The sequence below is a fragment of the Phragmites australis genome, chromosome 2, assembly GCF_958298935.1.
Source record: "Phragmites australis chromosome 2, lpPhrAust1.1, whole genome shotgun sequence".
Classification (NCBI taxonomy): domain Eukaryota; kingdom Viridiplantae; phylum Streptophyta; class Magnoliopsida; order Poales; family Poaceae; genus Phragmites; species Phragmites australis.
In genome coordinates this window covers 38,915,103-39,030,394 of record NC_084922.1, presented here as the reverse complement: position 1 = coordinate 39,030,394, position 115,292 = coordinate 38,915,103, and the positions used below count along the sequence as shown (strand labels likewise).

The window sequence follows — 115,292 nt, the reverse complement described above, 5'->3', positions numbered from 1 at the left end:
GCGCTGCACCTTGCGTCGATGGACTACGGGGCCTATCTCATCATTGGATGCCTCCATTTTTACTTTACCTTGTTAGCCCTGCTTGTCCCCTCGTCGTGAACCGCAAGCTTATCTGCCAAGTTGTTTCATCTCAGCCTTCCGTGAGCCCACCTACGAACTCATCAACTTGCCTAGTTGTTCTGCAGACCCTGTCCCATCTGTCGCACGGGGCCAAGTCGGTCCGCAAAATTCCACTCTGTAGCATTTAATGCTATGGGATGGGGTACTATCTATCTATACCGGCCACAACTTTGTTCGCTGAAGGAGGTGTCTCGGAAAAAAAACACTTGAGTAGAAATCAATAAATGTGATTATACAAGTTAGGTATGGACGTCCCGCGACCAGAAAGGGCTGGTCACAGGATCACAATATATCGCAAGAAGGCTGGTCACGCAAGCCTTGCGCTGGTCGAGTGAGCCTTGACTTGGTCGCGCAATGGGCCAGGGTTCAGAAAATATCCCCCACCGGTCGTCATATCCCTCATGGGGCGTGTTAGTCACGACGCCCCCTTACTCAATACTCTGACAATAACCCCCAAGCTTCCCTGTAGCCATGGTTAGGTCTGGTCGCACCACTTGGACCCCGTGAGAACATAGTCCACCCAGAGAGTGGCCGTTGACGCTGTTAGCTTTCAAAGTTTGATTCTGAACTTCACGTCATGAGGGGAGGTTAAGCGTTATGAGAAAAAGAGAGACAGAAACATTGATTACCGCCGGGCCCGAGGGACTTTCAGATCCCCATGTGCACCCTCTTGGATTTCGAGCGGTTTGGACGCTGTACCGGTTGATGTTCCTTGATACTCCCGAGAGTGAGGTGTCATGACAAGATGTGTATAAAAAATGAAGGTGTTGGTGCCCAAACACCGCCATGCAAGCACGAGTTTGATCGGGGTGTGGCTATGCGCCCCTACGTAGTAAATGATAGGATCACGAGGATATTTCCTGCAGTGGTTCCGCCTTCCACCCTTGGTGTGGACTAATGGTTGACTGGGCTATAAAAGCAGGAGTATACCTAGCCGGCCACCTATCAATGTTTTTTTTCAAGGCAAGAAGGCAACTCTTCTTGTGGATCATGGCGCCCTCCTCCCATTCTTCATTGGAAAGGTCGATGATTTTGGAAGGATGTGGCAAGGGCCGAGTCACCTTTGACACCGGCTTCGCTTGCTGTGGTGCCCTCGGGGGGCAGATAATCTCAAGGACCTGCTCGCAGTGTTAGAGTCGGCCGTCATCGTGCTTCCCTCGCCATAGAGAGGGTATCCCCCTACCGCTCCCGCTTGATCTCCAGCCCGAGCGGTTGCCATAATCGAGGTTATCTACTTCTTTGATGAGGAGGAGGTCGACTGGGACCTTCTAGAGAAGGAGATCGAACAAAAAGGAGAAGATGGAGGAGGAGCACGAGGAGGGTCAGCTGGGTTTGTTGGTGCTGGTCAACGACTCCAACAGGGTCTTCACGCTGACCACCCTCCCTAGCCCATACGTAGGCCATCATTCGATTCCCGAGGTGACCAACTGCCGCCCTAAGGAAGAGTATAAGAGGTTCCTTGACTCGTTCAAGGGCAAGTAGGGGTCTACATATTTTTGAATTCTTAGAGCTGGTGAATCTTTATGACTTGCAAGAGTTAAGCGGAAACTATCAGCCAACTTTGCGCCAGCCACACGAGTTAAGAGGGAAAGAAAAAGCATGTAATATGACAGTTAGTCCAATCAAATATAATCGTGTTGCCTATAACATATTTTTTTCTATGAATGAAAATGTTCTGACCCTTTCTGATGGCCTCGCCGATGGCCAGAAGATCATACATGAGCCTTGCAGTTTTTGGACCATCCGGTCTGAACCACTGTTCAGAGTGTTCAGAGAGTTTTCTCTGTGTTGTCACGGCGAGTAGGCTTTGATTGTTCCGCCATGCTCATTAGTTAGGCTTTCGAAGCGCCGGATAACCCTTAGCATGATAAGTCCCTTGGCGGCGACCAGCGCTCGACCCAAAGGGAGACTTGTGACCTTATGGTCATTATCTCGAGCCGTTCGTACCTTTGCCGTTACGCGAGCAGTGATCCCACACTATTCCAGAGCTCTTGGCTATCTGGTCGTTTTAATTTCTTTGTCACTAGGTCTCGTAGTAGCCGTCAAGCGTTGTCACATGCTGTGTTCGGAAAGCCAATTTGACGAGGGTCCGTTGTTGGTCATGAAATCCTGCAAATCAGAAAGTTTGGTCTTCTGAATTTTTAAAAACTTACAAGTCATATTCTATGCTTGCCCGGAAGGTTCTGCAAAATAGAGAAACATGCATGTCTCCAAGCAACCCTACACATAGAACTTGCGTAACAAGGCAATGTTCCATGAGTTATGTAATTCATGACCGTCCTCCATGGCTAGCTTGACCGCACCATGTCGAGTGACATCGATCACTTTGTAGGGTAGAGTTTATTCTGACTGGCCTTATTCTGAATTTGACTAAGGACGAGGTTGTCTACGACCAGTCTCCGCTCCCACACCTTACGACTATGATAGCGTCTGAGGCTTTGCTGATATCGAGCGGCTCAAATTAGAGCATGCTCGTGGAACCCTTCGATCTGGTTTACATCATACTCTCATCATGTCACCTGGTCGTCGTCCGAGTAGTTAGCCACTCGAGACGATTGAAAGACGATCTCGGAGGGAAGCATTGAATCTGTGCCAAAAATAAGGAAGAAAGGGGTTTCGGCCGTAGCCCTACTGGGAGTCGTTCGTAGCGACCAAAGTACTATAGGTAGTTTGTCCATCTAGCGTCTTGTATAGCTTTTAAGCTGATAAAAAATGCGGGTTTTGATCCATTGCAGTATCAGACCATTTGCCCTTTCGGCCTATCCGTTGTTCTGCGGATGTGCCATCGACGTATAACAAACTTTTGTCCTGATCTCTTCGCAGTAGTCCTAAAAATCACTACTAACGAACTGAGTCTTGTTGTCCGTAATTATGCAATTTGGATTGCCAAACCGCACTACCATCCCCCGTATGAACTTAATCGATGCTGCGACGGTGATCTTCCTGATGGGCTCAACCTCTAACTATTTGGTGAATTTGTCGACTACCATGAACAGAAATTCAAAACCGCCTGGAGCTTTAGGGAACAGTCTCATGATATCAAGCCCTTAGATAGCGAAAAGCCAAGAGAGTGGTATAGTTTGCAGTGCTTGGGTTGGTAGGTCGGTTTGTCGGCCATGATATTAACATGACCCACACCGTTTCACCAGCTCGCAAGCATCTTGGAGGGCAGTGGGCCAATAAACATTTATCTAACCTAAGTGCAGTACGAAGCATGGCTACCACATATATCTCTGTGGATATCAGATAGCATTGTGCTCCCCTCTTCCTAAGTGATGTATTTCGGTAAAAGGCTGTTGCTCCCCTGGCGGTGAAGACGTCTCTCTACCATAGAGTATCTGCAGGCTTCCCGTGAGACCTTTTCTACTGACGCATCATCGTTAGGGATTGCTCAATTCTGAACGTAGTTCAAGATTTGATCCATCCAGTTCGTACCCGAATCAAGCAGGACAACAACATGATGGCCACCCAAGGTCGACGACACTGAATGAGAAATGTGTTGACTCTGGTGCTCCGTTTCCAAGCGGAGCATCCCCTTTACCTTAGCTCGAGACTATGATGGATGGTCGTGTGAGTCTTTCTTTAAAGATTCTGACCGAGATAGGTTCGCGATAAAAAGCTAGGCGGGCCAGCTCATCGGCTAGGAAGTTATCCTTGCGAGAGATATGCTTGACTTCAAAATTGAAAAAACATCGATCCAGACTCCAGTCTTGTCAATTCGGTGAGATATGCCACCATTATTGGATTAGAGCACTGAAACTCCTTATTCACTTAGTTAACAACCAATAGCGAGTCCCCTATCGCTAACACACGTTTAATCCTAAGTGTGGAGGCTGCTCGCATTCGAGACAAGAGGCTCTCGTATTTTGCAATATTGTTAGTGGCTGGAAAATATAATTGAACTACGTACCTAAAGATGTCGCTGGTTGGTGAGGTCAAGACCACTCCAGCCCCCTCTCCCTTCAGCACGAACGATCCATCAAAGTGCATGTTCTAGCTCGTCTGCCTCTGGTCGTTGTACCTGCTCGTGCTCAAAGGACGACCACTCGGCCATAAAATCAATCAGTGCTTGGGACTTGATAGCCATTCAAAGAATGAACTGAAGATCAAACTCCCCGAGCTCTACTGCCCACTTTACTATTTTTCCTACCGCATCCCTATTGTGAAGAATTTCTCTAATCGGGAGTGAGGAGATTACCTTAAATTTATTGATTTAGAAGTAGTGTCTGAATTTACGAGAAACCATTAGAATGATGTATAGCAGCTTCTGAGTAAGGGCTAGTCGTGAGATCCCAATATATCACAAGAAGATTGGTCGTGCAAGTCTCGCGCTGGTCGAGTGAGCCTTAACCTAGTTATGTGATGGATCACGATTCAGAAATATTCCCACCAATCACCATATCCCTCGTGAAATTTATTAACTAGAACATTCTCTTACTCAATAATCTGACAACATAGATGAAATGGGCTTTTGTCCAATTCAAAGATCTATGGGTTAATTAGATTGGTTCCATTATAATTTTCATGGTTTAGAAATATGCCATCAAACTTCACTAAATCGGCATGATGCCATTATTGTTTTGCATACATCCGTATCTTGCCATTTTGTACGCCTCCGGGCTCCTTGGGCCCACCTGCAGGCGGGCGTACTTTGGTATGTCCCAAAATGCCCTTCCGCCGGGCCTGGTCCACTCGAGCTGCTCCCGCACCACTCCCTCACTCATCGTCACCAGCGACGACGGCGACCAACACGGCGACGACGGAGGCGACTGGGAAAGGCAACATTGTCACCAGCGATGGGGGCGGAGCTTGGTTGAGGACGACTGCGCCCACACCTAGGATGGACGACACACTTCCCACTGCGCCCGGATCGCAAAAATCGTGAGTAACCCTAGACTTCCCAGATCCCCCTAATTCCTGCACAATGCATCGGTTCTCGGTACGAAATAGCTCGGGTTCGTGTTTTAATTCAGTTCTCAGGAGGAAATAGCCCACGATTTGATTAGGTTTCCTCTCTTTTCTCGCTAGGATTTGGTACACAATAGAGGTTAAGGTTGAAGGTTTTGTCACGGTTGACTCAAATGGTAGGAAATCGTATACAAAAGGTTTAACTCGGGATTGGGTAGTGGATTCAGACAGCTTTTCATTGGATTTCCTTATGAGAAGCTTAAGTGTCGAGGTCAAATGGGGCACGAACCAAAAGCCAGTGGTGTGGGTCTTTGACAAGAGGATGAGTGAGGATATTCAATTAGTTGATGAGAGTCAAATATTAGACGTGCTTGATATGTACAAACCAGAGAAACACTTAAAACTCCTGGTAGCAGTGTTTGACAAAGACACATGTGATCAGTACGATGCTTTAGTCCTAGAACCTTTGTATGTTGTGCCACCAGAAACAAGTACCATTCCCAGTGAATGTTTCCCACCTCCTGCTCAAGAAGGCCAGATAGCATTTGAATCTAAAGTAGTAGGTTGTGAAGAACCTGCTGGTGAAGAAGCGGATGAAGCTGAGCCTGACGTCTTTGACAGTGGTGAGGAGTATGTTGGTGTAGATGATGAAGGTATGTATGGTCATCCATCAGCACCTGCTGCTGGTGCTGACACTGCACAACCAAGGCAGCCTGATCTACCTGCTGCTGGTGCTGACACTGCACAACCAGGGCAGCCTGATCTACCTGCTGCTGGTGCTGACACTGCACAACAAGAGCCTCCTAAGGTAGAAATAAATGATGCTGACCCTCAGGAACTCCATGTGCTGCATGATCTTGACAACCCAATTATTAGATTGCATGTATTGTTTCCTGACATCATTACCTTCAGAAAAGCAATTAGGCATTATGCTATTAAGAGAGGTTTTGAGTTTAGTGGTTTGAAGACAGATAAAACTAGGTTTATTGCCAGTTGTTCACATAAGGGCTGCCCTTGGCGTATACATGCTTCAAGGCTGCAAGATAACACAACAATACAGGTGAGTCAATGTTCATTTACATGTTAGTATTCATTTTCATGTCAATGTTTATCTATAAATGTGTTTGTCGCATCTATTGTTTCCAATGGCAGATAAAGGTTCTTCCATTTGAGCACAATTGTCCCACAACTTAGCTGAAGGAAGGGAGGATGGCTACTCAAGGGTGGGTTGTAGATAGGCTGGGGGATTGGTTAAAGAAGAACCCACAGAAGAGTGCAAAGGATGCAAAAGAGAAGCTTGAAGAACAATATGAGATCAAGTTGAAGTATTCAAAAGTTTGGGCTGGAATGAAGCTGGCACTTGAAAAGATTCATGGTACTTATGAGGAGAGCTTCCAATTATTATTTAACTGGGCAGCAGAGATGGAGAGGGTCTCCCCAGGTTCTCTTATTGAAATTGAAGTGCAGAAAGTAAGTAAAAAAATGTGCTTCAAGAGAATTTTTGTTGCTTTGCAACCCTGTGTTCATGGATTTTTAGAAGGGTGTAGACCTTACATAGGAGTAGATTCAACTATGCTCACTGGTAATACACTGGACAATTGGCCTCTGCCACCTCTGTAGATGGTCACAACTGGTTATTCTATGTAGCTTTTTGCTATATTTGATTCTGAAATAGAAGACAACTGGACTTGGTTCATGCAACTATTGCATAGAGCTATAGGCAATCGTCCAGGTTTAGTCATTTCAACTGATGCTTGTAAAGGATTGGAAAGTGTTGTTGGTGCTGCCTTCCCTGAAGCTGAGCATAGAGAGTGCATGAGGCACCTCTATGGCAATTTCATGAAGAAATATCGAGGACCTATTTTTACTCAACACTTATATCCAGCTGCAAGGTCTTACACTGAAGATGGATTCAGGTGGCACATGCAGCAAATAGTTGAGACAAGCCCAGATGCTATAGGCTGGCTTGAGAAACATCTTGGAAGAATATGGTACAGATATGGGTTCTCAGAAGAAAGCAAATGTGACTACCTGGCAAACAATGTTTCTAAGAGTTTCAATAAGCAGATCAAGCCAATGAAGGCTCTGCTTCTTCATGAGCTAGTAGATGGACTGAGGGAGTTGATAATGGAAAAGATGGCCCTCAGGAGGAATATAGGAAGACTGATGGAGGATGGGATCTTGCCAAATGTGATCAAGGACTTGAATAAAGAAAGCAATAGCCTAAGAGTTATCAAAATTGCTAGAGGTGATGATGACTTTGCAGAAGTCACACTTGTTCATGCTGACAATATCACCAGGAGGCATACAGTGGGCCTGCAAAACCACAGATGCTCATGCAGGCAATGGCAAATCACAGTCAAACCTTGCAACCATGCCTTGGCTTGGATCTGTGCCAATAGAGGTAAAATAGAAGATTATGTTCATGATTACTACTCTGTGCAGAGGTTCAAGGCAACATATGCTGCCATGATACCCCCAATGACAGATAGGTCCCAGTAGCCTATTGTGGACCTTGGTTACAAAGTGTTTCCACCAAAGCAGAAGAGAGGTGCAGGGAGGCCTAGAGTTCAGAGAATAAGAGGTGTTCTTGAACTAGGAAGAAGAACTGTTAAGTGTAGGAGATGTGGAGACTTTGGACACTTTGAGAAGACATGCAAGCTAGCTGAGGCATCTGGTGTGGAGAGCAATGAGGAGCATGTAGGCCCAAGTCAATCAACACCAAGGAAGAGGTAACCCCAAACTGTACTGTTTTTATTTTTTATTTCATATTTGTGAAGTATGCCTGACAAAGTGATTCTGTAAGCAGGAAAAAAAAAGGCTTCCACTGGGGAGGGTGAGAACCAGACGCCCAAGAAGCAGAAGAGGACACTCAAGAAGAAGAGGACACCCAAGAAGAGGAAAACACCAAAAAAGAAGAAGACTAAACCAAGTGCACCAACTGCTAGTGTTGTCAAAAAGCTCTCGGAGTGGTTGAAGACCTGATGCATGTAGTTCTGGACATGTAATATCTAGTTGCTAGTTTTGGACATGAGGTGTTAAGCTAGTTTTGTACATGATGTGTTAAGCTAGTTCTGGACATGATGCATGTAATATGTAGTTGTTGTTATGCTAGTTCTGGACATGACATGCTTGTGTTCAGCACATTCTGGACCTGATGCTTATGTTAAGCTTGTTATGGACCTGATACTGTGCTGTTGTGACTAGCAATTTAGTGCCCTGGACATGATGTGTTAAGCTTGTTCTGTTCTCTCCCATTTCATACAGAATGATGTGTTAGATTATACTTAACCCAATGTAGCAATATTGTACTTAGAGCAATCATAATGCCTAGCAAACAACATTTCATTCACTTAACAAAGTAATTACACAGTCCTTCACTACTTGCACACATTCAAGCTTCTAAATACTTGCACAGAACTGCAACCACAATACCTAGCAAACAACCAACTAAAGCAACACACACACTGTCAACTACAACTCCTTTCTTCCCTATGCACAACATTGTCCTCAATGACACAATTTGCTGCTTCAACTCCCTGATTTCATTTGTCAGATGGGCAATCTCATGCTTCAATTCCAAAATTTGTTGCTTCACTTCTCCATTGCGACCACTGTGGAACTTGTCGTCAGAAGAGCAGGGCACGGCAACATCTTCCAGCAAACGTTTACGCTGCAGCCACGACATGTACTCGTTCTCCCATTTGTAGAATCCACAAGTCAATGGATCATCCTACCAATGTCAACGAAATCAACAAAATCAAACAAAGCCGTGGCCAAGAACACCGAAAACCTAACATCGATTTGATCCAGCTCACCTTCACATTCTCCTCACACTTGTAGAAAACTCTGCTATATGTCGCCGCTTGCTTGCTTCGTAGCTTAATCACATGTTTCCCACAATCTGGACAATCAACAAGGGGGAGCTCCTCCACATTGCTGCCGGTTACGCTTGACCCCGACGCTGCCTTCATCGGGCTACTCCAAACCTTGCTTGGGGCTGTCCCAATCAGGGGGATCTGGGAAGTCTAGGGTTACTCACGGTTGGTCGCTGTCGCCGTGTTGGTTGCCGTCGTCGCTGGTGACGATGAGTGAGTGAGGGAGTGGTGCGGGAGTAGCTCGAGTGGACCAGGCGGTCATTTTAGAGACCAGCGGAGGGGTATTTTGGGACATACCGAAGAACGCCCGCCTACAGGTGGGCCCAAGGAACACGGAGGCGTACAAAATGGCAAGATGCAGATGTATGCAAAACAATAATAGCATCAGGCTGATTTAGTGAAGTTTGATGATATATTTCTAAATCATAAAAATTATAATGGCACCGATCTAATTAACCAAGATCAATTGATGCACATCTTGTTAGCAATGTGCAGCGTACAAACCTAAAACCGTGCAGAAGTATGAATAGTTGATCATGTACGTTGTGCTGGTTCACTGATACGTGAAAATCACACCTCTACAGGGACGTTTTTACAATTTTCCCAAAATAAAGCCGGAAATTGTACTGTAGAGAGTGTCAAAGATAAACTTTAGGCTCCTGGAAAAAAAGTGGAAAAGATTTTGAGGGGAAGCTTGCCTGCGTGGCTGCGCCGACAAATTCCCGGCGATGACGGCGGCGCCCGCTGCTGAAGCCTGGCTGCGGCCATCTGCAAACATACGGGCGGCCTCGTTCACCGACACCACCAGCTCCGCTCCTACGCGGCTCTGCATCGGACAACGCAGCGCGGAGAGATCCTTGTGAGCCCCCTTATCTTGCCTAAAATCTTCGATTTCTTGATCCAATTGCTCGAGCTCACGCATGAATTGACCGGTGGTGACTACAACAGTTGGTCCATGTGGTTGTGTTTTTACCCCGCTCTCGCGTGCCCCTTCCAAGTTTGGATCTTAGGGTCAAAGTTTCAGATGATCTTCTGTAGGATTACCTCAACAATATGAAAACCTAGGCATGTTAGTTTGATGAATGTGAGCCCTCTAGGCAGTAACGAAGTGAAATTTGTTGATTGAAGTATCAATTTCTGATCCATATTTCAGTTAGTCCAATTCCAAATGTCCGAACTCCACCTTGTGAACCTAGAGTTTGCCAATGGTTTGCTTATGCTAGTATCCCTAATTCCCCATATACCCCGCATATGTGTCATTTAGGACGAAGTATTTTGCTGAACTTCGAATCTAGCAGAAAAGTTCTTGACTAGTTGTTGCATGAACGCCACCGCATAATGCTTTCCACTAGAACTGCATAACCATACGCTATTCTCAGAATACCTAATATGCAATCTTCAGTGCAGGGATTCAAATTGCACCGTCCTGTTTGAGCAGATGCAAAATAACCCATGTTAAAAACGGGGAGGCTGATGGATATCCAAAAACTGAGGATATGTTGGTTGATGAAGAAACTCTTCAGTCTAATTTGGACAGAGCCATCAAGGAAGAAGATTATGCACGTGCTGCAAAGATCCGGGATGATCTGCTTGTCCTCCATGAGGATACCAAAGCTTCGCTCCTTGCAGCAAATGCGCGGTTCTATAATGCCTTCAAGAATGGAGATATCGCTGCGATGTACTCTATCTGGGCTAATGGCGACCATGTATATGTTGTGCACCCTGCTGCAGGTCGGATATCCGGTTATGATGTGGTCATGCAAAGCTGGGAGATGGTTTGCAATGCGGATTATGAGTTCCCTCTAAATATTGATCTCAAGAACATAGAGGTTCATGTCCATGGCAACGTCGGTTATGTCACATGCTTGGAGGTCGTGAAGACGAAAGGAAGAACTTGGGGAAAGCAAATCGCCACCAACATCTTTGAGAAGGTCGATGGCACATGGCTGATATGTGTTCACCATGCTTCCCACATTGAAGAATGAAATGCACGCACTTGGTCGACCTGGCATGGAAATTTTGTCACAGAGAGACAACCATATTCAAATTTGAGATTTTTTAGGAGCTCCTATGTACTTCATGTGTTTGTTATTTATACTACATTATACTTTCTTAGGATTCTTTGGGTTTGATGCTTAAGTTTTCACAATGAATTTTACTGTCAATATTTTACATGCATAGTTGGCATATTATTTCACATGGGGACTGTTTTACAATTTTTCTGACGGTCATTGGCCATGGTCTCATTGACCTGCAAGAAATGTCATTTTTTGGTGGAAGGGTATTCCGAGTAGTGCGTACCTCGTAGGACCTTGACAAGTCCTATTCCACATTCAAGCTAGTTCAATATAACCAATTTGTCATGCTTCTTGTTAATTGTGGAGTCCAAATTTTGATGATAAGAACTGTGGAGTCGAAAGGCTTGATGATGAACTTTTCTGACAAAAGTTTTTCTGCCAGATTCAGGGTACTAGAATATACTGGTAACTTATCAATCCTTTTTGGCAGTTAACTTGTTTTCGTTAATGATAGTTGGTGCTATCTTGCTCGCTATTACCTTGAGAAATTTTCACAGTGAGGTAAGTTTCAAATTGGACTACAGTTCTGTTGTTGCCTGGCAAAAAAACAAAAGAAAAGAAAAAAAGTCATGTATGTTGAAACAAAGACTACCAAAATATGTAAACTAGGAGCAGCAATTGAGGGAAAGGCAAAATACACGTAGACCCTATATCGAGAACCCTGTTTCGTGCACTACCGTGCGCGCTCAATCTCGTTTAGCTGTCGGGACGGGGGCGCTCGTTCGCTTGCTCATGTGCCGGCGCGAATTAGAATCGTCCACCCAATATCCTCACCGTTAATTCTGCATGAAGGTGTGTGCTACATTGTTAAATTTTGAATTGGCGATGACTTGGAACTTTTTTGGCGCGGAGATTAGTTCATCAAGAGGCAGAAAAGGATAAAAAGAAATAAAGGGGCCAAAGCAATCAACTTGGCAAATAAGCATGAAACCGAGAGGCGTCAACTCCCACTCTTTCTGCGCCCTTTCCCTCCTCTCCTTCCTCTCCAAGAAAAAGGAAACGCGGCGAGCAATAACCACCGCCGCCGCGCACCTACACCCCACGCCCCCATATGAGTGAAGAACCCCGCGCCTTCCTCTCGGCGAGTACGGTAGGAGACTAGAGGAGCAGCAACGACGTGAAGGAAGGCTATGGTGCTGCCGCTGGTGAAGCTCGGCTCGCTCGCGTTCCGGACGCTGAGCAAGCCCATCGCGGCCCGCCTCAAGCACAGCGCCGGCATCCACCCCAAGTTCCGCGGGCTCATCATCGGCATCGCGCAGGTGATCGACGCTCCATCCCAGTCTTCCTCTGCTTCGTCTTTGACCTTTTCCATACTGCAATCTGCACGTTGATGCTTGGATTAGTTTCCGTTTGCCGTGGAGAAATTCGGTTTTGCGGCCCTTGTTTCTGTATGTGGAATCTTGCAAGTTGGGGCTGCTTGATCTTCTTTCGATACGGTTCGGGTGATGCAGTGGGCGTTCCGAGATTCTTGGTCTTCTTTAGCGTGCCATATTGTTTTTGGAGTGATTTGGGTTGTTAGTGTGTTTAATCTGATGAGGGATACCTGCGGAACGGAGTTCTACAGCGTACGTGCAATGCTGTCAGGGATTCAGGAATTTGATTTCCATTTGAAGGATGTACTGCATTGATCCAAATCACTATTATATAGTAAATTATAAAAACTAATAGTTACTATGAGTCTATGATCTTATCCGACGCCAAGAGTTTGGTGTGGACGAATTTCTGAAGTCCACGCTGCTTTATCTGAATGTTCATACCAAGAGAAATATCCGAGTGGTGATAATATTTCAGAATGATGCCTTAGGGATCAATTTAGACTTTAATCCACGTTCAATGCTATGCCAGTATTGCCTATCAGGTAATGACAGGCCTGAGTTATTCTGCCATACTGTGTCAGCAATAGAATTGATATGATCCTCACCAAAACACAATAAAATTTGCCAGAATAGTTTATGAATCTGCCCTTGGAAAAGACTTCTGCGGATGCTGATGATGCGCGTGTATCGTCTTCCAAAGGAAATAGTAGTTTAGTTAGGTATCGAAATGTTGCCCAGTGCTTTCAAGGAAAAATTTCTTTTGAATTCGGTTTTCAAGGGAAATTTTCACGATTAGGTTTGCATTGTACAACAACTGAAAAAGTTGCAAGTTAATAGCATTGTTCTGTCACTGTATTGCTTCCATGGCTATTTTCTTCACATCTTGTTGCCTTGCTCTCTAACTGTAAATTGGATAGATTCTTGTTTTGTTATAGCAAACATGGAATCACAGTACTCAGCACTTATAGATTGTGACTGCTGTAACTGACAAGTGGTATACATTATGTTCAGGCAAACCATCGTTTCACAACAAATATGCAGAGGCGACTATATGGACGTGCGACTGACATTCACATTCGGCCCCTGAATGAGGAGAAAGCTATTCAAGCTGCTGCAGATCTTCTTGGCGAACTATTTGTTTTCTCGGCAAGTATTCTTGACTTGCATTTGTTCTGGCGAACTATTTGTTTTCTCGGCAAGTATTCTTGACTTGAATTTGTTCTGAATAGATAATGATTTTCTTTTAGGTAATGTGAATGGAAAATGGTTAACACTTTTTCTCTCATGTATGGTGGAAAACTCAAAATCTGATCATTCCAGAATATGTTTTCTTACTTTTGTCATTACTTCTCAGACCCTAGAAATGTTTATTATGTCAATGGACTAGAACTGACGTCAACTCTCACATATTTCCTCAGGTCGCTGGTGCTGCAATTATCTATGAGGTGCAAAGAAGTGCTAGGTCAGAAGCCAGAAAAGAGGAGACCCGAAAGCAGGAAATCGAGGTAAGATGACTGCTTCTAACTATTCTCTTGGGGACATGAGTGCATTTTTAAAATGGAAAACATGATATTGCCAGGATATCTTTTGGGCATAAGTTCAGGACAGAATTCAAATTTGATCTTTTGTAGTTCATTTATGCTTAACCTACATGATGAGTACTGAAAAGGTGCAAGTTTAACTGTATATTGTACAGTTCATGCATCCCCAAGAGAAAAAAGGGAAACGAAACTTAGATGACAATTGAGATTATGTGCTCAAGCATTATCCATGATAATTAACTGTCCATGTCTAAATGACAGGCGATCAAGAAAAGGGAGGAGGAACTAGCCATCGAAGTGCAGCTCATGAAACAGAGGATCAGCGAGATGGAGCGGCAGTACGTGAAATGGAGTCTCCCAGGCTTTCGCGGCTTCAGCACTGCCCATGCAGCAACAGCAGCAAAGCCTGGTGCTCAGCAGCCAACGGCTGGGTAGCCGCTCTACTACTGCTTCAAACTGTTCCATACATAGCTCGCTGTCCTGCATTCTGAACGGCCAACCGCAGATTGCCTCTGTTTCCTTGCATTACTCAATGGACTGCGCTAATTTCTGAGCGTGCATGCTTCATGTAACATGTACACCTTTATTTGTAGGAAAAAGTTATCTGGTCGGTTTTCTACTTTTTCATTTCTAATTATTGGGTATGCATGACGGTTTTCTAATTTTCATTTCTAGTTATTGGGCATGCGTTGGGTCATAGGAAGGTCCTTCAGCGAGGCGCGCCAGCGAACTGAAGGCCATTTGTTCTTCCCCTGATTGATATGCCCAAGAAAAGTCTTGGAGCTGAGGTGATGTACTAGTGTACCCGCATCTCGTGATATTTCTGCTTTACAGTGGCTTCTTGTTCAGATCTGATCGGCAGATGCTTTGCTTTATTGCTTTTTATTTTGTAAAAAAAATGCAACTAAAAATGTCTCTGCAAATGTGACTATAAAATGCATCAAGAAGCATCATCATCATGACGCTTCGGTATTCGCAGAACAGCAGGGGCATAGGAAAAATGCATCATGAAGCATCAATCTTGATGCAAGTATACATGCACCGTGGCAGAACAGATGCATCTGCAATGTCTTTTTCGTATCTGATATGATTATTTACTGCGTTCCTACTCAAACGGAACGATAAACTCTATCAGAAGAACAAATTCCAAGTTCTTATGATTTACAAACGCAGAGCTTCTCTTACTTGGCTTCAGTGCCTGACGGACAAAATCTAACTAACATTTGTCGAATTCTAGAACCACCTTGCCAGGCACCAACTTTCTCTCCTTGGCCTTATGAGCTTCTCTTACTTGGCTGATGGGAAAAGTCTTCTCCACGGGTATCTGTAATTTCCCAGCTCCAGATAGCCTTTGGATCTCATGAAGCCCTTCAGGATCAGCTCTCATGTATGTCCACCAATACTCTGAAATTAAATTAGAGACATCAGAAATCTTACAATGATGGTATATGTAGCCAACATTACTAAATTAGCTTCTGTAAAGTATTGCATTCATAATGAAGAACATAGTGAATCTTGATGAGGGAGCTAAACTTTGTGCCACCTATAGAGCAATGCATGAGCACAGCTCTATATGACACACATAAAATATATACAAATATATACCACAATAGACATGCAAATCCTGGCTTTTTTTTTTGTAACTCAACCATATACGGCATTTTGTATTTATTTTTTTCTAACTGAAACCAGGCAGAGTGAATCAATTCCTGATACCTAGATCCAAACAATTCCGAAGCAGCAATTACACATTATCCATGTCCAAATACTGTGCCAAATGCTATTAACTTGTATAGCTGGTTATGGCTACAAGATAAGTTAGATCTTTGTGTAGGTACAAGCAAATTCAGCCCGTTATCCAGTCAAGAATTTGATGCACTGCTAAATTTAAATAGATTTGCTATTGAAGGTTGCTTTCAATGCCTACTAGTCATTGTTTTCTGCACCTTTGGGGAACTGTTTAGTAGTATTTATGAAAGAACTCTGCAAAATTTTGGATAGATTTACTTATGATACACCAAACAATTCGGGAGATCTGACAGTATTCTTGTAAGCTTCTGGCTGGAAACAGCTTGTCCCTTGGCTAGTTGCCTAGTTGGTGACTAAGAGCAATCTGCCATTCATTTGAATTGTGATCCTATACAGTCTAGTTCCACGATCCCAGAATTTATGCACACAAAACAAACAAAATGCATGTATCCAACAATAAATGGGAATAAAGCTCTTTACCTATTCCATGGGAATAACGATACTGCATCTGTCTCTTTAGTAAAGTAGCAGTAGCAACCGGAAGCCCTACAGCCAATCCATATACATCTGCTAGTGCGGCAGCTTCTCCCTGTCACATTACAGGTCACGACGATAAGGAAAGTTAGGACAAAGACAAATGCGAGGAAAAACCCGAAATGTAGATTGATCACCTGAAGAGTCATATAATGTCCACCTCTCCTCAGAACATTGATGCCAATTCTTTCAGTCTCAGGTACTCCTATAGTGTCTAAAACAGCATCAAACTTTCCTTTAACCGCCGATTCAGTATCCTGTAAGACAAGCCATAAAAGAGAAGAAGATGGTACTCAAGACAAGGTTCTCATATGCTTTCTCAATCAAGCAGAATAACTATAGATTTTAGTGTCTTCTCTCACAACTTTATATATTAGAGTCCACACAACTGTGCAACAACTCAAGCCAGCACACAATACTACTGGACACCAGGAGCATTCCCCTACAAGTCTATATTCATTGGATTGCATCGCAATACTGGAGAAAACCGAAGGGATTGAAACTTGACTTGGTTTTGAACCCAATGTGGATTGGGTGGTTGGAGAGAAACTAACCCAAACCACATGTGTATTAGATTTCACGTTGGTAGTTTTTTCCTCCATGCCAAACAAGCCCTAAGTTAGTCTTGCTCTGCGCTAACGATTTCCTTGTATATCTGTTTGCGCACCTCCAGCGATATTTGTTTGCGCACCTCTACCGATCGGAGTCTGGCATGTGGGGTGATGTGATCCCAACAATAGTGGCGACCCATGATATCACCTTTGCTTGGGGGTATCTAGTTTGGAATGCACTTTGCTGGTGGCTTTCGCAGGGCAACATCCTGGAGATAGAGTAAAGTGGCGAACGAATATTTGGCCAAAATATGCTTTTGCATTATGTATACATGAAGCTGCTATGATCAGGGTTCACGTTTTCGGAGAAATTCGGCTGAAACCGGCGATTTTCCGGTTTACCGGACCCCCCCCCCCCGGTATCAGCATGTACCGGCCGAAATATTTCGTTTTTTATTTTAAAGGTAACGTACAATTATCTCATCAATTTCTTCACGAAACAACAGATGTCGAAGTGGTAGCGCAGAAACATTGCTTATCGGAGGTCCCAGGTTCGATTCTCTAACTTGTTTCCTTTTTTCATCAAAATCCTGTGGCTGACAAGTGGACTCCACACTTCCAATTGAAAAATAAAACAATGTGTACTCGACAGAAATCGAACCAACGACCTCGTGTCTGCGGGGTAGGCACCTCCCGCCAGGCTACTACTCATCATATGCCCAGTAGGGGATCTGTTCTCTATTTATTCCGCTTCTAAAGTTTGAATTCGAATTTCATTTAATTGATTTTTGGACTGAAATTTCCCCAAAATCGGACATCTCGGATATTTCCCGGGGGGGGGGGGGGGGTCCGATATATTTTTAAATCGGTAAGCTAAACCCTGGTTATGGTTATGATAATAGAACTACAGTGATACAAGAAGGCCATGAATGTTGCATGCAGTGTATTGAGTGCCATACTATCATTACATAATCACTCCTATAAAATACAACATTATCTATCCTGCTAAGACAAAGAATGATGCTCACATGTGCAGCAAGATTTCACAAGATACCAATTAAGGGCATATTAGATGACTTTTGTATGTTGTTGTATCAAGAACTCGAGATAATGGAAGGGCAAGAGAATTAACAACATTACTACTTTAAAGATTATAAGGGCAAAAGTAACGGAGGCTTTTTACCTCAGTGGTGTAATCAATAGCTTGTTCAGCACCAGCTCCCATAACTCGCTCAACACTTTGGGCTCCACAGGTAGCAGAAACACCACACCCAGCAGCTACTGCAAGCTGAACGGCAGCTAGCCCAACCGCTCCTCCTCCACCAATCACAAGTACTCTTTGTCTAAAATAGCAATAGGTTGCATCAAATTCAAACAAATAAACAAAAATAACTTCAATAGGCTTCCAATCAATCAGGCATGAATTGACATTTTGCTGATAATGACAAACAAGCATGCATGTATGCGTGCGCGGTTGGCCTAACTGATAGAATGGCTTTCAGATTGACCACAGGGACAGCTGAGCATACAGTAGAAGACAAAGCAAGGGAAGAGCGGTGCAGAATACCATAAGAATTTAACATTATTACTAAGAACTTCTACAAAAGATAAATTTATAATTCTCTAAATTTACGTAGGAGCCAAACTAACTTTTGCCAGTACTATGTTTCATATCTGTCTGCTGCACAAGCACACTGTGCGGAACACTCTTATCACATCAGTAAAAAAAATGAAAAGAACGTGAGTTTAACTGCTACAGACCATGTTAACAACATTAGCAGATTCGCTACGTTAACAACACATAAGTGAATCAAAGAATTAAACTATATCAACGATCAACAAAAGCAGCAAACGCAATTGGCTGTCCGCCTATCAAATGGTGTATAGCCAGGCATACCCTTCAGAAATTCGAGCCGTACCATGTAAAGCACGCCATGCAGTCAATGCAGCGAATGGGATTGCACTAGCCTCCTGTGACATAACAAAACTTCAGTTCATCTTTAGCAAATTGTAGTAAGGTCCTATTCACATGCAATGATGCAAGTAAGACTAGAAAGAACCAGGTCTTCAGTCATTACGAAACATATATGCTTCTTTCCACTAATAAACACTAAATACGTATAACTTTTTGGAACATCCGTTAGTCAGGTCAATAAGGCATTGTATCACCATTAACATTATGGGCCTTCTTCGGTCACAAAATATGAAGGTGTCATGAAATTGGTCAATATATATTGCATAGGAGAGAAAACAGTCTGCCAAGTTCAGTTTAGGTAAGAAAATCGCACAAGGACTATAGAATCATCTAAGATAATAAACGGGAAATAAATCTAACATTGCATTTCTTACAAGATTAGTAGCATGGAGAAGGGGAAATTATTTAACAACACGGTGATACCTACCACATGACTGAGCGTAGATGGTTTGAGAGTAAGCTCATCCAATGGAAGAATTGCATAATCAGCATATGTCCCTCTGAGAGCTGTTGGATGCAACGCACCGAACACTTCCTGCCCAATGGAAAATGACGACGCAGAAGTCCCTGTGGCTGCAACTTCACCACTGATGTCCCGACCCAGGATCAGAGGTAGGTGTGGCTTGAATATAGAACGCCCATAACCAGATCGCATCTAAAGACAAACAATTTTTTTTTCTGATGTAAATCACAATAAATAACAGACTAACATAATCTTAAAGAGGCTTCATAATTTCAGTAACAGAAGAATACAACTTCAATTCTTTATACCTAAAATATAATTAATCATCAATCTACATTTTTTCCCTGTGTGTGCCCACTTGACACAGTCTATCAGATTGTTTAAAGTCATCTGCATTTTATTAGTTCCAAGTTTATAACGTGGTATATTTTCCAATAGGCAGAGCACGCCACATTACTCAGTTGGGCATCATAAATTATGAAATACAGCCCTTTATTATATACTCCTGTTCCTTCACAGGAGTATTTGTAACATTCTAAAGAGTCAAATAGCAGTAATAAGAAACAACTGCGTTATTGCGATAGAAGAAATTAATCAATGACCACTAAATTGATGCAATGCAATTCACACGGCGCCTAAACCAATCCAAGTCTCAACAGGTGACAAATTTTATCACGGAAACAAATCATATGGGAGGGGCGAGGGTTCAAAATGAGGAGCTCACTCGCAAATCCAGGGGATTGATAGAGACGGCGCGCGCGCGCACGAGCACCTCCCTTGGCTTCAGATCGGGCACGGCCACGCCCTGCCTGACCTCCAGCACCTCCGGCCCACCGAAACGCGGCACCACCACCGCGCGGCAGGTCTTCTCTGCCGCCGCCGCCGCCGTGGTCGCCGGCCGCGCACCGGCGACACGCCGGCGGGCCCTCACAGCCCTCCACCACATCGCGCTGCCGCCTCGCCCCTCTGAACCCTAGCGGCTGCGCTTGCGACTCGCGAATGGGGAGGCGGCAATGGCTGCTTTGGCGACGCGACGCCCGGAGGAGGAGGCGAGGGAGAGTGAGGGAAGGGGTTAAGTATATCGTTTTTAGTGCGAATGACATGTGGGGACAGGGCCTGTGGGGTTCAACGTGTCATCGCGCGAGTAGACGTGGCTTGAGGAGGGTGCGAGGCTTGCTGCGCCGCCGAGGTGGGGACGATGTGTCCGGCTCCCAGCCAGGAGGACAGGGGCGGAGCTATGTGAGGACTAAGAGCGGCCATGTCACTTCTCAAAATTGCAAATTTTTAAAGAAACTATTGAGTATCTGACTTAATTAGCTAGTTAAATATAAAAACGATTATTTCTTTCTAATGCAATTCATCCTCTTTTAAGTGCTAGCTCCTTCTTAATCTGTAGTCAAGCTCCGCCACTCCAGGAGGATGCGGTGGCAGGGAAGGAAAGATAAGATCTGGCGAAGCAAGTTTCCGATAAGACTCCGGCGGATCCGTTGATCGCTTGAGACCCTGGATTAGGCGTTGCAATATTACACTTAGCAAAACTAAGAAGACGCTTAAGCTACTCCCAATGCAAAATATCCTAGTGTTATATCAAGACTGTCATGCCACTGGGAGAGCGTTAAATCGATGTGTTGAAAAGAACCTCTCAAACATAGTACATATTATCATATTGTTGTTCCTAGGAGCTCCCAATTGCATGCATTTTGTCTATGAACCCAAAACATAAACCGAAGAAATAGATACACCTCAATACGGTATCGTACAATCTCTAAAACGTTGAATTTCGTGCAGAGTTGTATCTTATACGTATAAGACTACTATCGGTGCTAGCCCCATACACATTAAATAGATTGTCATGTAGGATTTTTAACTGACATGACATTGCATTAAAGATTAGAGAGAGCAAATCAGTATCCTCACGAGATACAGCTCGCTCTGGTCCAGTATCCAAGACACCGATTTCCCCCAGCTGCGGATCATCTGCGTCCGTCCTGATCCCGGACCCGGTTACTCTCGCAAAGTAAGCGATAAACAGTGTTTTGTGAGAGGGGAAATAATATTTATGGCGTTAAATACTGTAACAGTGGTACTATAGTAATAGAACTGTAGTAAAACCGTTATAGTAGTAATGTACCACTAAATTTGATCTATTCGTCTTAAATCAACGATTTACGATAAAATCATTCGACTTCACCGAAGATGAAGTCGGATGATCCCATTCCCCTGATCCCATGACCCGAAACACAAAAATCAACCTCGCTACATGTTCCGTCCCGCTCCTGCGCTCGCTCGCAAGATCCAGCGGTATCCCAGGCATGAAGTTATCAATTAATCGTAGCTAATTGTAGCACTTGGAAGCACAGGCAGGCCCAAACAGCACGCACATGAAGCTATATCAGAGCTAACGCCACACATGGCCGGCACCTTGCAATCATGGTTTATTAAAGCAGCTCCAACGTATGGTGCATCCAATGCATTTTCTTAATTGGCTGTATGGTTTGAGGCATGTGTAGCTCTAAACTTAACTCACTTGTTTGGTTTGAGAACTAAAATAAGTTGATTTATCATCATCTTGTCGGAAGGTAAACTTCACAAGTGGGTTCCGGAAAGACCCCTTTGAGATTCGGTCGGGATGATTCTGAGTCCGTCTCGTACGTAAAATAAATAGGAGTAAATGAGATACAGGTGGAATGGATGATCAGGTGCAGAAGGAAATAAATGCTCAGGGGATTTTAGACAGGTTCGGGCCGCACGGAGCGTAATACCATACTCCTGTGTGTATGCTATAAATGCTTCTGAGAATGTCTCTATAAGGATCTGCTGTGTTACAAGGATGTTTGTCTAAGTCTAGAGCTTCGTGCTCCTTGTTCTTCGTTAACTTGTCTTCTGAGCTCGTTCAGAGTCCGTTGAGCTCGTGTGTTTTTTGTCTTCGGTCTTCTTCGCTATCTTCTTTGGGGAGCTCGCCCCTCTTTTATACCCGTCGGGGCGGGTGGCGTGCCCAGAAAGGATGGCGCAAGTTCTAAGACGCCATAAATGAAAAACAACCATCATGGGCTGCAGCTTGAGGTGACGGGGAGAGTTGAAAACGCGCCCCCGTCCGGTCTTTGTCGTCATCATTCCGCTTTTCAGCGGGCGCAGCAGGGAGGGCCCGTCGGGCAGCCACTGAGCAGCCCCACATACCCGCTCGGTCAGATCGAGCCTGACACAGCAGGGCGGCAGACGTTGCGCCTCGAGCCCTGCGACGTTATCCCGAGGCGCGCCGGATGACGCGCGATGGGATCCGCGCATTAAATGTCCCCACGCCTCTCTGCCAGACCGTGGCAGGGACTGATAGCAGGCGTGGGGGGAGTGGTTGGAAGTGACAGGCCACGCGCCCTCTTAAATGCAGCATCGGGTCTCTCACCTGTTGACACCTCACCGCTGAGCCCCTGTGGAGACCACCGGCGAAGGACTTCTTGGGCCTTCGGGGAACTATGAGTGCTCGGGGACTACTGCTCACAGCCCCGAGCACTCTCTCTCCCGGATATGCCCTTTCTTGGTCCTCGGGGAACTCGGGTGCTCGAGGACCACTGTTCGTGGCCCCGAGCACCCTCTCCCGGAACTTGACTGCTCGGGTCCTCGGGGAACTTGGGTGCTCGGGGACCACTGTATCCCCGACCACCCTCTCCCGGAACTGACTTCTCTGGTCATCGGAGAACTCGGGTGCTCAGGAACCACTATTCATAGCCCCGAGCACCCTCTCCCAGAACTTGGCCTCCTCGGGTCATCGAGGAACTCAGGTACTCAGGATCACTGTTCATGGCCCCGAGCACCCTCTCCCGAAACTTGATCTTCTCGGACCTCGGGGAGATAATCCCCGAGAGAGGGCGCCACGTGGCACTCTACTGTCCTAGCCTCGGGACTCAGGGACCCCTAGTTCCCATATCACCGACAACCTCGTATCTTACAAATAGTTAATTAGTGTAAGTATAAGGGATAATATCATCCCACCAAAATACATAGGATGAACCCATGATGGAGTATCCTACCTAGGATTGATTGATCATCAAATCAAACACCATATAAACCTATGTAAAGCACAATGACAGGAGCTTCAGACCCTTGCACAATGACAGTACCACACATGCCATCACGTCCAGCCACCTCTTGTGCTGTATGTAAGCATCTAGCCCCTTAATTCAAGTTTTAATGATTAATTGTAGCATGATCATTATGACTAACGTGGGTTTTGTAAGAACTATTGAAAGTTAGATTATAATGACAATTCTTGGATATTGCCAACCCCTATTAGTTTTTATATTGATAGTTCAAAGGATATGCACAAAGGTGAATGACTACCTAGTTCTAAGTGTTGTTTAGAATTGAGAAACACTTAGAGTAGTATATATTGTTACTGTTCCTTTAGTCATATTATTAAGGAGTTAAGGATAGTAGCTTAATATAGTTGAAGCTACACAGTTAGTTGTGGTGCATATTAGTAAAGTCTAGCACTAGGTAGCTCAGAGAAAGACAGTAAAAAAAAAGGATTGAAGACGAACCAAAACTTGGAGTGAAATGGAGAGGTGTAGTTTTATGTGAACAACAAATGATCTGATGGTAACACCAGAATATGAATAGTGGAGCACCTGAAGGTTTATATAGAGAGCAATTTTTTAGTGAAAAATTGAAGTATGTTCATCGGACGATCAACACCGGGAGATGAGCATGATGTCACCAGAGGATATTTGCAGAGAAGGATTTTTATAAGAAATAGTGAAGTTATATACATCAGGAATTCCGATGTATACACACCGTCCGTTTCCACACACACCGGAGAGGAGAGACCTACCATGTTGTTGTTTTGACATCGGTTGCAAAGTAGAAGAAATAGGTACAACAACAATAAGAGCCTTTGTTCCAAGCAAGTTGAGATATGCTAGAGATGAAACACACAAGATCCAACTAAAAAGATGGTGGAAAAATAATAATGATAATAAAGATACAAGTAATAGTAAAAAAAATAAAATAATAACGGTACAAGTAGAAGAAATAAATAAGTGAAGGAAATTTATTCTTAGATCCCACCAACGTACAATGCATTGTATCAAATAATGTGGCGTGTATCAAATGATGTGGCGTGTGCATGATATAGCTAGTTAGTAGTATCATCACTGGGAGTGGTCTAATATGTTAGTGCTAATACGGGTCTCAACTCATATGATCATTAGCCCTAACATCAGATACATCTAATTGTGGAAGTGTGAGGACATACCGTTGTTCGGTAACGCCATCAGATGAGGTTGAAGAATGTGATCACGTCGGTGTAGGCGTACATAGTGATGTAGATGGTCATCGACTTGACGGTGATGTAGCTCGGTGAAGGCGCGGACGACGTGAGGAAGCAGCTAATCGAAGTGGTCGCCGTAGGTGCTGCAGGGGTGGTGGTCTTCGCTCCACTCCAGTGCCCAGATGTGATCGGTCATAGGGTTTAGGTATGTCGGGTGTGCGTTAGCTGCGTGAGATGGATCATCCACGAGCCCCAGCATTCCCCTTTATATTGTGGCGCTGTGTGGAACGGGACCGCAACCAACGAGTCGGTTGCACCCCCGATCAGGGCGTGCTCATGAAAACGGGCTCCCCCTCATCTCTCGGCGTCAGTTGGGACACATTAGGGAGAGAGGGGGTCTAAGATCAATTTCAACATTCTCCCCCTTGATCATAACGTTAAAATCATAAGCTCACTCTCAATGAAATAGTATACCAAGGCAAAGTGTTACAGTGGCTAATAAAATAACACTGAAACTCAAATACCTATAGTGTATCACTCCATCTTGAAATGGAAATTCGTTATTCCTAATGGGAGTTGGTTTACATTATTGTCCTCTTATCTATAATCATAGGCTTTCTAGTAACCCAATGTCAGTAACATGATCACGAAAAATATAGGGTGGTAAGCCTTTAGTGAGTGGATCCGTAAGCATTGATTTACTACTTATATGCTTGATACTTATTGTTTGATCTTGAATTCTATCTTTTACAATATGATACTTAATATCGATGTGTTTAGCAGCACCACTCGACTTGTTGTTACTTGTATAGAAAACTGCGTGTTGATTATCGCAGTATAATGTCAGCGGATTTGAAATACTGTCGACCACTCTTAATCCAGGGATAAAATTCTATAGCCATACAGTCTGCCCGGTAGCCTCGTAACATGCTACAAACTCAGCTTGCATCATTGACGATGACGTAAGTGTCTGTTTAGAGCTTTTTCACGAGATAGCTCCTCCAGCGAGAGTAAATGGATTATCCACACACCCCGTAAAGTCTGCATCTGAATAACCATCAACTTCGAGGTTATCAAATTTTCTAAATATGAGCGTGTAGTTCTTAGTGCCTTGCAAATAGCGAAGGACTTTCTTAACGGCTTTTTAGTGATTCAGTCCTGGATTTGACTGATATCTGCCAAGCATATTGGTCACAAAAGCTAAGTCAGGGCGTGTACATAGAGCATACATAATGCTTCCGACAGCTGAAGCATAAGGAACCGACTGCATCTGATCAGCTTCATATTGGTTCCTCGAACATTGAAACGTCCCAAACTTATCGCCCTTAACAATATGAGCAAGCGTGGTAGAGCACTTATGCATATTATATTTCTTCAGTACTCTATCAATGTATGTCTTTTGAGACAAACCTAATACTCTTTTGGATCGATCTCGGTGAATCTCAATGCCAAGAACGTGAGTAGCTTCACCGAGATCCTTCATATCAAAATTAGATGATAGAAATTCCTTGGTCTAAAATAGCATATCCTTATCACTGCTAGCCAATAAGATATCATCCACATAAAGAACTAAGATGCTGAATTTTTTCCTATAAACATTCCGGTTGAGCCATATAAACATTTTCTTCCAAGTCACCATTAAGGAATATCGTCTTTATGTCTATTTGTTGCAGCTCTAAATCATAATACGCTACAAGCATCATAACTATTTTGAAGGAATCTTTACTTGAGATAGGAGAGAAAGTTTCATTATAGTCAATCTATTCCTTTTGCGAGAAGCCTTTAGCTATGATTTGCAGCTTACTGTTTTGGCTCCGTCAGGGATTTCTACTAGGTCTCATACATCATTATCGCTCATAGACTTTAATTCGTCATTCATGAGATTAAGCCACTTAGGCGAATGTTCACTCATCATGGCCTCTTTATATGAGTTAAGATCTTCTGTCTTCTCTATGTCATTAACATCCTCATTCATGTAGACAACGTAATCGTTCGAGATGGCAAGTCTCTTGTCGCGTTGTGATCTTCTGATCGGTTCGTTAGGTACTGCAGGACCAGGACTAGGTATCGTAGGGGACCGCTAAGGCTCATCGTTAGGTGCAACGTTAGAAATTTTAGAGGCCTCGATAGGGGGTACACTGACGTTAGTTTATATTGAAGGTGAAACCACCTGGGGCATAGGGATGTAGGGCTCTTGGATCAATGGTGTAGGAACATAAACCCATTTTATCTCGAGATCAACTTCCCTGGGCTCTAGATCCCGGTTCTCAAGAAATATAGCGTGTCTTATTTCAACAAACTTAGTGATCCTATTTGGATAGTAAAAATGATACCCCTTGGATCTCTCGGGATACCCGATAAAGTGACAACTAACTGTCTTAGAATCTAATTTGTCAATATATGGATTAAAAACTTTAGCTTCAGCTGCACAACCCCACACACGTAAATACTGCAAAGAGGGCTTTCTCCCATTCCATAATTCATAAGATGGTTTTGGAACTGATTTACTGGGAATCCAATTAAGGATGTGTGCGGTTGTCTTAAGTGCCTCCATCCACAGTCCAACTAGTAAACTAGAATAGCTGAGCATACTTCGCACCATGTACATAAGCATGCGGTTGCGTCTCTCAGCTACCTTGTTTTGCTGAGGTTCACCAGGTATAGAATATTATGCTACTATACCATTTTCCCGAAGAAATCTGGCTAAGGGATCAGGGATTTGCCCATATGGGGCATGTCTCTGAAAGTGCATCTATTTTTTATGTGTGGTTTTGGTAATTAATGATAATACCTATAGACTAACTATATTGTTGAGAATTGTTAGTAGGATGTTCCACTGGTGATTCATGGAGGAGAGATATGCATCAAGATCAACGAGCTCTAGGTGATGCTCGGATAAGTGATGATAATACCTATAGACTAACAATTATGTTACGAATTATTATTAAGTTACTCCATAGGAGATGCATAAGAAATAAAGTATGGATTCGTTGAAAAATGCCATGAGTTCAAAAGATTGCATCAAAGTCATTGGGATCTTGGTAATGCTCATAAGAAGAAGAAGAAACTTTAAGATTGATAATAAATATGAAGGCTAAGTCACTTGTGAAGACTAAGTGACTTAAGGTATAAAGTTGTCAATTAAGTTTTATACACTAACTCCTGTGCTTTTTGTTTGAGAGTGAGTTGGGGTTATGATCTATAAGAAGACATAAGTTGAATTGAAATCATATATACCAATAGTGAAGAACAAAGAATGAACTCCATACATGATAAAGCGAATTTATTGAAGATGTCTGTCGGAGGGTTGAACTCCTCAAGCAGGGATCCGGAGGGACCCCCTTTGAGATTCGGCCGGGGGGGCTAATTCTGAATCTGTTTTGCGGGTGAAATAAATGGGCGTAAATGCGATGCAGGTGGATGGAATGATCGGATGCAGAAAGTAGTAAATGCTCGAGGGATTTTTAGACAGGTTCGGGCCGCACTAAGCGTCACGTCCTACTCCTGTGTGTATGCTATAAATGCCCTGAGAATGTCTCTCAGAGATGTTGCTAGTTACAAGAATATTTGTCTAGCCTAGAGCCTCGGACTCCTTGTTCTTCAGTGATATGAACTTCTGTGCTTGAACTCGTCCTGGCAGGTGCTCTGTGTCAACCAAGTCCTCGAAAAATCCTTCCTCCTCCGGGGACCCCGCCCCACCTTAAATACCTGCCGGGGCGATAGCGTGCCCAGAAAGGGATGGCGCGAGTTCCAAGGTGCCATAAATGGAAAACAACCATCATGGGCTGCTGCGCAAAGTGACGGGGAGGGTTGAAAACGCGCCCCCGTCCGGTCTTGTTCGTCATCATGCCGTTTTTCAATGGGCGCCGCAGAGAGGGCCCACCGGGCAGCCACTGAATAGTCCGACGTGCCTGCTCGGTCTTGTATTCCTGACATAGCAGGGCGGCAGGCGGGGCGCCTTGGGCTTCGCGATGCTATCCTGAGGCGCGCCGGATGTCCCGCGATGGAACCCGCGCATTAAATGTTCCCACGCCCCCCTGCCAGAATGCGGCTGTCGGAGGGTGAACTCCTGTCGCAGGGATCCTTGGGGGCCCCTTTTTAGAGATTCGGGCGGGGGGATGATCCTGAATATGTTCGTGTCGGAGGGTGAACTCCTGTCGCAGGGATCCCGAGAGACCCCTTTTTAGAGATTCGGCCGGGGGGATGATCCTGGAAAAGCTTGTTTGGGAAATAAGCGGGAACGGAAACAAATGCGATGGCTGGCGGGAGATGATTGCCCTAATGCGAGGAAAAGATGGGTGCACCGGGGTTTAGACAGGTTCGGGCCGCACGGAGGCGTAACACCCTACTCCTGTGTGAGCGCTATATTTATCCTTGAAGGGAATTCTTCAAGGATGTATCTGGTTCCAAGGGGAGAGCCGTTTACAAAGAGCTTGAGGCTCTCGTGTTCTAGCTTGGCTTGAGCTGGTTCGAGCGTCTGTGTCCTCTTCTTCACACACTTTCGGTCCCCTTTTACGTGTTCTCCATCCTTTGACTGGAAGACATCCTATTAAATGCGGTATTGGGCCTTTGACTGGATGACACCCTGACGACGGGACCCTTCGGGTCATCGAATGATCTTGCGCGAACCTTCAGGGAACCGAGTCCTCGGGGGCTGCCACGTGCAGCCCCGAGCACTCTCCCCCGAGCACTTGAGTGAGACCTTCGGGGAACCGAGTCCTCGGGGGCTGCCACGTGCAGCCCCGAGCACTCTCTCCTGAGCACTTCGGTGGGACCTTCGGGGCACCGAGTCCTCGGGGGCTGCCACGTGCAGCCCCGAGCACTCTCTCCCGAGCACTTCGGTGGGACCTTCGGGGCACCGAGTCCTCGGGGGCTGCCACGTGCAGCCCCGAGCACTCTCTCCCGAGCACTCTCTCCCGAGCACTTCGGTGGGACCTTCGGGGCACCGAGTCCTCGGGGGCTGCCACGTGCAGCCCCGAGTACTCTCTCCCGAGCACTTCCTTCTTGGTATTTGGGCTCTGTGGATCATCGGGGAACTAGGGTGCTTGGGAACCAGAGGCGGCGGCCCCGAGCACCTTCTCCCGGGACTTAGCTTCTTCTTACCTTGCAGGGTGGTGACATGTGGTGGATGGCCGGCCTGGTCTCGGGACTTAGGGACCCCTGGTTCTGAATACACCGACAGTAGCCCCCGGGCCCGTTGGTAGCCGACGGGACTGAGACTGCGAATGGGCCCTTCGTCACGACCGAGGCCAAGGCTGGCGCGGACGCCATGTGGCAAGCTTTCGAGAGGTGGCCCTTGCGGACCTAGACCTCAAGTACGTTCCAACGGGAAAATGAGTGGACGCGTGTCCACACAACTTCCGAAGGGTATGATAACCATACAGGCGGCACGCGCGGTCGCCGCGCAGATCGAGGAAAATACGCCTGGCAACCGCTGACATCGCGCGATCAGCGGGAGATTCGCCAGGCAGTTTGCGCCGATCGAGGCGACGCTTCGCCGAGCGAACCGTTCGGGCGGCAGTTTTCGAATTTTGAGATATAAAAGGGGGAACGGATCGGTCCGTTCCCCTTTTTACGCTCTCTTGCACTTGTGCTCTTGCCTTCTTCGTGCTCCGAAGCCTTTAGGGGATTCTCAGGCAACCGGAGCATTCTTCCTTCCCTCTTCCTTCACCACCAAAAAAACACCTTCCATCCTGTCGAGATGACGAGGGTTGGAGGAGGTCGCCGGGACAAGACTTCGGACAGCATTTTGCCGGAGTCTCGTCTGAGGAACGAGGAGGCGGCGGACAAGATTAGGAAGCTGCTGGTGCCGGAGGGTCAGGAGGGTGCTGTGGCGGTGAGGCCGGCGACTCTGACACCGGCGACGACCGTCCCTGGGCGGACCGTCCTCTTCACCTCCTTCGTGGCAGCGGGGCTAGTGCCGCCGTTCTCCGCCTTCTTTCTGCAAGTGCTGGAGACGTACGACATTCAAATGGTGCACTTAAGCCCCAATTCCGTCGTGGCGTTGGCGGTCTTCGCGCATCTCTGCGAAATGTTCGTGGGGGTGATGCCGTCGGCGACGCTGCTTCGCCACTTCTTCGTCCTTCGGTCGGTGGGGAAGAAGAGGGGGCACTCCACGGCGGACGTCGCAGGGTGCTGCAACCTTCGGCTCCGGGAAGGCCTGGGGGACCATTACATTCCCCAGGTGATGCGCAGCAAGTGGGAGGAATGGCGACGGGACTGGTTCTTCGTCGACATCGACCCCCACGAGCGCCTCGAATTGCCAGAGAAGGCGGTGGAACCTCGGCGATCAACGTGGGAGGCGCCGCCACCAGAAGATGCGAGACTGAAGCCGGTGCTGGAGCGCATTCTGGAACTGCGCGAGGGCGGGCTGACCTCAGTCATGGTGGTTGTGGACTTTCTGCGCCCTTGCGAGAGCGGGCCCGGCCAAGCTGGTTCTACACCGGGCCGGAGGACATCACCAGGACCCAGATTGGTGCGAGCTGGGATCTGGGGCAGGCGGAGCTGCGGGGGATGACCCGAGGGATCACCGGAACGGAGGACATGAGCCGGACGGAGCTCCCGTGGCCGAAGATGGCGCTCTGCGCCAACCCCAGCCGGGTGGCCATTATGGCGGGGCTGCCGGAGTTCGATGCCCAGGGGCCCGTGGACCGGCCAAGAAGCCGGAGTCCTGAGGCCTCCGAACTCCCCGGGCTGGAGGAACTACTTGGCGATGAGGTTGCTGGTAGTTCGGCGCAGGCTGGCGAAGGGGTCGCCGCAGGCGGCAGCCGCCGTGCCAGAGAGGAGGCGCCACTGAAGTTGTTGAGGGGTTGGCGCCGGGAGATCGGGGAAAGCATCCCCGGGCCTTGATCCTAGTGCCGGATTCTCCGCCGTCGCCGACGGCAGCGGCGGCATTTCCGGTGCTGGAGCCGCGCGTGGTGCGGATGGGGCCTGCATCGGCGCCCGCGACCTGCACGACGGAGACCGAGACCCGTGCGGCGGCACCCGAGGCCCGCACGACGGCGCCCGTGGCCCGCGTAGTGGCTCAGCCGAGCCCCCAGCGGAAGAGGCGGCGGGAGGAGTCCGGACCGACGGCGCCGGACCCGGACATCAGGCTCCCAGCGGCCAAATGGCGGTATCGGTGAGTCTTCTTTCTTGCTTTTCCATGGGCATTTTCGGCCCGAACTAAGTTTTGACAATTTTCACTTGTCTCCCGTAGGCCGGCCGCAGGCGCTGCTGCGACGGAGAGAGAACAGGCGCCGGGGCCAGAGCCGAGCCCGCCCACTGCGCCGACGGAGGCCGGCATAGGAACGGCGGAGGCGCCAATTGACGTGGCGGCCCCTGGAAGAGAGGCGGAGGCGGCGGCCAAGAGAAGGGCGCCGGCGGAACCTACCCCGGGCGCGGAGAGCCCGGGGCGGATAACGGTGGAGGTGGATGTTCTGCCGGGGCCGGTGGACAGGGCGGCCGATGCGGGAATGCGGCCGCCGTCCGAGACCTTGGCTCCGGCGGAGCCTACCCCGGGCAGGCAGAGCCCGGGGCGGATGGCGGTGCAAGGCCCTGCGGAGAGCTCGGCCCCCCTGGAGGCACTCTGCGGAGAAGCCTGGGCCCCACCGGTGCCCGGTCAGCCCGCCGATCCTTTCCTGGCCGCCATTGAAGGTGTCCAAGTAGCGGTTGGGCGGCTGGGCGCAGTGGTGAACGCCAAGGAGGGGGAGCTCGAGGCCGAGCGCGCCCGCCTGGCACTGGAGAAGGCGCCCAGGAGGAGGCCCGTGCGGCAGCCACGCGGGAGCAGAAGCTCCTAGAAGACATCCGCGCGGAAGCCGCGCGGGAACGAGAAACTCTGAAGACCGCGCGGGCAGAGGCCGCGCGGGAACGAGAAGACGCCGCCCGCTTGGCCGAGGCGTCGAGGCAGCAAGCTGCCGAGGCCCTTGCCAGGATGGGGCAGGCGCAGGAGAGGGAGGTGGCAGTCGTAGCCCGGGAGCAGGCTGCGAAGGAGCGGCAAGCCGAGCTGGCCCGCCGGGAGGGCGCGGCCGAGAAGACGCGCGCCGACCTCCAGCGCTGGGAAGACGATCTCCGGAAGATCAGAGAAGAATTCAAGCGCTGGGAGGAGGACGTCTCCATCCGGGAAGTGGACAATGAGCTATCGGCGTCGGATCTCGGTGCCCGGGAGGATTCGGTGGCCCAGCAGGAGGATGTGTTGGCCCGGCGGGAGAATAAGCTGAGTCGCCGAGAAGGCGAACTGAGTCGCCGAGAGGGCGAAGCTGCTGCTGCGTCGGCCGCCGCGGCTACCAGGGCGGAGGAGAATGCGAAGCACGAGGCGGAACTGGCCGAGCGCGAACGCGCCTTGTCCGAGATGGTGGCCAAGACGAAGCAGGCTGCCGCCCCCACCGCGGCTGGCGGTTCTTCCGGTCCGGCCGGCGACCAGGGACTCGAGGCACAGCTGCGGGCCGCCAAGGAGAAGCTCGAGACCTCTTTTGTCTCGCGGGTCAACCTCGAGCATATGCTGGAGGACATACTCCGGCGGATGCGACGGGCCGTGGAGAAGGGTTGTCTTGGACGGCTTGTCGATGACACGAAGGGCGACGGCCCCGCACGACAAGTGTTAGGGCTGCAGCAGGTCTGCGAGCGCCTCGAGGCCCTGCCTTGGGCGGTCCAGGAACTCGCCGCCCGGGAGGGACGTGGCTTGGCGCATGCAGTGGCCGAGCACGTCCTGGCCTGCTACCAAAGCAGGGACCCGAACTTCCCACTGGAGCCGGCGCGGGAGGGAGTGGTCGAGGCTGAGGGGGAGGCTGCCCGGGCAGCAGTCCGGAGTACCGCCGCTGAGGTGGCGGCCGGCTTCAGGCGAGAGGTGCCGCCGCCGCCAGTCCCCGGGGATGACTCAGAGGATTCAGCCGACGCCTCTGCCGCCGACTAGATCTTTTGTAGCCTCTTTTCTTTTGTTGTAGATGTAGGAGTGAACCCTTAGAAAATGCCTTGGAAATATCCTGTGAATATTAAATGGCTGTTTTTCCCTGGGCTCGCAACTCCAGTTTCTCTGTGTGTTCGATGCTTCTTCCGATGTTTTACTTCGAAGTCCCGGGGAGTACTCAGTCGGGCCGTTCCCGACCTTCCCGTCCCCGAGGATGAAGTTGTCTTGATCGCTGTTGCTGGCACAGTCGGCCTTCAAGCTCTCACGAATCCGCATCACCTAAGTTAAGAACAAAGACACAGACTTCCTTGCCCGGGAGATGGATCGATCCCGCTCGCAACACGCCGTGCTTGATGAACACTTTTTCACTTTGCGACCACTCAGTTAGTAGAAGGGAGACGCGTGCGGGCGAGAATGTGACCAAGAGTCCTCGCGGTCCGGTGGTGCCCGGGCTTTAAACGGGCCAGGCCGAGCACTGACAGCCCGCCCCCGAGACCTGAGATCCGGACTACCCGAGTAGCTCGAGCGATAGGATTACCCAGGGCACCCGAGGACTCGGTAGTGCTCGGGGTCCTTAAAAGCGGACCGAACACCACGACCACCACGAAGGGCTTCGGTCAGACGTTATCGCAAGCACGCTACTCTTTTCTGCAGACCGTTCTGTCGTTCTGGGAAAAAGTAGTCACGCGGCAGGGTTTTGCGTGCGAGGAGGCCACCTCGCCGAACAGATTAAACCGCGGGAGCCCCCGAGAGTGACTCGAGGACATAAATTTACTTAAAGCAGACTTGTCTGAATATAACCACTCACCGGACAGCTGTCGGCCTTCCGGCTCATCGATCCAGGAGGGATGTGCTTCCGAGCTCGGGTGCCCGGGGACTCGATTCTTTTAACGGAGCGCCCGAGTGCCTAGAGGCATACGAGGCTCCTAGGGTCGGGTGATCTCGACCACCCATGCCTAAGTGGTAGGACCGCCCGAGGACCCTGGAGCCGACCAGAGACCGGGGCATTGAAGCCCTCGCGGCCGAGCTGCTCGTGATCGCCAGCCTGTGACTTAAGGGAAAAAATAGGATTTCTTTGTCTGGTGCGCTCTGTCAGTGCGGTACTTGCTATAGACTGCTCTCATTTTCGACCCGAGACCTCTCGAATACCCAAACCGGCGGACAAGAGCGGTCAGAGGCATAACCCAGAGGTCCTATGGTTTGGTGGCGCCCGGGTATGACAGACCAGACCGAGCACCGACAGCCCGCTCCGGGGGCCCGAGCTCCGGACTACTCGAGCAGCTTGAGCGATGGGATTACCCGGAGCACCCCGAAACTCGGTAGTGCCCGGGAGCCTGTCACGACACCGAACACCACAGCCTACCATGGCGGACGTAAGTCAGCGGCGACTGCTCGCATGCATACCGATCGGGATTCTTTTGTCAGCGGGGAAAGAGAGAGAGCGAACTTTTTCTCGCACAACCGAGCTCCTCACCAGACAGATTAAACATACGGAATCCAAAAAAAGTATTTTGACATAGCGATTGCTTATTGAAATACTTAATGTGCAATATTTACAAGGTTGGGCGACAACGACTTACCCCACGGGGCGAAGCCTTCAGACTGCTCGGGCGGGGAGAAACCCCCGGCCTTGCTGACCTGAGCCGCGAGCACGACCATCTACGGGTAGAAGCGTCGGAGATGCTCGATGTTCCACGGATTCGGGAGTGGCTGTCCTTCCTCCGTCGCCAACCTGAAAAAACCTGCCCGAGGGACCGCGATCACGGTGAAGGGACCTTCCCACACAGGGGACAACTTATTCATTCCTTCGCGCGACTGGATGCGTCGGAGAACTAGGTCCCCCATCTCGAGAGACCGGGCCCGGACATGGCGTAGATGATAACGCCGCAGACTCTGCTGGTATCGAGCCGCCCGGACAGCAGCACGCCGCCGGCGCTCTTCCAGGTAGTCCACGTCGTCGCGCCTTTGATGTTCCTGCTCACCCTCGGAGCATGCATGCACTCGAGGGGAGCCCAGAGTGAGCTCAGAGGGGAGGACTGCTTCGGCGCCATAGACGAGGAAGAACGGAGTCTCCCCGGTGGCGCGGCTTGGCGTAGTCCGATTGGCCCACAGCACGGCTGGCAGCTCGTCTACCCATCCCTTCCCGTGCTTAGCGAGCACGTTATAGGTCCGGGTTTTGAGGCCCTTCAGTATCTCCGCATTGGCGCGCTCGACCTGCCCGTTACTCCGAGGATGAGCGACGGAAGCGAAGCAAAGCTTGATGCCGAGATCTTCGCAATAGTCCCCGGACAAGGCACTGGTGAACTGGGTGCCGTTGTCGGTGATGATTCGATTGGGGACACCGAAGCGGCTGGTGATGCCGCGGATAAACTGGAGCGCCGTGTTTTTGGTCACCTTGACGACTGGGACCGCCTCCGGCCACTTGGTGAATTTGTCGATAGCGACATATAGGTATGCATAGCCCCCGACTGCTCGGGGGAATGGACCCAGAATGTCCAAACCCCAGACCGTGAAAGGCCATGACAGGGGAATGGTATGGAGAGCCTGAGCTGGCTGGTGAATCTGCTTTGCATGGAACTGGCACGCCCTGCAGCGCCGAACCAGCTCGGAAGCATCCTGGAGGGCTGTAGGCCAGTAGAAACCTTGCCGGAAGGCTTTCCCGACCAGCGTGCGGAACGATGAATGGCCACCGCACTCGCCCTCGTGGACCTCAGCGAGAAGATCGCCGCCTTCTGCCCGAGAGATGCATTTCAGGAGGACACCTCCTGCGCTACGTCGGTAGAGATCCCCATCTACCATGGCATAGCGTTTGGACTGCCGAGCAACCCTTTCGGCAGACGCCTCATCCTCGGGTAGGAACTTTTCTTTCAAGTACCCTCGGATGTCAGACATCCACGAGGCATCTTGAGAACATTCGGCGAGCACAGCGCACTCGCCGGACGGCGGCGCCCTGACGGGGCTTCCCACTGAGGGCACCGCCGGGGTCCCCTGAATTGAGTTCGAGGTTTCCCCTTCATCCTGTTCGGCAGGCAGGACGGAAGGCCGTGCGAGTCTTTCTTCAAAGACTCCGGCAGGGACGCGCGCACGTGAGGAGGCCAGGCGAGAGAGCTCGTCGGCCGGAGCATTGTCGCGGCGAGGGATATACCGCAATTCGAGGCCGTCAAAGCGTCTCTCGAGCTTCCTGACTGCAGCTACGTACGCCGCCATTTGAGGATCCGTGCACTGGTACTCCTTGGATACCTGGTTGACGACCAGTTGGGAGTCCCCTTTGACCAGGAGGCGACGAATCCCGAGCCCCACCGCAGCCCGGAGGCCGGCGATGAGACCTTCATACTCCGCCATGTTGTTGGATGCGCGGAACTGCAACTGTACGACGTACCGGAGCTCTTCACCCGTTGGGGAGGTGAGAACCACTCCGGCCCCTGCGCCTTTCAGCGAGAGGGTGCCATCGAAGTGCATAACCCAGTACCCGGGCGCGTCGCGCCCGGGATAGGTAGAGATCTCTTCTGGGACGACGCAGGGGACGTGCGTCCATTCTGCCAAGAAGTCGGAGAGTGCCTGGCTTTTGATTGCCTGGCGACAGACGAAGTGTAAGTCGAACTCCGCCAGCTCGACCGCCCATTTGACAACGCGCCCGGTGCCCTCCCGGTTCCGGAGAATGGGTCCCAGTGGATAAGTGGTAACCACCGAAATCTTGTGCGCCTGGAAGTAGTGGCGCAGCTTCCGGGAGGCGACGAGCACGGCATAGAGTAGCTTCTGCGCCTGGGGATACCTTGTCTTGGCCTCCCGGAGGACCTCGCTGACGAAGTACACCGGTCGATGTACCCGGCGGGCCCGGATGGTGGCCCCACCCGGGGGGCTGCCACAGCCCCCAGGGTCGGCGGTATGGTCGGGGCTGGCCGGGCATTCGGGCTCGATTCCTTGGCTGGGAAGAGCAGTATGCTCGGGTTCGACCCCTTGCCCAGGGGGAGCCACGAGGACAAGTGAGTGGTCGGGGGCCTCTGGGAGCTGGGACCCAGCACCCGGCCCCGAACACTCGTCGCGCTCCACCACCAGTACTACGCTCACAACCTGAGGAGTGGCCGAAACGTAGAGCAGCAGGGGCTCACCTTGAGAGGGAGCCACCAACACGGGTGGCGAAGTGAGGTACTTCTTTAAATCACGGAAGGCCTGCTCGGCCTCCGGCGTCCAGTCAAAATGACCGGATTTCTTCAGAAGCTTGAAGAGGGGGAGCCCTCGCTCCCCGAGCTTGGAGATGAAGCGCCCGAGAGCTGCCATGCAGCCGGCGAGGCGCTGGACTTCCTTGAGTCGAACCGGGGGTCGCATCTGCTCGATGGCCCGGATCTTCTCTGGATTGACCTCGATCCCTCGGTCAGAGACCAAGAAACCAAGGAGCTTGCCCGCCGGCACCCCGAAGACACATTTCTCCGGGTTGAGCTTGAGGCGGGTAGAGCGGAGACTGTTGAAAGTCTCGGCAAGGTCCTCGAGCAGGGTGGCGCGGTCTCGGGTTTTGACCACGAGATCGTCGATGTAAGCCTCGACGTTGCGGCCAACCTGCGAGTTAAGAGTGATACGAATAGCGCGCTGGAAAGAGGATCCAGCGTTGCGCAGGCCGAAAGGCATTGACATGTAGCAATAAGTGCCCACCGGGGTAGTAAAAGCAGTTTTTTCCTCGTCCCCCACGGCCATGCGAATCTGGTGATACCCAGAGTTTGCATCTAGGAAGCATAAAAGATCACATCCCGCAGTTGAATCTATAATTTGATCAATGCGAGGTAAGGGGAAAGGATCTTTAGGACAAGCCTTGTTAAGGTCGGTGTAGTCCACACACATGCGAAGCTTGCCGTTGGCCTTCGGGACGATGACTGGGTTTGCTAGCCAGTCGGGGTGGAGGACTTCTCGGATGAATCCGGCGTCGAGGAGCTTGCGGACCTGCTCGCGGATAAACTCCTGGCGCTCTGGCGCCTGCCGCCGGACCTTCTGCTTCACTGGGCGGGCGTCCGGACGCACGGCCAAATGATGCTCGATCACCTCCCTAGGGATCCCGGGCATGTCGGACGGTTGCCAGGCAAACACGTCTACGTTAGCCCGGAGGAAGGCGACGAGCGCGCTTTCCTATTTGCTGCCCAGGTCGCTGCCGATACGGACAACCTGGGTAGCGTCTTCGCCCACCTCGACCTCCTTCGTTGGAACAGAGGTGTCGGCGGCGAGTCGGGGTCTGGATGAAGAGGGTCCCGGGCCCCCTGTAGAGCCATCAACCTCGGCCTGCGCTGAGACCAGAGCCATGTATGATTGTTCAGCGCAGGAGACGGCGCCGCCGGAGTCGGCGATCACGGAGATAGAGCCTGCGGGGCCGGGCATCTTAACCGTAAGGTATGCATAATGCACGGCCATCATAAACTTGGCAAGCGCCGGACGCCCGAGGATGGCGTTGTAGGGGAGAGGGAGCTCCGCAACATCGAAGAGGACGCACTCCGTGCGGAAGTTGTCCCGGCTCCCGAACGTGACAGGCAACTCAACCTGCCCGAGGGGCAGGGAGTGCCCGGGGGTTACTCCACAGAAGGGGAGCGACGGCTTTAGGCGTCGGGAAGATACTTGCAGCTTCTCAAAAGCCTCTTTGGAAAGGAGGTTGAGGCCGGCACCACCGTCGATCAGCACTCTGCCGACCTTAACATTGCAGATAGTGGGAGACACTACCAGAGGTAGCCGTCCCACAGCTGCAGTACTTACGGGGTGATCAGCCATGCTGAACGTGATCGGAGCATCCGACCACCTCAGGGGTCTTGTGGCCTCCTCGCTCGGGGTTGCCGAGCACACTTCGCGCCGCATGACCTTGATTCCACGGCGCGAGCAGGGTGTGTAAGCGCCCCCGTCGATGAAGGTGACCGCATGCTCGGGCTCCTGGAAGCCGAGCTCGGCGTTGTTGGGGACGACCTCGGTATCGCCTCCTCCGCGGGACTCGTCGCGCTCCCTCTGGCGCTGCTCCATGAGTCCTTTGACCGTACGACACTCCGTGAGGTCGTGCCATCTGGTCAGGTGTATGGGACACCATTTTCCTGGCTCGGGCCCTGCGGGAGCGGGGGCCCTTGCTGGAACAGGAGCTCGGCCAGGGGCCGGGGCTCTTGCTGGAGCTGGCGCCCTAGCCGGTGCCGGGGCCCTCGCGGGCACAGAGGCCCGAGGAGGAGCCCGAGCAGGGGCCCTGACGGGGCGCCGATCGACACCCGGTCGACGCTCTTGCCGGTGATCGGGCTCTTGCGGCACCCTGTGAGCGGGGACTTGGGCTGGCTCGACGGGAGCGGCCTCGCGCTTCCTTCTCTTTTTCTTTTCCCGCTTATCAGAGCAGGAAGAACTTGGCTGGTCGGGAGCGGGGCGAGGAGCATGCCACGCCCTGGCCTCCGCAGCCTTGGCGCACTTATCGGCCAGTGCGAAGAGTTCCGCAGTGGTCTCGATCTCGTGCGTACCTAGCTTCTCGAGCATCCGCTCATCACGGACGCCCTGCCGGAAAGCAACAATAACAGCATGGGGGGCCACTCGCGGAATAGTATTGCGAACCTGGCTGAAACGCTGTATAAATCGCCGTAGCGTCTCCCCTTCCTGCTGCTGGACGGCGTGGAGGTCGCACTCCAAACCGGGACGCGTAAACGTGCCCTGAAAGTTGGCCACGAACTGGTGGCACAGGTCATCCCAGGAGCCGATAGACCCTGGGGGTAAGTTCATAAGCCAAGAGCGGGCGGAACCCCTCAAGGCAACATGAAAATAGTTTACCATCACCTTTTCGCTGCCTCCGGCCGCTTGGACGGCCGTCGTGTAGATCTGGAGGAACTCGACGGGGTCGATGGATCCATCGTACTTCTCCGGCAGCTCGGGGCGGAACTTGGAAGGCCACCTAACCCGGCGGAGCTCGGTGGTGAAGGCACGGCAACCGGTGCCGTACCCCGCAGCGCGAGCGGGGGTCCTCGGTGGCGAGAAGCGGCGAGCCGGGGATCCCCGGTGGCCGCGGGCCGGGAGAGAGGAAGCCTGGTCCTCTGCCCCAACCCCCTGCCGGGTCTCCCGCTGACGTTCGAGAGTAACTCGGGCATCCTCGTGGCCCCTCCGCTCATCAAGATGTAAACGAAGTTCCCGGGCTTCAGACACGGCCAGGGGGACGGCGCTCCGCCTGGAGACCCCTCGGCCCGTGCGGGTGTTGCCCGTTGAGGAGCCGGCTCTGGCGGCACCATGCTGAGAAGTGGCGCGAGGACTCCCGGCCTGCACCTGGCGACGAGCAGTGCCGACCAAAGCGACGACATCTTGTATCCACCGGCCTTCCGGAGTGTTTGGCGTGGCCTGAACGGGCGGGTGCCTGAGGAGAGCATGTGCTGCAAGCAGCGCGCTCCCTAGGCTGACCTCGCTGAAAGCGAGCCTGCGCTGAGGCGGCACCCGACGTGGTCCAGAGGCGGACCTAGCGGCCGGGGATCCGACCACCTGCTGGGGGTCGGAAAGTACGTCGGCAGCGGCGGCGGCGGCCCTGCTGGGCCCAGCGCCTTGATCCCCTTGCGCGGGAAAAACCGCGCACGTGGATGGCGGCTGCCGCTGGTATGCAGCAGCGACGGGGCTCTCTCGGTCGTCGGGCAACGCTCCGTCACTGGAAGTGGAGCCGGAACGCTGGAGACGGTGCCCGCCGACCATCTTTTCCTGGGAAAAAAAAAGTGAAACAAACAATCCAGGGATACTCCCCCCTACCTGGCGCGCCAGCTGTCGGAGGGTGAACTCCTGTCGCAGGGATCCCGAGAGACCCCTTTTTAGAGATTCGGCCGGGGGGATGATCCTGGAAAAGCTTGTTTGGGAAATAAGCGGGAACGGAAACAAATGCGATGGCTGGCGGGAGATGATTGCCCTAATGCGAGGAAAAGATGGGTGCACCGGGGTTTAGACAGGTTCGGGCCGCACGGAGGCGTAACACCCTACTCCTGTGTGAGCGCTATATTTATCCTTGAAGGGAATTCTTCAAGGATGTATCTGGTTCTAAGGGGAGAGCCGTTTACAAAGAGCTTGAGGCTCTCGTGTTCTAGCTTGGCTTGAGCTGGTTCGAGTGTCTGCGTCCTCTTCTTCACACACTTTCGGTTCCTTCGGTCTTGTTCGTCGGGGGGTCCTCCCTTTTTTAGTGTTCTCCATCCTTTCCTTTTATAGGCGTGCCGACCTCAACATATCCTGAATGGGAAAGAGGGGATGCGAATGTCAAGGTGCCACGGAGAAAGGCGTAATCATTTCATCTCGACGAAGTGACAGGGGCGGTGGAGAAATGCGGCGCGCATCCGACCACCCGCCACTGTGGAAGCCCTCGGGTGCCATAAAGGGGGCTCATCGGGCAGCCTCAGATGTGTCCGGGGCGCCCACCCTGTCTTGTTCTTCCGCCATGGCAGGGTGGCAGACGGAGCACTTCGATCTTGGCAACGTTATCCCGAGGCACCCGGATGAAACGGGACGGGACCCGTGCATTTAATGGACCCACGCCCCCCCTCCTGCCAGTGCATGGTAGGATCTGACACTGGGGCGTGGGCAGCTGAGAATGTCAGGATGTCAGGATGTCAGGCCGCGCGTGCCTATTAAATGCGGCATTGGGCCTTTGACTGGATGACACCCTGACGACGGGACCCTTCGGGTCGTCGAATGATCTTGCGCGAACCTTCGGGGAACCGAGTCCTCGGGGGCTGCCACGTGCAGCCCCGAGCACTCTCCCCCGAGCACTTGAGTGAGACCTTCGGGGAACCGAGTCCTCGGGGGCTGCCACGTGCAGCCCCGAGCACTCTCTCCCGAGCACTTCGGTGGGACCTTCGGGGCACCGAGTCCTCGGGGGCTGCCACGTGCAGCCCCGAGCACTCTCTCCCGAGCACTTCGGTGGGACCTTCGGGGCACCGAGTCCTCGGGGGCTGCCACGTGCAGCCCCGAGCACTCTCTCCCGAGCACTTCGGTGGGACCTTCGGGGCACCGAGTCCTCGGGGGCTGCCACGTGCAGCCCCGAGCACTCTCTCCCGAGCACTTCGATGGGACCTTCGGGGCACCGAGTCCTCGGGGGCTGCCACGTGCAGCCCCGAGCACTCTCTCCTGAGCACTCTCTCCCGAGCACTTCGGTGGGACCTTCGGGGCACCGAGTCCTCGGGGGCTGCCACGTGCAGCCCCGAGTACTCTCTCCCGAGCACTTCCTTCTTGGTATTTGGGCTCTGCGGATCATCGGGGAACTAGGGTGCTTGGGAACCAGAGGCGGCGGCCCCGAGCACCTTCTCCCGGGACTTAGCTTCTTCTTACCTTGCAGGGTGGTGACATGTGGTGGATGGCCGGCCTGGTCTCGGGACTTAGGGACCCCTGGTTCTGAATACACCGACAGTTCGCCTGAGTTTAGACAGGTTCGGGCCGCACGGGGGCGTAACACCCTACTCCTGTATGGATACTATAAATGCCCTGAGGAAGTCCCTCAAAGATGTTGCTGGTTACAAGAATGTTGGTCTATCTCAGAGCCTGGGGCTCCTTGTTCTTCGGTCTGTCTCGTGTTGCTCATTTCTCAGCCGTTGTTTCTTTGGTGATGTGTTCTCTTGCGCTACTGAGCCGTTCTCACCTCTTTTTGGCCCTTACCTTTCCTTCTGTGCCGCTGGCTGCTTTAAATACCCGCCGGCAGCAGCGTGCCCCGAACGGGAGGGGGAGCACGAGTTCTGAGACACCGTAAATGGAAAGGGCGTCATCATTTCCTCTGGGCGAAGTGATCGAGGGTGGAAAATGCATCGCACGCCTGGTCATCCGTCACCATAAATACACTGGCGACGGGCGCCGTGGTGAGGGCCCACCGGGCAGCCACAGAGCGGCCCGGAGTGCCCGCCCTGTCTTGTTCCCCTGCCACAGCAGCGTGACAGACAGAATGCCTCGGCCCTTATGACGTTATCCCGAGACGGGCCGGATGGCACGGAATGGGACCCGTGCAATTAATACCCCCACGCCCCTCTGCCAGAACGTGGCAGGAGCTGACGCTGAGCGCGGCGGGAGCAGTTGGAGGTGACAGGCCACGCACGCTCTTTAAATGCGGCCTTGGGCCTTTGACTGGTTGACACCTCATCGGTGGGCCCCTCAGGGGCCACTGCCAGGGGGCTTTCTGGGACATCGGGGAACCGAATGCTCGGGGGTCACTGTTCACCTCCCCGAGCACTCTCTCTCGAGAATGCCCTTTCTTGTCCTCGGGGAACCGAGTGCTCGGGGGTACTGTTCACCTCCCCGAGCACTCTCTCCCGGGCACACTTGTACGGATTCTCAGGGAACCGGGTGCTCGGGGGCTGCTGCACGCGGCCCCGAGCACTCTCTCCCGGAACTTCTTTCGGTGGGTCCTTGGGATACTTGGGTGCCCAGGGTCCACCGCTAGCGGCCCTAGGCACGTTTCTCCCGGTACTTAGCTCTCCTAGTCGTCGGGGGACTAGGGTGCTCGGAAGTCACCGTACACCTTCCTGAGCACTTTCTTCCCGGTACTTAGATTTCGTGGATCATCGGGGAACTGGGGTACTCGAGGGCCACCGACTGTGGCCTCGAGCGCCCCCTCCCGGGACTCGATCTTTTTCACCTTCCGGGAGAGACTCCGCGGAATGGCGCCATGTGGCGGATTGCTGGCCTGGCCTCGGGATTCGGGGACCCCCGGTTCCTGATACACCGACAGCGGCAGGGACTGTCAGGAAGCGTGGGGGGAGCAGTTGGAGGCGACAGGCCACACGCCCTCTTAAATGCGGCATCGGGCCCTTCACTGATTGAGACTTCACCGCTGGACCTCTGTGGGGGCCATCGGCAAGGGACTTCTCAGGTCCTCGGGGAACCGAGTGCTCGGGGGCCACTGTTCACAGCCCCGAACACTCTCTCCTGGATATGCCCTCTCTTGGTCCTCGAGGAACCGAGTGCTCTGGGGCCACTGCTCGCGACCCCGAGCACTCTCTCTCGGAACTGACTTCCTTTAGGTCTTCGGGGTACTCGGGTGTTGGGGGGCCACTGTTCGCAGCCCCGAGCACCCCCCCCCCTTCCCGATACGCGGCTTTTCTGGTCATCGGGGGACTTGAGTGCTCGGGGGCCACTGTTGGCAGCCCCGAGCACTCTCTTCCCTGCATTTGGACTCTTCGGGTCATCGGGGAACTCGGGTACTCGGGGACCACTGTTCATGGCCCCGAGCAGCCTTTCCCGGGACTTAGTCTTCTCGCACTTCGGGGAGATAATCCCCGCGGGAGGGCGCCACGTGGCAACTTGCCGATCTGGCCTCGGGACTCAGGGACCCCTGGTTCCTGTGTCACCAACAATGTCAGATACAAAATGGTTTTCTATGACAAGATGGTGAAGGGCAAGTAAGACTCAGTTGCGATAGACCATCCGTGTTGAAGGGCAAACAAATAGCTTGGCGCCGAAGGACCAAGGCGGTGGTAAAGAGCGAGTGAAGGCTTTGCGTCAATGGACCGTGTGAGGCCATAGGAAGCTATGAATGATTCGCATCAATCATATGAAGAATCAAGAAGATATGGAGTGAAAATTATATGGAAGTTGGCAACGCTCAAAGTTTGAAAGAAAGAGGTGGTACTCGAAGGTATTCGAAAGCTCAAATGTGATTCAAACGAGTTTTATCTTTGAATTTGAGTATATGTATGCCAAACGATTAAGAGGGATGTAACATATAGCTAATTGTCGTGTCTCAGTGCTCAAGAGTTTCTAACCAAAACCAAAGTGAGAGTTCGCTTTAGGAGCCCGATGCCGAAAGTGTAGAAGTATCCGAATTGGGTTTCGGAGAGTTCCTAGTTTGATCCTATGGGTTTAGTATCATTAATTCAGTTGGGATGTGTAGTATTTTGAATAAGCTTTCCATAGAGTCCAAAATCGTCGAAATCGGACTTCGGGATCAAAAATTATCGTCGTTTTTCAGAATGTGAGCTATGCTATTTTGTTAACTACGCAGACTCCACACATTTCTGCAGAGACTCCGCATATTTTTGCGGATACTCCACATTTTTGCGGACACTCCACATTTTTGCGGAGGGTTTGAAAATTCTAGGTCCAACAGCTAGTTTTGGGGTTAACTAGGAACTACGGAGTGCCCGCACCTTTTTGCGAAGAGTCTGCATTTTTGCGGAGTGTTCGCATTTCTCAAGTGTAATGGATAGTTTGGGGGGGGGGGGGGGGGGTTGGATATTTATACCCTCTCACCCCTCCTTTGAGGGTTGCTGGTGCCTCCACAAAGATACACAAAGCCAAAGCCAAATAGAGCTCTTCCCACTCCATTTTAGTGTGAGATTTGAAAATAAAAGTGAGTTGGTTGAGAGATTGAAAGATTGAGTGCTAGTGAGCTAAACTCCATTCTTGAGCACTCTAGTTCATCGGCAAGAAGTTCACGAAGCGTTTTTTTTTACTCTTGGGGATTCAATCCCCTTGGCTACTAGGCATCGCCGGCGAGCATCTAAGGTTATGGTGTGCCGTGAAAAGTTTGTGAAGGCTTCAATTTCACCTCCGCAAGGGAAGAAATCAAAAGTGGAAGGCAAGCTCAAGTGTGACCGAGCTTGAAGAGAAAAAGGATTGAGAGAGACCCGGCTCAAGTATGATCAAGCCCCTCAACGGAGACGTAGGAACCTCTTTAGGAGGTGTCCGAACTTCGAGAAACAAATCATGTGTCTCCTATTTTATTTCTTTTTTTTTTGAGTTATTGCTCAATATTTTGTGCATATTGCTTGATCTACTTTCTTGTCAACTTTGAGCTGTAGGTGCTTGGTGAAATAGGTTGGAATACATCCACTGATGCTAGGTAATTCGTAGATTTGATTCACGTTGTATTGCATAGTCATCTCTTGAGTTTTTCCTGAAATCTCCGGAGTATCCGCAAATTTCTGTGGATTGTCCGCACTTTTGCTGAGTGTCTCCTATAATACTCTCCCTCACGATCCAATCTTACTACTTTAATCTTTAGTTTGTGCTAATTTTGTACCTCAGTCTTAAATATTTTGAATTTATCGAGAGACTCAGATCGATTTTTAATGGGGTAGATATAGCCGTAACAGGAGAAATCATCAGTGAAGGTAATGAGTGAATCAAAACCATCCACCGATGTCACAGGAAAAGGACCGCATATATCCGTGTGAATTAATTCTAAAAATCATGTGCTCCGAGTAGCCCATTCTTTATTCACTTAACGTATTTTCTTTTAATGCAATCTATGCAGTGGTCAGAGTTAGAGAAGTCAAAGAATTGGAGAATCTCTTCCTTAATGAGACGCTCCATTCTCCCATTCGAAATGTGGCATAAACGATAATGCCGCAGTTTCGAAGAAATCTCATTAATTATACTTCTCTTTCTCTTATACCTTACATCATAAACATTAATAGACACGGACGATTCATTAGGAGGAAGCATATAAAATTTATCTTGTCAGATGGCAAGACCAATAACATCTGAATTAAACTTAAGAATACACATATTGTCTCCAAAATTACAATGAAAACCATCATCATGTAACATAGAAATTGAAATGAGATTCCTCCTCATGGTAGGAACATAAACTTCATTATTAAGTCTAAGGGTGAAGCCACTATCAAGGACTAAGAGAAGTGATCCAACAACCTCGACTTCAGCTTCCTTCCTGTTTTCCAATCTAAGACTTCGCTCCACCTTTTCTAACGTTCTCGCGGTAAGGAATCCCTATAAGGAGTTGGTAACGTGCACATTGACACCTGAGTCAATCCACTAGGAATTAAAGGAGAAAACATCATAAAGAGATTCATCAATAAATGTTATTAAATCATTACTTTTCAGCTCCAACTGCTAGCTTGATTAACAAAATCTTTCTTTTCAGCTCTCAGCCTCTCTTCCTCTTGAACACACATCGCGATCAAGTCGCTCATGATCCATTTCTCCTTCTGAGTATTGTAGTTAATATTAAAGGGAGAAAAATCAAGAAGGATATATGTCATAATGAAATGGACAAGGAAACCATCAGAGATTTTCATTTTCATGCTCTTAAGTTTGGCAGCAATGTATGTCATCATCATGATGTGTTATCTTATGCCGCCAGACCCATAATTGTACTTAGCGTTGAGGAGCTTCTGAATCAATGTACTAGCATAAACCTTGGAGGTGCCTTTAAATTACTCCCCCATGGATGACAAGTACAGCTTAGCTTTTTCTGAGGTTGAGATTGCTCCCCTTATAGCTTCTGAGATAGATTTCCTCATAATCATTAGTGACATGCGGTTGAACCGCTCCCACTTCTCACGAAGTGCATCATATGTTTTCTTTAGTTCATCATAATTCTCCACGCCAATGATGGGAGCAGTTAGAGTGTCAACCCTGAGTGCATAGTCAAGATCTAAAACTCCAAAGACAACAGTCACCTTAGCTTTCGAAGCGGGAAAGATATTCCCTGTAAGTTGCTATATTCATCAATTGCGGTGGCAACAGAGGAAGCGTTAAGAGCTGGAGAAGAAAAAATAGCTCAGATTAGAAATTTATCATGAATAAGTAATTGGCATGAAATTAACCCTACGTTGGTCTGATTAAAATCATACAGAAAATTAAAACTCTAATATGCATCACCGTTAGGAAGAAAACAGAAAAGAATTTGAATTAACACATAAAATGGCACATAATTACACCTAACTTTGGTCAAAAAGTAATTATGAACCTACATAAATTGATCGTAAATTTCTCCAAAAAAATCTTCTCGTTGGTTCCAATTCATCTAGATAATTAATCATATTTTTGTGCATTAATCATCATTAATTCTAGGCCATAATCTGGTGCATAAATAGTTAAACATTAAAATTCACTAGATAAAACATTAGAAAAAGTAAAAGCCCAAAACTTAAAGAAAATGGCCAAATAGATCTGCTCGGCCTAGCTGATCCCAGAGCTTTGTGCGCGTGAGCGATCTCAGCCGTCCAACTTCATCCGACGGATGCCCGCGTGTTTCGCCCGATCAAAACCATCGTGCCAACTCCCGGTTGCCCTAACCCTAGCCATTCCTCCCCTTCCTCTCTGTTTTCTCCGCACGACCCGAGGGAGAGCGACAGCCCGTAAGAAACTCCGGTGACGACAAGTGTCGGTGACACAGGAACCGGGGGTCCCCGAGTCCCGAGGTCAGAATAGCAGAGTGCCACGTGGCGCCCTCCCTCGGGGGGTATCTCCCCGAGGTACGAGAAGACCAAGTTTCGGGAGAGGGTGCTCGGGGCCACAAACAGTGGTCCCCGATGACCCGAGAAGACCAAATACCGGGAAGAGAGTGCTCGGGGGCTGCGAACAGTGGCCCCTGAGCACCCAAGTTCCCCGATGATAAAGAAAAGCCAAGTTCCGGGAGAGAGTGCTCAGGGCCGTCGAACAGTGGCCCCCGAGCACTCGGTTCCTCGAGGACCCTAACAGTTAGATCCGGTAGAAAGTGCTCGGGGCTATGAACAGTGACCCCCGAGCACTCGGTTCCTCGAGAACCCAAAAAGGCAAGTTTTGGGAGAGAGTGCTCAGGGCCTTGAACAGTAGCCCCCGAGCACTCGGTTCCTCGAGGATCAAGAGAGGGCATATCCGGGAAAGAGCGCTCGAGGCTGCGAACAGTAGCCCCCGAGCAATCACAGTTCCCCGAGGGCCCGAGAAATCCTTTGCCGGTGGTCCCCGCAAGGGCCTAGCGGTGAGGTGTCAGCTGGTGAGAGGCACGATGCTGCATTTAAGAGGGCGCGTGGCCTGTCACTTCCAACTGCTCCCCCCACACTTGCTGTCAGCCCCTGCCACGGCCTGGCAGGGAGGCGTGTGGACATTTAATGCACGGGTCCCATCACGCGTCATCTGGCGCGCCTCGGGATAACGTCGCAGAGCCCGAGGCGCCCCGCCTGCAGCCCTACTGTGTCAGGCTTGCTCTGATCGGGCGGGCACGCCGGGCTTCTCGGTGGCTGCCCGGTGGGCCCTCCCTGCGGCGCCCGTCGAAAAACGGCATGATGACGAACAAGACCGGATGGGGGCACGTTTTCAACCCTTCTTGTCACCTCGCGCAGCAGCCCATGATGGTTGCTTTCCATTTATAGCGCCTTGGAACTCACGCTATCCTTTTTGGGCACGCTCCCGCCCTGGGTATATAAGCGAGGCGGGCTGCCCGGAGAAAGACAGTTGAGTGAATGGGGGTTCAGAGTTCAGTTCGACCAGCTCAAATCGAGACGTCCGAAATCAAGACGACCGAAGCACAGAAGACAGTTCAACCGAAGAACAAGGAGCACGAAGCTCTATACTTAGACAAATATTCTTGTAACCCAGCAGATCCTCAGAGAGACATTCTCAGAGCATTTGTAGCATACACACAGGAGTAGGGTGTTACGCTCAGTGCGGCCCGAACCTGTCTAAAAATCCCCGGAGCATTTACTACTTCCTGCATCCAATCATTCCACCTCCACCTGCATCTCATTTACTCCTGTTTATTTCACCTACGAAGCGGATTCAGAATCATCCCCCCGGCTGAATCTCAAAGGGGTCCCTCCGGATCCTCGCTTGAGGAGTTCACCCTCCGACAACAAGCCGCCGGCCAAAAGAAAACAAAGAGTGTGAGGGGAGCTGAGCGAGAAAAGAAGAAGATAGAGACGCGATGGTGTTGCCTTTGGTTGGCTCGTCGGTGCACACGCTTGCGGGAGTGCGCACGTGGCTTCGTCGAGCTAACTTGAGGTGGCACCCACGAGGAGGAGACAATGCTCGCAGCTAAGGAGCGGCGACTATCTACGTGCGAGCAGCGATAGAGGCACCCAACTGAGGAGATCCGCACGTGCGTTCGAGATGCCGAGGAGCAAGAAAACTCACCAGAGAAGAAGGGCAAGAGTACTCTGGTTGGCTCCACGGCTACCACGTCAGCGTAATCAAGGTACATAAACATCAAGCTGCATCTAAATTTGGTTGGATATGCGGGTTAGAGTTCTCGATTTGGGGGGGGGGGGGGAGATCTCGGATTGGGTATTTGGGGAATTTTCTTAGGGTTTTTCATTCGAATTCTTCCGGATCCCCAAAATCCCCTCCTTTTAGGTGCTACCCGAGGTTAAATTCGGCACTAAACATGTTGATTTGCCCCATTCCGACCCCAAAACTGAGTCAAAACCAGCATGAGCATACACATATCCGACTTAAAACCATCAAAACCGAGTCCAAATCAGTATGAACACATGAACATGAACATGAACATGAAATTGATTAAACCGAAACTAATTGACCATTAATTAGCGTCATCTGAACATAATTAAACCTAATTAGGTCTAAGTTGGTGCTAATAAGGCTCTGGTACCATTGTTAGTGCTAATACGCATCTCAACTCATATGATCATTAGCCCTAACATCAGACACACCTAATTGCGGAAGCGTGAGGACATACTGTTGTTCAGTGACGCCATCAGATGAGGTTGAAGAACGTGATCATATCGGTGTAGGTGTACACGGTGATGTAGAGGGTCGCCGGCTTGATGGTGATGTAGCTCGGTGAAGGTGTGGACGACGTGAGGAAGCAACCAATCGACGTGGTCGTCGTAGGTGTTGCAGGGGCGGCGGTCTTCGCTCCACTCCAGTGCCCAGGCGTGATCGGTCGTAGGGTTTAGGTATGTCGGGTGTGCGTTAGCTGCGTGAGATAGATCACCCATGAGCCCTGACGTTCCCCTTTCTATTGTGGTGCTGTGTGAACGGGATCACAACTAAGGAGTCGGTTGCACCCCCGATCAAGGCATGTTCGTGAAAACGGGCTCCCCTCATCTCTCGGTCGTCGTCAGTTGGGACACGTTAGGGAGAGAGGGGGCCCGAGATCAATTACAACATAATATACAACTTACTTCTTAGTCCAATTTAATTATCTGTCAACTTAGCTAAACAAATTCACGTGGCACACCGTAAATATGCATGATATTACCCATAGGGACTAACCTTGCCTATGCGGAAGCTGCCCGTGGCCTCTTTGGCTAGGAAAATGGTTGCACCTAGGTTACCAGAGTACCGAGTCCCAGTCTAGCATACACATGCACGCATGTTCAAGGAAAAAGCGTGTGATCGCACTGTGCAGTATTAGGCGCCTCTGATGAATTCAAGCATGTATATGGAATGCACAAGCATGTGTGCGTGGGTAGGGACGTGTTTTGGTGCGTTAAGTATATGCGTCTACCATATGCTCTTACACACTTCAAAACTACGGAAAAAGTTCCCTCTTACCACTCCTTCCTTGCAGTCGAAACTTACCAATATCGCAAACACATCTCTTGGCTCGTGTCGAGGTCCCGCATGATCACCAAATGCTTGCAGACATGTCTTCCACTTCCACACCGTGGCGAAAACCTACGGTCAAAGCCACTTGCAATTCACTCAGGGCCGGCCCTAGGGGGGTGAGCGGGGCGGCCGTCCCGGGCCCTCAAAACCCAGAGACCCTATATGTATATGTATACTGTGTATATCAGTCCAAAAGCAAACTGAAAAAATTAGATCTGGACGATTTATATTTAATAATAGGGCCTTATTTTTAATCTCGTCCTGGGTCACCGAAATCTCAGAGCCGACCCTGAATTCACTACTGTACTTTAGAGTTAAAACGAGTGGTCAAGAACTACTGCGTTCGCCCTCTCAGCATGGTGATGTACGAATTCAGAAAGTGGCAATCACGGTTGCCTGGGCAAATGGCTTAGAGCATCTTCAACCATGTTTAGCTAAAAGTTTAAAAATAATTATTCTAGCCAAATTGTCATTTGGCTAGCATCCCTATAGACACGTCATCTCGCCTCGCTCCATCAGCAAAAATAGCTCGCCTTCTCGGCACACGATCCCAACCACACAACCACCTCACCCCGTTCCCACGTCTCGACGGGTTCTGCATCCGTTTGTGGCCTCATCGAGCTCATCACAAGTGCGTCCCTATTGCAGACCTGATGCATGACCACTGCTCTAGCTCCTCCTCAACGCGTTGCTGCCGCTCCAGCAAAGGAGGGAGGAGCTTCCCGGTGTGCTTCTGCTGGATCCAAGTAGCAGGGCAAGGAGGGTGAGGGGGAGGAGCTCAAAGCTCGGTAATGGCCGTTGGCCGGGTGGAGAGCTCTGCTTCAGCAAAGCACAGGAGAGGGAAGAGGCAGATGAAGATGATAATATATGGGTCCAAAAGGAATAGTGTGAGGAATACAAAAGGCTAGATATGTGTGTACGTGTGTTTATTTTTTCTATTTTATTTTCCAATTCTGTTTCATGAACTTCTAGAGCTCTTCAAATCATATTGTTTTTTTTATAGAATAAATAATAAAGAACCTATTTTAACTAGTTCCAACTAAAAATCTTTTACAAATTTTAAATGAAATTCCTCAAATGTGACCTTTTTTACTTTTCTTGATTTTTTAGGGTATAAATTTAATCCCAAAAATCAGAATTTTTTTTTATCAATATTCATCTAAACTAATGTACTAATTTATAAAATTATTGATAACCCTAAGTTACATGAGGAATTTTAGTGTTTAGTGTGTGCTCCTACCGCTCGCACTTTACTCGTTTGATGAAATGCCAATTAGGGTTGAAATTTTAACCGTTGAAATTATAGCTGTTGCAAAGAAAAAAATAGCAGTTTGAAAAAACTAGCTGTTGCAGATGGAATATAGGTAATTAGGATATAAAGAGTGGGATTTAGTTAGTCTACTGTACTGTACAGAAATATAGAGAGGAATCGTTTGTAGTGGATAGCCAAATGAAGATATAAAGGGTGAGATTTGGCTAGTCTGCTGGAGATGCTCTTAGACGACTAGACGTGCAACATGTCTTGAAAACTGGATATGTGTGTCACGCTACGGCTCACTTGCTTCGACTGGGGAGAGTAGTGACTCACTCTCGATGTAAAAAAAAAACATATTAGCGATGGTAGCAATCCAGAGCTAGCCAAATGGGCCGCGGTATGACCTAATTAGGCTCGTTAGCCAAATGAGTCGTGCATGTCAGTTTGTGTGCTAGAGCTCCAGCCCAAACGCAACCTACTTAAGATCGGGCTGTGTCGTGCCGTATAGTAGGTCTAACAGTGTTTTTTGGCCTGTTAACTCGTTAACATATAGGAACCTGGAAAAACATAAGAAAAAACTAGCAGCTGTGACAATCCAACATGCCATCAGCTACTTGAGAAACAAACACAATTATGCTACATATCTCTATATATATTAGATGTAAATAAATTATATAAAAATTTATAAAATTAAAAAACTTAAACGACGACGTGGCGCGCCTCCGGCTAAAGTACGGCCTAGGGTATCATGTCGACTCAACCCATTAGCCATCGTGACATGTCGTGCCTAAAGCGGATCAAAATAATGGTGCCTCGTGCCAGCCTATTTAGCTCGTTCCAGTTAGACAACTTTAGTACTACCTTCGTTCTAGATATCGTTTTAGCCTTCGATAGAAAATGGTTGCCATAAATATTTTCATACATGACATGTTTACCCCTCTCGATTTCTCCAACATTCAATCAATAACACATAAGTCATCAATCTACCACATTCGTTGAATTGAAACTTCACTTTTCAATAGACTTTAATATGATTACTCTAGTAAAATATTACTTAAAAATATAAAATGATATCTATTTAAGAATAAAATTAAATTTTAAAATAACATCTATTTGAGAATAAAGACAGTAGTAACATTGTCTATGAGAAAAACCTTCTCTTTGATAAAGGCGGCCACGTGCATGTCTCTAACTGACATGCCAGGAAACAGTTGTCAACTAGGATGACACATGGCGTCCAACTAGTCAAAAAAAACACCCTAGTGTTGAATGATTCAGTATGTTTAGGTTAAAATCGAACTTTCTTCTTAGAAAATTAAGGCAGAAAGAACTACTCGTATTATTTCCTTCCTATAAAATCCGATCCATCTTTTTTTTTTCAGAAATGACAGAAGAAAACAATGAGGATCTTTGTCTACCGGAGACACTGTGTATACACGACATTTACTAGATGATGGGTAGCTCAAGAAGACGGTAGTCGCCCACTGTTATTGCATGACGCTTTCGGCTTTGACGAGTCGATACCCCTAATAATCCGCAGCTGGCCCTAGCGTTGCTCGGAACCATTTCCTCTAACGTAACATCACTACGTATGAGGCCACGCCGACATCAAAGGATCTCAATCCGCGTTGCTCCTTCCTTTTGCCGCGCCGACGCTTTTCCTAAGGCCGCCCGACTCCAACCCACTAAGGTGCGGGATCCTCTTTCGTTCTTCCCGGCCGCTGACATGCGGGGCCAAAACCGTATGGAACAGGCGTGTCAGATTTTATAGATCTGATTTTATAAAAGATTCTCATATTTTTATTTTTTAATTTAATCACTAAACCATAAAATAAATAATAGAATATAATTTAAATCACCAAAGTGGCAGCCAGAAAACTCGTCCGAGCATCTCGCTCGCGCGAGGGAGGACTGGTGAGAGAGAGGGAGAGAGAGAGAGTAAAAGAACAATCACGACCCCATCCACTGCTCTCACCGATCGGTGGTGGCGGCGGCGATGGGGAAGGGACCGTCGTCGCGGGCGGGGTCGCGGCACCAGCAGTTCCGCGCGCGCGCCAAGACCCGCGTCGACGACCTCCAGGAGATGTTCTCCGGCCTCCAGTCCGCGCGCAAGGACTCCCGGTCCTCTGACGCCGCCGTCCTCGAGGCGCAGCTCAACCAGATGCTCCGCGAGTGGCGCTCCGAGCTCAGCGCCCCCTCCCCGGCCTCCTCACTCCATGCACCCGTCTCTTTTACTTCCTCCGCTCATTTTTCTCCATTTTTTTTTTGTGTGGCGCGGCTGATGTTTGGCTGGGTGGCTGTGGTTGACGGCAGGGGAACAACAGGGAACTGTCGGATCCTCCGTCGGAGACGCTGCGGCTGCTGCAGGTGGTGGCGGCCGAGGAGGAGGACGACGCCACGAGCAAGCTGGTCGAACAGCAGCAGCCGCCCCCGCTCCCGGCTAACCAGAGCCACGGGCACGTGCAGGGCGGGCAGGACATGAAGCCGGAGCTGCGCGAGGAAGCGGTTGACTTCGCGGTGGCGCAGCAGCAGCAGCAGCCGCAGCCGCAGCTGGGTCAGGGGGTTCTGGTGAATGGTGGAGTGTCTCCTGCTGCTGCGGCTGCCGTGTTCCACGATCAGGTATAGTTTATTACTCCTACTAGTTTGATGAAGGAAAGTTCCAATCTTTTGGTTGATCTTAGTGGATAGCTGGGCTATCGATCTCGTGAGGAAATTTATGAGTGGTGAGCGCTAGCATACAAAGCTACTTTTGCTACAGCAGTTAAGCTTTGTTGTTGAGTGTGATCTTGTGTCGGCTGTGTAGTCTTCTTGTGAGTTATTCAGATGTCTCTAGTCTGTAGATATCTTATGTGGTCCTTCTCATTGTGTGCTTTTAGAGTTTTAGTTAGATATGGTGTGATCTGCAAGAAACTTCCCACTCATTGAATCATCTGTAAGTAGTTTCGGCATTTTTTGGGGTTTGGACAAACTCGCTGGGTACTGTGCCTAGTATCTGTTATAGTTGATAAGGCAATGGGATAGGCTTTTCCACCATTATCACATTATTTTTAAACAAAGGCAAGATATGCCTTGATTAATTAAGAGGGAGCAAGTACAAATACAATGGCCCTGACAGCCAAATCGTGCTTCAGGGAAAAAGAAAATTAAAAAATTACATCTTGAAGAACAAAGAAGGAACGCCGCATAAACAAGCAGAACAGGAAAGGAGAGGAAAACCGATTATGTTGTAAAACCGTGACTAGTCACCATCTGGAAGAAACGCTTTATGTCTTCCGAAATGCTGTCAGATAAAGGTGGGTTTGTAAAAGACTGTATGCTGAGCAGGTCTTTTCGGAGCTAAAAATTAGTCTGTTCTATATAAACCGAGGAAGGTTACAATTCATGAGAAGAATTCAACTTTGTTACTCTGTCTCTGTTGTATTATTGAACTCACTTGATGGAGGCTTGGGCTCCTCATGGCCCTTATTTCTGCTAGTGTTTTTTGATTTGGATCTTCTAGCTAATATCATGGCAGTGGCATTGATAGCACTGTTATTTCTTATCTAGTTGGTTCATTGTGAGTAGAAGTTAGAGGTTCATGGATATAAATATGTACTTTCCATCCCACTACGAACAAGATGTGGCTCCAAGAGTTACATAATTCCGACTATTCCTCCTTTCCCCAACTTATGTTTGCTTAATTATTTTTATCCTCAATAGTCAAGACCAATGAACCACTAAGTCTTATGCACGGAGTAATTTTTGATATTCTCTTGGAACTTTTACTAGAATATCGACCTATCTAATGTATACTAGGATGCTTTCTAAAAGCTATCTCTTTTGACACCCTCACACCAGCATTGTCTGCAACCTAACAAAAGCAGATGAGGGTGTAACATTGTTGAATGAACTACTGGATATGTAGTATATTTGACATCTTTAAGCTTTTAGGACATCTGAAGATTGAGCCATACTTTAGAAGAGGAAATATTAGCTTTGTACCACTCCAACTTTTGGCAGTTCAGTGAAATGCCACTCATTGTCTTGGTTTAGTGAAATATACTGGGATATCCTTTAAAAATACCACTGATATGTACCTCCGTTAGTAATTTTACCATTGTGAGGTTAGAGCTGTTAGTTTGGGTGGTTTCTCCCTCTTACTTTCCTAGTCTATAAACCACGTTTATTAGCTTTCTGATGTGTAGCTGCTAGCTCAACCTAATTGCGTAGGCCAAGCTGGATTGTGGAAGCCTGAGCTTTATGGAAGTGAGGGTAGTGGAAGCACAGTGAGGAAAATCAAAGGAGTTGCTAGAGGGTGTGACGTCGCAGAATTCATCATAATCCATTGTCACCTCTGAGATTTCAGCGAGTATTTGGGAGTGGGATCTAGTGCTTGGGGCATATCGTGTTTCCAATTATCATTTGATTATTGATTTGCTATATGTCTATGTGTAGGTTTTTTTTTTTTTTTTGGTGAGTGAGAAGGAGCTAACCCTGTGAATTCAATACCAATGAAGGGGAAGAGTGCAAACCTGCTAAGGCACAGGTTTAGTAATATAGTTTGTAAACACAAATTTTTTAGCTAAGAAAGTGGGTTTAACCACCATCATTAGATTAAGGAAGTCAGTGTCAAGAGCAGTGCAAGGAGCTAGTCACCTCTTGCGCTGGAGCTCTTCGTGTCTTGTGGTAGATACGCACACTCTATTACCTTCAGCACAAGGAGGACTGGACTTCGTCAAATTCTGTTTGCTACGTGGTGTTTCACCAGTGATTACCTCTAGCAACTTCGATTGGATCCTAGGGGTTATACACAATGAGGAGCTCTCGGAGGGCTGTGAGGTTTGCCAAGAACATCAGGACCTACCATGGCTGGGGTGGGGACCAAATTGTGTTGGCTACTGGTCACACCAGCGGCTATAGAAGTCATTGACCAGGATCATAACAGGCCCAGGGAAAAACTGGAGTTGAGATGTCTATTTTCTTGATACACACTGTATATCTATTATGTGCCTAGGCGCACTGTAGTTCACTGTTGCGTCACCCCGCAGTTACGATCCAAAAAATAATATAGTTGCGATTCACAAGATATGTCAGTTACTACAAACATATATGGCCGTAACTGGGTACTTTATCTAGTCATAATTATGCATTTTTTTCATGTGATCGCAACTGGGTCAGATCTGTGCACACCCCCAGTTACAATCAAAAAACAGTATAGTTGCTATTATAACTAACTTTTTGTCATATGATCGTAACTCAACTATCTGTGTTGTCGTAACTGACTATTTTCTTAGTCGTAACTGTGATCGTAACTGGGTCATCTCTGCGCACACCCCAATTACGATCCAAAAAGCAGTATAGTTGATATCGTAACTGACTTTTTTGTCATGTGATCGTAACTCAACTATTTGTGCTGTCATAACTGATTATTTTCTTAGTTGTAACTGGGGGTGGCGTAGCAGTAAACTACAGTGCTTCTTGTAATTATACACTTTTTATCATATGATCGTAACTCATCTATATGTGTCGTCGTAACTGAGGTGGTGCGAAGGTGGCTACAGCAACTGAGGGTGGCGCAACATAGTTCACTGTTGCGCCTAGACGCATAATAGACTCGTCGTATATATTGATAGCTGAGATGTATTGATAGCTGACTCATGTTTCAACAGCGTTATACTAAGCTAGAACAATTTAGTGATATACTACTATATTTTTAAAGTAGTGAACTTTAAGTGGTAGAGGCCTACTTTTTTTTCTTTTCAAACATTTTCTATAAAATATGTTGACTAACTTTATTTATTATATTAATGATGCGAATGCTGACACAAGTACAAAAAGCTGTAGAAATTCTTAAGAACTAAACACTTTGGATAAAAAAATTAAGATTAGGTTTCATTGTTTTAGGCAAGAGGCCAAGAATGACAAGTGTATGCAACGCGCAATATTGGAAGTGGTGGGGTCAATTTATTTCTATATTTTTTTAGAAGAAAACAAAAGCCTTCAGCGTTGCAATGGCATACAAGGATGCTTTGCTTCTAAGTTGGTAGGTTAGTATAGTACTCATTTTGATTTTCCTCTGCCTGTTCCTTAGCTTTCTTATGTACCTTAACATTGTAAATGCTCACACATTAGTCCTCGATGTTGCATCTTAAAGCTTCTATGTACTGCTCCACTTACCTTTCTTGATTTTGAAGTTTGATGAAGTAGTGCTAATTTTAACAGGCGTTCTCCTTGCTCCTTGCTCCTTGCAGATGTACTATGTGAACCAGGAACTTACAGTTGAGGATTTTCTTTATGATGATGATTACAAGATAAACCTTTCCGGTTCTAATCCAGATATCCTCAATAATCTGGAAGGGATTGGTCAGATGGAATATCCACAGTTCAATTTGCCACAAGAGTTACCCCCTAATGTGTATCTTGATATGAGTAACTGTGGACAGAGTGCTGGAGATGTTTTCCTCCACATGTCAGACTTGCTCACAGCAATGACTCCAGCAACTGCTGCATTCCTGAGGCCAAAATGTGCTCTCTGGGACTGCCCCAGGCCTGCTATAGTATCGGAAAGGTGGCAAGATTATTGCAGCATTTATCATGCTGATTTGGCTGTGAAGGAAGAGGGCCCTCCGGGTACAATGCCTGTGATCCGTCCAAGAGGCATTGATCTGAAAGATGGCCCCCTATTTGCTGCTCTTAGTGCAAAAATCCAAGGAAAACATGTCGGTATTCCTGTCTGTGAAGGGGCTGCGACTGCAAAGTCCCCGTGGAATGCACCTGGTAAGATTTTCCTTCATATCTTGTGTCTTTACATGGTACTCATGTTTTTACTAATTGTTAGGCCTTCTGTATCATTGCAGAACTTTTCGATCTTTACATTTTTGAAGGTGAATCTATCAGAGAATGGCTGTTCTTTGACAAACCAAGGAGGGCATTTGAGAGCGGAAATCGGAAGCAACGGTCCTTGCCAGATTACAGTGGCCGTGGATGGCATGAATCAAGGAAGCAGGTGATGAAGGACTTCGGTGGTCTGAAGAGGTCCTATTACATGGATCCACAGCCATCCAACAGCTATGAATGGCATCTCTACGAATATGAGATCAATGATTGTGACGCTTTTGCCTTATACCGACTTGAATTCAAGTCTTCAGATGCGAAGAAGAGTGCTAAATCAAAATTAGCTTCTAACCCACTGAATGAAATCCAGCAGCAAATGGTTAGACTCAGTGCAGACAGTCCTATGGAAACCAAACAGACAGCCCGGAGCAGGACAAAGGCTAACCCAAAAGATGTTAATACAAACATCTATTCAGTTCCAAACACCACAGTTCAAGCTAATGTTCCAAATGCTTATCAGGCAGTGTCACAAGTGGACCATATGACATTTTTGAACGGCAATGTTGTGTATGGACCTCATCTGCCATACGGTTACTCGACTGAAAGAAGTGACTTCTATTGGAACTCAAGTGACGAGGCATGAAAGGATAAACATATGCTTGATTTATGGCATATTTCTCCTTCAAGTTCTAACAGTATCAGCTATGATTATTGGGTCTACTCTATTAGCATGACCCATTTGCTTTCTAATTGCAATTAGCCCAATCTACAGGAAACCCCTCTGAAATATAGCCAAATATCCTGAAAATAGCATCTCCTCGGTGCGCACCATATTAAGATAAATCTCCTGGTTTGGTAGACGAGTAACCTTCATGTGGATATATCAGCCATTTGGTGGCTCCATTTATCCGTTGTGTAAATGCATATATCATGATGCTGTTCTGAATCTGGGTGCGATATTTATCTCCTCAAGCTCCAATTTTATTCCTGAAAAGAAAGCTCCTTGTGGTAATTTGCAGGTTTGCGAATTACTTTTGACATATAGCGTAACGTGTCATAGCAACAAAAGCCCATATGACAGAAGTTGCTGTATGGTATATCAGTGTCTTTTCTTTTACTTGTCCTTAGAGCCCCTTGATAGTTTTGTTTTAAGTTGAGCAATGGCCGATGCCAAAACTGGAGGAATTTTATCTTCGATCTAGTGAAACAGAAAGTCATGACTCCTGAGCCATCACAAGTTCATTATGGATGTAATGGTCCCGGCTATCTAGCTCTGAAAGAGAAGTTATTCCCTCTCCGACTCCAGACGAGGCTCAAGATTCCGGTGAGATCACTATGCTCTGAAAGAGAAACAACATTACCGAATGGGTCGTCATCATGGATACTCGTAAAAAGTCGTGGGGTGCTTTATCATTGTGGAATTTTACAGTACCTTCTACTCCGGCCAGAAGTCGGGAGTACAGGGGCAATTTAGAATTATTTTTTCATCTAACAGATACCTCGTAGGTTAGTTCCACAGGACGTGGCATTGTTCACAGCTCCATGCATTAGGTGTGCATCCGCCGCTTCGCTGCGCCTGTAGGTCATATTGAATATATGTCGAATATTGTGTACTACCATGTTATTATATGTTAAACTTTGAGTTGTATTAGTGGTATATGGTAAAATTAGTGTTGGATTGTTGTAATTTGATCTCCTCATAAATATATATAGAGGATTATTGTTGGAACTATGATGACATAAGATGATCCATTTGCTTTTCATAGAGCGCTAGGACTTTCCACCATAACTGTGCAGGGCCAAGCATCCCGCAAGTAAGAACAGGTAAGTTCAACGTTTAAAGTGTGTGCCATCATCCTGTAAGGTATTTGCATGGTGCAAGCACAGCTCAGTATGAATTTTCTGGAACGGGATGTATACATACCCCTTATCTTGACTGTTTGTACATTTCATGCATCAATCTTAAAGCAAACCAAAGAAAAGTGCTGCAAATGACAGATTTGTAAATATACATATCGCCATATCGGTGCAGCTATATTTCAATGGGATATGGTAGTTTTATGATTTTATCAGTCACACTTTTCCCTTTTTTTATGATGTGTAAATGTTCTGGTTTTCTATGCGTTTGTTCCGGTGAGATGACCACACTTTCTGGTTTTTAAATGTTTAGTTTTTTATGCGTTTTTTCGTTAGGATGGTCACACATTTAAGTTATTTTGTATGGTGTAAATATTCTGTTTTTATACGTTTGTTCTGATGGGATGTCCACACTTTTTTTTTTAATGTTCCGTTTTTGTATGCGTTTGTTCGGATAAGATGGTCACACTTTCTAAATTTTTTTATATGGGCTGCACGTAAAATGACAGTTCTGCCCTCATCAATCGATGCGGAAGACATTTTTAGTGGTGATGGATGTTTTCAAATCTCAAAGCACACGAACAGTACAGATAACCGATGTGTGCACATCCGGCTTGGAGTTGCTTTTTTCAACAAAAGCATAACGAATATTGGTATAAACTTTAGTCTCTATGCCATTTATTTGTCGCGCTGTGACATCACCAATCAAATAATTTCCTTTTATAAAGAATGGTGCCATAAGTATGGTAAATTTTGGTACGAAAATAAGTCTATGACATGTGAAATGTATGGCTAATAAAATTTGATAAGCCACAATTGTGACAATGTACTAAACACGAAGTAGCTATTTAATTGTTGCACTGAGTGAGATTTGACTTAGCCTGAGCATGCATAACGTCACACAAAAATGGTGTTGCCTGCTACCCTCATATGTTGCCTGACACAGGCAAGGGGCTTAGGCTCATGCGCTCGAAAACTCACGGCTGACTCACGGCTGAGGACTCACGGAGGTTCTGTTTGATTAGCTGAACGTGAGCCTCCATAAACGAAAGTCAGAGTTAAAATTATAATTAATTATTTAAATAAAAATAAATTTGTAAAATTGATAAGTAAATATACCTGCATATATGGATACATAGTCTATATATATTGAGTAAGGATGTGGCTTGAAGCTCGAATGGAGCCATTCTTGAGTTATCTCCCGAGCCAATATGAGCGTATATTTACATCTGTTAAATTAAATTAAAATAATATATGTAGATAAATGAATACACTTCTCCTAACACGAACAAACGAATGCTTAGTTGGAAAGTTTAAGGGGAGCAAACTAATGAGTCGGGGGTTCGATCTCTAGCTCTCACACCTTTACCGACTGTACTTCAAGGTGGAGCTAGTCTTCATATGACCTCCAATGAATACCAGAGCAGTGGCAAAAATTAAAGCTCCTTTTTTAACGACAAAGCTAGCGCCCGGATGTCCGATATATCGGACGTTGCAATTACCCATTGCCATATCGAAGACTAACGTCTGCAACATTTAAAATCAACGTTCGCAACATCAAAAAGTGCATCAAAAAAGCATACAGATACGGACCCGAAAAAATTATTAATTTGAGTTAATTCTTATATTCTGAGATGCAACATAAAAAATAACTTATGCAACAAAATTCCATAACGTCTGAAACATTCAATTTGAACGTCTGAAACATTAGAGATGCAAAAATATAGGAACTAACTCTGTCGGAGGATGAACTCCTGTCGCAGGGATCCCGAGAGACCCCTTTTTAAAGATTCGGCCGGGGGGATGATCCTGAACGAGCTTGTCTGGGAAATAAATGGGAACGAAAATAAATGCAGTGGCTGGTGATGGGAGATGATCGACCTAGTGCAAGAAAGATGGGTGCACCGGGATTTAGACAGGTTCGGGCCGCGCGGGGGCGTAACACCCTACTCCTGTGTGAGTGTTATATCTCTCCTTGAAGGGAATTCTTCAAGAATGTATCTGGTTACAGAGGTGAGCTGTCTACAGAGAGCTTGAGGCTCTCGTGTTCTAGCTTGGCTTGAGCTTGTTTGTGATGTTCTTCGCCTTTTGATCTGGGCTTCGTGTGCTTCTTGAGGGTTGTCGGGGCTTTCTTGCCTTGTTCACCTTGATTTTTTGGTCTCTTCTCTTGATCTCGTCCTGTCTAGCTTAGTTGTTTCTTGCCTTCGCTCTCTTTCCTTTTATAGGCGCGCCGACCTCGACTTATCCAGAATGGGAAAGAGGGGGCGCGAATGCCAAGGCGCCACGGAGAAATGCGTCATCATTCTGTTTTGGCAAAGTGACAGGGGCGGTGGAAAAATGCGGCGTGCATCCGACCACCCACCATTGCGGATGTCCTCCGGCGCCATTAAGAGGGCTCACCGGGCGGCCACAGAGGTGCCCGGTGCGCCCACCCTGTCTTGTTCTTCTGCCAGGGCAGGGTGGCAGGCGGAGCGCTTCGATTTTGGCAACGCTATCCCGAGGCACCCGGGTGAAATCGGACGGGACCTGTGCATTTAACGGACCCACGCGCCCCCTGCCAGAGCATGGCAGGATCTGACACTAGGGCGTGGGCAGCTGAGAATGTCAGGATATCAGGATGTCAGGCCGCGCGTGCCTATTAAATGCGGTATTGGGCCTTTAACTGGCTGACACCTCGACGATGGGACCCCTTGGGTCGTCGGACGATCTTGCGCGAACCTTCGGGGAACCGAGTCCTCGGGGGCTGCCACGTGCAGCCCCGAGCACTCTCTCCCGAGCACTTGGGGGAGACCTTCGGGGAACCGAGTCCTCGGGGGCTGCCACGTGCAGCCCCGAGCACTCTCTCCCGAGCACTTGGGGGAGACCTTCGGGGAACCGAGTCCTCGGGGGCTGCCACGTGCAGCCCCGAGCACTCTCTCCCGAGCACTTGGGGGAGACCTTCGGGGAACCGAGTCCTCGGGGGCTGCCACGTGCAGCCCCGAGCACTCTCTCCCGAGCACTTGGGGGAGACCTTCGGGGAACCGAGTCCTCGGGGGCTGCCACGTGCAGCCCCGAGCACTCTCTCCCGAGCACTTGGGGGAGACCTTCGGGGAACCGAGTCCTCGGGGGCTGCCACGTGCCGCCCCGAGCACTCTCTCCCGAGCACTTGGGGGAGACCTTCGGGGAACCGAGTCCTCGGGGGCTGCCACGTGCAGCCCCGAGCACTCTCTCCCGAGCACTTGGGGGAGACCTTCGGGGAACCGAGTCCTCGGGGGCTGCCACGTGCAGCCCCGAGCACTCTCTCCCGAGCACTTGGGGGAGACCTTCGGGGAACCGAGTCCTCGGGGGCTGCCACGTGCAGCCCCGAGCACTCTCTCCCGAGTACTTGGGGGAGACCTTCGGGGAACCGAGTCCTCGGGGGCTGCCACGTGCAGCCCCGAGCACTCTCTCCCGAGCACTTGGGGGAGACCTTCGGGGAACCGAGTCCTCAGAGGCTGCCACGTGCAGCCCCGAGCACTCTCTCCCGAGCACTTGGCTGTTTGGATCATCGGGGGACTACAGTACTCGGGGGTAGGCGAGAACCCTTCCGAGCACTTCCTTCCCGGTACTTGGACTCTGCGGATCATCGGGGAGCTGGGGTGCTTGGGAACCAGAGGCGGCGGCCCCGAGCACCTTCTCCCGGGACTTAGCTTCTTCTTATCTCGCAGGGTGGACCTCGCGGGATGGTGACGCGCGGCGGATGGCCGGCCCGGTCTCGGGACTCAGGGACCCCTGGTTCCTGATACACCGACAGTAGCCCCCGGGCCCATTGGTAGGTGACGGGACGGAGACGGCGGATGGGCCCTTCGTCGCGGCCGAGGCCGAGGCTGGCGCAGACGCCATGCGGCAGGCTTTCGAGAGGTGGCCCTTACGGACCCAGACCTCAAGTACGCCCCAACGGGAAAATGAGTGGACGCGTGTCCACACAACTTCCGAAGGGTAGGATGACCGTACGGGCGGCACGCGCGGTCGCCGCGCAGATCGAGGAAAATACGCCTGGCAGCCGCTGACATTGCGCGATCGGCAGGAGATTTGCCTGGCGGTTGCGCCGATCGAGGCGACGCTTCGCCGAGCGAACCGTTTGGGCGGCGGTTTTTGAACTTTCGAGATATAAAAAGGGGGATAGGATCGGTCCGTCCCCCTCTTTACACTTTCTTGCTCTTGCGCTCTTTGTGCTTTGAAGCCCTTAGAAAATTCTCAGGCGACCGGAGCATTCTTCCTTCTCTCTCTCTTTCCACCGCCAAAACACCTTTCATTCTTGTCGAGATGACGAGGGTTGGAGGAGGACGCCGGGACAAGGCTACGGACAGCATCTTGCCAGAGTCTCGTCTGAGGAACGAGGAGGCGGCGGACAAGATCAGAAAGCTGCTGGTGCCGGAGGGGCAAGCAGGTGCTGTGGTGGTGACGCCGGCGAGCCTGACGCCGGCGACGACCGTCCCTGGGCGGATCGTCCTCTTCACCTCTTTTGTGGCGGCGGGGTTGGTGCCGCCGTTCTCCACCTTCTTCCTGCAAGTGCTGGAGACGTACGGCATTCAACTGGTGCACCTAAGCCCCAACTCCGTGGTGGTGTTGGCGGTCTTCGCGCATTTCTGCGAAATGTTCGTGGGGGTGGCGCCGTCGGCGACGCTGCTTCGCCATTTCTTCGTCCTTCGGCCGGTGGGGAAGAAGAGGGGGCACTCCACGGCGGACGTCGCGGGGTGCTGCAACCTTCGGCTCCGGGACGGCCTGGGGATCATTACATTCCCCAGGTGCTGCGCAGCAAGTGGGAGGAGTGGCGACGGGACTGGTTCTTCGTCGATGTCGACCCCCATGAGCGCCTTGAACTGCCAGAGGTGGCGGCGGAACCTCGGCGATCGACGTGGGAGGCACCGCCGCCAGAAGATGCAAGGCTGGAGCCGGTGTTGGAGCGCATCCTGGAACTGCGCGAGGCCGGGCTGACTTCCGTCATGGTGGTCGTGGACTTCCTGCGCTGTCGGCTGGCGCCTCTGCGAGAGCGGGCCCGGCCGAGCTGGTTCTACACCGGGCCGGAGGACATCACCAGGACCCAGATCGGCGCGAGCTGGGATCTGGGGCCGGCGGAACTGCGGGGGATGACAAGGGTGATCACCGGAACGGAGGACATGGGCCGGGCGGAACTCCCGTGGCCGGAGATGGCACTCTGCGCCAACCCCGACCGGGTGGCCATCATGGCGAGGCTGCCGGAGTTCGACGCCCAGGGGCCCGTGGACCAGCCGAGGAGCCGGAGTCCCGAAGCCTCCGAACTCCCCGGATTGGAGGAGCTTCTCGGCGAGGAGGCAACAAACAGCTCGGCGGGGGCTGGCGACGGGGCCGCCGCATGCAGCAGCCGCCGTGCCAGAGAGGAGGGCGCCTCCGAAATTGCCGTGGAGGTGGCGCCGGGAGACCGGGGAAAGCATCCCCGGGCCCTGATTCTAGTGCCGGACTCTCCGCCGTCGCCAACGGCAGTGGCGGCATTCCCAGTGCTGGAGCCGCGGCTGGTGCGGATGGGGCCTGCGCCGGCGCCCGCGACCCGCGCGGCGGTACCTGAGACCCTCGCAGCGGCACCCGAGGCCCGCGCAACGGCCCCGCCGAGCCCCCAGCGGAAGAGGCGGCGGGAGGAATCCGGACCGACGGCGCCGGACCCGGACTTCAGGCTCCCAGCGGCCAAGTGGCAGTATCGGTGAGTCTCCTTTCTTGCTTTTTCCTAGGCATTTCTGGCCCGAACTAAGCTTTGACATTTTTCATCTGTCTCCCGTAGGCCGGCCGCGGGCGCCACTGCGACGGAGAAGGCGCGGGTGCCAAGGCCAGGGCCGAGCCCGCCGGCTGCGTCGACGGAGGCGGGCACAGGAACGACGGAGGCGCCAATTGTCGTGGCAGCCACTGGGAGAGAGGCGGAGGCGGCGGCCGAGAGGAGGACGGAGCAACCGTCCGAATCCTTGGCGCCGGCGGAACCTACCCCAGGCGCGGAGAGCCCGGGGCGGAGGATGGTGGAGGTGGATGTTTTGCCGGGGCCGGCGGACAGGGCGGCCGATGCGGGAACGCGGCCGCCGTCCGAGTCTTCGGCGCCGACGGAGCCTACCCCGGGCGCGGAGAGCCCGGGACGGATGACGGTAGAGGGCCCTACAGAGAGCTCGAACCCCCCGGAGGCACTCTGCGGAGAGGCCTGGGCCCCACCGGCGCCCGGCCAGCCCGCCGACCCCTTCCTGGCCGCCATCGAAGGCATCCAGGTAGCGGTTGGGCGGCTGGGCGCAGCGGTGAACGCCAAGGAGGGGGAGCTCGAGGCCGAGCGCGCCCACCTGGCATTGGAGAAGGCGCAGCTGGCGGGCGCCCAGGAGGAGGCCCGTGCAGCGGCCACGCGGGAGCAGAAGCTCCTAGAAGACATCCGCGCGGAAGCCGCGCGGGAACAAGAAATTTTGAAGACCGCGCGGGCAGAAGCCGCGCGGGAACGAGAAGACGCTGCCCGCCTGGCCGAGGCGTCGAAGCAGCAAGCTGCCGAGGCCCTTGCCAGGATGGGGCAGGCGCAGGAGAGGGAGGTGGCAGTCGCAGCTCGAGAGCAGGCGACGGAGGAGCGGCAAGCCGAGCTGACCCGCCGGGAGGGCGCGGCCGAGAAGATGCGCGCCGACCTCCAGCGCTGGGAAGACGACCTCCGGAAGATCAGAGAAGAGATCTGCCGCTGGGAGGAGGACATCTCCCTTCGGGAGGTGGACAACGAGTTGTCGGCATCGGATCTCGGTGCTCGGGAGGATTCGGTGGCCCAGCAGGAGGATGTGCTGGCCCGGCGGGAGGGCGAGCTGAGTCACCGAGAAGGCGAACTGAGTCGTTGAGAGGGCGAGGCTGCTGCGGCGGCAGCGGCCATGGCTACCAGGGCGGAGCAGAACGCGAAGCACGAGGCGGAACTGACCGCCCGTGAACGCGCCTTATCCGAGATGGTGGCCAAGACGAAGCAGGCCGGGGACCAGGGACTTGAGGCGCAGCTGCGGGCCGCCAAGGAGAAGCTCGAGACCGCTTTTGTCTCGCGGGTCAACCTGCAGCTTATGCTGGAAGACATACTCCGGCGGATGCGGCGGGCCGTAGAGAAGGGTGGTCTTGGGCGGCTCGTTGAAGATCAGAAGAGCGACAGCCCCGCACGACAAGTGTTGGGGCTGCAGCAGGTCTGCGAGCGCCTTGAGGCCCTGCCTTGGGCGGTCCAGGAACTCGCCGTCTGGGAGGGACGTGGCTTGGCACATGCAGTGGCCGAGCACGTCCTGGCCTGCTACCGGCGCGGGAGGGAGTGGTCGAGGCTGAGGGAAAGGCCGCCCAGGAAGCGGTCCGGAGCACCGCCGCCGTGGTGGCGGCTGGCTTCAGGCGAGAGGTGCCGCCGCCGCCAGCCCCCGGGGACGACTCAGAGGATTCAGCCGACGCCTCCGCTGCCGACTAAATCTTTTGTAGCTTTTTTCTTTCTTTTGTCGTCTTGATGATTGTAAATATAGGAGTGAAACCTTAGAAAATGCCTTGTATACGCCTTGTGAATATAATGGCAGCTTTTCCTTGGGCTCGCAACTCCAATTCCTCTGTGTGTTTGATGTTTTTTCTGATGTTTTGCCTGGAAGTTCCGGGGAGTACTCAGTCGGGCCGTTCCCAACCTTCCCATCCCCGAGAACGAAGTTGTCCCGATCGCTGTTGCCGGCGTAGTCGACCCTCGAGTTCTCGCGAGTCCGCACTGTCTAAGTCAAGAAACAAAAACATAGACTTCCTTGCCCGGGAGATAGATCGATCCAGCACGGAACACGCCGTGCCCGGTGAACACTTTTTCACTTCGCGACCACTCAGTTAGTAGACGGGAGACGCGTGCGGGCGAGAATGTGACCAAGAGTCCTCGTGATCCGGTGGTGCCCGGGCTTAAAACGGGCCGGACCGAGCACTGACAGCCCGCCCCCGAGGCTTGAGCTCCGGACTACTCGAGTAGCTCGAGCGATAGGATTACCCAGGGCACCCGAGGACTCGGTAGTGCTCAGGGTCCTTAAAAGCGGACCGAACACCACGACCACCACGAAGGGCTTCGGTCAGACATTACCGCACGCGCGGTACTCCTTTCTACAAACCGCACTGTCGTTCTGGGAAAGAGTAGACACGCGGCAGGGTTTTGCGTGCAAGGAGACCACCTCGCCGAACAGATTAAAGCGCGAGAGCCCCCGAGAATGACTCAGGAACATAAACTTACTGAAAACAGACTTGTCTGAATATAACCACTCACCGGACAGCTGTCGGCCTTCTGGCCAACCGATCCAGGAGGGGTGTGCTTCCGAGCTCGGGTGCCCGGGGACTTGGTTCTTTCAACGGAGCGCCCGAGTGCCCAGAGGCATACGAGGCTCCCGGGGTCGGGTGATCTCGACCACCCATACCTAAGTGGTAGGACCACCCGAGGACCCTGGGGGCCGACCAGAGACCGAGGCATTGAAGCCCTCGCGGCCGAACTGCTCGCGATTGCCAGCCTGTGACTTAAGAGAAAATATAGAATTTCTTTGTCTGGTGCGCTCTGTTAGTGCGGTACTTGCTATAGACTGCTCTCGTTTTCGACCCGAGACCTCTTGAACACCCAAACCGGTGGACAAGAGCGGTCAGAGGCATAACCCAGAGGTCCTATGGTTTGGTGGCGCCCGGGTATGACAGACCAGACCGGGCACCGACAGCCCGCTCTGGGGGCCTGAGCTCTGGACTACTCGAGCAGCTCGAGCGATGGGATTACCCAGAGCACCCCGAAGCTCGGTAGTGCCCGGGAGCCTACCACGACACCGAACACCACAGCCTACCATGCCGGACGTAAGTCAGCGGCGACTGCTTGCATGCATACCGATTGGGATTCTTTTATCAGCGGGGAAAATGAGAGAGCGAACTTTTTCTCGCACAACCGAGCACCTCACCAGACAAATTAAACATACGGAATCCAGGAAAATATTTCGACATAGCGATTGCTTATTGAATGTGCAATATTTACAAGGTTGGGTGACAGCGACTTACCCAAGGGGCGGAGCCCTCGGACTGTTTTGGGCGGGGAGAAGCCCCCGGCCTTGCTGACCTGAGCCGCGAGCACAACCATCTATGGGTAGAAGCGTCGGAGATGCTCGATGTTCCACGGATTCGGGAGTGGCTGTCCTTCCTCCGTCGCCAACCTGAAAGAACCTACCCGCGGGACCGCGATCACGGTGAAGGGACCTTCCCACACAGGGGACAGCTTATTCATTCCTTCGCGCGACTGGACGCGTCGGAGAACTAGGTCCCCCACCTCGAGAGACCGGGCCCGGACGTGGCGCAGATGATAACGCCGCAGATTCTGCTGGTACCGAGCCGCCCGGACGGCGGCACGCCGCCGGTGCTCTTCCAGGTAGTCCACGTCGTCGCGCCTTTGCTGCTCCTGCTCACCCTCAGAGTATGCATGCACTCGAGGGGAGCCCAGAGTGAGCTCGGAGGGGAGGACTGCCTCGGCGCCATAGACGAGGAAGAACGGAGTCTCCCCGGTGGCGCGGCTTGGCGTAGTCCGGTTAGCCCACAGCACGGCTGGCAGCTCGTCCACCCATCCCTTCCCGTGCTTGGCGAGCACGTTATAGGTCCGGGTTTTGAGGCCCTTCAGTATCTCTGCGTTGGCGCGCTCGACCTGCCCGTTACTCCGAGGATGAGCGACGGAGGCGAAGCAGAGCTTGATGCCGAGGTCTTCGCAATAGTCCCCGAACAGGGCACTTGTGAATTGGGTGTCGTTGTCGGTGATGATCCGGTTCAGGACGCCAAAGCGGCTGGTGATACCGCGGATAAACTGGAGCGCCGTGTTTTTGGTCACCTTGATGACTGGGGCCGCCTCCGGCCACTTGGTGAACTTGTCGATGGCGACATATAGGTATGCATAGCCCCCGATTGCTCGGGGGAATGGACCCAGAATGTCCAAACCCCAGACCGCGAAAGGCCATGACAGGGGAATGGTATGAAGAGCCTGAGCTGGCTGGTGAATTTGCTTTGCGTGGAACTGGCACGCCCTGCAGCGCCGAACCAGCTCGGAAGCATCCTGGAGAGCTGTAGGCCAGTAGAAACCTTGCCGGAAGGCCTTCCCGACCAGCGTGCGGAACGATGAATGGCCACCGCACTCGCCCTCATGGACCTCAGCGAGAAGATCGCCGCCTTCTACCCGGGAGATACATTTCAGGAGGACACCTCCTGCGCCACGCCGGTAGAGATCCCCATCTACTATGGCATAGCGTCTGGACTGCCGAGCAACTCTTTCGGCAGACGCCTCATCCCCGGGTAGGAACTTTTCTTTCAAGTACCCTCGGATGTCGGACATCCACGAGGCATCTTGAGAACATTCGGCGAGCGCAGCACACTCGCCGGACGGCGGCGCCCTGACGGGGCTTCCCACTGAGGGCACCGCCGGGGTCCCCTGAATTGAGTTCGAGGTTTCCCCTTCGTCCTGTTCGGCAGGCAGGACGGAAGGCCGTGCGAGTCTTTCTTCAAAGACTCCGGCAGGGACGCGCGCACGTGAGGAGGCCAGGCGAGAGAGCTCGTCGGCCAGAGCGTTGTCGCGGCGAGGAATGTGCCGCAACTCCAGGCCATCGAAGCGCCTCTCGAGCTTCCTGACCGCAGCCACGTACGCCGCCATTTGAGGATCCGTGCACTGGTACTCCTTAGACACCTGGTTGACGACCAGTTGGGAGTCCCCTTTGACCAGGAGGCGACGAATCCCGAGCCCCACCGCAGCCCGGAGGCCGACGATGAGACCTTCATACTCCGCCATGTTGTTGGATGCGCGGAACTGCAACTGCACGACGTATCAGAGCTCTTCACCTGTTGGGGAGGTGAGAACCACTCTGGCCCCTGCGCCTTTCAGCGAGAGGGAGCCGTCGAAGTGCATGACCCAGTACCCGAGCGCGTCGTGCCCGGGATAGGCAGAGATCTCTTCCGGGATGATGTAGGGGATGGGCGTCTACTCTGCCAAGAAGTCGGAGAGCGCCTGGCTTTTGATTGCCTGGCGACTGACGAAGTGTAGGTCGAACTCTGCCAGCTCTACCGCCCATTTGACAACGCGCCCGGTGCCTTCCCGGTTCCGGAGAATGGGCCCCAGTGGATAAGTGGTAACCACCGAGATCTTGTGCGCCTGGAAGTAGTGGCGCAGCTTCCGGGAAGCGACGAGCACGGCATAGAGCAGCTTCTGCGCCTGGGGATATCTTGTCTTGGCTTCCCGGAGGCCTTCACTGACAAAGTACACCGGTCGCTGCACCCGGCGAGCCCGGACGGCGGCTCTACCCGGGGGGCTGCCACAGCCCTCAGGCTTGGCGGCACGGTCGGGTCTGGCCGGGCACTCGGGCTCGACTCCCTGGTTGGGAGGAGCAGTGCGCTCAGGCTCGACCCCCTGCCCAGGGGGAGCCACGAGGACAGGTGAGTGGTCAGGGACCTCTGGGAGCTGGGACCCAGCGCCCTGTTCTGAACACTCGTCGCGCTCCACCACCAGCACTATGCTCACGACCTGAGGTGTGGTCGAAACGTAGAGCAGTAGGGGCTCACCTTGAGAGGGAGCCACTAGCACGGGTGGCGAAGTAAGGTACTTCTTTAGGTCGCGGAAGGCCTGCTCGGCCTCCGGCGTCCAGTCGAAACGACTGGTTTTCTTCAGAAGCTTGAAGAGGGGGAGCCCTCGCTCCCCGAGCTTGGAGATGAAGCGCCCGAGGGCTGCCATGCAGCCGGCGAGACACTGGACCTCTTTGAGTCGAGCCGGGGGTCGCATCTGCTCGATGGCCCGGATCTTCTCTGGATTGACCTCGATTCCTCGGCCAGAAACCAAGAAACCAAGGAGCTTCCCGCCGGCACCCCGAAGACACACTTCTCCGGGTTGAGCTTGAGGCGGGTAGTGCGGAGACTGTTGAAAGTCTCGGCAAGGTCCTCGAGCAAGGTGGCGCGGTCTCGGGTTTTGACCACGAGATCATCGACGTAAGCTTCGACGTTGCGACCAACCTGCGAGTCAAGGGTAATACGAATAGCGCACTGGAAGGAGGATCCAGCGTTGCGCAGGCCAAAAGGCATTGACATATAGCAATAAGTCCCCACCGGAGTGGTAAAAGCAGTTTTTTCCTCGTCCCCTACGGCCATGCGGATCTGGTGATACCCAGAGTTTGCATCTAAAAAGCATAAAAGATCGCATCCCACAGTTGCATCTATAATTTGATCAATGCGAGGTAAGGGGAAGGGATCTTTAGGGCAAGCCTTATTCAGGTCGGTGTAGTCCACGCACATGCGGAGCTTGCCGTTGGCCTTCGGGACGATGACTGGGTTTGCCAGCCAGTCGGGGTGGAGGACTTCTCGGATAAATCCGGCGTCGAGGAGCTTGCTGACCTGCTCGCGGATAAACTCCTGGCGCTCAGGCGCCTGCCGCCGGACCTTCTGCTTCACTGGGCGGGCGTCCGGACGTACCGCCAAGTGATGCTCGATCACCTCCCTAGGGATCCCGGGCATGTCGGACGGTTGCCAGGCAAACACGTCTGCGTTAGCCCGGAGGAAGGCGACGAGCGCGCTTTCCTATTTGCTGCCCAGGTCACCGCCGATTCGGACGACCTGGGTAGCGTCTTCGCCCACCACGACCTCCTTCGTTGGAACAGAGGCGTCGGCGGCGAGTCGGGGTTTGGATGAAGAGGGTCCCGGGCCCCCTGTAGAGCCATTGACCTCAGCCTGCGCTGAGACCAGAGCCATGTATGACTGTTCAGCGCAGGAGACGGTGCTGCCGGAGTCGGCGATCACGGAGATGGAGCCCGCGGGGTCGGGCATCTTAACCGTAAGGTATGCATAATGCACGGCCATCATAAACTTGGCGAGCGCCGGACGCCCGAGGATGGCGTTGTAGGGGAGAGGGAGCTCCGCGACGTCGAAGAGGAAGCACTCCGTGCGGAAGTTGTCCCGTCTCCCGAACGTTACAGGCAACTCGACCTGCCCGAGGGGCAGGGAGTGCCCGGGGGGTCACTCCACAGAAGGGGAGCGACGACTTTAGGCGCCTGGAGGACACCTGCAGCTTCTCAAAAGCCTCCTTGGAGAGGAGGTTGAGGCCGGCACCACCGTCGATCAGCACTCTGCCGACCTTAACATTGCAGATAGTGGGGGACACTACTAGAGGTAGTCGCCCCACGGCTGCAGTACTGGCGGGGTGATCAGCCATGCTGAACGTGATCGGAGCATCCGACCACCTCAGGGGCCTTGCGGCCTCCTCGCTCGGGGTTGCCGAGCACACCTCGCGTCGCATGACCTTGATGCCACGGCGCGAGCAAGGTGTGTAGGCGCCTCCGTCGATGAAGGCGACGGCGTGCTCGGGCTCCTGGAAGCCGAGCTCGGCGTTGTCGGGGGCGACCTCAGCATTGCCTCCCCCGCGGGACTCGTCGCGCTCCCTCTGGCGCTGCTCGATGAGTCATTTGATCGTACGACACTCCGTGAGGTCGTGCCATCTGGTCTGGTGTATGGGACACCATTTACCTGGCTCGGGTCCCGCGGGAGCGGGGGCCCTTGCTGGAGCAGGAGCTCGGCCGGGGGCCGGGGCTCTTGCGGGAGCCGGTGCCCTAGCTGGTGCCGGGGCCCTCGTGGGCACGGAGGCCCGAGGAGGAGCCCTAGCAGGGGCCCTGGAGGGACGTCGGTCGACGCCCGACCGGCGCTCTTGCCGGCGGTCGGGTTCTTGCGGCACCTTATGAGCAGGGACCTGGGTCGGCTCAACGGGGGCGGCCTCGCGCTTCATTCTCTTCTTCTTTTCCCGCTTGTCGGAGCGGGAAGAACTTGGCTGGTCGGAGGCGGGGCGAGGAGCATGCCACGCCCTGGCCTCCGCAGCCTTGACGCACTTATCGGCCAGTGCGAAGAGTTCCGCAGTGGTCTCGATCTCGTGCGTGCCTAGCTTTTCGAGCATCCGCTCGTCGCGGACGCCCTGCCGGAAAGCAACAATAACAGCATGGGGGGCCACTCGCGGAATAGTGTTGCGAACCTGGCTGAAGCACTGTATAAAGCGCCGTAGCGTCTCCCCTTCCTGCTGTTGGATGGCGTGGAGGTCGCACTCCAAACCGGGGCGCGTAAACGTGCCCTGAAAGTTGGCCTCAAACTGGTGGCACAGGTCGTCCCAGGAGCTAATAGAACCTGGGGGTAAGTTCATAAGCCAAGAGCGGGCGAGCCCCTCAAGGCAACATGAAAATAGTTTGCCATCACCTTTTCGCTGCCTCCGGCCGCTTGGATGGCCGTTGTGTAGATCTGGAGGAACTCGACGGGGTCGATGTACCCGTCGTACTTCTCCGGCAGCTCGGGGCGGAACTTGGAAGGCCACCTGACCCGGCGGAGCTCGGTGGTGAAGGCACGGCAGCCGGTGCCGTACCCTGCAGCACGAGTAGGGGTCTTTGGCGGCGAGTGGCGGCGAGCCGGGGATTCCCGGTGGCCTTGGGCCGGGAGAGAGGAAGCCTGGTCCTCTGCCCCGACCTCCTGCCGGGTCTCCCGCTGGCGCTCGAGAGTAACTCGGGCGTCCTCGTGGCCCCTCCGCTCGTCAAGGCGCAAGCGGAGGTCCCGGGCTTCGGACACGGCCAGGGGGACGGCACTCCGCCTGGAGGCCCCTCGGCCCGTGCGGGCGTTGCCCGTTGAGGAACCGGCTCTGGCGGCACCACGCTGAGAAATGGTGCGAGGACTCCCGGCCTGCACCTGGCAGCGAGCAGTGCCAACCAAAGCGACGACATCTTGTATCCACCGGCCTTCCGGAGTATTTGGCGTGGCCTGAACGGGCGGGTGCCTGAGGAGAGCATGCGCTGCAAGCAGCGCGCTCCCCGGGCCGGCCTCGCTGAAGGCGAGCCTGCACCGGGATGGCACCCGACGTGGTCCAAAGGCGGACCTGGCGGACGGGGTCCCGACCTCTTGCTGGGGGTCGGAAAGTGTATCAGCAGCGGCGGCGGCGGCCCTGCTGGGCCCAGCGCCTTGATTCCCTTGAGCGGGAAAAACCGCGCACGTGGATAGCGGCTGCTGATGGAACGCAGCAGCGACTGGGCTCTCCTGAGCGTCGGGCAGCACTCCATCACTAGAAGTGGAGCCGGAACGCTAGAGACGGTGCCCACCAGCCATCTTTTCCTATGGAAAAAAGCAAACGAACAAATCCAGGGATATTCCCCCCTACCTGGCGCGCCAGCTGTCGGAGGATGAACTCCTGTCGCAGGGATCCCGAGAGACCCCTTTTTAAAGATTCGGCCGGGGGGATGATCCTGAACGAGCTTGTCTGGGAAATAAATGGGAACGAAAATAAATGCAGTGGCTGGTGATGGGAGATGATCGACCTAGTGCAAGAAAGATGGGTGCACCGGGATTTAGACAGGTTCGGGCCGCGCGGGGGCGTAACACCCTACTCCTGTGTGAGTGTTATATCTCTCCTTGAAGGGAATTCTTCAAGAATGTATCTGGTTACAGAGGTGAGCTGTCTACAGAGAGCTTGAGGCTCTCGTGTTCTAGCTTGGCTTGAGCTTGTTTGTGATGTTCTTCGCCTTTTGATCTGGGCTTCGTGTGCTTCTTGAGGGTTGTCGGGGCTTTCTTGCCTTGTTCACCTTGATGTTTTGGTCTCTTCTCTTGATCTCGTCCTGTCTAGCTTAGTTGTTTCTTGGCTTCGCTCTCTTTCCTTTTATAGGCGCGCCGACCTCGACTTATCCAGAATGGGAAAGAGGGGGCGCGAATGCCAAGGCGCCACGGAGAAAGGCGTCATCATTCTGTTTTGGCGAAGTGACAGGGGCGGTGGAAAAATGCGGCGTGCATCCGACCACCCGCCATTGCGGATGTCCTCCGGTGCCATTAAGAGGGCTCACCGGGCGGCCACAGAGGTGCCCGGTGCGCCCACCCTGTCTTGTTCTTCTGCCAGGGCAGGGTGGCAGGCGGAGCGCTTCGATTTTGGCAACGCTATCCCGAGGCACCCGGGTGAAACCGGACGGGACCTGTGCATTTAACGGACCCACGCCCCCGTGCCAGAGCATGGCAGGATCTGACACTAGGGCGTGGGCAGCTGAGAATGTCAGGATATCAGGATGTCAGGCCGCGCGTGCCTATTAAATGCGGTATTGGGCCTTTGACTGGCTGACACCTCGACGATGGGACCCCTTGGGTCATCGGACGATCTTGCGCGAACCTTCGGGGAACCGAGTCCTCGGGGGCTGCCACGTGCAGCCCCGAGCACTCTCTCCCGAGCACTTGGGGGAGACCTTCGGGGAACCGAGTCCTCGGGGGCTGCCACGTGCAGCCCCGAGCACTCTCTCCCGAGCACTTGGGGGAGACCTTCGGGGAACCGAGTCCTCGGGGGCTGCCACGTGCAGCCCCGAGCACTCTCTCCCGAGCACTTGGGGGAGACCTTCGGGGAACCGAGTCCTCGGGGGCTGCCACGTGCAGCCCCGAGCACTCTCTCCCGAGCACTTGGGGGAGACCTTCGGGGAACCGAGTCCTCGGGGGCTGCCACGTGCAGCCCCGAGCACTCTCTCCCGAGCACTTGGGGGAGACCTTCGGGGAACCGAGTCCTCGGGGGCTGCCACGTGCAGCCCCGAGCACTCTCTCCCGAGCACTTGGGGGAGACCTTCGGGGAACCGAGTCCTCGGGGGCTGCCACGTGCAGCCCCGAGCACTCTCTCCCGAGCACTTGGGGGAGACCTTCGGGGAACCGAGTCCTCGGGGGCTGCCACGTGCAGCCCCGAGCACTCTCTCCCGAGCACTTGGGGGAGACCTTCGGGGAACCGAGTCCTCGGGGGCTGCCACGTGCAGCCCCGAGCACTCTCTCCCGAGCACTTGGCTGTTTGGATCATCGGTGGACTACAGTACTCGGGGGTAGGCGAGAACCCTTCCGAGGACTTCCTTCCCGGTACTTGGACTCTGCGGATCATCGGGGAACTGGGGTGCTTGGGAACCAGAGGCGGCGGCCCCGATCACCTTCTCCCGGGACTTAGCTTCTTCTTATCTCGCAGGGTGGACCTCGCGGGATGGTGACGCGTGGCGGATGGCCGGCCCGGTCTCGGGACTCAGGGACCCCTGGTTCCTGATACACCGACAAACTCGAATGGATAATTTTTCGGGTCCGGATTTGTATATAAGAGATTCCGAGATGCAACATTCTCGAAGAACTTCTGTAACAAATTTGTATAACGTCTGAAACATTAAATTTGAACGTCTGAAATATTGGAGATATATAGAAATTAACTCGAATGGATAATTTTTTTGTTAGGATCTACACGCAAGAGATTTTCAGTGCAACATACGTAAATAACTACGGTACTAAATTTTCATAACATCTGAAACATTAAATTTGAACATCTAAACTATTATAAATACAAAAATATTTTTATTAAACCGATCCAATAATACTATATGCAGAGCGAGCCGTCCGTGCAATGATACTGGAGCATTTCCCTTTTTTTTAATGCACTTCTCCTAGCATACACACAGTTCGAGAGCGGCGTGCGTCGCACCCGGTTCTCAGCCGCTACGCTTGAGGGCCGAATCCTCCCATTCCCCTCCCCGAAATTCCCAGCCCACCACTGTAAAAAGCGCTAGGGTTTCCGATTCCCTGCACGGTTCCTACCCCGCGTGCAGCTTAGGCCAACCCTCCGCTCCTGCTGCGGTTCTACGCCTCTACCTGCGCGCGCCCCCGCTCTCCTCCTCCACCGCCGCTGCCATGGGAAGGGGAAAGTTCAAGGGCAAGCCTACCGGCCGCCGCAACCTCTCCACCCCCGAGTAGATCGGTAACGGCGCGCCCGCCCTCTTTGTCATATGGTTTGGTATTAAGTGGAATTTGATGTCACGCCTGGAGCTTTCCATGGGGTTTGTCTCCGAGAAGACTGATTGATCTGATGTTTGGCGCAAGATGGTTCTGACTGGGTTTGCGTGGTCTAGCAGAATCGTAATGCTAGGAGTAGCTTGTTGCGACATGAGATTCCTGCTTTTAGCAGGCGCTGCGGACCCCCCCCCCCCGGGGGGGGGGGTTCGTTGATGTAGCTTTGTTTTCTTTAGATGCGCGGGCACTTGTTTGTTCATTCCGCGTGGTTTGGGTACATAATCGTTTTTCAAAGGTTTAGGTGCTTTCTTCATCCCGTGATGCTGTAGGACAACTTGATACTATTCTGCTTTTGATTCGGTTGCAGCTTTGTTTCACTTTCACTGTTAGAGATCTTCACGTAAAAAGGGTTTGCGTGAAGTTTAAACGCAGTGGAAAATCAACATCATACTGTACCTGGCCTCAAAGATAGGTCTTTTGAGGCTGGCTAGGACAGAAATGCTACATTTGAACCCTTCGCAAACATGTTTTTTTTTGTGTGTGTGGTTATTTTGCTATTTGATCATCTGGGTGGCTGCTTTGCTATTTGATCCTCTGGGTGGCTGCTTCCTATGGATATCCTGCTAAGTGCTAAGAGCAAATTTTTTAAACTTATTTCTGATAACATTTATTCAAATAATTGCAGCTGCTGGTACTTCAGGTCGCCCACACACATTTAAGAAGGTCTGTACATCTCATTAGATTAATCTCACCGACATGATTATTACTTATATCCCCACTGACCCTTTTGCACTCCTACAAGTCAAAAAGGATTTGTTCATCGCTTGTTTTGGGTAATATTGAACATACCTACCTGTATTGCACTCGTAGAATTACACATCGCCCCATGGAAAACCACTGTCCAGAGTGGGTACAGTGATTTTATAATTTTACTAAGTATCTATGTTCGGCTGTGGAACATTTGTGCCATTACCACACTGCAAGACTGCAATTACATGTCTATTTGAGTTTTGGCAAATATTGTTTCCAAAACTTTAGCTATTCTTTTTCATTGAACTGTGTCTATAATTCTGAAACTGCTGTAGCACAACTCAGCTATTGCATTTGCACAATCTAATTCTGCGTAAAAATAAGAATACTGCGATCAAATCATGTCCATTAACTTCTGATTAAATTGCTGGAAATGCCAATGTTCTAAAGTATGCATATAGATGATTTTTTCAGATCTGCATCTATAAACATTTGTTAAGCCGTATTGCCAGAAATCAATATTACCACAAAAGTTTCTTAAGTTATTTGGAAGCTACCTTGCCACAAATTTGATTGTGTGGCCATCATGTTCTTGCTGTAACAATTGATTTGTATTAAAAATTAAATAGAATGTAGCTGAAGAGGAGGAAGAGGAAGAAAGAGAATAATCTGAAGAGGAAGAATCTGAAGCCGAGTCTGATGACAAGCCTGTAAGGACCAATGACTTTTCAATCCTGCCTTTTTATACTCATTGTGTATTTATCTGACATGCTATATAATATTCCCAGAAACATAAAGGCACGGAAAGTCTTATTCAGATTGAAAATCCAAACTTGGTGAAAGCAAAGAATATAAAGGCCAAGGAAGTTGGTGTAAGTTCATGACTATCGGTAGCATCTTTGATATAAGAAAGAGCTTATTCAGATTGAAAGGGATTATTCAGTTGTCATATCACCATGCATTTAGGAGCCAAATATCACAAGATGCCATGTCACGGTGGTGCTAATATCATTAGTTCCACAAATTTTTCCCTCTGTTGTCTTAGCTATAATCTATGCAACACCGGTACGCATACGTGTATCGGTATCGGATAAATATGGATATAGGGATACGCCATTTTCCCAGAAAACTCAATACACGAACAAGTTTTACTATTAAAAAAAATAGAAATAAGTTACTCCCAATTTCTACTTAAGTTTTATTACGTAACATACTGAAAGTTTCAAATTTAGGACATATTAAAGGACATAATAATAACTAGGAATAAGCTGTTAACTAACACAACTTGCAACTCTGGTTTAATGGTTCATCCTCCACCTAGGCTTCTTCATCCTCCACAATACCTACCTCTCTACATCTCCAAAAGACACAACTTGCTACTCAGGTTCATCAAGAGAGAGTTCAATAACTTCAAGAACGCCTAGACCACTTAGAGCGTCAAAAGAATCTCCTCCCACATCCTTGGATCCCCTTGATTCCGGTGCTGTGGTGAGCACGAGAAGATCACAAGAACCTGGAGGGGAAGAAAGAGGAACAGGTGTGGGAGCCGGGAGGCAAAAGGGGAGGAAAGGAACACACCGGTCATAGCAGCTCGCCGACGACTCGCCGTCGGTAGGTGGCGAGAGGGAGGCATAAGGCACCGGAGGTATGGAGGGTTATGTACCCTTACTATGTCGGGCTAGCTGTATCTAAAAATATCCCGCATGTATCCATATTATTAATCTTTATTTTTGGTTGGATACTTAGTGGATAGGTGTTAGTATCTGACATGTATCCATATCCGATACGGTCTGCAAGTATTAGGGTTGTTTGGTTGCCTCCAGTTCCCTAGCCAGGCTCTCCGCGTGCAAAATCTTTTGGTTGCTCACTTGTTTGGTTGCTTGTACCACTTTTGCGGCCTGGTTCATTCGATGCAAAATCATTGTTGCAACCTAACTCATGGGAAACGGATTTCATCCACGTTTCTCCCGAGCCAGGCTACGCTAATGATGATATTAGTGTATAATTAGTGAATATTAGCTCATATTAGTAAATGTCAAATTGGATTAAGGCTTAATATGATAAATTAAGTACTATAGAGTGTATTTATGCAAAATAAACATCATGTTAACACTTGCTTTTTTATTTCAATCTCATGCAATATATACTCATACGGGCAAACAAACACAATTTTTTCTCAACCAGACTGAGCACATGTAACCAACCAAACAAATAACACAACATGCACACAGCCTGGCTCAAATGAGTCAGGCTCACTAGATACGAGCCAGGCTCACTAGATACGAGCCATTCCGTGCACGATGTTGGAGCTCGTTTCGTGCCGCCGGCGCCAAAGTGGTCACACCGGACCGCCGCCCTTCGCCTAGGCCTTAGGGGTCTCCAGTCTTGCCACCATGGTGGAGAGGTGGTTCTGGAGCCACACGGTACCTCTGGCGGATGCTATGCATCGTCTTCGGCTCAGCAAGTGAGTATGCAGCAGTTGGGCCAAGGGCTTCACAAAGCAACGACCATGTGCAGAAATCATTACTTTATTCAGTTGCGGTCGAACCGAGTTTGGAGTTCGATTTTGGGTTCTGACACCCAACATCCGACTACTCCAATGTTCCCGGTTCGTTTTCTGCTGGCCTCAGTTTGCTTTTTGCACACACTGGAGCTGCTCTAAGATGTGTGCAATCTCACCAAACATTCTTGTCAGTATGACACTACTGAAACCATGCTTGTGAACTTAAAAAAGACATAACTTTTATCATTTTGTGAATGCAGAACGTCTTGCTTTAATAAGACAACAAAGGGCTGATGCTGCAAAGAAACGTGGAAGAGGAGAAAGCTGGTACGTCCATTGCTATTAGTATCTTGCTTCATGTTCTTAAGTTATATTATGTTAAGATTCGATTGATTGCAAATATCCCTTATAGTTTACATTATTTGACCTCCTATTTTTATGCTGTCTTGGCATTCTCATTTTCTTTTTCTTCCTGGCAGCCAAGGAGCAGAGGAAATCTGAAGCGCGGAAATAACTGCAATAATTATGGACCACGAAGGCATGAGCTGTGTTGGTTGGATGTTTATTTCGAATGCATCTATTATCTTTTAAAACTCGGTCTCTATTCTATATTCCCATAAAAAGATGCATTGACAAGCAGTAAAATAGTATTGTGGTCGTGGCATGCTGTAAACTGAGCTTAGCAAAATTCAAATGTAGTAAGACCAGCTTGTGCGAAATTTGCTCCTTTCTTTCTCGTGTTCAAGATGCTGGAGCTAATCTGTGGTTAGATTATGCAACAAGTAACTGCACTTGTTTATTTTGGCCTTGAGCTTAAAACTCAGAATGAGTTTCGTCTGCGGAGGGACCCCTTAAATTGAGCAATATCTGATCTTGACTTTGGTTTACAAGCTCGCACATCGAAACGACAGCTAGGGAAAGAAAGGATTGTTGCTTTGCAAGTAGAACGGGGAAGACCACGGCATGGACATGTATACAGGCGTTTGATCCCTCGTGTCAGCTGTTGAGAGTAATTTGGATTGCAATGTAAAGTGGTAGATACAATAATGATTTGAACTTTTAATCATTCATTGATGATTGTTATATATATATATATATATCAATCAATTGTCGGGAGCAACTGACATATGGTTATGTGAAGATCATTTGATTTCTAACATTTTCTTTGATATTGATCCATGTATTTACATATTTTATCTTGAAAGCTTCTCTGAAAATCCTATAGAAAAATATAAGGAGAGTAGTAGCGATATGCTATTATTATTTTTAAAATTTAATAGAAAAAATAAGGAAAAATAATATAATATATATTAATGATTATTTCTTTGTTAACTTATATGGGAAAATCTTGTAAAAGTAAAAACTCATAAGCAAGTTTAGTAAACAATATATATGTTTTATATACCTCTTTTAAAAATCCTGCTAGGAAAAATAAGAGGTATGCCCTATGATCTTGTGTAGATATTATCTTATTAAAAATCTTTTATAAAAAATTTTGTAAGTAAAACTCATAAAGGGAAAAGAGCACAATATAAGGTATGAACAAGTCAAATTTAGGATGACACTCTCCCTGATTCTTGTAAATTTTAAAGTCGTCACATAACAATACTAGAACATATTTTTGAAATATCAAAGTTGGTAAGAACTTTATGAATAAATTTATGAGATTATCACATGATTTAATTTGTAAGATGTTTATCTCCCCCACTCTGTTGTAACTTATGAGGATAAAATAATTTATGGATAATATACTTTGTAATATTACTCTTTATGTAACCTGTTTGCATCTAAGCAACATAAGCAATATTACTTTTGTAGATAATGGTAGGTGATTTAATGAAATCAATACCATATGATTGTTGTATGTAGTTTATCATTCTGCGAAACCACATGCATTCACATGATGTCTCATATAATACAATTATTTCAGAATGATTTGTGGGTATAGCCACTAGAATCTGTTTGAAGACTTTCATAAAATGATTGTCCCATAATATAGGAACATAAAGACTGTCTATGATCTGGCGTTGTGGGGATCTGATAAGTAACCAGCATCAGTGTATCCAATCATATTTGAATCTTGGTTTCTTTGAAATTGAAAGAATAGATCAAGACCTTGGGTACCTTGGAGATATCAAAAGATATTCTTAACTCTCTCCCAATGACATTTAGTTGGAACAACGCTATGCCTAACTAGTAAGTTAACTGCAAATGCGATATCAGGCTTGATACAATTTTGAAGATACATAAATGCTCTAATGACACTAAGATATGGAACCTTAGGTTGCAGTATCTCTTCTCCATTTTCCCGTGGTCTAAATGGATCTTTCTCCATATCTAGAGATCAAACAACCATGGGGTTTTAGATGGATATGATTGATCCATATTGAATTTCTTTAATATTTTTTGGATATAGGTAGCTTGATGTACTATAATTTTCAAGGGAATGTGCTCGAGTTATAGACCTAAGCAAAATTTGGTTTTATCCAAATTCTTTATCTCGAATTCCGTCTTTAGATGATCATGTGCTTCATCGATATCTTGTTCATTGCCAATAATGTTTATGTCATCAACATATACAGAGATAATACAAAATTATGTCAAGGATTTCTTGATGAACACGCATGGACAATCACATTATTTGAGTAATATTTCTGCAGAAGGAACTCATTAAGTCGGTTGTACCACATTCGTCCCGACTGCTTTAAGCCATATAGTGACTTACTAAGCTTTACATAATATATGTTGCAATTTGTGTTTGGATTCGGAATTTGGATTCCAAGGGGAACCTTCATGTATATGTCCGAATCAAGTGACCCATATAAATATGCGGTTATTACATCTATCAACTGCATAAATAGATGATTTTGAACTGCCAATGAAATAAGATATCGGAATGTAATTTCACTTATGATTAGAGAATACGTTTCATTGAAATCAATGATGGGTCTCTGCGTGAACCATTGTGTTACAAGCCTTACTTTGTATCTCACCACCTCATTGTTCTCATTCCTTTTTCGGATGAAAACCCATTTGAATCCCACAGGAAAGACATTTGGAGATGTAGGTATTACTTTTGTGAATACCTCTCTTTTTATGAGCGAGACTATATCTGCTTGGATTGCATCTTTCCATTGAGTCCAGTTTGAGCGTTGTTTTCATTTTGCCATGACCTTGGGATCTGAATTATTTTAGAGGTCGTTTGCAATCATAGTGGAGAAGTATGTGTCCATAATTGTAATCTTTCAGTTATATAATTCTCTAGAATCTAAATAGTTAGTGGAAATCTCTTGTATCCTTGGTGACTGTTCGTCATTTCCTAATACAATTGAGTCAGGATATTTCGATGTCCCAGCATCATTAATTAAGTGCACTATTGAGTTAGGTTGTGGATACTACCCATTGGATGTCTGTCAGCTTGAGGTTGACTTGCACTTACTGTTTCAGAGGGTTTTTTCTCTGTTTTCTTTGGCGCTGGTAAGAAGTTGTATTTTCCTTTGTAGCCGTACTTCCATTCCTCTTATTTTAAATAGGAAGTTAGAGTGTTTTTTATGGTTACCTCCACTTTTTTGGTATATTTTTGGTAAGATTATAAGATTTTGTGATATATTTATAATCAGTAAATATATCTAGCAGGTTATTTGCAATATATTACAAATTGATGATTTTTTAAACTCAAAGTTCAAATTCTTAAATATACGTAAATCTAAAATGAAAATACCTTGAAAATCTCTCCCCAATACCGAGCGGAGGCCGCGGAGCAGGAGCGCTGCAGCCATCGCGTCCGCGGCGGCTGAAGGGTGGCTCGTGATATTTTTTGGGGATAAATGCAAAAACCCCCACAAAAGTCACTTGGATTTTGACTTCCCCCCCAAAAGTTATTTTGTTGAAAAAAAACCCCAAAGGTTTGATTTTGTTGCAAAAACACCCCCAAAAATTCAAAAAAAATTAAAAAAAAATCACAAAAAATTCTAAAAAAAACTAGAAACAATGATAAGACCTTTTGTGAAATTTGTTTTCAAAAATAATATCCTTTGCATCATATTTCATGGAGAGTAAGTTTGAAAAAAAGAAAAACGTGCAACTCATTTATTAATTCGAGTTAAATGCATAGTTAATTATTTACTAATCCAAAAATCATGAAACAAAAATTTTTAGTCTTCTTACATGATCCTCTATCTTGTAAAAATACATGAAATCTTGAAATAGTTATTGTAACGTGCAGGATTGAGTAAATGTGTTGCAGATAGATTAATTCATAACTAATCCATAACACCCCAAAATTAGTGAAACCACTTTTATTAGTTTACTTAAATAATTATTTGTGTAGAAAAAATAATGGTAGACATGAAAAAGTTAAAATAACATGAGTTAATAAATGAGCTGCACATTTTTCTTTTTTTTTCTAAACTTCCTCTCCATGAAATATGATGCAAAGGATATTATTTTTGAAAAAAAATTTCACATCAGGTCTTAGAATTGTCTCTAGTTTTTTTTAGAATTTTTTTATTTTTTTGAATTTTTAGGGGGTTTTTTTCAACAAAGTCAAACTTTTGGGGGGTTTTCAACAAAATAATTTTAAAGGGGAAAGTCAAAATTCAAGTGACTTTTGGGGGGTTTTGCAGTTTTCCCTATTTTTTGCGCGGTCAGGCAAAAGCCCACGCGCTGCTGCAGCTCGAGGGTTTTAGGCAGCATACGTAAGCACAAGGCCCACACGACCCGGTAGGCCGATACTTCTTGAGCTGGGCTTTCTTCCAGACGAGGCTCTCCCTCTCTGCCCACACCATCTCCCGCAGACCGCAGACTCTACTTGCTCCGGCACCGCTCTCTTCCGTTGCAGTTGCGACCGATGCTACCGCGATGGCTCGCCGTGGCCGCGCGTCGGCGAGCACGGCCGGCCTGGGGGCGCGCGCACGCTCTCTCGTACGCTAGGGTGGTGGACGCGGCGGCTCGGGACGGCGAGCTCCGGGTGTTCGTGGTCGCAGGCGAGGTCTCAGGCGACTCGCTCGCTTCACGGCTCATGGCGTCCCTCAGGGCGCTCTCCCCTGTTCCCGTCCGCTTCGCTGGCGTTGGCGGGTGTGTTCTCCCTCCCCATTCTCCCTGCTTTTGGTTGTTCCGTTCCTCGTGCTAATAGTCCTGAACCACCCAGAGTTGGTTTCAACGTTTGTTCGAGGTTTGATTTGTCATTTCAATGTCCATAAGTGCAATACACGCTTACGTATTGTTCGGTTTCGGCATATAATTGCAGCTATGATATGGTGGTTGCTATGTAAGATTTGCTCATACGATCCGGGTAATTGGAGTTGAAGTAACTTAAAAGGGTGATTTAGTTTTTGGATCGCTTATTTATTTTCTTCAGAAAGCATCTCAGTATTCACATTGTATTGTCATAGAATTAGATTCCATCCATATACATTTGGCACATCCAAATATGTTGAGGTAAAGGAAAGGGGCAGCCTAAGAGGTGTACAGCATTATAATCAAGTATTAGGGACATGTACCTTGATTGTTTTCATTCTTGTTAATTGTTATACTTGTGCGTGGTGCTGCTTTAGACAGTGGTTCTATTATGTTTAGCACATAGAAGAAATAAGGATCAGACCACCACACTTTCTGATTCTAGTCAAGTTGTGAATTCTCGGTATACATAAGAATAGATTGGAGGGGATGGAGAGAAAAGAAAAGGATGCGGGGTGCAAACGGTTGTCTTATCTGATCCCTCACTTGAGTAAAGTGAATAGTCCTCCTCAGTTCATGTATCATTTTCTTCTCTCCAGAAGAGGATAGGAATGACTGACGGACATTAGAATTACAGCATAAGTAAATCTAACAAAGATAACATCAGGCTTGCTTTCTTTCCGTCTCCTCCTTTTTGTCTCCATCAGAAGAAAGATCTGTTGTTGTTGAGTTGCCACCATTCTTCAGTTGTCTAATCTCATTTATGTACACAAACTTCCTAATTAAATTCCAGTGGGTCATCTTTTGCAATCAGGTGTTTTCTGTGTTCTCTTTATTCGAAGGCAAAGAGTAAAATTTTAATGTGCTCAACATACTCAAGTAATGATTTGTTCAGCACTATTGCATTATTTTACACTTTTACTTTTCCATCTTCAGTTTGATCCAAACCCTGTTTCAAGTTGGACCTTGGATCCCATCATTTTATTGCATATCTGGTCTTTCATTTCCTTCACCGTTGAATCTACTCTTTCATCAATGTAGTGAATTAATGTGCAAGGAAGGCTTGCAATCACTTTTTCCCATGGAAGAAATTGCCATAATGGGTTTGTGGGAGCTGCTGCCACACATATATAGTGTCAAGGTGCAGCATTGTTTTGTCTCATGATTTGCTTTATGTTCATACAATGCACTTGTTTGTTTATTATACTTAAATTTAGTTTTGCAGATGAAAATTGAGGATACTGTAGATGCTGCTATATCATTTCGGCCTCACGCTGTGGTTACTGTTGATTCAAAGGGATTCTCGTTTCGCTTGTTGAGGCAATTGAAATGTAAGATGGAAGGAATTTTCTTTATTTATTCACGAGCATATATGGTAAAAGTATTTCTGTTGTCTAGGCAGATGGAATCAAAAGGTTCTAAGTCCTCTACATGTCCATTATGTTGCACCGTCATTCTGGGCCTGGAAAGGAGGTGAAAGCAGGCTCCCGAAGTTACATAATTTCGTGGACCACATGTTGTGCATTCTTCCATTTGAGGATGAAATATGCAGATTAAATGGGTTGCCTGCTACTTATGTGGGCCATCCCTTATTGGATGATGCTATTTTCTTAAACATGGTAGGGACCTGTGTGGCTTTGTTTCAGCATCTATATCATTAACTAAAGATTTTGTTTTCGAATGCCTCATTCATCTTTTCCCCACACTGTTTTTGTGTCTTCTCTTTCCATGTTCCGCCTTAAGATTTGCTTGCATAAAGACCTTGTATTAATCCACAAATATCACATCTACAGTATATGAATGACAAATTGAAGCGGTAGTGAAATTTTGATTTAAAGAGGAGAGCACAGGACCGGGGTTGATTGTGTAGGTATCTTTGTGGCAAATTTACATGTCCCTGAACCAATTCATAGTGGTAGTGCCAAGGCATATTCTCATCATTTTGTGAAGTGGTCATTTTAGGATGGACAATTTATACGTGCAAGCACTATGTCACTTCACAATATTAGAGTTATCTACTCTGTTCAGAGAAATGCTGATACATAAGAAGTACTATTGTGTTTCTTGTCTTTTAGAAGTGGTTAAAATATTTTAGTGAAAACTCGCCCTCTCGATATGGTAACTGAAAATGTTCATATCGTTTAGTTCAATTGTTATGACTTGTCCATTTTAGTTTATAGGTCTGTTTGACACCTGGGATTACTAACTTGGGTAGGACAACCAAAGGCAATTCAATGGCTTTAAAGGGACTTACAATTTAGCTCTTTTTGTCTGGGAATTTTTTTAGGAACCAGAATTGTCTGCTGACAAGTCTAAGCTTAGAAGAAGCAGTGAAGCTTTCCGACTGGAGCATGGGTTGTCCCCAGGTAATCATATACATCATTCTTTGGGGCGCTTCTTTTTATGTGCACATGGCTACATCCTAGATCGCTAGTCCCAATGCTTGCCTTCTGTTTTGTGTTTTTCTGCCCACATTTATCAGATTTGTGAATTATATATTCGCTTTCTGAAATTTTCTTTGGAACTAAACAGTAGATACCGTTTTCCAACAACTAATCTGAAGATTGATGTCTGCTGATGATGCAGTTTCAAGTCTGCAAACTACTCTTGCAGTTTCTAGGTGCCACTTAATCACATGCACACTTACTATGAACTGTTAAGTGCTAGGCTGCAAGTATGCATCCATTTGGTTGATACTGTAGTTTGAATAATTCAAGTAAAAATCATGTCTGTTGCATTAGGAATTAGGATTAATACAATTCAAGTAAATTTCTTCTGTTGCATCAGTCATTGCGAAGTGCTCTATTTTTTTAGTCAGTTACAAATAATTTGTATGGTACTATAGTCAAATCAGCTTTGAGATCAATGGGGTGTAAAGCAAATGAATACCAAAATGTTTTGGGCTTGCATGGCGACATCTTTTCTTGTGGATCACATATATCTTAATTTTAACCCGCATTAGTAGTGAAACATATAGCTAAATCTGTAAAGATATTTTTTTATGCCATCAGGGAGGCTACATTTATTGTTGCTATTGTGGATGAGGAGATGATGATAGTCAACTATATGTTCCACATATGATCAACATGATACGCAAATTCTTATATTTATGCAATGCAAGACCATCAAATTTATGTGTGCATCAATAACGGTTGATAGCAAGACATTGCACATTCACCTCTCTAGAATTGTGTGAATGCATTGATGCATTGGATTATTGTGTTATCAATACATATTCAGTTTCTAATGAGAAATACACCTTTGCTAGATGCCACAATCATAACCATGCTGCCTGGAAGCAGGATGCAGGAGGTAGTTCGAATGCTTCCAATCTTCTTGCATAGTGTGGAACACTTAAGATGTAGATTTAATGAACTGTCACTAGTCATCCCAGTTGCTCCACATCGAGATGTGAGGACCTATGTTGAAAAAGTAGTCCAGTCAGGGCTGTTTCCAGTGGTGTTAATACCCGGGGGATCGCTTAAAGAAAGATATGACGCATTCAGTGTAAGCTCGCTTCTCTTTCTATGTTACATGAATCTAATTATCAAGCATGTCATGGATCAGACTGTACAGAAAAAATCCCGGTGTTCAATCTTAGTTTTCCAGACAAATATTTTTATTCCTTTGTAGTAATGTTAAGGCACATCTGACGACGAACGGGTGAGCTGATCAGCCGAGCTTGAATCTCAGGAACACATAACCACACAATGGGCACAGAGAACTATATGAACCTGTGGCAGTTCCCTACTGGAAGGGCACATGCCCATCGTTGTCAATTGTTGTCAGCGACTAGATTAGGCATCGTTGGAGGGCTGGTTATTGTCAGTGAGCCGCTCAGCATTTTGTTGTTCAATCTGACGTTATAGTTCACAATATACACTTGCACGCGCGCATGGGTGCATATGGACAAAAGGCGCCACATATTATCCTGAATCTTGGCCTGCTGAGGTAGACAGGTGTCTCCTATCACAACCAATTAAATGATTGGTTTGTTACATTGTGACACATTCATGATTCAAAGATATACATGCTGCCCTCAAGTAGGAGCTCGTGGTCCCCAACCAACGAGTGTTAGTTCGGGCCTACTTGAGTTATGTATCAAGCCCACATCTTGGTTTACTATGAATTGTTTGATCCCCATTAGCATATGTTACATCTTAAGCTAACTTGTATTAGCCAAGAGTGCTAAATGCAAAATATCTATGGCATGATTAATCTTTAGGGCTCTAACTTTTAGCAGCCCAATTCTGCTTGGGCTAGAAGTCATCAAACAACTTTGTTGTTGCAACTTTCAGCACTAATGTGAGTGAACTAAGAAAGTGATGCTTCATTTTGCAGGCTAGTAGTGCAGCACTATGTACTTCGGGAACAGCTGTTATGGAACTAATGCTAGCTAAACTACCCTGTGTAGTAGCATACAAAGCTCATTTCATCACAGAATGCTTTATCCACCTGAGAAAAAAGATAAATTATATTTCTCTGCCCAACATTCTCTTGAATTCTCCCGTGGTGCCTGAGATCCTTTTCCACTCCTGTACAGCTAAAAACTTGGCTGCAAAACTAAGGTAATTTGTTTATAGTCTAGACCTGTTTTCAGAGATACGAAGGCAGCTTCTAATTATTCCAAATAATCGCAATCAAGTCTCAACTAAATTGCTAAGTCGAGCTCCTGAACTTCTTGACAATGTTCAAATTGACCCTTTTGTCAGTCAGCTGCTAGAGGAAATACATGTTGTTCTCAAGGAATACAAGATTAACTAGATACTATTAGACTTTAGTGAACAAGAATTTCTGGTAGTTCAAAAATTGATTCTGTACCCATTCCACATCCAGATTATGTAACATCCAAATAACATCATACTTGCAAATACCAGTTGATATATACATGTTCTTCGAAATTTAAATTTTTAAATAATGCAAGTCTGCTGGTAGAAACTAACTTAGGTCTCTACAACATTATGGTCATAGTCAGCATTTAGTCTGATATGGTTGTTGATTATGGGAAGGGGGTAGCAGATAGATAGATGAGTTCCCCCTCTCTCAGAGGCTCTGAACCTTCTTTCTATCTATTTTCTAAATTTCCTACAATGGGTGTTATGCCCTCCTTTATATAGGAGCGGCCCTAACTAACAAATCTTATCTCCTAACAATCTTATCTCTAACTAATCCCTAATCTAACTCGGCGCTACAGTAATTCCAGCCCAAACAGGCCCAAGGCTTAGCCCATAACATCACACCACCCCTCCAAGACAGCTCGTCCTCGAGCTGTGGTGGTGGCCCGAACTCTTGGCGTGGCCATGAGAACACGAAGGATGTCAGTAGCAGCAAACACGGAGGATCGCTTGTGATGACGATGCCATGTTGTGCAGGAAGGAATTAACCAAGCCAGAAGAAACAACCACAAACACAACAACCTTCTTGACGATGACATCATTGCGAATGGTGTAATCAAGCTACATAAAGCACCATCGTTGGCCTTCCTGCCACGGAATGCGAAGGCATGATGACGACGAGATCTCCTAGCATGTAGCCGTTGCATCCCACACCTCCGGAAGCCGAACACCCGGTGGTAGTGTTGACATTAAAGCTTCGGTAGGCGTTGTTGGGCGGCGTCGGTTCGTGACTCGGCGGAAAGGCAGCCCAACGCGACAAGCTTGAAGCAGCCAGCGCGACGAGCGAGGTCCAGCGGGACGGCATGCGAAGACTCGGTGGAGTTGCGTGACGGAGGAGCTGCGGTCTCCACGTGGATCATTCGGCGGTCGGTTGGAGAGGCAGCCTAGCGGAACAAGAGGCGGCGCCGGCAGATGAGCGGCGGCAGGCAGGCAGTGCCACAGATCCGCGCCGGGCCGCGTGGACACCGTGCGGCGCAGGGACGTCGTCCTCCACCGATTGCTGGATCCGGCGGGCGGCGTCGTAGTGCGGAGAGGCCGGGCAGCGGAGCAGCCCGTGCAGATGGGAAGTCGTGCGGACGAAGGAGTTTCGATGGCGCGCAGGCATGGTCGACCGTGCGAGGAGTGTAGGCCGGTGCCGATCGGTGTGAAGAAACCGAGCGAAGCCGGGAGGCTGGGCGGTCTTGTGAGGCAGAGGTCGTGTGAGCAGGGAGGAAGGACGGGCCAAGAGGCGGCTCGGCCCTGGAGACGTCCGTCGGGTGTCAGAATCGGGCGGATCTGCGCGAAATCGAGCGAATCTGCACTAGAAAGCCATTCGGCTCCGGGCAGCGAAAATGTCACCAAGGCCAGCAGATCCAAGCTGGAGCGACAGGGCAGTCAGAGAGGTCGGCGGTTTGCTCCTCGTGGAAAAAATCGCCGAGGTCCACCTCATATTCCGCCACCATTTGCTTCGCTTGGAAGAAGAAATCATCAAGGTCGAGTTCCACTTCATAGTCCTCCCCTTTTTGCGTCGGGTCGTAGTAGTTGCCGAGGAACTCCTCGTAGGTCTGGAAGAACTTCATGGGTGCGGCATCCATGATGGTGGTGTTGACAAAAATGAGATGATAGCAGCAGCAATGGTGTCGCTACATTAGCACGATGCTACAGTGACGTGCAGGACAGCAGCATCGGTGTAGCGATGGTTGTAGGTGCAGGATCAAAGGGCTCTAATATCAAATGATATGGTTGTTGATTATGCGAAGGGGATAGCAAATAGATAGATGAGTTCGCCCTCTCTCTTGAGGCTCTGAACCTTCTTTCTATCTATTTTTCTGCTTGCTTACAATGGGTGCTACGCCCTCCTTTATATAGGAGCGGCCCTAACTAATCAATTTTATCTCCTAACAATCTTATCTCTAACTAATCCCTAATCTAACTCGGCGCTGCAGTAATTCCAGCCCAAACACGCCCAAGGCTCAGCCCATAACATAGTCATGCTTTCAGGCAATGTACTTAGTGCTTGATTGATGGTAGCCAGTAGAGAACAGTTCGTAAGATCTACAATTAAGGGGCTCAACCTGGTCTTGAGGGTTGCTTCTCATATTACATTGCTTTCCTTTATGCACCCCCGGTCTTCTTTAGAGCACCATATTGTTATAGCACAATATGAATGTGGGGGATGTGTTCTGCAGTTCTGTGCTATGCAATTGTACTCCCCCCCCCCCATAATACCAGTTGTTATAGGATCATGAATATATAGTTGTTGTTACATTTTTTTGTTTTATTCCTCTTGAGTTCCATCAGATATTGCGTCGTTAGTAGTAATTTAGTGGTCTTACTTCCTAGCCTACTTGATGAGCTAGGACTTGTTGCTCTGCTTTTATTAGCTTAGCTGTCAAAGGCAACCATTGGATAGACGAACTGTTATCGCCTCTTGGCTCTCTGGCAAATGACCACAGTTTGAATCCCGCCAACCCCAGGTTGGGTTGGATATGTATTTTGTGTTTTTCAATGTGATTCTTTGGGATTTGAACTTGTCTCCAGTTGTTTGTGAACCTTAAGGATTACTAAACTAGCCAATCATCCCACTCAAAAGAAAAAGGAATTAAAGACCTAGTTGCTAGGATTGTTGATGAAATCTTCAATCTTTTCTATGGTACACTTGCTATTTCTTTTGGCCCTTTATTAGGTTATATTTTCTACTCTGATTAAAAAAAAGTAGCATGTCACTTGAGCATTGAGCAAGCGATGTGTCAAAGGAATTGAAGGTTATGACGAGATGATCGCATTAATCAAAGTCAAGCTGTATTTTCAAACTAGAAATATTCATAAAATTTGACAGTGATATAGTTATAGGATATGGAGGGTAGTACATAGTTTGAAGAGAACATAACAATGGATTTGGTGTTTATGAAATAATGGTATCATGTTTGAAAAGAAATGCTATTTGGAGTAATTCTTGTTTCCTTTTTAGTGGAAGTCGAAATTATTTCCTTAAAGCCGCAACTTTTCTAGATAAGTGGCATGCAAGAGGAACTAACAGGTCTTTGCCCTAATGCTCGCCATTTGTGGTGTGTAATTGGAAGTAGCTGAGTATGCTATTAAAAAAGAAATAACAGAGTTCCAACAGTGAATAACTGATCAGGTTTTGTGTATGAATGAATACAGATACAGTAACTTTTCATTGATAATATTAGCATCTGTGTAACCTATAGCTGTGCCAATATCTTGTTTATATAGATACATTTGGGGGTCTCATTTCCCTGTTAGTTAACTGCTAGTTACTCCACTGGCCTCTGTTATGTTTTCCTAGGTGACATTCCATTTCCATTTTGAGCTATATTATGTCTGGATTTGACATTGTAAATTGTACCTCATCGTATTTATCCCATTTTGATTGAACCAGCGAGGTTATTTCTAATGATGAAGTTCGTCAGCTGCAAGTTGAGTCAGCTGACCAAGTATTCAAGGTTCTCTACGAGCCTATCAAGAAACGAGGTAATTTATTCATGGAAGAGTTGGGCAATGCAAGCTTGTCAACAAATGTCTACTCCCCTAGCATGATTGCAGCATTAACAGTGCTTTATACGGATAAACATCAACATACAGTGTTCTGGAATTGAGTGGTATAGTCTATTTTTTGTTTTGCAAAGTGGTCTTCGACGAATCATATTGACTGCCATTGATCCACAATTGGAGGAGCAAGCAATTTCTTAGGTAAAAGCATTCAGTTCCGAAGTCTTGCAGGGATCAGGTCAACACCACATTATCATTATAGATTCCGGGCATGTGTTCTAGTGGGGTAAGTGCGAGTCTGGGTCATCTTGTTGGCGCAGACTCTTCCGTGTTTAGAATTTCCTGAAGGGAACAGGGAGTTAGGAAGCATTGCTGAAAGGAACCGTGGGACCTGGTAACTATTAATGAAGTACGAAGATATTGCTGCATTTGTTCAGGTTCTGCGATTGCAAGGCTGCCTGTTTGGTAATTTGGCTGCTGCTGCTTTAGGGAAGGATTGAGGAGTTGTCACTCTATTCAATATTTCTGCTCGATGCCGCAGCTTCTGATGAACATGTGAACATGTGCTGATGAATGGACTGTTAAATCCCCAAAAATCCCTACGAAATTTTGGCGATGATTCCTGATGTACTAGTAATAGTTTGCATGTCTTGTATCAGTTCATTTTGTGGCTGATGAACGCTAGACGTTTTTTTGTTTTGTTTTGGAAATGGATCGACGCACTGGTTGGACTCTAATTTCATGTCAAAGTGGGTGAAGCGTGGATTCCCACGTTGCCGGTGGTAACGTCACGCCTGAGCTCACGCAGAGGGTGGGCCATGAGACGGCGAATGTTCGGTGGAAAATATTTTGAATTCTTGCTGTTAGTTTACAAGACGCAAGGGCTATGTCGGCAGTGGGCTCCATCGGCTAACATCTGTTGCTTTTAGAGTAGATTTTATGGCGAATGTTCCATGGAAAATATTTCGAAATCTTCTCGTTAGTTTACAAGTTGCCAGCTTTTTGCTGGCAGTGGACTCCATCGGGCAATATCTTTTGCTTTTCTAGATTTTCTTTGCCTGCCAAGTTCCAGATGGACACGGTCTTCTCGAGCCTCCAGGTAACGTGTTTCTTTCTTCTTCGACGCACTAAATTATCCCTGAGCGAACCTTCATGAGTTCCTACTGTTGCAACTCTTTATTGAGCTCTTGTTGAACAAGTTATCATGCGTGGTTGGCTAGCAATGGCCCTCTCGGAATCAGATTTCCTGAAATCTTGGTAAGGAACGCTGCCATTTCGTAGTGACGGTTGACAGGTTCCATCCTCAACATTCGTTCACACCGAGAAATCTTTTATCAAACAAAATTTCCATGTTTTTACCTTAGCTTCCTGGATCTGTAACCTCAAAACTGATGATGTTCGTGTACGATTTTGGGGACTTTTGTAATTTTGCTACAGTTTTGAACAATTATTATATACTTGCTATTACAAAAACTGAAACTGTAAACTTGCCATTATAATCGGCTAGAACCTAGAAAACCTGTCACTAGAGTAACACCTTTAACTAACACTGTTTGACAGGGTTTTTTAACATAACATTGGACAGTAATACTCTGAATACATTGCAACACAGTCAACACACATTATCATCATTTCAACGCAGCAAAAATATCGTTTGGATGCAACATTTTGACAGGGTTTTCACATTACATTTTTTAGCCTGACGCCGGTACAAGTAGCAAAATATGACATATATTATACAATCTGGGCATTCACATCATCACAACACAAGTAGCAAAATAGGTCATAGATTGGCATCACAACACACGTAGCAAAATAGGCCACATGTTGGCATCATCACACCACAGCTAGTACCAAAATAGGTCACAGGATGACAAGTGATAGGAACATGTTCTTTTGGACACACATAAGGTGGGCTTGTTCTCACTAATCATACTTTCTTGGTAAAGAATGGACTTGCTGAAAAGCTTATAACGACACAATTCCAATAGATCTAGTCTCGACCATAGTTTTCTTGTAGCTTAGTCAGAGTCAATAAAATAAGGTGATGTGTCACTGTTGTGGACCTTGTTAAGGCTTGTAAGCGTGTCGCGGTCAGAGTTCAGGTTGTGTACGTCTCTCTCCATAGTTGCATAACCCTAAATCGATCTCCTCACATTCCCTATATATATATATATACAATAGCTGTCATAGTTTATACTCGAATTTTACGTAGATTATTTTGTTTAGATAGTTTCATCGCTTGTTCGGTTTGTGGAACTTCAACTCGAGTACTTCATTGGTAAATAGCAATATTCAGATTGCATTTACATGTTCTTACTTGTGTTCTTGATTCACTTTCAGGAAAAACCTTCTTGACGAGGTCAACCGTGCCTTGGCATAATTAATAATCATGGAGTAGTGGTGTAGTAGTTGTGAGGGTTCTCGATCTGTTCTGGTCAGAGCTTTTGGATTATCAACGTTGAAACTCCACCAATCGACTTATCATATTACCTTCGAAAGATCGGGCATACTCCCATCAACAAGAGCACATCATAATGCTCCATGAGACATCAAATTGAGGTAGGAACAAAACTTTTCTTCCCCCTCCCCTTCCCTCTTGGTAGCTTTGTTGTCAACACATTTACTATGCCACTACAACATTTGCATAAGTTGTGTTACAAGTGAGTATGAAAATGGTAGTCATGCTAGTTCACCTAGATGATCCACGAGTAGAGCTTTTCTTGGATATTGTCCTAGATGTTGAATCATGTGAAACGGATGGATCTTTGCTCCCTTGTTCTGTGGATGGAGTTGTTGATGAAGTTATTTTCCTGCATAAGGAATAATGTCAGTATTCAATTAAGTAATACATAACAATGACATAAAAATAATGAATATTATCTTTTGATAGTTATAGGTCCTCCCTGGCAGGTCTTTGCAAAGCGGCTCTTGTCACCGCACTTTGGGCATGTCATCTTCTTGCTAGAACCAGGCTCATCAGAAGCTTCTCGAAGTTCTTCCATAGGTGTCCCATGCACTCCTGATGCTCAGTAGTTGGATAAACGTCAATAATAGCTTCCTCTATGCCTTTCCCAACATCTATGCTAATGACTAACCTCGGGAAGAGTACGAATGACCCTCTTCAAGTTCTGCACAAACCATGTCCAACTCTCTTTGAACTCAACCTCTATCACGCTATATGCAGCAGGGAAAAGCCAATTGTTCCCATCAATTGCAACTGCAGTTGCCAACTGTCCTCTATGCTTCCCTTTCAAATGTGTTGAGTCCATAGCAATATAAGGCCTGCAACCATGTAGAAACCCACCAATGCAAGGTTTTAGAGCTATGAACAGCCTCCTAAAGCACACTTCCTCTACATGAATCTCTATGTCAATCTCTACAACACTTTTAGGTTGTGCCTTCAATAGGTCTTCTCTAAAAGTGGGCAGCAGTGAGCTCACTTCCCAAATAACTTCTCAATTGCCTTCTCTTTACCTCTCAAAACTTGCCATAACCTATTTTAAATTTGTACTTCTTTTCTAACTTCTTCTTCAGAGCACTTGGGCCTAGAGTTGGAGTCTCCTTCAACCACACCAAAATTCTTTCAGCAACCCAATTATTTGTTGTCATGATAGCTCCAGTCTTATTTATGGAACAACAATTATGGGCAAGCCTATTTACCTTAACATGCACACATAAAACTAAAATTAGCAACTAATATGCATCAAATTAACTAAGAAAGCAATATTATTTTGTTTACCTTACATCCATGATATTTCTTACATGTTGAGGCATGGAACCTCTATTTGCAACCTTGCTTTGCTTTCTTGCAGAAAGCTCTAAATCTTGTTGGATCATTTTTCTCAGTTTCAAAAGCATAGTCATGGATTATAGCATGGTGTGTAACAGCTCCTTCATCAATACATGGATTATCAACATCAAATGCAAAAACAAGTTCAAGGTCAGAGTCATCGCCATCATCTACTTCCTCATCAATCTCATCAATATCATGGTCAGAGTTAGAAGAGGACGCTATTGCATTGCTGTCATATCTGTTATCACTATGAACCTCCAAATGGATCACAATCTGGGAAAGCCTGCTCCTTGTCACCTTGAACTTCCTCATCGTCATTATTTGCCCTATGTTTGCCCTTTTCTTCACCTTTCTTTGCAACTTTCTTATATTTGGCCTTAATCTGTGATGTTATTTTATCGGCATTGGTGAGCTCTTGTGTTGGTTGGTTCTCTCAAGGTGAGTGGAGCTCTCTGGATGGAACATGCACTTAGGTTGGGTGGACTATGTAGCATCAGGATGGGTGGATTGTGTAGCATCAACCCATGGGTCACTAAAGAGTGGTGGAGTGCAAGGGATGACATTTTCAGTATGGTTCTTCCTCACTAATGGGTGGCACCTTCTTTTAGCTGAGAGATGTAAACATTGCAATGAACCACCAAAATCATGGATGATAGCATGTATGTGGACAAACCCTTCCTCATTGTTCTGATCATACCAATCTAGCAAAACTGCATTTGTAGTTATCTCTACTTCACCATGGGTTGAGGCATCCACCAATTTCCAAAAGGTGATGTACTGATTTGGCCCCCAATTGAAATTTTCACCTACATCGTCAAATAGCTCAAGCATTGAATACCTAACTCTTTCAGCATTCAGTTTCATTTTTTTCCCTTCACATATGCCTTTTTTCTTCTAGAACGGGTTATCCTCGAATTTCATTACTTAGGCACAACAAAATTACAAACCACCCCACCATTCAATTCTACAAATTTACAAGTTCTTATCTAAAACCAACTAAAAAACAATGCCCAACATCAGTAGCACAACTCAGAGGGCTGCCTAAAAAGAACCTACCAAACAGACCAACATATGTGTTCACCATTACAACCGCAACAGTGGCCAACATAGTAAAATCGCTAGCAGCAAAAGGAATGCCAATCCAGGCGGTAAAACAACATAAATCCATCAGCGACTGATGCAGAAGTCCCCTTGCGATCAGTCGCCCACCATCGTTGGCCCTTCTAGTTTATTTTCATGATTGCACCAGCTTGAATACTTCCCTTGCCGTGCATCCTTGTGATTTTTTTCAGCTTCATCCTGCTTCTTGGGGTGAAAGAGGAGCGTCGTCGCCTACAGCGTATGCACACCACCCAGCAGCATGTCCTTATGCCGTCTTGGAGACCTACCAATAACGAATAAAAGTACATACACAACACATAATCTCAGTAGAAGATTAACTGGTTTTTTTTATCAAACACTACTATATTCCTCATTGTCCAAATAACTCAGACTATAGTAGCTAAACCCACATATAAAAAATTTCTCCTTCAGAAAAAAAATGTCTGACCCAAAGAAAGTATTGGTCTATGTTTGCTGCCCTGCAGTTAGCCCCAATCACCAACCCAACTAAACTCCAAATATATTTAGCCATGGTACACTAAAAAAACAAGTGGTTGATGTTCTCAGATTCACAACATAACACACATTTGGGATCCCCTTTCCATTTCCTTTTGATCAGATTATCTTTAGTGAGTATGGCATTTTGAAGTAACAGCTACTTGAATATTTTGATTTCAAAGAAAGTTTGGCTTTCCATATTATCTTATACTAGGCATCAGTCTGGTTTCTACACAGATGATTGTACACTGATTTCATATAGAACATCCCAGAGTCCCCTCAGCGCCAAATGGGCTTATCCTTCTCACGGGACATAGCACAAGTCATTAGGACATGTCTCAATCTTCTTAACTAGCATTGCAGCTCTTCATTAAGCCATCTTCTATAAGAAACACTTCATTGCTTAGTGGCCGCATTAGAAACAGTCATATTTTGTTAATTACAAATCTCAAACAGCTCCTTAAATTTGTCAATGAAAGAGACTTCACCACACCAGACATCTCTCCAAAAATCAGTTTTCATGTCATTTTCAATTCTCATTTTTTTACCAGTAAGATAAAAATCTTTAACCTTAACTAAATCATTCTACACAGGGGACTGTTTAGGGTTAAGCTTTAGCTGAGAAACACATTTGTCTTTGATGCACTTTTTTTCTACAATATGTTGTCAGATGCCTTTTCATTTTCCAGTTTCCACCACCATTTACACAATAAACTGATATTCAATTTTCTAAGATCCTGAATACCCAATCCACATTTCATCCTAGGGCTACACATTTTGCTCCATTTGACCAGATGATATTTTTTTAACTCTCCCTCATTGCCACAAGAATTTTTTTCTAGTTTTGTCTAATTTTTCATGAATTATTTTAGGTAGGAGATACATAGACATGTGATATATAGGCATATTGCTCAAACTAGAATTGACCAGGGTGGATCTACCTACAAGGGAAAGGGAACTGTCTTGCCATCCATCTAGTCTCTTTAGTAATTTTTCATCCAAAGGTAACCAATGGGTCACAAGGAGTTTGCTACTGGATACAGGGACCCTAAGGTATTTAATGGGTCATTTCCCAATAGCATAATTGAACATTTCAGCAAAAAAAGTGCTTCTTTTCATCCTCCTTACCAATCATAGGGACTTCGCTTTTTTGAAAATTGATTTTTATACCATACATGGTCTCATAATTGTAAATGAGCAGTTTTAGGTTGATTGTCATTTCTTCATTGTCTTTCAAGAGCAATATAGTATCTTCTGCATACTGAAGAAAAACAACCTCATTCTCAATATAAGACCCTATTTTGAAAGAAAAAAGGGGTCAGGCAGGGGATCCTTTGTCCCCCTTGGTACTAAGAAAAAAGATTTAACCTTAACGATCACTGTGTAAAAGCTTGGACAATTTCTATAACATAAGAAAAACATGGAGATGTCCTAAGTTTGAAACAACTAAGGGCCACTAGATTGTGGGTATACCCTTCCATGTCGTGGCCACTCGTCCCACATGATTTGCAGGCATCCATCACTAGTCCAGCACGGGCATGAGTAGCGGCCATCTAGCACCAAGTCGCGATTGTCCCGTTGTGCCCAGAAGCCGCCTCCACCCAAAAAGCTCTAAATCTCGACCTGTCGTTGCTCCTCTGACCAGGAATCCGTATTTTGTGGATTGATTGTGACCGATTTGAGGGGATTAGCACTAGATTAGGGAGAGGAGATAGGAGGATTTAGGGTTCTAGGGTTAGTGCTCGAGGAGGAGTTCGAGAGACTGGCTAGGTTCTGGGAGGAACGAACGAGCTCTATAGGGAAGTAGAGAAAGACATGCCCATTTGGATCTTTTCATGTGCAGTTGCATTTCCTTTTAGTTTTAATATTTTTTTTAGGCATAAAAGAAATGATCCTAAAGGAGAGGGCGGAAGCATTGGCAAATAGAATATATAAGCAATGGTTCGAGTGACCTCTTTGCAGTTTGGGCTTTTATAATGGCAAGTTTGTAGTAAGGCGTCGGAAGAATAGCAATTATGCAATATTCTCAAGAACCAAATATAGGGTTGTGCACCTTCACCCTCAAACAATAATGAACGAACAAGACGAAAAGATAGCAATGTGGTATGGAAAAGCAAGCTCAGATTGAACAATCACAGTTCACAGCATGTCGTTACAATGTGAAGAGCCTCTAGTCTTCCTACCAACTGACTAAGGTTTTACTTATTTTTATTCTGATTATGGATCCTAGTTTTAAAAGCAAAAGTAAAATAAATCGTCTTAATCTAAAAGTTAATTCTTGCAGTACATAAAGTTAAATTATACTATAAAATTCTATTATTCATAATTTATTTAGAATGAGCTTCTGTACAAAATTTAAATAGTGACAGTCCACAGTAGAAACAAAAAAGCCTAACTAAAACATCCGGAATCAAGGACCCGCTTCACGCGTTCACTTGGCCTCAGTCACACCAACAGCCTGCGTCGCCGTGGCAGTGGCTCCGGAGGCACCGTAGCCCGCCGCGACGGGCGGCGGGAAGTTGAGCAGCGCCTTGGCGCCCCGCATGCGGAGCGCGGCTTGGTCGTACGCTGCGGCGGCCTCCTCAGCCGTGACGAAGGTGCCGAGCCACAGCCGTGCGCCGTGCCGCGTCGGGTCACGGATCTCCGCGGCGTACTTGCCCCACGGCCGCTTCCTCACCCCGCGGTAGTGCCGCCCCGCGGTGGCCTTTCCCGAGTAAGCGCTCTTGCTGCAGCCACCACCTATGCGCACGGCGGAATCGACGGCGCTACCGCGGGCGATCAGCGGGGGCGGCAACGAGGTGGACAGGGAGGCGGAGGCTGAGGCCTCGCGGAGGACGTCGAAGAGGACCATGTCCAGGGAGTCGTTCTCGTTGAGGGGGAGGCACTGGCCGTTCGCCGCGGCGGCACCGGCCAGGGAGATGGACACGTAGTCCATGCCGCGTGGTAATGCGGCACTGCCACCACTGGCCGGAGGCGCGGGCGTTGCGACGTCGCGGACCGGGTTGTTGCTGCTGCCGCTCCGCCCCTGCAGGGAGAGAGACATGTACGTGTCTGGGCGGGGAGGTTTATCTGCTGCACGGTCTGTGCACCCGTGTGAGTTGCGTCACAAGGGCACGAGACGAGGGTGTCGTTGTTCGTGGAAGAGGAGCCGAAGCAAAGGAAGGGTGGGAGATGCGGCTTGCGCTATTTGAGGCGGTGCAAACACCACTGAGAGCTGATGATCAGCTGCCATATGACTATATAAAGCGCGCAAAATGTGAACTGGCGAACTTCTCTCGGGGTGCAAAATTCGCTGTAGGGGCTGCACGAGGTGACGGTTCATTTCCCTTGCTCATTTCAGGGCCAGGGGTGAATCCACCATAGGGGCGGAGCGAGCTAAAGATTCTCCCTCTCTCTGGTTCACATGTCAGTCTTTAAGGGGGTTTTTGGAGTAGGAATTTCATAAAAACAATAAAAAATACAAAAATCAATTTAATTTCATAGAAAAATACAGGATTTGAAAAAGAATCCCGCAATCCAAAAAAAAAAAGGCTTAAAACATCTCTTTCGATCTTTAGACATGGAATAAGAAGAGAATGATGCCAAAGAAGATAAGAAGCAAGAGGCTCTTGCTTTGGGGCTCTGACGGAGTGGGACATTGACGGAGTGGAGATGACCGCACGCGTGGACACTTGCGTGCCACAGGGGCGCGTCTCGATCGATTCTTCAGGGAAAAGGCAACGCGCACAAGGCCGAAGAATGACATCGTCGGAAAAGAGGATGCTATATTCGATCGTTGCCGCTGAGACGTGAAGCAGTTCGTCACGTCTTCTTGACGCGCTCTGGATCTTCTGCATGGCGATCAATCGAGTTCACCATCGTGCTCGCTCCTGTAGCTCATGGGTATATGCAAATGCAAAGCGTGCATCTTGCACGAGTGACGAAAGGCAAAAGCTTCCAAGGGTCAGCCAGGCAGGCAGAAGCAGTCCTTGGCCCCGTGGAACCTTCCAAGGGCGTGGAAAAATTAAGCCGCGGCACCATGAACTCGTGTTGTTCTCGAAGGGCCAGGCCAGGCGCTTTCAATATATGCGCTTCTAGAGCTCTTTGCCTGCTCCGTCGATCGGTCAAGGGACATTGGGTATGTGTATGTGTATGTGTACGTTACCTGCTTTGCCTGGAGCCCTGGACGGGTTGTGCCTTCTGTTTATTCGGTTGGCCGTTCGTGATTTTTTTTTCTTCTACAAGGCGGCGCACAAATCCCGCGCACACCCGTCATACCCATACATCCTTAAATGTGTCCTATCATATTTTTACAAATAATACAACTGAAAACGCTCCGATGTATATAAATAGTATGAGTTCGTCATTTTTAACCATGGATTCAAAGTAAAATTCACATTTCTTGCTGGAGAGGTACTGAGGCTCCCTTCGCTTGTCTACCCAGCTTTGACTGATCCAGAGGTCTTGGTTGCTGCCAACCAATTACAGAGTCAGCCCACGTGGCGCTTCAAATTTCTGGCTAAATGTTACCAGATCAAAGTTTGATCGATTCCTAGTCCCATGTCTTGGATTCTCGAAATCACTATAGTTTGAATTCGTTGAAGACATACGGTCAATCATTCAATTTAAACTACACATTTCTACTCCCTCTAGAAAAGTGTTCTTTTTAGGATCCGTGCAAACGAACTTTCTACAAAATAGCCTAAAATCTAGCCAATGGCAAACATGATTTTTTTGTGCTAGGATTATTTAGCAAGAAGTGATGGAAAACAAGCTGCACTCAATGTCTTCCATCATTTCCCTATTTCAATATAGTACCCATGCACGTGTGACACGTACGCAATTTTTGTATACATACGCAGATATACTCTACATCCAGTATATTGTATGGAAGCCACGTATCTAAAAATTAAACAATATGTATAATACACAAACGGCTGATAATTTATTTGAATAACGATCGCCCCAGGTACATCGGTAGGTGTTCCTGATAAGATCAAAACAAACAAAATGAACATTGTATGCATATATGTGACTAGATAAGCAAAAAATTAGAGATGCAATTTGAATTTTAGTCTGCATAACAATCAACTAAGCTGCAACCAAATATGTTGTTTTTATTGCAAATTTTAATATATGTATCTTGGGTAAGGAACTGCAATGATTGTTCATCTATGATACATAGACAGACATGTTTTAAACAAGCTTTAAATAAAGGTGCCAAAAGAACACATCTACCTTATTAAAGAACAAACGATTTCACATCTGGCATTTTTACAAAGTTATAGTTTTGTAAGCATCTTCCATAAGAAGAATATTATGTTAAAGCCATCTGTTATGAGTACCCACCTGAAAATAAGATCATGTTCAATAGCCAACCGAGTTTTAGATAATTAAAATTGCTAGAATGTATTCTCACATAGTCTTTGGAAAGTAAATTTCACTATCTCTAAAATATTTCAATGAGCATGACATACACTGTTGATCACATAATTCTGACATCTATGCTCCACTTTGCATGTGCAAGGTACTATTTCCAACGTCGATTATAATGTCTCTTTGTAAAAGGTACCCCTGTCATTACTGATTAAGTGCAGCACACACACATAGTTGCTCTGTATAAACAAGAAAATACATAGCAAAAATGCTTACATAGTGTAAACCAAGAGGACAAGACCCATGAATTTAATATGTTGATGTGACTATTCAGCTCTGGTTTTCTCTGTAGATTTACCATTATGTGATCTAATAACAAGATGGAAACAATGTAATTTGAACAAGTTAGCCTGCACAATTATGATGTCATGATACCAATACATGAAAGCTTGCTTTGCTCCTAAAGTGTTATATTTCTGAAATATATATATATATATATATATATATATATATATATATATATATATATATATATATATATATATATCTAACAATGAATGGCTCCTTATTAAAATTCTCAACAATTGCCAAAAATGAAAAGCATACTAATTAAAAATAAATGTGTATCTCTATGGGAATTTAAAACGGCCCGTTCAAAAAGTTTCATATGTGACAAGCATTTTAACAAACATGTTCCCATCATGTTGCTATTCATATCAAAGTTGACACAAGTTAGTGACAAAACAAATCTAGTACCATATCCACGCGATAACAAAGAACTGGGAGTTCTTTGCCTGAGATGACTCTTAAGTTAAATGATATGAATTTATCATCAAACTTGAAGAATCTAAGACATTCCTGTCAAAACTTTTGCTTTCTAAATAATAACCAATCTTGGTAAATGTGACTTGGAGGCAAACCAAGTTTAGGACTGAACTTAACATATATTCCAAGTAACCTATCAGCGAGAACAGATAGGTGAAATAATGAACGTCATACCTTTTGTTGGGTAAAATTGAATGTGCTTCCTCTCATAATCTTTAGTATTGATATCAATGGGTCAATGCTCATCGTCTCTTTCAAAAGCATCTAATTGTCAACGCAAAGTAAAGAAGTAGCGTCAACAAAAAATCTGACAAATTAACACTTCAAAAAGATTCTCATGAAGAATTATGAATCTGATTGGACGCATTGTGTCAAATTAAATTATTTAGAAGTTAAAGGCAATCCTGCTCCAAGGAAAGGACATATTAGCACACATAAAAGTTTATACACCTATAGAAACAACTTTTAAATTGGAAATGTGATGAGAGGGTGGCCATGAACATGGTCTCATCAAAATGGGTAAAGAAAGTTTCAACAAATTCTAGTAAGAAACAACAAAAACATATCTCTTCCAAAATCCAATCATGGTGTTCCTAGATAATCACCTGGACAACAATGCCTCCATCAGAATATCCCTCCTCTCTAATAATGCTGAATTTCTTCTCAAGCACACCCTCAAATACAACATTTTTTTTTGAATTTCCTGAAATGGAGAGAATTAATAGTCAACTTATCTATTTATCAAATGAGTGTTGAGAAAATGGATCCATACTATAACAAAGAAACAACAAATATAGAAAGGTTTAACCTCTGCATCCCAGGTCAGATATGTAAGAAGTAATCGTGCTTCATTCCTTATAACCCTGCTATATATAACCAAAATAGGCAAGCACATGAGAAACAAAATACCAAAAGGAGTGGTGGTGATATATTATTATGAAAATCAAGGGTCTAAATGATAAATTATCAATAATGCACCTGTCGGAGGGTGAACTCCTCAAGTAGGGATCCGGAGGGACCCCCTTTGAGATTCGGCTGGGGGGATGATTCTGAATCTGTTTTGCGGGTGAAATAAATAGACATAAATGCGATGACAGGTGGAATGGAATGATCAGATGCAGAATGCAGTAAATGCACTGGAGAGATTTTTAGACAGGTTCGGGCCGCACTGAGCGTAACACATTACTCCTGTGTGTATGCTATAAATGCACTAAGAGTGTCTCTTAGGGATGTTGCTGGTTATAAGAATGTTTGTCTATCCTAAAGCTTTGGGCTCCTTGTTCTTCGGTGGTCTCAGCTTCTGTGCTTGTACTGGGGTGTTCTTCTGTCTTCGATCTTCGCCCGTAGGGATGAAAACGGACGGGAACGGTCGGGGAAACTCTTTAACCGTTTTCACTTTCATATTTTTTTTTTCTGTCGGACGGAAAAGAAAATGGGATAGGCGGGAACGGGAAAAAACAAAAACAATCGGACATAATCGGAGGGTTGAAAAAGAACCAATCCGATCGGGAAAATACCGGTATCGGTCGGGATTTGAAAACACAAAATGGAAACACCGACCTACAGAACCATCAAGACATGTCAACATGTATAAGTTTAACATTATCTTCAGATAACAGTGAATTAATAAGTTTAATGAACCAATCCAATCAGCAAGTCACATGAAAGTAAAAAAAAATGTCATATGATTTTTCGATTAACATGATATATTATTTTTTATCAATATTTGACTCAAACAATACAAGATACGAAGATACAACAACATAAGCCTTAGGATCGAGCAGTAGCTCGGTTGGTTCGCTCCTAGTGGCAGACTGACAGGGACGGCCAATCGTGGGTTCGATCCCTAGGATCGAGGATCGACCCACGAGCCTCATTGGGGGTTTTCCCTTAGTAGTTAGGGGTATGCACACACGTGCCCGTTTAGCGAGAATATATCTGTAATGTGTATACTTAGGACATGCACGCGTGTGCGTGCGTTAGGCGTGAGTGTGATGTAAGTGGGTTATGTACGTTATGTTTTGTACCCCTCTAAAAAAGAACCACATAAACCTTAACTCGATACTCGAGTATATAATAAACATAAGTGATAAGTCTCAACCAAAGACATAAGTGAGCGTAAGGGTGAAAACGAACGGAAACGGTCGGGAAAACCCTCTACCGTTTTCACTTCCACATTTTCTCAGCCGGACGGAAACGAAAATAGGATAGACGGGAACGAGAAAAAACGAAAATGGACTGAAAAAAAAACGGGATACGACACCGGAACGGAACGGGATTTTCCCGTTCCGTTTTCATCCCTACTCCCGGGACTTAGTCTTCTCATGCCGCGGGGATATCATTCTCGCGGGAGGTCGCCATGTGGCAACTTGCTGGTCTGGCCTCGGGACTCGAAGGCCCCTGGTTCCTGTGTCACCGATAGCACCCAACATAAAGTAATATATTACTATATTTACAAGAGAAATGCATTTTCAAAAAACTAATATATACTGGAGTCTATGATAGAATGAGATGAATAACAATGTTTTTTCGGTATTAGTGTAATGTGTGAGTACACATGTATCAGATTCTTCACGAAAGGATAGATAAAGGTCCAAACTAAATTGATAGTATAACACTCATTTAGGAAGTCATTATAGCTAATAACTATAACTTATCCTTATCTTATCTGAGGGCACAAATGATTTTCATACAAATCAATATAGATGTTTTGCAGAAACATCAAACCGTCCTAACTTAGATAGATAAGGACAGACAATAAAAACATAAAAATGTCATGAATAGCATATGTTCTTGCTCAGAGAAAGTGAGACAAAAGGCAGAGGGAGTTAATGTTCAGACCTCATGATCCATAAGCATATCCATTAGAACTGTTATGCCATGAGAATTCAATAGAATTGCCTCCTATAATCTAAAATACAAAAGAAAAGTAGCTACATGGCATTCAAATGTAGTAATAGGATCTTAACAGGACAAAAAGACTTACTAGGAACTTTTTCAGCGAGCTTGTAAGTAGAGCTGTTAAAACCTAGATGTATAGTATCTCACATAAAAGTCTTCCTCTGACTTCAAACCAAATAGAAGGATAGATAAATCAAGAATCAGGACACATGAAAGAGGTGATACCATTTACATGATATAAAAGTCAAAGAATATGCACTCACTAGTAAGCTCAAAATAAGAGCAATATTTTCTGTTTCTCGAGAAAGCAGATCGGAGTTGATCGACAAGTTGAACCTCAGTTTTTTGTCCTTGTGATGTCTCAATAGGAGTCAATAGGGTCACAAAGGTCTCGAGGGCACCTCTCACAAGTTCTTCTTTCAAAACGTTGCGGAGAATAGGAAAACCTATTTTGCAAAATAACAAGAAATGCATCATGGGCCACTCTCACTAGATCAGGTAGAGAACAAATATCACGGTGCCGAGAGAAACAAGATACACATTGCTCTGAACAACATCTGCGCCGAGCAGCTCTCTACCACAAGTGACTATAGCTCGGTCATGGTAGACCTCCGGTCATCGGGTGGTCCTTAGGTAAGTGGTAAATGTTTCGATGATTAATGATAATCGTATCATTGTGACTAACAATTTGTTTTGAAGGAAATAAAAAATTAGTTTACAATGATAATTAGGTATTCTTGGTCCATAAGGTGATTATGTGGACTATCAAAGGACTTGTGTATCAAGATTAAGGATCTTCTAGTTCTAAGTGTAACAAAGGAGATAAAAGACACTTAGAGTAATATAGATTATTTTTCTTTAGTCTTTTGATCGTACTATAAAGAGGAGCTAAGAGTAGTAGCTCGATCTAGTGAGTTTAGACTTGGTTTGATACACACTTATGAAATTCTAGCACTAGGTACCTTATAGAAGTCCATGATTGACATGTCGAGAAGCTAGAGCTCAAGAAAGTTTGAATTGGACGAGCTCAGAGAAAATTTACCTCACCGGATGATCTGGTCTATGTGAAGTGATCTCACCAGAGCATATGGTTATCTCAAGACAGAAAACACTCTAGATGCACCAGATGCTCCGATGAACAAAGTGATGTAATCATCGAATGATTTTTTGGGTGACACGTGGCCAAAATTGTTAGAAGTGTTACACCGGATAGTTCGGTGATAGTGTGGTGAGAGCACCAGTCTATTTTTAGCAGAAGGGGTATTGCTAGGAAAAACTGAAGTTCAACTCACCGGATTATCCGGTGATGCAATGATGACTACACCAGCCTAATTAGTCCAGATGTGATTCCAAGGCAAGATTTTGAAGCTCAGTTCACCGGATGGTCCGGTGAAGATGATGTGTACACCGGACCAATTCTTGAAGAGAATAATTTCTTGTAGCAGAATAAACTTCACTCACCGGATGGTCCGATGAAGGCAAGAATGGATCACCGAAGTAATATTTTCAGAGAGGGTTGTTTCAGTTTGATTGAAGGAGTTCTACTCACCAGATAGCCCGATGATAGACACATATGCACACCGGAGCTTTTCTACCAGAGAAGATTTTGAGGGCAAAAGAAGTTTAACCCACTGGATAGTCCGGTGATGGAAATGAAATCATCACCAGAGCATATTTTCTAGAGAGGGTTGCAACGAACAATTTAGCTAGTTTGTACGCACAGGATGGTCCGATATTAGGTCGGTGTTCACCGGATGATGGCACCAGACTATTTCTCAGCAGTAACGGCTAATGACAGCTAGCACAGTGGCAATTGAAGTTTGTACTTACTGGATTGTTCGGTGTGGGTAAGGAGATACTCAACGGATCATCGGTGTTAACATAAAAAGTGGGTGGTTAGACAACGGCTATAATTTGGATTTCTAGCCTATAAATACCCCTCAACTTGGTTTTATTTGGCTCTCTCACGACTTAGAGGAGTTCATATACTGTGTATCATCAAGAAGCAAGAGAGAACACTTGAGTTGAAGCTATTGACGAGTAGCATCATTAGTGCTTAGAAAGTAGGAAGTGTACATCTAACTGTAGTCTAGTCTTGATCTTGGTCAAGTGAAGCTATTGGCTTGTTACTTTTAGTGGTTGACAAGACCTAGTTGGTCTTTGGTGATTAGTGGTATCTCGATGAGCTCTTAGAGTTCTTATGGGAACCTCGAGAAGAGCTATGTATTTAGTTTGATGCTTACCAATTTGGAGATAGAGAAGTGACAATCATGAGGGAGCACTTGGGTCTTGGTGACTCAAGTGGAGCAATATCCTTGGTGGATGCTCCCATGAGGACTAGGGGGAGTGCGAACTTCTCGATACCTTAGGAAAAAATTCGGTATTGTCTAGTCTATTTTTTACTATTCTGTAATTAAATTTGAGCATTTACATTCTTGCAAGCTTTCAATTCCATATTTTATTAGTGTCTTTGCTTGCTTGTTTAGTTGTCTTCTTCTAGCTTGTTCGTTCAGTCGTATTTCTTTTCATCTAGGGTAAAGTTACTATTTATTCTAATTTTTGTTAGAAGTTTTTAATTGCCTAAATCACCACCCTCTTGGACCATTCGATCCTTTCAGTGTGGGAAGCGGGGAGGTGGGGAGTCAGGGGCATGAGCAGCGTGCGCTGTGGGGTAGGGCGACATGTGAGGGTGAGTGGGGGAGGGGGCACTGATTCTGTTGTGGAGCCCGTGTCGAGGTAGAAAGACAAAAAAAAATACGAGGCCTTGCGGTGGGAGGTGAAGGGACCATTAGATTCCATCAAGATAGATTGAATGAAGTGCTCGATATCAAATACATTCGTATCTTTATACTTTGGATTAAGTAGATCGAGTAGGTTGGAATTATCAACAGCACAGAGTGCCTCAACATAGATGAAGCCAGTATCAATAAAAACATAGACGGGTTGGACTATTCAAGAAATGAGCCAATTTCCTTTGGTAAGAGGAAATGAGCCAATTTTCTAGTGAAGTGGAACAATTGTTCAAAATACACTGATGGTGTGTTCAAATTTTTTTCAGCCTGATCCTATGAATACATATAATTTTAGAGAGAAATATATTTGGATGTCTATATCTACTATTCGAGCCTATCTCGACAGATGCAAATATACAATATCATCCTAACCAGAGAGTAAAGCTCTACATCTGTTTATATAGATATATCTACTTATCAGTATCACAAACTTATCTTCATACGAGTAATAAATCATAATCTAAATAGAAACTTAATTTAATCTATCTAGACAGATACAACTAATCAAATATTATTCTTTTTAACAAATATAAATCTACTCAATCTGTTTAATATTAAGTATACTTAACATGATGCAACTCTACTAAATATCGTCTGAAGAACCCAACACACTTTGAAAGTTTCAATCGAAAAAGGGACACATTTTATCGGATCCACATCCTCTTTGGCAAAGTCAAATGTGATACAGTAATTTATAGTTCGCGTTCTCATCCTTGCCGGATCACGAACGGACGGTTAGGATTTCAGCGGTACAGTACTGCTACAGTACCTTTCCAACAGTATTGTTACTACAGTGGCAACTGCATTATACTGTTTATTCACTCACTAATTACTGCAGCACCTCTGATGCGGTTGATCTGAAACGGACGTGTGAGATCATCCTGACTCCACCCGGCCGAGTTGGCCCTGGCCTGAACTCATTGTGATCCGGACCGACGACACGAGGTCCGCTTCGAACGGCAGATGAGGGCCCCACCACCAAGTCGTCGCCTCGTCTCCTCGGCTCCCGCCACTCTCCTCCTCCTCTCCCGCCTCCTCCTCGCCGGTGCCAGCGACGGCGCGCCACCGCTCGTCGGCGTTTCTCCCCAAAGTGAACTGGGCACCTCCCTATGCTCTCCCACCGCACCGTCGTTTTTCTCTCTTCCTCACCGAGTCGTTTCTGCAGATGAGGCGTACTTCACGCCGCAGGTGATCGCCTGCAGGGACGGCTCGGGCTACTTCCCGAGGAACCGGCTCAACGACGGGTACTGCGACTGCGCCGATGGAACCGACGAGCCAGGTCTCTCTCGATCTCTCTTAGATTTGTCCGAACTTGGGAGATGACTGAACTGTGGAGATCTAGCCGATTTCGTCGATGCGGTGAGATCTGGTCGCGATAAGTTAATAATGCACTGGGTATTAGAATAAATTTTAGCTTTTCTCGTATTGGTTACTTCCGCTGCCAGAGATTTTCGAATTCAGCAAAGAAGAGAAAGAGAAATGTGTGGCCTTTACAGCGCCTTAGCGCTACATTTTAGCAGTAATTTAACTCAAATGAACTGTTAAGCGAAACCTGAACTATTGACCAGCTGTATACACTAGACTATGTCACATTTAGCCACATGAAAGCAGAGGCATGTGAAACTGCAGGATGGTGAGCAATGCCCCCAGGCTGCAACCTTCATTTCTATGAAATTCTTACTGCCTCACTTGGCAAAAAGTCTATTGCAGAACTGTGTGCATTTCTTTTATTTGGTGATAACATCGATGCCCGTACTATTCATTATCATAATGCTGTTCTTCACTTTTTGTGTGTTGTGCAGGTACTTCGGCTTGTCCAGAAGGCAAGTTTTACTGCAGAAATATTGGAGATACCCCTCGTTTGTTGTTCTCTTCGTTTGTGAATGATAAAATATGTGGTAGGCTATATATTTTCTTGACAATGAAGTTAATTGCAAGAGTTTAGAAGTTTATTTTCCTTCCTTTTGAGCAGTACGTTTTAAAATTTGCAGCTAGTCTGTATTTACTGTATGAGCAGT

At 47.9% G+C, this 115,292-nt stretch overlaps 7 protein-coding genes and 1 pseudogene across 12 annotated transcripts in view; 6 read left to right on the top strand and 2 right to left on the bottom strand.

The window, feature by feature from the left end:
• The first annotated feature begins 9,557 nt into the window (after window positions 1-9,557).
• LOC133908761 (uncharacterized) lies at window positions 9,558-11,082 on the top strand. The gene is made up of 2 exons (XM_062350910.1): window positions 9,558-9,765; window positions 10,309-11,082. The coding sequence occupies exons 1-2, from the start codon at window positions 9,635-9,637 to the stop codon at window positions 10,889-10,891; spliced, it is 714 nt and encodes a 237-aa protein (XP_062206894.1). The 5' UTR covers window positions 9,558-9,634; the 3' UTR covers window positions 10,892-11,082.
• An 855-nt stretch (window positions 11,083-11,937) lies between these two features.
• On the top strand, window positions 11,938-14,735 carry LOC133908760 (uncharacterized). Its single transcript, XM_062350909.1, has 5 exons — window positions 11,938-12,243; window positions 13,312-13,446; window positions 13,719-13,805; window positions 14,103-14,272; window positions 14,517-14,735. Exons 1-5 carry the CDS (start codon window positions 12,115-12,117, stop codon window positions 14,539-14,541), a joined length of 546 nt encoding a protein of 181 aa, XP_062206893.1. The 5' UTR covers window positions 11,938-12,114; the 3' UTR covers window positions 14,542-14,735.
• A 94-nt stretch (window positions 14,736-14,829) lies between these two features.
• On the bottom strand, window positions 14,830-20,272 carry LOC133908759 (uncharacterized). Its single transcript, XM_062350907.1, has 7 exons — window positions 19,838-20,272; window positions 19,078-19,305; window positions 18,573-18,646; window positions 17,859-18,018; window positions 16,262-16,381; window positions 16,071-16,179; window positions 14,830-15,245 (listed from the first exon to the last, which is right to left on the bottom strand). The coding sequence occupies exons 1-7, from the start codon at window positions 20,057-20,059 to the stop codon at window positions 15,058-15,060; spliced, it is 1,101 nt and encodes a 366-aa protein (XP_062206891.1). The 5' UTR covers window positions 20,060-20,272; the 3' UTR covers window positions 14,830-15,057.
• A 34,335-nt stretch (window positions 20,273-54,607) lies between these two features.
• LOC133908758 (transcription factor VOZ1-like) lies at window positions 54,608-60,574 on the top strand. Its single transcript, XM_062350906.1, has 4 exons — window positions 54,608-54,973; window positions 55,063-55,368; window positions 58,980-59,505; window positions 59,586-60,574. The coding sequence occupies exons 1-4, from the start codon at window positions 54,746-54,748 to the stop codon at window positions 60,203-60,205; spliced, it is 1,680 nt and encodes a 559-aa protein (XP_062206890.1). The 5' UTR covers window positions 54,608-54,745; the 3' UTR covers window positions 60,206-60,574.
• Window positions 60,575-78,861: 18,287 nt separating this feature from the next.
• Window positions 78,862-83,278, top strand: LOC133908757 (uncharacterized; annotated as a pseudogene).
• A 3,925-nt stretch (window positions 83,279-87,203) lies between these two features.
• LOC133908755 (probable lipid-A-disaccharide synthase, mitochondrial) lies at window positions 87,204-97,084 on the top strand. 3 transcript variants are annotated; one of them, XM_062350904.1, is made up of 9 exons: window positions 87,204-87,517; window positions 88,661-88,760; window positions 88,845-88,950; window positions 89,018-89,238; window positions 89,907-89,985; window positions 90,888-91,126; window positions 91,961-92,187; window positions 95,897-95,988; window positions 96,144-97,084. In XM_062350904.1, exons 1-9 carry the CDS (start codon window positions 87,291-87,293, stop codon window positions 96,164-96,166), a joined length of 1,314 nt encoding a protein of 437 aa, XP_062206888.1. In that variant the 5' UTR covers window positions 87,204-87,290; the 3' UTR covers window positions 96,167-97,084. The 3 variants fall into 3 exon arrangements, with proteins under 3 accessions (XP_062206888.1, XP_062206887.1, XP_062206889.1); XM_062350903.1 differs by having other exon boundaries at window positions 87,205-87,517; window positions 95,897-97,082; XM_062350905.1 differs by having other exon boundaries at window positions 87,501-87,517; window positions 88,837-88,950; window positions 95,897-97,081.
• A 6,610-nt stretch (window positions 97,085-103,694) lies between these two features.
• Window positions 103,695-104,777, bottom strand: LOC133908754 (pathogenesis-related genes transcriptional activator PTI5-like). The gene has a single exon (XM_062350902.1). It carries the CDS (start codon window positions 104,442-104,444, stop codon window positions 103,833-103,835), a length of 612 nt encoding a protein of 203 aa, XP_062206886.1. The 5' UTR covers window positions 104,445-104,777; the 3' UTR covers window positions 103,695-103,832.
• Window positions 104,778-114,162: 9,385 nt separating this feature from the next.
• LOC133908752 (glucosidase 2 subunit beta-like) overlaps window positions 114,163-115,292 on the top strand; it is a 3,003-nt gene continuing 1,873 nt past the window's right edge. Inside the window, exons 1-3 of one of the 4 annotated variants that reach the window (XM_062350900.1) lie at window positions 114,163-114,553; window positions 115,077-115,172; window positions 115,266-115,292. The exon at window positions 115,266-115,292 is cut by the window's right edge and continues 94 nt beyond it. In XM_062350900.1, coding sequence (XP_062206884.1) covers window positions 114,238-114,553; window positions 115,077-115,172; window positions 115,266-115,292 — 439 coding nt within the window. In that variant the 5' untranslated portion in view covers window positions 114,163-114,237. The remainder of the gene's footprint in view (window positions 114,554-115,076; window positions 115,173-115,265) is intronic. The other 3 variants (XM_062350899.1, XM_062350898.1, XM_062350897.1) reach the window with 3 other exon arrangements.

What these genes read in the sequence shown, in the direction of transcription:
- LOC133908761 (XM_062350910.1), top strand. Translation starts at nt 9,635, where the DNA reads ATGACGGCGGCGCCCGCTGCTGAAGCCTGGCTGCGGCCATCTGCAAAC. An exon ending in CGCAGCGCGGAGAGATCCTT is followed by an intron (nt 9,766 to 10,308) that starts GTGAGCCCCCTT and finishes TGCAATCTTCAG; the next exon opens with TGCAGGGATTCAAATTGCAC.
- LOC133908760 (XM_062350909.1), top strand. Translation starts at nt 12,115, where the DNA reads ATGGTGCTGCCGCTGGTGAAGCTCGGCTCGCTCGCGTTCCGGACGCTG. An exon ending in TCATCATCGGCATCGCGCAG is followed by an intron (nt 12,244 to 13,311) that starts GTGATCGACGCT and finishes CATTATGTTCAG; the next exon opens with GCAAACCATCGTTTCACAAC. An exon ending in CCCGAAAGCAGGAAATCGAG is followed by an intron (nt 13,806 to 14,102) that starts GTAAGATGACTG and finishes TCTAAATGACAG; the next exon opens with GCGATCAAGAAAAGGGAGGA.
- LOC133908759 (XM_062350907.1), bottom strand. Translation starts at nt 20,059, where the DNA reads ATGTGGTGGAGGGCTGTGAGGGCCCGCCGGCGTGTCGCCGGTGCGCGG. An exon ending in CATCTACGCTCAGTCATGTG is followed by an intron (nt 18,647 to 19,077) that starts GTAGGTATCACC and finishes GTTATGTCACAG; the next exon opens with GAGGCTAGTGCAATCCCATT. An exon ending in TCGTTATTCCCATGGAATAG is followed by an intron (nt 15,246 to 16,070) that starts GTAAAGAGCTTT and finishes ATTTAATTTCAG; the next exon opens with AGTATTGGTGGACATACATG.
- LOC133908758 (XM_062350906.1), top strand. Translation starts at nt 54,746, where the DNA reads ATGGGGAAGGGACCGTCGTCGCGGGCGGGGTCGCGGCACCAGCAGTTC. An exon ending in CCTCCTCACTCCATGCACCC is followed by an intron (nt 54,974 to 55,062) that starts GTCTCTTTTACT and finishes GGTTGACGGCAG; the next exon opens with GGGAACAACAGGGAACTGTC. An exon ending in CTGCCGTGTTCCACGATCAG is followed by an intron (nt 55,369 to 58,979) that starts GTATAGTTTATT and finishes TGCTCCTTGCAG; the next exon opens with ATGTACTATGTGAACCAGGA.
- LOC133908755 (XM_062350903.1), top strand. Translation starts at nt 87,291, where the DNA reads ATGCTACCGCGATGGCTCGCCGTGGCCGCGCGTCGGCGAGCACGGCCG. An exon ending in CGCTTCGCTGGCGTTGGCGG is followed by an intron (nt 87,518 to 88,660) that starts GTGTGTTCTCCC and finishes TCATCAATGTAG; the next exon opens with TGAATTAATGTGCAAGGAAG. An exon ending in CACACATATATAGTGTCAAG is followed by an intron (nt 88,761 to 88,844) that starts GTGCAGCATTGT and finishes TTAGTTTTGCAG; the next exon opens with ATGAAAATTGAGGATACTGT.
- LOC133908754 (XM_062350902.1), bottom strand. Translation starts at nt 104,444, where the DNA reads ATGTCTCTCTCCCTGCAGGGGCGGAGCGGCAGCAGCAACAACCCGGTC.